Here is a 144,179-nt window from a genome sequence, read left to right on the forward strand (position 1 = left end):
TAAATTGTAGTAGGGTAGAAGTAAGTAACAAAAAATTGAAATACTCAAGTAAAGGGTAAGTCCCTCAAAATTGTTCTTAAGTACAGTACTTGAGTAAATCTACTTAGTTACTTCCCACCTCTGGTCATGAGGTTTCCTCTGTTAAAGTAGTTTCAGAGAAATCACATTTGCTGACCACTGTGGTTCTCCATCCGGTTCTCTGTAACTTATGTAGAAATAGATGAAAGTCCCTTTCACTGCTTGTCAGGGAAGACCCATGAGTCTTAAATTAGCAGTCTTAAGTGTGCTTTGACAGATGTCTAATAAATTCAACAGACCCAGTGTCTTTTATCTAGGTTAAAGAAATATACAGGAGTCTGGCCGAAAATTCAGCAAAACACTTTTTTTTTTTAAACTCAACTTTAAATCCATTGTGTAAAATCAATTCAGGTTTATTACCTAACCAGCCCCGTCTATAACGATGTTATGCTACATTTTAGGATTGTCATCAATTTCACATTGATTATCTTAATAAATGAATCGTCACGCTCTCAGGGTCGGTTCACCCAGATTAAAAATAATATATTTTATCTCCGCTTCTCCGTCCCGCGGGCCCACCACCTACGGGAAACAGCGATGGGGTCGGGTGCGCTGCCAGAAGGGTGGCAGTGAAAGCGGAGGGTCTCGACGGACCAGACCCGGGCGACAGAAGCTGGCTTTGGGGACGTTGGCCTCCGCCAGGGCTGCGCTTTGTCACCAATCCTGTTTGTAATATACATGGATCGGATTTCGAGGCGTAGTCATGGGGGAGGGGGTCTGCAGTTCGGTGGACTAAGGATTGCACCACTGCTTCTTGCAGATGATGTGGTTCTAATGGCTTCATCGGTCTGCGACCTTCAGCAAACACTGGATCGGTTCGCAACCGAGTGTGAAGCGGCTGGGATGAGGATCAGCACCTCCAAATCTGAGGCCATGGTTCTCAGCAGGAAACCGATGGACTGTCCACTCCAAGTAGGGAATGAGTCTTACCCCAAGTGAAGGAGTTCAAGTATCTCAGGGTCTTGTTCTCGAGTGAGGGAACAATGGAGCGTGAGATGGGCCGGAGAATTGGAGCAGCGGGAGCGGTACTGCAGTCGCTTTACCGCACCGTTGTGACGAAAAGGGAGCTGAGCCAGAAGGCAAAGCTCTCTGTCTACCGGGCCATTTTCGTTCCTACCCTCACCTATGGTCATGAAGGATGGGTCATGACCGAAAGAACGAGATTGCGGATACAAGCGGCCGAGATGGGTTTTCTCCGCAGGGTGGCTGGTGTCTCCCTTAGGGATAAGGTGAGAAGTTCGGTCATCAGGGAGGGACTCGGAGTTGAGCCGCTCCTCCTTCGCATCGAAAGGAGCCAGTTGAGGTGGTTCGGGCACCAAGTTAGGATGCCACCTGGGCGCCTCCCTAGGGAGGTGTTCCAGGCACGTCCAGCTGGGAAGAGACCAAGGGGTAGACCTAGGACCAGGTGGAGGGATTATATCTCTTCGCTGGCCTGGGAGCGCCTTGGGATCCCCCAGTCAGAGCTGGTTGATGTCGCCAGGGAAAAGAAAGTTTGGGGCTCTCTGCTGGAACTGCTGGAACTGCTACCCCCGCGTATTACTATTTTATCTTACCTCGAGAGGCAGATGATTCTGATGTTACTTAACAAGGTTTTGAGATATCAATCTCTGAGACTTCTGCCCTCAGCCGCAACGTAGATAGAGACCTCGAAACATGGGCAAGTAAAACCAAAACTAGCCACATGGCTAGAAACCAGAAAGAAAAGTGTCTCATATTTATTCATTTCTGTAGTTTACTGAACCAACCCTATAAAACATGCCTGTTTTTTGAAAGTTTGTATTTTGGGTGCCTCGTCCTGGGCCTTGCTTTTATCAGTAAGGCAGTTCAGCACGTCACCTCTTTTGCTTTTATGGTATTTTCTCATTCTTTTTAAAGCACATGTGATTTATAATACTTGTCATTACAAATGGTATAGAGCATTACAGAAAAGCTTTTCATAATAATGAAAGGGCGGGAGTGGTTCAGTCTGTAGGGGATTGGACTTTGGACCGAACGGTTGCCGGTTCACGCCCCCGATCGGACCAATTAATACGCAGTGTGGACTGGTACTGGAGAGGGGCCAGTTCACCTCTTGAGCAAGGCACCTAACCCCCAACTGCTCACTGGCGCCGGCTAGACTGGCTGCCTCCGCTCTGACCTCTCAACTGCATGTGCATGTGTGCATATGACTGTGTGTATATGTGCATGACCTGTATAAAAACGCGTGTGTGTGTGTACGACAGAGTGGAAACTGAATTTCCCCCTCGGGGATTAATAAAGGTGCATCTTCTCTTCTTAATCTCACTGTTGTTCACACTTCCATTAAATCTCTCTGGTCAAATTACAGAAGGAAAGATGTCAAGAATTAGGGAAGGAAACAAAGTTGTGATGGGATTTCATTTTCAACAAAAAGTGAAAGAGGACATAAAACTGACAGTAAGAGAATGCTTTCCTCTGAAACCAAGAACTTCTTTGTAAACATGTGACCTTATGGGGGGCGTATCATATACTATCTATTTTTACTTTAACATCGAAAAACTGAAGTGAACATTAAAAGGAAATTAATATCAGCGTCCATCAGATATTACTTATAATAGTAGTATTCCCTCCACAAATGTCATGACAGTGTAACTACCACGCAGCTACAGTGGAAAGAAACTATTGAAACTTGCATTTTCGTCTGAGCAAGGTGTTAACCACTGATGCACACGTACAAAATCAGACGATGCAGAGACTAACCCACACTCTGTGTTGCTTAATGTAAAAGACCACGCAAATCTCAAGCAACTTGATTTAAATTGTGTCCATACATTTTTTTTACCAATTCTGTTAGTAATTTATGTTTTGGAAAGTAAAACGTGATTTTGTATAAATCAAAAAATATTTGACCTGAGCTTGGTGTTAAATGTAATTTGCAAATAAGAACAAGTGGCAAATAAGATACAGGTGAACCGTTGCCTTCATTTACTAAGATATTATATATGATTCTTTTTTATTACTCATCTGTTTGGATCTTTGTTCTTCATGGCATCAAAAAGAGATAGTGTTCAAAATGTTTAAAAATATTTGTTGATGGATCGTACAGCAATGATATTGTGAGTTTGATTTCAAAGTTTGGTTGAATATGAGTGTTTACAGATCCAACAAGTTACACTTTTAATATTCCTATTATAACACCTGATGTTAAAAAGTATACCTTAAAATCTCAAATTCATTATATTAAAGTAATATGACCACGGGTGGTAGGCGAGGGGAATAAGTGAGGTTTTGTTTGTAGTTTTGAAGTTTCACTTTCCAGCCTGGTAGAAATTCCCCTGGTCACAGGAAGTATGATGAGGTAAGGAAGTGAAAAGAGTATTTAAGAGGGACCCTCAGCCTCTACCTCTTCACAGTCCTCCTGTCAACAAACAGTGCTCTCTCAGACTCTGGCTAACATCTCTAGCTGCACTTGTTACTGCTCGTTCTATCATCTTCACAGCAAGAATCAAGATTTGTTCTAGCACTAGTGTCTTCTCGACCAAAAAGGAAAGCAACAATGTCCGGCATCATGAAAGTGTTTCTGCTCCTGGCTGTCATCGTCTGCATCACTGAAGCCCAACGTAAGTGTTTGTACTATATCAGCATTTACAACTCTAACAAAGAAAATGTCAGGTGTTTAATATACTTTTGTATACGTCTCGGTAACTGTTAGATGAAATATGTGCACTGAAAACAAATTGTAATTCAATTAAATCCTTGTCTTTTTCTGTAGGTCATCAATCAGGAGGCTGTCTGTGTCAACGTGTCAGGAGTCAAATACGCTCAAAAGTAAAGGACATCCAAATCTACCCGGCAACCACGTTCTGTGCCAAAGTGGAGATTGTGTAAGTTACAGTAAAATGGTTTATTAATTGCTATTAGGACAATGTATCTCCCTGGCACCAATAAAACCTAGAAATTCACTTTAATTTAGATGGTTAGAGTTTAGCCTCAGTTGGGTGGAACATTATAATGCACTTCTAGTTATCTGCCTAATGATTTATGAATATTTGTTTATTTAAATTATTTGCTTAAAATGTGTTTTTAACGTGAGGTGTCCTCTGTCCATTTCAACAGTGTCACCGACAGAAGGGGAGCTCGCTTCTGCCTGGACCCCGAGTTGGCGGCAGTCCAGAGAGTCATGGCTTCCATCATGTAAGTATACCAGACATCAATCCAAGCCTTACCTTCAAATACACTCACCATCCAATTACAACGTTTACTCTGTCAGTGATTCTCTATATTTGATGGAACAGTAATGAGTGATGTGATGCCTTCTTCTCCACACTTGTGTATCTTATGTTTCCTTCTGGTTTTGTTTTGATTTATAGAAAAGCCAGAACCACAGCCAGACCAGCTGCGCTCACTTCCAGCCCAGACAGCACCAACACAGCTAGCCTCTAATTCTTCAACTCCTGGGATCAAAAAGAAGCTAAAATGACCTCTGACCCCGTTTGAAAATGCACCTTCAAGGAATGTAGATGTGAACTGAATGAAACTGTTTGTCTATTTATCCTCTATTTATACTCATGTGCACTGTAGTATAGCTCTGTTATTTTTTTACATGTCTTTTATTCGTTTTTGTAAATTAATGTATGTGTTGAACCAAGTCCTTTGCCTTTTGGTAATTTCAGTGTTTTTCTAAATAAATATAAAATCAATGGAGCATTGAGTGCTTGTTTTCTGTTCAAAGTCTGATAATGTTGTGTCAACAAACACTGCTACCTTGTGGTTCAGGGCTGCCAATGCAAGATGTTAAGTACATGTGTCAGGTCATGTGTCCTGTGATCCCATGCTAGCTTTTACAAATATTAGAGGGAGTTACTCTCTAAGAAGTTTTCTAGATATGATTAATATGGCTAACATATGCAACAGATAGCATGAGGACACCGAAGCTGCATGGCGATTACAGGAGGTAAACTGTCAACACCATGTGCTCCCGCTCAATTCAGCAAAACACATTTTCAAAGAAATAAACTTTAAATCCAGTGTGTAAACTCACTTCAGGTTTATTACCTGAGAACCATCGTTGTCTACTGTATAATGATGTTATGCTAAGTTTTAGGATTGTCTCATCAATTTCACATTGATTATCCCTCAATGATCCCCATCCCCAGAGAGTTCAGTACAAGATCCTCCTGATGACATACAAAGCCCTCCATAACCTGGCCCCATCCTACCTGACTGACCTCCTCCACAGACACACTCCCACTCGCTCCCTCCGCTCTGCTGCTGCCAACCTCCTGCCCCCCCGTACCAACCTCAAGTCCTGGGGCGACAGAGCCTTCTCCATTGCTGCACCCACCCTCTGGAACTCACTACCCCAATCCATCAAAGACTCTTCCTCCCTCACCGCATTAAAAAACATCACTCAAAACACACCTGTTCAACACTGCATTCAACCACTGACTACCCCCCCCCCCCCTATTTTCTGTTTTTGTTTATCTCTTTTTGTATTTTTCTTTGTTTTTTCTTCTCTGTCAAAGCGTCTTTGAGTTTTTAGAAAAGCGCTATACAAGTCTCATGTATTATTATCATTATTATTATTATCTTAAAAAATGCTGTTGTGTCTCATCAAATGTGTTAGTTATGTTTATGTATTTTGTCTGTCATTTCCTGTTTTATTTTGTATTCACCTCTTGTCTTTCATTTCAGGCCCTGGTTGCGTTCGGATAGTTTAAAAATCAGCTCCTAAATTCTAACCCTATCTCCTATTCCTTGACCTCTGAGTGAAACGTCACGGGGTTAAGGGATAGTGGATAGGAGAATTCAAAAGGATTTAGGAGAAGAGATTAGTGTTAGTGTTAGATAGTGTTTAGAGAATCCGAATGCACTTTCACTATCCGACGTGTTTATGATGCGCCAGCGGACGTCATTTTGTGCGTCTGCTGCTGTGGGGAAACTACAGTTTTCTATAGCGGACTACAACATGGATGTTCAATAAGAACTACGGACTACTGTGAACTCATCTAGAGACTCTGCACCGTGCTCTGACGCTGTTGTTTTATGCTTTATGAACGGGGACAACAGAGAAACATATTCTTCATGACCAAAGTTGGAATTGAAATAAAAAAGGAAAGTGAAACTTATGCTCGTCACCCTCTCCCTCCGGTCCACATTAATACAAATGATCCCAATACGTATGATTGTATGAACTATGAAAATATCTTAAAATAAATACAAATGTATTTATTATAAACCTTAGTCCTTACCATCTATCACTGTGTACATCACCATTCAAACATCTTTTAAAAGTTGAACAAACCCCACATAGCTCAGTGAAATGTTGACTTTATTTGATCATTTCAGTAAAAACTAACGTTCATATTTCTCTTTGATTATAATACTGATGAACGTTCAAAACAAAGCACTTTGGCAACTTACCACATACGTTTTAAAAAGCTTAATAAGCACCGTAACTTTCATGATATAATTTCTCCGTCATAATCGGTTGTTTCCGTGAACGGCCGACTGTTGTGTGACGTCAAATGCTGCGGCTGCAAGGCATTGTGGGGCAGCATTTTCTCCTCTCCTTTCGGTTAGGGAGGTCCAGTGATTCCTAAGCTAAAGGAGGTTAAAGGAAGTTTGAAACCTCCTTTCCTATCATTCTAGAGAATTCGAACGGCACTTATCATGGCTGCCACTGAGGGACTTCCGGGTCATTTCACTCCGTTAGGAAGGTTCCTAAGCTAAATGGACTATTCGACTGCAGCCCCTGTTTTCTTCCTCCCCTTGTGTGTTTTTCACTCATCAGTGTCTGCCCCACCCCTGATTGTTTCCACCTGTTCCCACTCACCTCATGTTTAAATAGTCTCTCCACTGTCCTGTGTCAGTTCGTCTTGTTTGTTTCCCCGAATGGTCGTGCCAAGCCTCAGCTCTGAAATAATTGCTTTTCACTCATGTCAGATTTTGTTATGTTTGTTTTGTTAGGCTTAAGTTTTTATTAAGTCCTCTTTTTGTTACGCTAGTTTTCTACCTCCGTGTGAGCGCTTTTTGTTATTTCCACTACCTACTCTGTTAAGAGGGATTACCTGATCTGTTAAAAATAAATACACTTTTTTATTTCATTCAAGACTTTGTCTCTGGGTCGTGTATTTGGGTTCATCAGTTTGTGTCGAGGTCCTGACAAATGCATTGTCACCACGCTCTCAGGGTCGGTTCACCCAGATTCAAAATAATATATTTTATCTTACCTCGAGAGGTTTCAGCCAGGCAGATGATTCTGATGTTACTTACCAAGGTTTTGAGATATCAATCTCTGAGACTTCTGCCCTCAGCCGCAACGTAGATAGAGATCTCGAAACATGGGCAAGTAAAACCAAAACTAGAAATCTAGACATGGCTAGAAACCAGAAAGAAAAGTGTGTCGTATTTATTAATTTCTGTAGTTTACTGAACCAACCCTATAAAACATGCCTGTTTTTTTAAAGTTCATATTTGGGTGCCTCGTCCTGGGCCCTGCTTGTATCAGTAAGGCAGTTCAGCACGTCACCTTCTTTTGCTTTTATGGTATTTTCTCATTATTTTTAAAGCACATGTGATTTATAATACTTGTCATTACAAATGGTATAGAGCATTACAGAAAAGCTTTTCATAATAATCTCACTGTTGTTCACACTTTAATTCAATCTCTCTGGTCAAATTACAGAAGGAAAGAGAAAGATGTCAAGAATTAGGGAAGGAAACAGAGTTGTGATGGGATTTCATTTTCAACAAAAAGTGAAAGAGGACATAAAACTGACAGTAAGAGAATGCTTTCCTCTGAAACCAAGCACTTCTTTGTAAACATGTGGCCTTATGGGGGCGTATCATATACTATCTATTTTTACTTTAACATCGAAAAACTGAAGTGAACATTAAAAGGAAATTAATATCAGCGTCCATCAGATATTACTTATAATAGTAGTATTCCCTCCACAAATGTCATGACAGTGTAACTACCACGCAGCTACAGTGGAAAGAAACTATTGAAACTTGCATTTTCGTCTGAGCAAGGTGTTAACCACTGATGCGCAGCACACGTACAAAATCAGACGATGCAGAGACTAACCCACACACTGTGTTACAAATATTCAATGTCTTTTTTGTGAGATTATGGAATTCTATTTCACAAGACATTCAGTAGAGTTTAATTGCTTTATTTGTTTTATATGAAATAATTGTATGCAGCCAATTTACTTATATGCATTCTTTAGGAAGACAAACATAACCCTTACTAGCAATGTACTCATTTGACCTGAGCTTGGTGTATGTAATTTGCATATGAGAACAAGTGGCAAATAAGATACAGGTGAACCGTTGCCTTCATTTACTAAGATATTATATATGATTGTTTTTTATTACTCATCTGTTTGCATCTTTGTTCTTCATGGCATCAAAAAGAGATAGTGTTCAAAATGTTTAAAAATATTTGTTAATGGGTCATACAGCAATGATATTGTGAGTTTGATTTTAAAGTTTGGTTAGATATGAGTGTTTACAGATCCAACAAGTTACACTTTTTAGATTCCTATTATAACACATGATGTTAAAATGTATACCTCAACATCTCAAATTCATTACATTAAAGTAATATGAGCACGGGTGGTAGGCGAGGGCCGTAACTAAGGTATTGTTTGTGGTTTGGAGGTGGCGTGTGGTGCAGTGGGTTGTGCGTTGGTGTTGGGATCAGGGATCACAGGTTCAAACCCCATTGCAGTCAGCATGTCGTTGTGTCCCTGGGCAAGACACTTCACCCCAAATTGCTCCTGTGGGGATTACCCACAGTATATATGTAAGTCGCTTTGGATAAAAACGTCTAACAATTGACATGTAATGTTTTGAAGTTTCACTTTCCAGCCTGGTAGAAATTCCCCTGGTCACAGGAAGTATGATGAGGTAAGGAAGTGAAAAGAGTATTTAAGAGGGACCCTCAGCCTCTACCTCTTCACAGTCCTCCTGTCAACAAACAGTGCTCTCTCAGACTCTGGCTAACATCTCTAGCTGCACTTGTTACTGCTCGTTCTATCATCTTCACAGCAAGAATCAAGATTTGTTCTAGCACTAGTGTCTTCTCGACCAAAAAGGAAAGCAACAATGTCCGGCATCATGAAAGTGTTTCTGCTCCTGGCTGTCATCATCTGCATCACTGAAGCCCAACGTAAGTGTTTGTACTATATCAGCATTTACAACTCTAACAAAGAAAATGTCAGGTGTTTAATATACTTTTGTATACGTCTCGGTAACTGTTAGATGAAATATGTGCACTGAAAACAAATTGTAATTCAATTAAATCCTTGTCTTTTTCTGTAGGTCATCAATCAGGAGGCTGTCTGTGTCAACGTGTCAGGAGTAAAATACGCTCAAAAGTAAAGGACATCCATATCTACCCGGCAACCACGTTCTGTGCCAAAGTGGAGATTGTGTAAGTTACAGTAAAATGGTTTATTAATTGCTATTAGGACAATGTATCTCCCTGGCACCAATAAAACCTAGAAATTCACTTTAATTTAGATGGTTAGAGTTTAGCCTCAGTTGGGTGGAACATTATAATGCACTTCTAGTTATCTGCCTAATGATTTATGAATATTTGTTTATATAAATTATTTGGTTAAAATGTGTTTTTAACGTGAGGTGTCCTCTGTCCATTTCAACAGTGTCACCGACAGAAGGGGAGCTCGCTTCTGCCTGGACCCCGAGTTGGCGGCAGTCCAGAGAGTCATGGCTTCCATCATGTAAGTATACCAGACATCAATCCAAGCCTTACCTTCAAATACACTCACCATCCAATTACAACGTTTACTCTGTCAGTGATTCTCTATATTTGATGGAACAGTAATGAGTGATGTGATGCCTTCTTCTCCACACTTGTGTATCTTATGTTTCCTTCTGGTTTCGTTTTGATTTATAGAAAAGCCAGAACCACAGCCAGACGAGCTGCGCTCACTTCCAGCCCAGACAGCACCAACACAGCTAGCCTCTAATTCTTCAACTCCTGGGATCAAAAAGAAGCTAAAATGACCTCTGACCCCGTTTGAAAATGCACCTTCAAGGAATGTAGATGTGAACTGAATGAAACTGTTTGTCTATTTATCCTCTATTTATACTCATGTGCACTGTAGTATGTTATTTTTTACATGTCTTTTATTCGTTTTTGTAAATTAATGTATGTGTTGAACCAAGTCCTTTGCCTTTTGGTAATTTCAGTGTTTTTCTAAATAAATATAAAATCAATGGAGCATTGAGTGCTTGTTTTCTGTTCAAAGTCTGATAATGTTGTGTCAACAAACACTGCTACCTTGTGGTTCAGGGCTGCCAATGCAAGATGTTAAGTACATGTGTCAGGTCATGTATCCTGTTTAGAGGGAGTTCATTTCTAAGAAGTGTTCTAGACATGATTAATATGGAGGCTAAAGATGAGATGAGGTACAGGCCTAGAGCAGAGAGGGAGGACCCTAAGAGAATTTTCACCATTCTCCGGGAGATGTATGGTTGTGCAAAGTCTTATGTTACTTTACAACAACATTTCTTCTCTTGAAAGCAGCAGGATGGAGAATCGTTGCAGGACTTTTCTCATTCTTTGTATTGTATGATGGAAAAGATTGAACGTTGTTCCCCACAAGGCGTGTGCAGCGCCTCCACACTTCTTAGGGATCAGTTTGTCGAACATGTGCTTGACCTTCACAGGGAGTTGAAACGTGTCGTGCGGCAACACCCTGACTATACTGTTCTAGAGGTACGAGCTGAAGCCATACGCTGGGAGAGGGATGGACGACCTGATGAGCCTAGAGGTAGGAGTTATTCAATACCCTCCCTGAGTGCTATGCAATGTTCTGGAGGAGTGATATCAGATTGCCCAGGTAACCCAGATATGGAAGAGATAAAGCACATGTTGCTGAAACAACAAGAACAGCTTAACCAGCTGACACAGGGTCTAATAGCTTTACAGACAGCCCCTAAACCCCCTGCTACACTGCAACGCCCAGCCCATGTTATATGTAGACGTTGCCAAAAGCCAGGTCATTATGCCAGGGAGTGCGGTGATGGTCAGGTTGAGTCACAGGGACAGTAGTTGAGGCCCCATTGTCAATGGCACAGCAACCTCCTTAGCACAGGAGGCGGGAAACTTTTTCCCTCTGATGTAAAGAGCCAAACATCAGGAGGGGATAACACAGGCTCAAGTGAACAGAGAACAGCTGCCAAAATCATTGCACCTAGTCTTGTTGCACCTTGTCCTAAAGTAACTGTAGGTCTGGGTGGTGTACCTGTTAACTGCCTACTAGATACAGGATCTATGGTCACTACCATGGTTGAAAGTTTCTTCCTCCAGCACTTCAAGGATGCCCCTAGGTCTTGCCGCTGGCTTCAGCTTCGTGCTGCCAACGGGTTGGAAATTCCATATATAGGGTATATGTGGAGCTGGATGTGGAAGTGTTGGGAAAGGTTATACCCCGGCGAGGTGTTTTGGTTGTTAAAGACCCCCCTGACCAAATATCTCCCTCAGAAGTTCCTGGTGTCTTGGGCATGAACGTGATCAGAGAATGTTATCACCAGTTGTTCAGTGAGCATGGCGCTGATCTGTTTGCTCTTCCTACAGTGCAGCAGGCTCCGCCAATGTGGCAACAGGCACTACAACATTGTCAACATGTTCAGCTACGTGCAACCCCCCCTAAAACAGGTTTGGCAAGAGTGAGAGGTAAGCATCCCATAATCATACCAGGGGGTACAGTAAAGTGGGTGACTGCAACATGTTCCTCTCACTTTAGTGAACCTACAGGTGCTGCGTTGATTGAGCCCTTGATGATGGTCATTCCCTCCCTGAGTGTGTGTTGCTCTCCCCAGCAATGGTCACAGTCACCAATGGCACTGTGTACATTCCATTGGTAAATGTAGGTGAGACAGATGTTGTTCTCCATCCTCGCCTTCCTATAGGACGTTTGAGTCAGGCTCAAATTGTAAGTTTGCCAGATGGTGTTTCTACTGTAGCACATGAGTCAGGTGGTGTGACAGTTACCCTTTCCTCCCAAGAAGCTCAGGTGAACCCAGTAAGGCAGCATATAAAGACTGCAGATTTATCTGGCCTCGCTCAGTCAGATCAGGAAAAGGTAAGGTCTATGTTGAGGCAGTATGAGTCCGTCTTTGCAGCTTCTGACTCTGACCTGGGTTGCACCAATCTCTTAGCGCATGACATCCCCCTAGTTGATGAGGTGCCAATTAGGCAGAGGTACAGGGGAATTCCCCCATCTGACTACGACGAAGTTAGGGCTCACATTCGTCAGTTGCTAGACAGCCAGATTATAAAGGAAAGCTGTAGCCCCTATGCCTCTCCCATTGTCCTGGTGAGAAAGAAAGACGGCAGCCTGAGTCTTTGTGTGTGTCTGTTGAATAACAAAACACGCAAAGACGCATTTCCCCTCCCAAGGATTGAAGAGTCTTTAGACGCACTGTCCGGATCCAAGTGGTTTTCCACACTAGATTTGGCCAGTGGTTACCATCAAGTCCCTGTTGCAGAGAAAGACAAACCAAAAACGGCTTTCTGCACACCTTTTGGCCTTTTTGAGTTTGAAAGGATGCCATTTGGATTGTGCAATGCTCCCAGTACATTCCAGCGTCTGATGGAAAGGATGTTTGGAGACCAGCACTGCCATTCTCTTCTTCTGTACCTTGACGATGTGTTTTCCTCCACAGTAGATGAGCACCTCAAGCGACTGGAACTGGTTCTAGGACGTTTCAAACAAGAGGGGTTGAAGGCAAAGCTGGAGAAATGCCATTTCTTCCAACAAGAGGTGCAGTACTTGGGACATGTTATTTCTGCAGCAGGTGTGTCTACTGACCCAAAGAAAATTGCGGCTGTGGCTGACTGGCCCAAACCAGGTACTGTGTCACAGCTAAGGTCTTTCCTCGGTTTTGCCAGCTATTATAGGCGCTTTGTTGAGGGGTTTGCCAAGTTGGCTGCACCTCTCCACAAGTTAGTGGCGGAGCTGACCGGGAAGAGGAAGAAGAATTCCTGCGGTCGGGATGTTGATCTGAGTGATGCATTGACAGCTCAGTGTGAAAACGGCTTTAAGGACCTCAAGGCAATGCTGGTATCCTCACCTGTACTCACCTATGCTGACTTTAAACTTCCATTCATTTTAGAGGTGGATGCCAGCCATGACGGATTGGGAGCTGTCTTATCCCAGGAGCAGGAAGGGAAGGTCAAACCCATTGCATACGCCATCTGCAGCCTACACCCAGCTGAGAAGAACTATAGCTCCATGAAATTTGAGTTTTTGGGCATGAAGTGGGCCATGACACAAAAGTTCCATGATTACCTGCTGGGTCATAAATGCATAGTTTTGACTGATAATAACCCCCTCAGCCATTTAGGGACTGCAAAATTGGGGGCTACAGAGCATCGCTGGGTAGCTGAGCTGGCGGTATTTGATTACACCGTGCAGTACCGCCCAGGACGCACCAACCAAAACGCTGATGCCTTGTCCAGGCAATGCCCCTCAAATTACATAGTGGTAGTCGGACCAATAAGTGTTTCAGCAGCTGCACAACCACCATGGCCATCAAGGTATCGAGCGCACTACTGAGCTGATCCGACAGAGATGCTACTGGCCAGGTATGAGACGAACAATCAAAGACTGGTGTCAACTGTGTGAGAGATGCAGTGTTGCTAAAAATACACAGCCACAAATCAAAGCCCCCATGGGCCATTTGCTAGCCTCAAGACCTAACGAAATACTGGCTATAGATTTCTCTTTCTTAGAGCCTGCTAGGGATGGGAGAGAACAAGTCTTGGTAATGACTGATGTGTTCTCTAAATTTACCCAGGTCATCCCAGCTCGTGACCAGCGAGCTGCTACAGTGGCGGAGGTGCTTGTTAAGGAGTGGTTCTACAAGTATGGTGTCCCAGCTCGACTGCACTCTGACCAGGGTCGCAGTTTTGAGAGCACAGTCATCCAGCAACTGTGTGATCTCTACGGCATTAAAAAGTCGAGAACCACCCACTACCATCCACAAGGTAATGGACAATGTGAACGTTTTAATAGAACTCTGCACAACCATCTACGCACCCTGACCATTGAACAGAAGAGCCGATGGCCAGAATATCTCCAACAGGTCGTGTTTAGCTATAATACTACTCCACATCAAACCACAGGTCAATCCCCCTTCTTTTTTATGTTTGGCCGGGAACCCCAGCTTCCAGTAGATTTCCTATTAGGTCGTGTGGAAGAGCCTACGGCAGGAGAGGTCTGTGACTGGGTCCGGGAGCATCAACGACGGCTCCAGGTAGCAGTCGATGGTGCACGTGACGGTGATAAGACCGGCGGTATTGTGTGTGTGAGGGGCTGCGCCGTCCGAGAGACATAAGATTGTCCGCCACTGCTGTTTTGTTTTACCGTTCTGTTTCCCTTATTTTGGTTTGTTATAGTTGTTCGTTTTGATGCTTTTGTTTACATTGTTGCTCCAATTCCTAATCTCCCAAGAGTATTAGTGTTTTTACTATCTCAATGAATTGATGTACTATTGTGCTTTGTGTCTTTTGTTGAGGGATCCAGCACCCCTGACGTGAGCAGCAGCCTTGGGAGTTGGGATTCAGCGGTGTTAGGCCCTCACGTGCACTTCACTGCCCCTTAAGTGTGTGTGTGTTTAGTTAATTTTGCACTTTTCTTAATTTATCACTTTCTTTTCAGTTGCTGTGTCTGTACAGGGCACGTGTGAGTGGCGGTGAGTAGTATTCAGATTTGACCTGCTTGTTTCCCCCTCCCAACAGTAACTGTCTGCGCTCATTTAGCCGTTTTTTATACGCTGGATACCATTTTAAATAGCATAGTAGATGAATTCCTAATAAATTGTTGTTGTTTACTGGTTAAAATATTGTTTGTAAATGTGTCTATTTAATAATAAATGTCATACTCTTGGGGGAAAATCCTTGTCTTTGGCTTTTTTGTTGACTGCCAACTGTATCGTGTTTCTTTAAAATTGAATCTGTGGAGTTTTTGCTGTTTGATCAAGTTGAGTCAGAGGGCAACTTTGATCAGTAGAACAGCTAAACTTTACGCCGTGTGCGCGGCCGCGGTTACATGGCTAACATATGCAACAGATAGCATGAGGGCTCCAAAGCTGCAGGGAGATGACAGGAGATAAACTGTCAACATGCGCTTCTGCTAAATTCTGATAGGGGCGGTTCAGGTCAGCTGAGTTTCATAGGCTGGAATCCTTCACACACACACACACACACACACACACACACACACACACACACACACACACACACACACACACACACACACACACACACACACACAAACATTGGCAGTCATATCATGGAGATTCACTGTATGCCTAATCCTAGCCCTAACTTTAACCAAGGCCACAAAGAAGATACTGCCTGTCTATCTGAATTTTGAAATATGACCTTTGAGTTGAAACGTATATATCTACTCAAATATTGAGGACATTTTTTTTTCCTGCTATGTTTAAACTTCCAATTCAATACATCTCTAAGCCAAATGTGGTATTTTTACTTGATACATTTAGTTCCTTTCCAGTTTTCAATAAATATAGAAAAATATGAAATCAACAACAAAATGAAGATAGGCTATCAATATGAAGTATTTACAAATCCTTGGGGGGAATTTGAGTAGCCACTCCGTTTGGTGATTAGATAAGAAATAAATGTAAACTAGTCCTACATTAACCATCGGCAATGTTAAAGTGATACATAAGCCTACATCATACATAAATAATCACAATTCCATAACAAAACATGAATCAACTGTAACCCACGGCTATCAACTAATGTGTATGTAAATAATTTGAACTTTGTGAGAAGCTAATGTTCACACTGTTGTAAATACCTGAGTTATATCTGCATTAATATTTGTTTAATGATTTGGCATAATATGGTTCTCTGATACACTTATTTTTGTACAACAGTCTGCAGGGCTTCGTGGTATCACTTCCGCACATGGACGCGCCACAGTCTCGCCGCTGCGAGGCTCCACTAGCGTCTCGGTTGTCAGAGAGGTGCGTTCAGTGCCCTGCTGCCGTGTGGACATCTCAGCTCTCTGTTTACTCTCTGTTTGTCCAAAAGTCATGGATGAACCAACCGAAGAACAAACATAGCCTACAGATTTTTTTCGTTCAGCATGTCAACTCAGCTCCACTGTGACAAAGAAAGAAAGACATCACTGCTGTGTTATAACTCAACCGGAGAGGAAAGGAAATATTGACAGGTTGAGGTAAGTGTTACAATAGCTTTTGTCCTTCATGTAAACGCTGGAAATATTGTTTTTTTAATGAATAAAATACAATACACACTATGCAATGATAATAGAAAATCCAGTGATTATTACATTATTTGAATAATCGTTTTCAAGTTTTTTTAGTTGTAGCCTATATTTTTTTTTTGTTTGACGTTATTCCCAAACGCCCATGGCATGATTTCGGTTCCTGTTTTTGCATGTCACCGTATCTGGCACCCCAAAGTGCTGACGTGCAGCAGCAGACAGATGTAAGCAGTCTGCAAAGTAGACCAAATTAGCCTGCAAAATATCACCGATCCAAATCTGCGAAATCTGAAATCTGACAAGATAACATTTTGCAGATGGCGGATGGTCATCTGATTATTTATTTTGGTGACGAAGCAGGTGGATTGCAATGGAAAGTGAGCTCAGACAATGCTGATATAGAGCACCGATAAAAGAGGTAGACAAAGTTGACCATAGGCCTAACACAATAGGACTAATGATAGGCCTAATGCCTTTCTTTGAGTTTTACAAAACAAGCAAGGTTTATTTATTAAACAGGCAGTGTTTCCTGATTTCAGAAAGTGTCATTTCCTTGTGGGAATGAGCTTGCTTTAATCCTCAATTGGGCTGTTTGTCTAGGCTTTGGGCAGAGCTGGCTGGTATGAAGGGACTGACCGGACTGACATTAACTGATATTCATGACAGCGCTGTAACAAGATCCTGCAGTTAGCCTATATTCGGAGCAGGGCAGAAATGGGACGCTATGCACTTTGCACTTGCAGCACAAGACTCTGACGTGTTTACTCAAACTTAACCTTAGGCTAACCAAAATATACTTACCATATTGATTAGCGTCACTTCGGACTGCCATCAGCACCTAGCAGAGTGGACCTCCACACTTTCACCCTACACCGTCTCCTGTGGTCTGCCTAATTGATACGGTGTCAAAATGTCCTCACAACGGGGAGATATTCCAGGTAACGCAGGATTTTTTGTTATATTACTGAAATAATCTTAATATTTGTTATTTGTAAAAGTATTTCGAGTTTAGTGGCAATGTCAGAAAACGTTCTCCATGTGAAATAAAACACACAAACAATGAATACTTCTTTACTCCCATCTTTCAGCACTTGAGTCTGGCACATCTTCTGGGCTCTTCGGTGCCTTTTCTTGTCCAATTGGAATGAACCGGCGCACTGTAAGCTATGATGACCTCATGGATGCCACCATGCATTCGCCACCTTCAGACTTCAACTTTAACATCTTTTGGAAAGACCCTGTCATCCCACAGCACAAGTTCAGGAACACTGCAGAGGTGCTTTCCTGTTTGTTCTTACTATAATATACCCAACGTGTTTTGTGTTACTCTAACAAGATGTTTGCCTGGGCTTGTGGGGAACTTCCATAAGCATGATGCAGGACTGACAACGTTTCATTTGTTCTCATTGTTGTGTAACTGGTTTGTAAATGAATCCGTATAAACTTGTATCACCAGGAAAGAGGGAATGCTGGGAAGTTGGTGACTTTTGAGGCAGGGGCACCAGTCCATCCCCAAGTTCCTGTTGTGAAAGCCAAAGCCACCTCTTTGATGAGCACACTTATGATAAGTAAGTCAACTAAAACCAGCTGAAACCCTAATTGAAGACCATTTATTTTCTATTTGATCAATAACAACACACAAGTTAATGACACAATTAATTGATTCACCTCATGTCACATCAATGTGTTAGTCTCACCTATGATTGTTGTACTTCCTTGGATGGCACATTTAAATAAAAACAATCTACAGAGCATCATGTTTAAAACATTGACTCATTTGTACTGTGGACTGTTTACCTTTCCTCACTTAGAGCAGACCCAGGACAACCTCCATAGGTTTGAGCACCAAGCAGGGCTCACTGATGCTGGGTATTCTCCCCACAAGGGTCTTTCTGCTGAGGAGACTCGCTTTCACCGACTGGGTGACGGCACCTTGCCAGTGAGTATGAACAAATGTTGTTGTAAAAGACTCTTGATGTGCAAGGAGCAAAGAAAAATATCTCTAATGCCTCAAATAATAATAAATACCTGAAAAATAAATACACATCACACCTTAATGTGTGACATGTGCTTTAGAGAATGCACAACCTGAATAAGTAGAGAGAAAACACAGTTTCTTGTACATTGTTGGTTCATTTAAATGTTTTCGGGAAAATGAAAGGTCACACGTCTGACCTAGAGTGTGTTTTGCCTAGAACGTCATATAGAATCCCGGATTGAGCATGACTATGTGAGGGTATGGGTTCTGTTGTTTTTTCACTTGTATTCATGTTATTCCTCTACAGTGTTTGGCAAGACTGTTTGTATTCCGATTTATTGGATACTATGGGCTTGGGAATAGTATCACATTATCACACGAGCTCTTTATTATTTCCCTATTTCACATCTCTTCATTTCATTATCCTAATACATTGTGCTAACATCCCATAAACTGATGCAATAATAATTTCTCATGCATCTAAATAAAACTTACACAATTATAAATACACGATAGTATATTTAATTAAACCAGTGTAAAGATTATTAGGCTTTATCTTTGTGCATGTGATGGAAGGTATAGCAAAGAAGGTTTGAAAGTTACAGAGGGTTGCATACGTTTCAAGTGCACTCAGCTGACCTATAATAACATTCCAAAGTGATCACAAATAGAAATAGGGACTATATTCATACTAAAATAGTGATAGAGTCTGTGTTAATACTCAAATAAGCAAGTATTAGTGTGAAAACAAAATGATAAAACCAATTATATAAAGGTTTGAAAAATTATTTAACATGTTGACAATCCTTGTAAACAAGTTACGTAATCTGCTCTATGCTGGTTTAATAGAATGGAGTTTCCGGTAGAAATGTTGCCAAGCAACGCCCTTAAATGAATCGAGCCCCCTTGTGTTGTCAAACGGACCAATCAGCGAGCTCCTAACAAAAGACACTATTTGGAGGCCCTTTCTGGTTTATGCCGACGATACCGTTTTTGTTTTCGCGAAAAAAACAGTTAAACAGCTAATTATGGATAAAATTAAGGAATCTGTCGGACTGGAGCGTCAAAGAAAGATTATCATAAAAAGGTATGTCGATTAATTACTGTGTAGTTACTGTGTAACTCCGACCGAAAAGCAGACCGTTAGCACATCATCACTGTAGGGCAGCTAGCTGGGCTAGCATTCGTGCTAACCTGAGTAAACAAACTAACGCTAGTTCTTCATACATTATATATCTCCCCGCCAATGTCAGTTCAACTATTGTGGTTATACCTGGGTCAGTAAAAGTTGATTCACAGAAACTACGGCTGGCTAAGTAAGACACGTAAACGTAGTGTGTAACTTGATGGTTATTATAGTAGCTAACGTTAGTTGTTAGGTTGCAGTCCTGCAGTTCTCTTTCTACATCCACGGCCTGCCACGGTTACCGTTAGCTCAGCATCAGTTAATGATCCTTCAGATCCCATTCTAACTTGGTCTCCTGAGGCAAAGTAGCCTCAGCTGTGCGCCTCATCTTTTCTTTTGGTTTTCATTCTAAAGAGGCTATCTGGACTGAGGCCCTAGCTAGCTGAATTATATAAAACGAGATTACAACCAGCAATAGCTATACTTGCTTTCACATTTGCTATCGCTTTATTTAAAACTAACACACCACTAGCCGCACGTTTGCCTGCCCTGTGTGCTTACTTTAAGTGTCTATAAGAAAATTACGTATTTACTTTTACTCATATTTGTTATACAATATACCTGCTTCATTGAGGGGCACAGGGTCTAACATGCTTTAATGTTTTCTTTTTTCCCCTGCCCCAATACTTTAATCACACAACAACAGTTGAACTGTCAACATGTTGTTGTGTCCTGATATTCTGGCTGAGGTCCAGCAGGGTGGGAGCAGTGATGAAATCCCAGGATACAATCCCAAATGATATACAGGGCATTAAAAGCCAAGGGGGCACTCTTTCCTTTGCATGATGGCCGTTACCCTATGCAGAATGCAGGACCACATCTACTAGAAGATATTGATATGTGTATGGAAGGACCCTCAAGATAGGATGGGAAAATGCCCACATTAAATGGGAATTTAACTTAAATAATCTAACAGAAAGAATTACAGGAATAAATCTAAAGATAAAGGCAAGTATTGTGGAACATACATTTAGCTACTCACGTAAGGACTGTTATTTGTTGCTTTTATTGTCATTCGTACATAGCTACAGTGTAGTTATGTCGATGAAAATCTTAGGTCCCAGGCTCCTCCAACAGTGCAACACAATAAAACAGATAAAATAGTGCAAGTAAATACAATACAATAGAATAGAAGTAGTGCCATAAGAGTCTAAGTGATACATAATTTGTAAGTTACAAACAGGTGAATGTTATGGATGTTCTTAGTTGCAAATCCACTGCAGGTTATATTCACTTGGACCGGTGGTAGAGCAAGTTTTTTTTTGAGTGAGTTTGTTTTAGTATGTGTAGTTTATATTCATTGCTGTAATGATCTTCAAATAGTATGACTTATTGTCTCAGCGCTTACATTATGAAACTATGTTATTTATTTAGAATATGAATAAAGTAGTTCATCGTCCACTTGTTTTTATTATACAGCAGTCCTCTCTTTGTGTCTTATCTGTCTCTCTTTTCTAGCCCACGACACATTTGCACAGCATGTGTGTGTGACGCACTTTCTTGGTCTGCAGGTCCAAAAAAACACTGCTGACCTTCTGTCATTGTGTATTCAGGGAGAGTTTGCTCTTTAAAAAAAAAGATCAATGCTCTATTGCAAACATTGGCTGTTAGTGTGACACAGCGTTGCCTCTTGTACAGAGTGATACATCAAAATTGATCATCCAGACACTTGCCGTTATTGATATCAAAAGATTTTGCAATCACTTTTCAATGCACCTCGTGAATCTAGAACAGTGGTTCTCAAACTTTTTTCAATAATGTACCCCCTTTGAAAAAAAAATTCAGCCAAGTACCCCCTGATCAGCGCAAACACAATTTGTTAAGGAAAAAATGCTTATAAAGAGGTACAGCACAGCGCTGCACCATCGGTGTCTGATTTATTAAAACAACAACCTTGTAACTGAGAAACACTTAAATGCTACATTTCAAATGTTTACAATCCATCACTAAATTCATGGAAAACCAATTTTAACATCAAGCAATAACACTAAGACGACATTAGTTGCATTGAACTGATCTTTTTAATAAGTTGTACAATGTAGTGAGAAACATGGGCTTGAGCTTCACTGAGGATCTTTGTCATTCTGACAGGGAGGCAAACTGCAGTTATTACACTTCACCTTTTGAAATATGTGTAACTCTGTTCATATAAAACCCACACTGCTCAAACTTCCTTACTTTTCCTAAAATTGGAATATCTATTTATTTATTTATTTTGGGGCGTGGGGAATGAAGAGAAAAAAGATATGAGCATTTTATGAGCATGGGATTTTGACCCCTCATATAAACATATGCATAATGCTGCGCTATACTTTGCGGCCACACACCGTTGCCAAGCAACGCTTATTGTTTAGGTCCTTTGATAAGCAGGCAGTCATATCATTATCTAGAACTAGCTAGATCTGATAGATTTTGACATAAACGCGAGTGAAGTCTAACCGGACGCTAGAGAGAGAGATCAGAGATCAGATCAGCTGCTGCTGACGGAGAACATGCAGCTCTGCATGATCATAGCTCCGCCGCTGTGACGGACCGTTGAGTGGAGCAAAATACACTAAGAGTTAGACCTAACACACTTAGCTAGTTGATCTGCTCTGGAACTAGCTAAACTAGTTATACATATATGCATTCTTTACTGTCGGGTCACTCATTACAGGTTCAGCGAGATGCACGAGACTGACGGGCTGTCAGGAGAGGGAGAGGAAAAGAGAGCACCCCGTTTACTTTTCCCATTTTATTATCCAGAGTTTATGTAAACTTTTGAATAGAGTAGTTAATCTACTATTAGTAGTTTGTTTAAATGCATTACTTATGTTGTTTTCTTTCTCATTAACATAAAATAAATCTCATGTACCCCCTGCAGTACTCCAACGTACCCCTAGGGGTCCGCGTACCCCCATTTGAGAACCACTGATCTAGAACATAGAAGATAATCTTTGATTGTTTCTTTCATTGCTTAATTTTCTCTCTTTGCAGAAGTTGAGAATGCCAACCGGGGACTTCAAGGAGGACAGGTGTACAACATCAGCACAATCCACCCCCAGTGTCACCCCTTGTGTCACCCCTTGTGTCAGCCCCTCCGTCACCCCCAGCGTCACCCCCTGTGTAACTCCCCACACATCACCGGCTGTTAGTCGCAGGTAAGCAGGGATGCATATCGTTGACTTTTTTACTCAACCGATACCACTGAACGATACCGATACTCAACCGATACATATCGTGATACTTTGAAAATGTATCATCCCACAATTACTCCCATGAAGCGCTTTACGATATAGTTAACATGTCAAATGAATATTAAATTCAATTGTGGGACTTCTTGGACCTTTTAGTACTGAACAAACAATGAAAAATACATTAAAAATATGAAGAAAACCGATTATGGAATATCTTCAGGTGTGCCGCGTAAATAGCACATCTTGTCAATGCAAACAGACCGTTATAGCACCGTTATGATTAATTTTAAACCTGAGATTCGACTAGAGAACAAATACACAATAGAATAAAGGTCATGAGATCTCGGCATTGCACAAACAAACAAATCTCATCTTTAAAATGACCATTTACCTTCACTGGTGAGAGAAAAAAATCCCATCACAGTTCATTTGTGGGACTTTTACCTTTCTAGTATTGAACAAACAATGAAAAATACATAAAATATGAAGAAAAACGATTATGCAATCTAATTTATAACACCCGCCATCACGGGCCACTGACTCACTTTTTAAATGAATAAAAAAATATATATATATCTTTTTTTTTTTTAAAGTATCGAAACCGGATCTGATTTCGGTACGGTATACCGTAGCCACCAGTAACCGGTATTTCGGTAATACCGGATACCGGTATGCATCCCTAGTAAGCATCAAGCTACTGAGATATTCTTTGCTCGTGTTGTTATTATGTCATTTTTCTACATGGCTCAAATGATGATATGTTAATTTTTTTCTTTTGCTTGCCCTAAATACAGGAACTGGTTCCAGCTGAGTCCTGCACCTTTTCTTGCCCCACCAGAGCTCACCAGTTCCAACCCCACCACAAACATGGGAGGAAATGAGGGAGCAGGAGGAGGAGGAGAGAGGTGGAGCTTCTTTGGAACTCGATCTGTGGTACAGAAGTCCCCCACTGACCCAGGCTGTGAAACCGGCTCAGGTGAGACATTTATGGCGCATTTCCACTGCAGGGCCTCGCACGGCTTAGTACGGTATAGTTAGGCCTTGGTAGGCCAGGCTCACTTTATGCTGCGTTTCCATTACAGTTTAGGAACTGGGGTAGTAGCTATAGTAACGCAGTGTCGGCGGAGCCGTGACGTCATCTTCAATGCGAAACACAAAACCAACATCAACCGTTAGCTGTTAGCACTCAGAGCTCACAGCTCCTCATATCTGTTCAGAAACTAGACAAAAGTTAAACAAGTACAAACCACAGACTGTCTGTGTCGGAGCATATACAACGTTAGCTTAGCCGATCTCCATTTAGACAACACGCATTTTAAAAGGTTTTTCGCCTGCCGTCTTTCTGCAGACTTGTCAAAGCATTAATTCATGGTTTTTACTAACCGATATCAGTATGTTGTCACTTCGGCATCATTTTGAAACGTGTATTACAATTAAATCACGGTCAAATATGTTAATTTTGTTGTAGTTGCCAGCGATTCTCTCACTAGTTTAGCATACTCAGCCCGGTTGTTGGCCCGGAAAGAACCTCGATTTTGGAGAGCCAGAACAACTGTGAAAAAGTACCCGCTAGCCGGAACTACGCCTAGTGGAAACGCAACCAAAAACGGGCCGGGCACGGCACGCTTAAACCGCGCTCCACGCTGTAGTGGAGATGCGCCATTATACCCAATGTTGCTTTTGGGTAGGGATGGGTATCGTTAAGGTTTTAACGGTACTACTACTTTGATCGATACCGCTTATCGATCCGGTCTTTTAACGGTACTCTTATCGGTTCTTTTGGAGAGAAAAAAGAAGGTAAACTAACTAAACAAATTGTAAACAAAATTAACATTGCTTTTTATTTAAATTAAAGAAATAATATTTCACATCAAAAGAAACAACAATGTTTTAACAAATCGTGTTAAATAATCTGATGACAAAACTGTAAACAGAATAGCTGAAACTTTAAAAAAATAAATGACTCAGTTACCTCTAATCATTAACCAATGTTTGAATAATGAGTTAGCTCCGTGTGTTGCTGCTAGCATACATAACACCTGACGGGGAAACGTTACTCGTGGATGGGGCTACAGAGCTACTAGAGCAGGGGTGGCCAACCAGTCAGAGGTTAAGAGCCACATTTTTTCTATGTTATTGCAAAGAGCCACATCAAACACACAGTCACTGATACCGCTTGTTTCAGTTTTTTGTTTTCTGGAGACAAGATTTCAACCACGTCACTGATGCATTTTTGTGGCATTGGGATATATTTTTTAAATCCTCTGGAGCAGAGAGAGGAGCTGTGGATTATTGTTATTGATTAATGCATCAGTGTTTCTTAGGGTCAACAACACTAAATCCACAACTTAAGATGAAAGCGTTTAGTTTATTTAATAAAAGAGCACATGTTCAATGTGAAAAGTGACAGTAGTTATAGATTATTTGCAATTTGGTGGTATATATATATATATTTTTTTTTATTATATATATAACACCTTGAATTCCAGGGGGGGGCGCGGGGCTCCGTTGGCGGGCAGCGCCCCTCCAAGACAATGGTAGGGGAAACACTGGATAGTGTTTAATCAACAATAGGTTTTTCCCCCCTCAAAGGTGATTGGTTCACTGCATTGCAGGTATTATTGTGATTGGCTCTTGGGCCACATCAAAATTAGACGCGCTGTCATCCTCTCATGACACCTGACACCACACATACACACGTAGGGAGAGCCGGGACGAAAGTAACACGGGACGAAAGTAACGGAGCTATTTTATCCGAGCCCGAACAACTTTGACCGGCCAAATTACGTCAGAATTATCAGTATTCAATACTTAACAGACCTACTAAATATCAGGTTTAACTGTCAGTGTTGTCACGATACCAACATTTTGGTTTCGATACCAAGTCAAGAATTGCGATTCCGATTATTTTTCTTAAAAAAAGGGAAACAGTCTTAAATGTAATTATTGTGCTTTATTTCACACCAGAACCATAACCATAACACAAACTTTTAAACAATGAGAACAATAAATAAAATAAATGACAAGAATTCGTATTAAATACAATTAATACATTTCTCACAGACAGGCCTCATGGTGTCCGTAGGCTTGCCCTCACTGTCAGAGATATAGCTCAAATACATCGCTTCTGGCGTCTTTTTTCTCAACAAGCTCCCACTTGCAGCTATGCTTCTGGTTTTCTCACATGCTCTGGCAGCTAGCGCGTGCACGAGAGAGGGGAGGGACTTAGAGCGTGCTTGAGAGGGGAGGGACTTAGAGCGTGCTTGAGAGGGGAGGGACTTCGAGCGTGCTTGAGAAGGGAGGGGCTGCAGGCACGGCTGCAGTGCAGGGAGTGGAAGCAGAGCGCTGAAAACACACGGCTCTTATTAAAACGGCGCTTTCTCACCGGAGTACTTTTCCCCGTCATTCTTAAAGTACCGATACTAATGAAACGGAGGAATCGTAACGTTTTTAACGGCAGGGTATCGCGGTATACCTTTCAAGTATCGGTACACCATGCAACACTAGTCAGGAGTCAGTGTCTCTCCCCCAAACTCACACATATAAAATTCGATATGAACTGAAGAGCCGCATGAAACTAGGCAAAGAGCCGCATGCGGCTCGAGAGCCGCGGGTTGGCCACCCCTGTACTAGAGAGACAGTGGAACCCGGTGCATTTCTCCGTCTGAATGTGGTGCACTTTTGCAAGATGTTTCAATAAATTGCTCGTGTTGCCGCCCTTACATGCTAAACTCCTATTGCACTTGTGGTAATGAGCATTGTCCACATCGAGACGGGCAACGTTTAACCACACCTCGGAGCACGTTCTCTCCGCCCTGTGTGTGTTGCATGCATGTAGCAGCCACGTGTGTGTAAACTGCCCCGCCGTCTCGCACACAGACGGGGGAGAGTGAGATCTCTCGTCTGGATTGGAAAGATCGAAAATACTAAAAATAATCATAGACGCATTTTGCAGTCTTTTTGCATATTAGAAACGGAGTTGGCGACACTAAAACTGCAATATAATGTTTGTATAGCAATAATACATACAACGTATATTTTAGATGTCTCCAGTACCGATAAAAAGACCGATAACGTCGGAGCTTAACGGTACCACGGTCTTTAATAATTCAAACACAATATGGCATCCTCACTTGTATTACTAGTACTCCTATTATGTTAAGACTTTCCTCTCTTCCTCGTCTTTCCTTCAGGCTTCTCATTGCAGTCCTACTTCGGCATGCAGAAGTCCTCCACCATGGATAGCACTAAAACCCAGGTCAACTTCAAGGTGGACGACCCTGCCAACTTCATGCCCCCGAAGATTGAAATCTCAGGCCTCGATGCCAACCGAGCTCCCACACGGCCTCACAAACTGAAACCTCGGGACATGAATGTTTTAACACCTTCGGGCTTCTGAAGCCAAACCAGCCGTATAGTGACACCTCTGTCCTCCTCTGCCTGGGAGCTCCTTTTCTTTTATTGCCCCCCCCTGCATTTCACTCTGGCTGAGAGTACTGCAGACCACCCATAGTAGTAGCTCATCCGGCCCCTGAGACATCACCGCACTGTTCCTCCTCTCAACTACTCTGATGGACTGCCATCTTCTGTTATCCCTCACCCCCCCCCCCCCCACCACTTCCTATCTCTTCAGACTCACTTGTCCAAATTAATTAAAGTAACTTCATTTGTCATTCCCTATGATGGTTTTTCTTTGTAGTATTATTATTGTTATTCTGTTACGTAATGGGTGCATTGGCATGCATTGCTTTGCTGTCTTTGTTCCATTGTCGATGATGACATGAGATTGAAGTTGTTGACGTATTTTTTCAGTCCTTTGCTCAAGTTATTCACTTTAGCATTGCCTCTGGGGAAATGAACCAGCTATTTTATTCATAGTGCTCATTTGCCTCATTTTGTATTTTCTTATGTTATTTTGAACAAGCTCACAGATTTGTAGTTGTAGTGCGTTCTCTGTTAGCATGCAGAGTATAGTGTGGGATGACTGATTTTGTGCTTAAACTTGCAGCATGTTTGCTTTATCGAAGTACACTTTTTGTTTTTGTTATATCGAAGAACATATTATTTTACCCCGTGAGAGAGTATGACTGAAGTGATTTTCTAATGATTATTTCCCCTTAACTCAGTTCATACAGTTCTTCTTTAAATCAATTATCATTGTTCATTCTCAATAGTAGTGTAATGGGTTCATTACATTTTTCACTTTCATTACTATATTATTTAACATGTTGTAAAAATACAATACATATTTTTTTTTTCTATCACAATTCAAGAATCCCTGCTGTTCTATTTGAAAAAGATGTTGAATTCCAAAAAGTTATTGCACAAGGGAAATAGTCCCCTACTTAGATCTGTAAATAAATCTGATTCAAGCTAAATTCTTCCTTGTTATTTTTTCATGGAAACATATACAACAATATAAGTACACAGGGCCCTTCGGAGCACCCCAGTCCTTTACTATATTATTATTATATCTATGTGTATTAATATATATGTATCTGCAGAGTGCACAATCATTTGTATTCCATGTGAATACACAACATCATGTATTTCTTTTTGTAAGAAAACAATGTTTGTGATAAGCATTATGTAGTTGTATCTTGGAAACAGAACCAATTTAGTCTCAAACAACATTATTTTTGTAATTATGTTTATTAAAATAAACAACGGCAGAATAAGAATTGTGCTTTGAAAAAACGGCCTAATTATATTAAACTGCCGTTTTCTCAAATTTCATATATTTGCTTTGCTGAATAACTCATGGATGTGAAGTGGACGGCAATATAAAATACTAACACATTGTGTACCATTCCTTGGAGTAAAAGTAGCTGCATTAATTTGTAAATGTTCCTGTCATTGAAAAACATAAACCTGTATCCAACTTTAATTTGCTGTTGCGAGGATATCCCTGTTGTGATTCAAGGATTTTACACTAACCATCAGCCACAGTCTTTGTCCAGAAGATGGCGCAATAGGCTCACAATGCAGACATGGTTGTTGGAAATGTAGTTATACTCAGTCTGTCTCTTATGATTCATTATGTGTTATATTACCCAGATTACAATCAAGAAAAAGGAGTGTGTATGCTGGAATCAAATTAAGTATTATCAATCCAACAAGGGTGCAAGGGTGATAATTAGGAAATGAATTGTTGCCACAGACCCATGAATGGCAGGGGTGAAGAAAAACAGGAGAATATAAAATTCTATGTTTACTAATCCATAATTTATTGCGTACACACTGATATAATGAATATAGCGTCATTGATTTGATTTGTAACAAAAGCTATATTGTCAAAAAATAGCTGCCGGTTGTAAACTACCCAAGCCCCCCCCCCTCCCTCTCTCCTCTCCACATCAAAGCAAACATCCAGGCCATCCACGAAAATGAGCCAGCAGAGGGAGACAGTAGGGAGCAGAGTCTCTCCCCCCTGGCTCAGGGTTTACAGCTGTGTGTGTGTGTGCGTGTGCGCGTGCGTGTGTGCGCGCATGTTATCAGAATGGTTTTGTTTTACCAATGATGTCTTTGCTAATACCCCAAATACACTTGATGTTGTTTTTGTTGACACCAACCACAAGGAGGTTCTAATATTAGAAGTAGGCTGTGCCTTTGACCTGTACATGGACCAGGCTTTCCAGGACAAGTATATCAAATACCAACCACTGCTCGATGTGATAACCAGCTTTGGGTACAAGTGTAGATATGGCCAGGGGCGGATCTACCGGGGTGGCAACTGCCACCCTAAAAAATAGCCTTGCCACCCCAGTTGGCAGCTTTGTTTTGGAATCAAAGTTGTGGCTCATCGGACATTTATGAGAGAAAATCCCTAATGTCTGAATGCAGCACAAGACGCGAGTCTTGTCACCCCTCCCTGGCGCGAGCATGGAAATATGATTGGCGGCCATTTCATTTGAACGGGACGGCGCAAAACGAGTAGCATTCGGATTCGGACAGTCTATGATTCGGACCCAAGTAGACGGAAGGAATGAGGTATTTGCGGTCTACAATGACAGAGAAGAGACTGTCAAGTTTGGCTGTACTCAGCATTGAATCAAAACGCACTAAAGCTTTGGATCTTAAAGGTGACATGTCATGCTTTTCCGGTTAGTACCCGTCCCCTTGTGTGTTATGAAGGTTTGTATGCATGTAAATGGTGTGCAGAGTCAAAACCCTCAAAGTACACCCTGTAGTAGCGAGTAAAACTCTAACACAGAAAATACCTCCCCAAAACGCCTCGTTGGAGATACGTCATTGTCCATTTGATTCTTCCGGGTACATCATGATGTCATGTCGTCCCCGGAACGAAATGGACCAATCCGTGGAGCTGTTACGTTACGTCCGTGGAGCCGTTACGTTAAGCCCCCGCTGATTGGTCCAAATTGACCAATCCACGGACTTCCTCCTCACACACTCTGCTGATTTCTCCTCCCTGGCTGCAGGCTGATAACAGACAGTTGGGATCGCGGCGAAATTCTCTCTGCAGACCCATTCTCACAGCGTTTATCAACCTTTGTCTTACTCAATATCAAGCCACACTTCTTGTTTTTACTTCGGCTGTGACTATGTGTGTGCTCAGGGTGAGTTTGGCTGTGTTTCGCTGTGTATCGCTAAACAAGGAAATCACACCTCCACGGAGCTCAGCGCTATTCACAACGTCCCGACTGGTCCCGATCAATCGGAGCACACTGGGCCCACAGGGAGGGGGGGGGCAAGAGCTGCAACGAGCCGTTTAGTGGAGAGAGTGAATACTGCTGAATACACATACTTTACAGAGATGCTGTATGCGAAACCAATGTGAGTTTGGAAAATTGTACAGTGTAAATCTATTCTAGTAGACCTCAACAATGGAATTATGATCAGTGGAAATGGCCATGACATGGGACCTTTAATAAGTTTGTTAGGCGTTTTGCTGAACAAAATGGTAATCGTCACATTCAGCTGTCAACTTGATGCTCTGCTCACGGATGACTCGATGAGCATAACAACTGTTAAGATGATGACCTTATGTGTGTATATATTTTTTTCTTTGAGGGGGTCTGTCCCTGTTTCAAGTCCTGAGAAAGTCAAATAAGACGGTGTGTAAAACTACACTGCCCAGCCAAAAAAAAGTAACCACTTTGATTTAACTAGGCCAGTAGGTAAGGACTTTCCACTGGATAATAACTGCAGCGATGTATATGTTTTTAGCTGAATACACGTTTTTTAACCTTAACTGATGCAGTTAGTCACTTTGTAGGAGCCATTTTGTGGGTGTTGTTGGTGTGTCAGTTTATTTGAGTTATATGTATAGTGCAATATTATTTATGAACACTGGGTGGCGGGGTTTAGCTGCACCGGGTGTATATAAGGAGGTCATAGGTGACAGGAGAGGTGTGGCCACAGGAGGAAGAGAGCATACCGATTCCACCAGCCCGGCAGATGCTCATCACAACAATTAGAAACCGTACAATTAACCCTGGTATGTAAAGCTGAATAAACAACATTATAAACTTCAACAAAGGACCGGAAATCATCTGTTTGTGTCTGCGTCTGGATCACTCTTCAGCCCTTCTGTGAAAGTAACGGCAAGAATATCTAGGACATAGGAACAGAAAATTGCCATTACATTAAGTGGAATCGCACTCTTTGAGTGAAACTGGACAATAAGAATCACTTCGAATTGGATTAATGCACAATCGACATCAGCTGCACACGCCACAATCAGCTGGAGATTGTTCCCATAGATATATATAAACACTAGATGACTCACCCGCGCTGCTGGCCAATGGAGACCGACGTTGCCACTTGGCCGCCATCTTGCTACAGGCAGTTCTCTCATTCATAACATTATGGTTTACTATTTAAATAACCATAGCTTGCTCAATTTTCAAACGGTTTGGTTTTTTATAAACATCAAAGATGTAGTTATGATACTGCATACTTATAATCATGGACTTTCATATGAAAATAACATTAATCAGATAAAGCAATAGCTATAGCTATACATACATACACACACACACACACACACACACACACACACACACACACACACACACTTGCCGGCGTATATATTTCCATTAATTTTATTATATTGTTAATATTTAAAATAAATTATAAAATTAAAATACATTTATATTTTATATATAAAAATCGGTCTCATGCAGGGGCGGATCTACCGGGGTGGCATGGGGTGGCAACTGCCACCCTAAACAATAGCCTTGCCACCCCAGCTGCCACCCCAGTTGGCATCTTTGTTTTGAAAGAAAAGTTGTGGCTCATCGGACATTTATGAGAGAAAATCTCTAATGTCCGAGTGCAAGTGAATGCAGCACAAGACGCGAGTCTTGTAACCCCTCCCCCTGCCCTGGCGCGAGACTGGAAATATGATTGATGGCGAATTCAGTTGAACGGTGGACGGCGCAAAACGAGAAGCATTTCGGACCCAAGTAGACGGAAGGAATGAGGTAGTTGCGATCTACAATTACAGAAAAGAGAATGTCAAGTTTGGCTGTACTCAGCATTGAATCAAAACGCACTAAAGCTTTGGATCTTAATACATTTGTGAGGCGTTTTGCTGAACAAAATGGTAATCGCCGCATTCAGCTGTAATAGGCATGCCAACTTGATGCTCTGCTCACGGATGACTCGATGAGCATAACAAACTCTTAAGATGATGACCTTGTATGCGTGTATATTTTTTTTTTCTTTGTGGGGGTCTGCCCCCAAAAAACAGTTTTAAGTCCTGAGGAAGTAAAATCAGACGGTGTGTAAAACTACACTGCCCAGCCAACAGAAAGTAACCACTTTGATTTAACTAGGCCAGTAGATAAGGACCTTCCACTGGATAATAACTGCAGCGATGTTTTAGCTGAATACACGTTTTCTAACCCTAACTGAGGCAGTTAGTCACTTCTTTAATGTTTGTTCTTTCTGATGTAAAGTCAAGGTTGTAACTGTATATCAATAATGATATAATTACTTGTTTTTCAAATTTGAAGGAGGGTGAGCAAGCATCTTGATGAACATTCATCATTAACTCCTCCAAAAAATATAGTTTATTCAATAATAAATGAATATGTGAATCATAACAGTGATTGACAGCTGATAGGAATAATATGATTGTTAATAGTATCATATTCATTCAGACAAACATCGATGAGACAGTTAATTAATGTACTTATTGCAGCAGTGCATATATTTGGTTCCCCTGCTGGTCTAAGATTGAAACAAACTCATTCAGTTATTGTTCAGTTAAAATTCATTAAATTACGTCTGCCACCTTACATATGTAAGGCTTTACTGATGTGCCACAATAATATCACCTAATGTCATTGAGTTAAAATATTAATATTGTGGCTTTCCAAGTTAACATTGATTGTAGGGGTGTAACGGTTCACAAACATTTCGGTTCGGTTCGTACCTCGGTTTTTAGGTCACGGTTCGGTTCAGTACAGCAGAACAAATTCTCACAACATTAAACTTTTTTTAATTATTATTAAACTGTGAATATTCACTCAAATAAATACAAAATATAATAAAATAAACATTAAGGTGCAGCATGTCGATGAACTGAAATGATCTGTATTTGAACTGTACTGTACCTAAGCAGCCAGGTTGACATTAGGACTTGCTTTTCATTGTATTTTCATGTTGTTTAAAGAAAGATGAACTTGTCCACATTGCTGCTGAAAGGGCAGATCTGCTGGCACCAACAATGTCTCCTGCTGTGGAGAACACCCTCTCTAGGGACAGAGGTAGCAGACACAGCCAGGTAGCGCTTTGCTAACATGGCAACATAAGGATATTTGGCGTTTGTAATAGCGTTGGCTCGGTCTGAACTCTCTGCGAGTGGTGGAGGCTTACATGCTAGCGGGAGTTGGGTTTGCACTTCAGTCTTTTTTCTTTTGGTACCGGTGATATTCACGTTCGGGTGATGCCTTTTCAAATGAGTGTGCAAGTTTGATGTATTGCCAGCCGCGTAACCAATGTTAGTTGAACAATGCCGACAAACAGCTTTGGTTCGGTCCAGCTGTCTTTGTCCGTCATCCTTGTTCGTAACTGCGAAACCAAAATGTTCCCAAAGAGACTTCAATGATGCTGGAGGATTTTTGAGCTCAACTTTATCTGCGTTCACCATTTGGATAGTTCCTCAAATTACTGACTACATTTGAACGCATCCCTGTGACCAGCTCTTATAGTATGCCTCTCGTCCAATGAAATGACTTGGTCGCTCTATGATATATACCTAAGATTACTTCCAGAAAGTTGTTCATGTTCTCAATTTTTTACATTTAACGTTATATTCGTTCGGTACCCTTCGGTTCACACGTGTACCGAACCGAAGGGCCCGTACCGAATAATGTCAGTACGTGTACCGTTACACTGCGATTTAAATCAGCATATACTTCTGCCAGGGGATGCCACCCCTCAAAATCTCCTGCCACCCTCTTGCCACCCCATGAATATTTGTCTAGATCCGCCCCTGGTCTCATGTTACCACTCTGTAAGCCAAGAGTTGTTAATTTAGCAATGCCTTAGCTTTAAGAACAGGGACACAACTAATGACAATAGCATATGTTGTTATATTATTTAGATATTCACACCTTTATCAGAAGAACCAAACCAACATAAAATGTGCTCACAGACAGGCCAGTTCTGTCTAATTTATCACAATTATTTTTGACATGAGATCTTCATATTACTATACTAGTTTTGTATTTAGTTTCTAGATTTGTAAACAAATCCAGAACCTTTGAAATATGTTATTGAAAAAAGACCAAGAATAATATAAACTGTACCATGTGTCCTTCTGTAGTCCATTTGTGGTTTGTCTTGTCTCACCCCGGCTGATATATCACAAAATTCACTGTTTAAATTGTTCCCTATATTGCCCCTATGCCCCTGTAAGGGGTCCTTGGGAAAGGCGGCCCCCCAAAATAAATGTATTATTATTATTATTATTATTATTAAGAAGAACAACTTGGTGTGGTGTGGAGGGGATGTAGGAAGCAGGAGCAGGTGGGGAGAGATGGGGCTTCAAGGTTCAAGGTTATTTGTTTTAAATGTGTCTTGGAGATAAGGACCAGCTGCACACAATAAAATACAGTATAACACAAAACCAATAAGACACACGGTGACACATGGCACACCAACAATCAATCATCGTCCAGCCTCAGCTTTGGTATTCTTTCACAACCATGTTATGGGTTTATTAGACTGAGCAAACATAAACATATGTGGGGAACATAGTGCTGCGTCTCATGGAACATGAAGATTTAATAAATACATAGTAGGTGGCGATATATGCTCCTAGTGGTAGCGATTCGCCATTAGTCTGCCCTGTCCGGTCAAATTCCTCACTCCTGAAGTGCTCACTGCAGAGCAGTGTCCTGTCACAGGAAACAAAACCGTCTCTTCTTAGGGCGAGTTCCCACTGCCTTAAACCTTAAAAACATGAGAAAGGTAGCCAGATATATAAATTATTGTCAACATTTTCCTCCCTTCTTTCCTTTAACATTAAGGGTAAGGACAAAAATACACACCGAAATTATCATATTTTTGGTATGTATGTATAGCCTACTTTAAGAATAAGACAACCACACTAAGAGTAATAAAAAAGGTGTCCAAAAGAAACATTAAATAATTGTGTAAAGAAATGATAGCAACATATTCTAAAGAGGCTGGGTCAACAACAATCTTGCAATACTATTATCTCACATAGCCCCACTGATCCTGTGTAGCAGGACTTGTAATGTACATACATCCACTAAGTAATTAACGATTATCCTAATTTTAGTCATAATATTGTCATATCTTACAGGTGAAAGGTGATCCCACGGGTTCTTGTTTGCAGACTGCGGTGATTAGAGCAGCCGTAGGCTGCACAAAAGTCCGGCATAGTCAGGTACTTCTGTAAACACAAAGCCAGCAAATTCCTGTATCATAATGCAATATGTTTTTAACAAGCCAAACCACTTGGAAGAAATCATGTGTAACTTAAGTTATGTTGAAAAGAAAGAGCAGTTCTGCCTCTCCCACTGGTGTAAAGTTGCTGGGTCAACTTTGTAATATAGGTCTCACTCACAGCCTCTTGTTATTAGCCAGCTAATAAATACAACCACATATACAAAGAAAAGCTGCAATTTCAACATGTCCAAGCATCCTGTATCATAGCCATGCTAATAATGTTTATAATAAACCAAACCGTTTGTAAATCAGTCAAGATTTCAGCGAGTTAAGAGTATTTTTGTGCAGATCACTCACCTTACAACAGCTACCATAGCGCAAATCAAACTGTTGACTGTAGCAAGATGGCGGCCGGTCAGCTACGCTGGAAAATCTCCCATGAGCCATCTAGTGTTTATATATATATCTATGATTGTTCCCACCTGCGAGGACCGAAGAGGCTGAGAGCAAGACTGGGAAAGCGGCCGGGTATGTGCACCGTGCAGCGTGATAAGTAGATTGTATTGGAGATATTAAGCTGTATTGGACAATGGCTTAGTAAATGGATGTAATGCTGCAACGTTGTCAGCTGTTTGAAACAGCGCGCTGTCAGCTAACGGACAATTCCTGAAAACGAAACTTAAAGGGACAGTGAACATTAATCATGTCTGTAAAATCTGACGTCACAAGATGGCGCTGTTGGACTGCAATCTGTGAGGGAAAAAAGGATTATCACTCACACTGCCAAAGGATTGGAATTGTTTATTGCAAACTGTCAAAAAGCAAGAAACTTCAGCTACAATCAAGTAAAGAATTTAATGGAAAGACTGAAAGAGTTTATGAGCTCAAAAGACAATGCAAAGGAAATACAGTTGAAACTGGTTGAATTTATGAAGTTGTGTGATGCATTAAAAGCAAATCACAAATCATTAACCGACCTTCAACTGCCTGAAGAAGAAATGGGAAAGCAGTGGCTGCAAGAAAAGATGCATATATTTGATGGATTTATACAAGATGCAAATGTGTGGTTATCTGAGAGTGGACAGGCAATTACACACTATTGTGGGAAGTGCCATAGAACAAAGTGTCAGCTCAGATGACATCGGACCTGATGACAGCGTTTCAAAGGCATCACACCCTCAGTCAAGACACAAAACTGGTTCATCACATGAATCATCTACCTCTTCTGCTCGAATTAAAGCCCAGGCAGAAAGTGCGGCTTTAATCGAAAGGGCGGCAGCACTGAACAGTCAACATGAGTGTAGGAGCCATTTTGTGGGTGATGTTGGTGTGTCAGTTTATTTAAGTTATATGTATAGTGCAATATTATTTATGAACACTGGGTGGCGGGGTTTAGCTGCACCGGGTGTATATAAGGAGGTCATAGGTGACAGGAGATGGGGGGACACAGTAGGAGAAGAGCATACCGATTCCACCAGCCCGGCAGATGCTCATAAGAATCACTAGAACGCTAAATTAACCCTGGTATGTAAAGACGAATAAACATCATCATAAACCACAACTAAGGACCGGAAAATCATCTGTTTGTGTCTGCGTCTGGATCACTTTTCAACCCTTCTGTGAAAGTAACGGCAAAAATATATAGGACATAGGAAAAGGAAATTGCCATTACATTAAGTGGAATCGAACTTTTGAGTGAAACTGGACAATTGGATTCACTTCAAATTGGATTAAGGATCGTTTTCGGGGAAAACAAATAATTGGATTATTGCACCATCGACTTCTCATCACGGATCAGCTGCACACGCCACAATCAGCTGGAGATTGTTCCCACCTGCGAGGACCGAGGAGGCTGAGAGAGGACTGGGAAAGCGGCCGGGTATGTGCACCGTGCAGCATGATAAGTAGATTGTTTTGGAGATATTAAGCTGTATTGGACAATGGCTTAGTAAATGGATGTGGTGCTGCAACATTGTCAGCTGTTTGAAACAGCGCGCTGTCAGCTAACGGACAATTCCTGAGAACGAAACTTAAAGGGACAGTGAACATTAATCATGTCTGTGACATCTGACGTCACGTCACAAGATGGCGCTGTTGGACTGCAATCTGTGAGAGACAAAAGGATTATCACTCACACTGCCAAAGGATTGGAATTGTTTATTGCAAACTGCCAAAAAGCAAGAAACTTCAGTTACAAACAAGTAAAGAAGTTAATGGAAGTACTGAAAGAGCTTATGAGCTCAGAAGACAATGCAAAGGAAATACAGTTGAAACTGGTTGAATTTAAGAAGTTGTGTGATGAACTAAAAGAAAATCACAAATCATTAACTGACCTTCAACTGCCTGAAGAAGAAATGGGAAAGCAAAGGCAGTGGCTGCAAGAAAAGATGCATATATTTGATGGATTTATACAAGATGCAAATGTGTGGTTATCTGAGAGTGGACAGGCAATTAGACACTCTATTGTGGGAAGTGCAATAGAACAAAGTGTCAGCTCAGATGACATCGGACCTGATGACAGCATTTCAAATGCATCACACCCTCAGTCAAAATACAAACCTGGTTCATCACACGCATCATCTACCTCTTCTGCTCGAATTAAAGCCCAGGCAGAAAGGGCAGCTTTAATCGAAAGGGCGGCAGCACTGAACAAACAACATGAGCTTGATGTAGAAGGGGAACAATTAAAACAACAGTTGAAACAACAACAGAAACAACAGTTGGAACAACAGGAAGAACAGGTGAAACGGAAAAAGGAACAACTGGATATACAAACTAAGCTGGCAGAAGCCAATGCCAGGCTAAACGTGCTCAGCATGGGATCAAGACACACCTCTAGAGCATCAGATGGGATGAGCTCTTACTACAGAAACCCTACAGCAAGATTTAACGCACAGGCCACTGAATTCTTGCCTCATCAAGCCCAAACCTCTATTCCCAGACAAAGTATACAGACACATGTGCAGGGACATGTTGACATCACACCACCTGTAATCAACAATGGTAATCAAGGTGACATCTATAACCTAATCCAGAGGCAAAATGACAACACTGCTATGCTGGCTCAACAACATCTCACTTCTACTTTACCTCCAAGAGACATTCCTGTTTATGACGGTGACCCATTGCAGTTTGAAGCTTTCATCCGTGCATTTGAAAGAGGAGTAGAGCGGAAAACTAATGATGAAAGTGACTGCCTGCATTACCTAGAGCAGTGTTTCTCAAACTTTTTCAGACCGCGGACCACTTAGTCAATAATAAAACACTCGCGGACCACCTAACTCCCCAAATATCCTAAATAAAATAATAAGCCTGTTTACCACTCCAACAGTATATTAAAAATTACAGCATAATGACAACTTTGTGTGAACTTCTCTATCGCTCGTTCACACATTAATCGACAATACAAAACAACTACAGATTCTACAAGCATTTTGTTCATATGCGATTTAAACGGTAAATGCTGATAGATTTGACACATCATATGAAACGTAGACTACATTTATTATGGAGTTAATGTCCGTGCGAACAGAGCCGCAATTTACTGACAGCAAGATCGTTTGCTACTGAGAGATATGCAAAATACACCGCATTTAGTACGACAAACTTCCGCTGCGGATTTTCAAAATAAAATACAGTAAAACTATGGTTGCAGTCCCAAGTTAAATAGGAATTTAACAATAAACACAAGATAATTATTTACACTGTTACATTTACAAATAGCATTGTTTACTCACTCATACACTGCGTGTCTCTGTTGCCAACTAATGGGAGGAATGGTGCTGCTTGTGCTGAGACATCAGTGAAACAATGTCGGGATCCAAACTGGAGAGTTGTAGTCTCATATCACAGTCCACATTGATCCTGTTACGCTGCTTTGTTTTCAGACCAACAAGTGCAGAAAAACCAGCTTCACAGTTGTAGGTGGTTGGAAACGGCATCAACTGTTTCAGAGCAGCGTCAGCCAGCTCTGGGTGCTCAGGCTGGACGTGGACCCAAAAGTCTGTCAAGCTTTTCTCTCTGAAAGTCGTCCTCAGTGGCCCATCAGATGCGATGTCCACAAGGCTGTCAACCTGTCTCGGTGGGAGCTTGGAACTGACATGTTCAATGTGTGTTTTGTCCCCAAATGGATTCCTGATCCACTCAAAGCCTGCATCTAGTTCTGGGAAATATCTTCCCAGCTGAAAGTGAAGGCCTTGCAGATGTTCCTTGAAGGCTGCAACTGTGCCGCCGTCCAGCTCTTCATCTGCAGCGAGGAGAAAATCCGCCAGCGTCGGAAAACAGTCAAACTCCTGGCGATCCAGACGGACACACCACAATTCCATCTTGAGGCGTGCAGCTTTAATTTTGTCCTGCACATTGAAAACAGTAACAGCTTTCCCCTGCAGCGCTAAGTTCAGAGCATTGAGAACGCTAAAGACATCGGCCAGGTATGCCAATTGTGAGAGCCACTGGAAGTCAGTGCTGGAATTGGGCCGGTACTCACCAGTACGCAGTACCGGCACTTCTGGTTCTGACCCATGGAGTACCGGCACTTCTTGCTCAGTACCGGCATGCTGGCGGTACTCCGGTACTCATGCACCGTGCCAGTACTCAACACTCTCCCGCCGTTCTTATTATACATCCATATATATATATACAGCCGCCCGGTACTCAGTAGATGCGTCATGAGGTGCCGAACGGACATTCTCATCGCTCTAACCGCTGGAGTTTCACAGCGGCTGTCAGCTGTTTACTCCTGTCATTCAAACAGAACGTGCTGGAGAGGGGGCGGGGCTTATCTTCTCCATGTAAATACTGTGGTGGAAACGACTATGTCAAAATTAACCTATTTGACCGTGATTTAATAGTAATACACGTTTCAAAATAATAATAATAATAATGCCGAAGTAACAACATACTGAAAACTGTTAGTAAAACCATGTTTTAATGCTTTACAATGTACATACCTAGATGCACGTGTGTTGTGTTTATGCAGTGCAACTCCCACCCAGTGGGTGGCTATGTAGAGTGATAGAACAGAGCAGGCACGCCCCCGAGAGAAGGAAAGCAAGTCACGTCACAAATTAGCATTTCTAAAATGTTAGCGTGGATTAATAAAAGTGCAAAAAGACAGCGGTTGTCGCCGGAAGAAACTTCAAATACAGAGAATGCTGTGCCTGTGTTGGAAATTGTGTCTGATGGGGAGCTTTCTTTGGTTGATCCTCCTGCTCCAAGTTCTAGTGCATTAGCACTAGCTCCGCCGCCTCCTCCGCCGCCTCTAACGTTAGCTGCTGCTGGCGCAACTGCCACCACCAACACCGGGCAAAGCGATGCACCTGACTGCTGGACAACGGACCAGGTGCAATATTTTTGCAAGACCAATGCATGGCTCCTTCTTAAAGATAAGAAGCTAGGATGTCGGATATGCAGAGATGTCAAATCTTTGGGAATACACACTGGACAAGGACTGAAACTGTCAACTGAATGGGGTGAGTGTGTAGTGTCTCATTTCGGTGTTGACAAGGGCAAACAACAAGCTAGCCTGAGAAAAAAAATCAAAGAACATAAAGAATCACAAGCCCATGTAAAAGCTGCTGACATCCTTACATCTGCTTCACGTGAAACTATTCAACATCAAGTGCAGTCTATGCATAAATCTGAATTAGACACCACTATCAGAGTTTTTCGAACGGCGTATACAATTGGCAAACATAGCCGGCCATTCACAGACATGCCAATTGATTTGAATGTACAGAAACTGAATGGGCTGAACGTGGGCAGGGTTTTGCACTCCAATAAAACCTGTGGCGAAATCATCGACCACATAGCTCATGAGCTGAAGAAAAAAATGGCAAAAGACATTACAGAAAACCAAAGAAAACTCTGTGTTTTGGTCGATGAATCTACCACTATTAGTGGTAAAACGGTGCTTGTTGTGTGTCTACGCTCAGCATTAGCTGATGCTGAGCCCGAAACGTTTTTTTGGGAGCTGATCGAGTTGGATGGAACAACAGCTGATGACATCACAAAGGCGTTAATGGAGTGTCTTGGAAGAGATTTTAACGAGGACTTTTTAGGTCAGTGTTTCGTTTCTTTTGCATGTGATGGGGCTTCAGTCATGCTAGGGAAGAGAACAGGCGTTGCTACCCAGTTGTGTAGTAAATTCCCAAGCCTGTTTGTGTGGCACTGCTCCAATCATCGTCTAGAGCTGGCAGTTGGGGATGTGGTCAAGGAGGTCTCAGGGCTCAATCATTTCCAGATCTTTTTTGACAAACTCTATTCCTTGTTCCATGCCTCCCCCAAAAATCAGAGGCAGTTAGCGCAGTGTGCGCAAGCAGTCGGACAGCGTCTCCTGGTGATAGGGCGTGTTTTGTCCATCCGCTGGGTGGCTTCAAGTGAAAGGAGCGTCAGAGCAGTCTGGGAAAACTACCGAGTGCTTCATGATCACTTCACAAATGCTGTAAACGACACGAGCAGGGATTCCAGAGACAGAGCAAAGTACAAGGGCCTGGATGATGTGCTCACATCTGCAACGTTTGTCAGCAATCTGGGACTGATGTACGATGCGCTCACAGAGCTCAGCGACCTCTCTCGGCAACTCCAAAAAAGAGAGATGACACTGCCTACAGCAGATAGGCTCTTAACTCGAGAAATACGAGTTTTTGAATCCATGGTCACCATGCCTGGCCCACACATGACTACAGTTCATACAGCTCTAGCTGAGAAGTCCTTCAAGGGTGTTGCCCTGCGTGAGAATGGCAGGCTTGTACAGATTCATGCAGGTCAGTTTTTCCGCAGTATGGTAGAGAATCTGAGACACAGAATGACTTCCACAACCTCCTCTCATGTCAGCACAAGAGAAATCCCATTACATGGCCGGGAGGCCCGGGACAATCAGCTAATCCAGGACATGAAAGTTATCCATCCTGGAAGTTGGCCTGAAGAGGAGTTAGACGTACAGTATGGGGACGTAGAGGTGCTACGTTTGTGCGAAGTGCTGAAAGTGGACAGAAGAGAGACTGTTCAGGGCTTTCGCGAATACAAGGAAACCAGGGCATCCCGTACACCTGCTGCCATGGAGCCTCTACTGAAAGCAGTCCGAACCATCGCTGTCTCCACTAGTGAGTGTGAGTGGGCATTCAGCTGCATGAACGATATCCTTACTGCAAAAAGGAATGCTCTCTCTGTCAGCCGACTGTCCAGCCTGGTTTTCATTAAATGTAATGGACCATCACTAGGACAGTTCAATCTGGAACAGTATGTGAGGTCCTGGCTGGCAAAGGGAAGGAGAAGTGCTGATGAAAGAGCCTGTCCAGCTCCAGCCCCTGATACTGATGTCCCCAAGGCCTTCTGGAGCCTTTTCTAACAATGTGAAGTATATTGCAAAGCAGCTCACCCAGTGAGAAGACTTTTGGCATAATGTGCCGATTTGTACAGATCCTGGAGATAGAAGGACTTCAGACCAACCAGGGAGTTATCTGATCAGCTTGGTGTTCAATGTAACTCTTTACCATGGCTCAGACTTTGTTACTTGCAGTTACAGTTTCTCATTTTAGATTGTGCAAATTTTGCATTTGTTTTTACATGTTCTTTGTTCATGCTCTTTATCATTTTTCTGAGTTGGAAAGTTAGATTGCATCATAGTTTACTTTATACATATTTGTATTCTTCAGTGGTGAAGTATATTGCAAAGCAGCTCAGCCATGTGAGAAGACTTTTGGCACTTTTTCGTTTTTCGTTTTCTGAGTTGGAAAGTTAGATTGCATTCAAAATGTACAGAAATACTTAATTTTGTTAAAGCTTTTTATAAAAAATGCTTCTGACCAGAGCTTTGTTTCCTTGTCATTAATGTTGAACACCACCAGAGGGGCTCTCACCTGAAAGGTCTCTGCTTCATGTGTCTTCAGCAGAAGATCTAGACTTTGATTGCTATATTTTCAGTTAATATTGACCTTACTGAGCTTTAGCCATATCCGCTGCCTATCATAAAAAATGTTAAGTACAGTGAACCTTTCTAAAATATACAGTAGTAAAGAGACAAACCCACCAGCATTATAGTAGCCAAATTCTTGTTTGTGGGCTGTATATATAAAATTGACTTGAAAAAGTTGCTGATTTTAGAGTACTGGCACCTTTTTCATTCCAATTCAAGCACTGCTGGAAGTCATGCAGTCTGTCATACAGTTCATCAGTATGATGCAAGAATAACATCACCTCATCGCGCAGTTCAAATAGACGGGTGAGAACTTTCCCACGCGACAGCCAGCGAACTTCAGTATGAAAAAGCAGTTTTGTGTGTTCACTTCCCATTTCTTCACACAGAGCTTTAAAAAGACGTGTGTTCAGTGCTTTGGTTTTTATTGTATTCACAATTTTCACAGACTGGTCCAGTACTGATTTGAGGCATGGTGGCATTTTCTTCACAGCCAGCTGTTCTCTGTGAATGTGAGTGTGTTGCTGTGGCGCAAGGTGCAACTGCGCGTATGCGCGCTGCCAGTCCCTTATGTTTTCCAGTCATTGCAGTCGCACCATCTGTGCAAATACCAACACATCGTGTCCAGTCGATATGATTCTGCACCATGAAATTGTTGACCGAGTCAAAAATGGCTTCCCCTGTGGTGTTGGTCGGCAAGGAACGACAAAAAAGAAATTCATCCTGCACACCGCCAGCATGAATATACCTTACAAAACACAGCAGATTTGCCTCGTTCCCGATATCAGTTGACTCGTCCAGCTGCAGTGTGAAAAACTGGCTTTGGCGTAAACGTGTGATCAGCTGATTTTTCACATCTTCAGCCATGGCTGTTATTCGCCGCTGGACAGTGTCATTAGAGAGTGGGACCCTGTTAATTTCGTCACTTGCGGTCTCCCCAAACAATATGTTAGTCATAACTTTGGCAGCTGGTTTGACTAAATTCTCACCTATCGAATGAGGTTTTCCTGCTTTTGCAATTAGAAGGGATACCCTGTATGATGCCTCTGTAGCCTTCGCATTTTCCCCCGGTACAAAAAACTGTGAGGGCGCCTTCGTCATTTGTTTCTTAAATTCATCAAGTTTTCTCTCAAAAACTCCCAAATGTTTCCCAATGTAATCCTTGTGTTTACTTTCAAAATGTCGCTTGAGCTTGGCAGGTTTCATAGCCTCGTTCGCCAACGACTCGTAGCACAAAACACATTGTGGATTGGGATCCTCTTCATCTCCACTCCAAAAAAAAGCCAAATTTGATGTAGTCGCTGTGATATTTTCTCTTCACTTTAGCGCTGGACTTTCTGCATTCAAGCCGAGTTTCACAGCTTTCAGCCGGGTGGTTATTAGACAGTGAACCACTCTCCTGGGACTCAGTAACGCACACAAAAGCACTTGTTGCTGCTGAATCACCTGCATCAGGACGATGCACCTTGACTGTTGCATCCGATTTTTCATTTAATTTTCTTTTAACTGACCCTGTCTTTAGCCATCGATCCATCTTGTCAGTTGACCGTTCTTTTGTTTATTTTTTTTAGTTGACCGCTCAAATTGACCGCGCAGATTATTTATGACATAAGACGTAAAACAAACGTACGTACCTACGTACCTACGTACATACACTACATCTATGATACACTCTATACTAGTAATTTTTTAACAGTTTGAGAAACACTTTAAACTTATAATATATATGAATTTCAAATGTGGCATTTTACCAATATACTCACGGACCACTTGGGGCCGCTCGCGGACCACCAGTGGTCCGCGGACCACTCTTTGAGAAAGACTGACCTAGAGCAATACACTAGAGGACAACCACAGGACCTAGTGCGCAGCTGCCAACATCTGCCTCCAGCTCAAGGTTATCAAAGGGCAAAACAGCTGCTTAAAGAGCACTTTGGTAATGAACATAAGATCGCCACTGCATACATGAACAAAGCATTTACCTGGACAATGATCAAAGCCGAAGATGTGAAAGCACTGCAAGCCTTCTCTTTGTTCCTAAGAGGTTGTTGCAATGCAATGGAACATCTCACCTATATGGATGAAATGAATGTTGTTTCAAACATGAAACACATAATTCAGAGACAAGTGGAGGAATAGAGCATGTCAGCTACAGGAAGAGTGTGGGCATTGAGCTACATTTCCTGACCTTGTTAGCTTCATAGAGAGGCAAGTGAAGATACTGTCAGATCCTCTGTTTGGAAGCATCCAGGATGATAAACCAACTGCAGCTATCAAAATTGTTATCTCTACCTTTTCAAAGGGAAAACCAAGCCTAAGAGCAAGTAGTTTTGCAACAATTATTACCTGCCCAAGAACACCAGTGCTAGAACATGTAACAACGAATGGAATGAAAATACCTCCATCAAGCCACAACTCCCTACATGTGTGTTTGTTCTGCAGAAGAAGTGGTCACTCATTGGAGCAGTGTCCACACATCCTGAAGAAAACACACAGAGAAAGAATGGACTTCTTGAAAGGAAAAGGGGTGTGTTTTGGATGCCTAAAAATAGGACACATGAGCAAACACTGCCACAGTCGTTTGACATGTTATGTGTGCAATCAAAGTCATCCTGAAATACTCCACATTGAACAAAAAGGCAAAAGAGAGGAAGCAGAACACACAAAACAGAATGGGAAGCCAATGGAAAGTAATAGTGTCATCTCACCTCATACATGTGGTCACATTGGGGCCGGTGATGAAAACTCCATCTTCTCCATTGTACAAGTAAAGAGCCACAAAGGGGACAAAGTGTTACAAACTTATGCATTTCTGGACCATGGAAGTTCATCCACCTTTTGCACAGAAAGTTTAATGAGGAGGCTAAACCTTACAGGACAAAGGACTAACATTCTCCTAAAGACAATGAATCAGAGAAAGATTGTGTCTAGTCATCATATCTCAGGTTTGGAAATATCGAGTCTGGACGAAAACAATTTCCTTCAACTATCCGATGTGTTTACACATAAAACCATGCCTGTTTCCAAGCACAATATTCCTCTACAAGAAGATCTGGAAAAATTGCCTTACTTAAAGGACATCAAAATTAATGAAATTGCTTCTGGCATTGACCTACTCATTGGGACAAATTCTCCTAAGGTATTGGAACCTTGGGAGCTGATCAATAGCCAAGGAGAAGGACCGTACGCTGCAAAGACCCTACTGGGGTGGGTCTTCTATGGTCCCCTAAAAGGAAGCAACGACAGCAGAGATGCTAATGGCCACCCTGTTGCTACTGTCAATCGGATAGCCATGGTACACCTAGAGGAGCTATTGGTCAAACAATACAAGCATGATTTCAAGGAAAATACAAGCAAGGAAACAGAGGAAATGTCCAGAGAAGACAAACAATTCCTGAACATTATGAATCACTCTGCAAACATGTCAGAAGCCAAAGAGGATGGCGATGTTGTAGCGGACGCCAAAGAGGATGGAGATGTTGTAGCAGACGCCAAAGAGGATGGCGATGTTGTAGCAGATGCCAAAGAGGATGGCGATGTTGTAGCAGATGCCAAAGGAGACAGTGATAGGGATGTTGAAGGCAAAACTGAGGCCCCCCAAGAAGAAGAAGATGAGGGTCGGGATTCAGGTGATTACTATGAAGAGGCAGAAGACGAGCCTTTTGAAAGCCAGCCGACTTCAGACTCCTGTCACAGCATGCCTGACTTCACAGCAGATGTCGAGTTACACCAATCTGACGCAGTGCCTGAGGAAGAAGCCAAGCCTGTGGCCGAGAAAGTGAAAATGTCAGATGGACACTACTGCCTAGACTTGCCATTCAGACAAGAAAATCCCAGCTTGCCTAACAACAAACACGTTACCAAGCAGCTCATCTGCGATTTTGCTGCTATGGTAGCAGGGCACCGGCTGAACCCAAGTGACAGACCTGAAGAAGTGACTGACTCATCAATGCAGGAGCCCTATAAGGAGAGGCTTGGAATTGGGTGAAAATATAACCCACAGGTTCTCTCGGCGCTGGACGGGATGGCAACACTACTGCTTCAACCTAAGAACAGCAAAGACTGATGACCCTTAAAATAAGGGAGAAGAAAATAAACTAAAAATTATTTAAGAATTACATGCTAACACATACACACCATTTGTATAGCTCCTTTATTATTTATTGGTAATTGTTTTTGTTTTCATACTAAAGCCAATTAGGGGCCGGTGTGTAGGAGCCATTTTGTGGGTGATGTTGGTGTGTCAGTTTATTTAAGTTATATGTATAGTGCAATATTATTTATGAACACTGGGTGGCGGGGTTTAGCTGCACCGGGTGTATATAAGGAGGTCATAGGTGACAGGAGATGGGGGGACACAGTAGGAGAAGAGCATAACGATTCCACCAGCCCGGCAGATGCTCATAGAATCACTAGAACGCTAAATTAACCCTGGTATGTAAAGACGAATAAACATCATCATAAACCACAACTAAGGACCGGAAAATCATCTGTTTGTGTCTGCGTCTGGATCACTTTTCAACCCTTCTGTGAAAGTAACGGCAAAAATATATAGGACATAGGAAAAGGAAATTGCCATTACAATGAGCTTGATGTACAAGGGGAACAATTAAAACACCAGAAACAACAGTTGGAACAAAGTCAAGGTTGTAACTGTTTGCAGTAAAGTCGTGGGGTGCTGAACTGTTCCTTTGATACTTATGAATTTTGATATATGATAGTAATTTGTCTTTCAAATTTGAAGGAGAGTGAGCAAGAATGTTGAGGAACATTCATCATTAACTCCTCCAAAAAATATATATGTGAATCATAACAGTGATTGACAGCTGATAGGAATGATATAATTGTTAATATTATCATATTCATTCAGAGAAACATTGATAAGACAGTTAATTAATGTACTTATCTGCATAGATTTGGTACCCCTGCTGGTCTAAGAGTGAAACAAACTCATTCAGTTATTGTTCAGTTCAAATTCATTAAATGATGTCTGCCACCTTATATATTTCTATTTAAGGCTTTACTGATGTGCCACAATAATGTCACCTATGTTATTGAGATAAAATATCAATATTGTGGCTTTCCAAGTTAACATTGATTGATATGACTGCGATTAAATCAGCAGCCTACTTCTGCCAGGGGATGCCACCCCTCAAAATCTCCTGCACCTTCTTGCCACTCCATGAATATGTTAGATCCGCCCCTGGATATAGCATACTCATATTCGGAAGTCTTGGCCATGTATATAAATACACCATGATTGGCCTGAAAATTGCTGGAATGTCAAAGAGAAAAGCCAAACAAATTGCCAAATATTGCTCTGTTTCAGCTATTATTGGCAGCTTAGCCGTGTGGAGAAGGAGGTGCTATGTGTTCCCTTGCGTGTGCTGCTTAGCCTCGATATATTTGATTCCCTGTCTATGTAATATCATCTGTGGAACCAAATAAAGTGTGTGTGTGTGTGTGTGTGTGTGTGTGTGTGTGTGTGTGTGTGTGTGTGGCCTAGCATTACTATAATTGTGGGGACCTAAATCTGCTTACACAGTCACTTGTGGGGACTCGTCTCCCTTATGGGGACAAAATTGAGGTCCCCATGAGGGGAATCATTAATTTTAGGGTGAAGACCTGGTTAGGCATGTGTTGGTTATGGTTAAGGTTAGGATAAGTCTCCAGGAAATGCATGTAAGTCAATGTAATGTCCCCTGAAGGGATGGATACATGGTATGTGTGTTGGTGTGTGTGTACGAGCAAATGTGCCTGTGTGTGTGCGCAAATGTGCCTGTGAGTGTCTGTGTGTGTTTGCGTGTGCTTGTGTGAGAGCGCAGTTTATTTATTTCAGGGCGTGCCCTTGGCCCTAAATGTGTTACTAGAGACGCACCAGGATGCAATTGCAGTACACTTATGTTTAATGCTGAATTGTGTTCCAAAGTAAGTCAATGACACATCTTCCTTCTGATATAGTGCTATAGTTTTAACAGAAGCAATGCAAAAGATCACTTACTTTTTCACCATGTTTAAACTTTGACTCTCATTTATTCAGACATTATCTGGAGCTCCTAAATGGAACCCCCCTTTAACGTAATTACAGGCTGTTGAGTGTCCACGTCTGGTTTTTGGGTAGTGCTACAGGAGCGAAGGTGAACATCAAATAGGACAGGCAAGTGCAGACAGAGAGCTTTCACTCAAAAGCTGGAGGTGGACTGTCATTAGTGGTGATGGATGACAGGCAGGCCGAAAGAAGATAGGATGAACAAAGTTAAGCCATGGGGAAAGAAGATTTGGTGGTAAAGTTTGGAAAAATTGCAAACAAGGACGGAGATTAAGTCCTGTGGCACATTTATGTTAGAGGAATACAACAATGTCAGTATCACTAAACCAATGACGTACAGCAGTAAAGAGAAATTCAGGGTGGGGGAGTCTGGGAGGGAGAGGAACAAGGAAATATAGAGCAAAGGGTGGATTCCCCCAGCAGTCATGACATAATACAGATGGCTCTCTCTTTGGGTCCGACATGACGTGGTTTTCTTCTGTGCTACCCGCCCCCCTATGCTACGCTAAATCACTGAGCTCACTCACAGATGTGCAATGACAAGCTCCACCCTGCCAGGCTGACCACGCACCAAAACAAACCCCACATCTCATCTGCAATCTGACTCGACACTCACTTAGACCTAATCATCCTTATTTTGAAATACCGACCGGGTGACATTTTTCCATAACAACTACAAAACAATGACTTATGGGCTATATTTAAATTCCTCAAACCTGATTTATACCTGCTTGACTCGCCAAGCTACTATGATGTGGTAACATAAAGAAGAAACAAATCCAGTGCCAGTTTAGAAGAAGATAAAAAAAAAAGCAAGATCAGCTTGCTCCAGTGATCCAGGGTTTTTGTGTTTTTCTGAAAAAAGGTCAACTTTGATGAAGGTTGTGTGCACGTTTGTCTCATATGTAGGAGTGGTAATGTATGAGCACTTTATGTCAGGATGACTCCAGGAATATGCCAGGAAATGCTCTTACCAGCTCTTAAATGCTTCAGTTCAGTTACAGGAATTTAGCAATAAACTGATATTGGACTGCTGATACCTGACCTACTCACAGTCCTTATCCTCAAGTCGTAATAAACTCTCACACAGGCTCCTGCACTGCTCCTGTGTTTTTTCAGGATCAGCAGTAGGCTACATTAGATGTTTAAGCTACGAAGATAATCAAGAGGACTTTCCGTAATATAAAGAATAATAAGAAGAAGAAGTTACTGTGATAAGATAATGATGTTCAAGAGACAGACAACACATTATTACTGGAATTACATGTAATGTGTTGCTTAGTTATAAATACAGTTTATCTTTTACATCAAACTCACTTGTTTATGTAAGAAGCGTCACTCACCACAATGGTGACTAAAGTATTGTTTTTCGGATTTTATTGAAACCCCAACACGAACAGGGTTACAAAACTCAGCAAGGGATTTGAGGTGGTCCCTCTGACGTCTGCTGGGTGGGTTCCCTGTGTAAAATGCTGCGCCATCTGACTCCAGAACCACATCTGGGGCTGATTCACGTGAGCTGGCCCAGATGTGACCCACTGAGCTAAGAGGAGCTTGGGGAAGTTGGGGGGGGAGTGGTGTCTGCAGGTACTGTACCCTGTGAACGCTAACATCAATTATGCCTATTACCTGGGGATATAGAATGACAGTGTTACAGCCATTAACACAGATGTGGGTCACACACATAATAGCAGAGTACTTATGTTAAGCTATAAAACAACTGCTGTACCTCATGAATTGTGAAGACATGACCTCTGTTACAGATATCCATGTCCCTAAAGAGACCCTGCAGAAAGTGAGTGCATGTACAGTATGTAGTGAACAACATTTGGATGGGTGCAAGCGTCTGAGCAATACTATTTAAATGTTCTTAAAAAGTTTGAGGCATGAGAAGTCCGATTTTAGATAAACATATTTATTCAAAAAGATTAGATTAGAAAACACTGTTGGGTGTTTGGTACTTCTTATCTTAGTTCTCTTTCCTGCTGATCTGAAGCTATCAAAGGTTGTTAGCGTCTGGTTCCTGCCAGCAATGAACTCAATGCTGCGTGTCCCTGTGCTGTTCATCAGATATCTTTGCCATCCCCCACTGAGAAGCAGAGTGTATTGTTGTCCCGACCCTCCCCCCCCCCCCCCCCCCCCCGCCCCCGCCCCCGCCCCCGCCGGCCCTAACTTGAAGCAGATGTGGATGGGAGATCTGGAGCCTTATCCAGATGATGCACTTACCCATGTTCCTTTACACTTAAAGTATACAAGAAAGCTTTTAACTCCACCATACAACACTGAAAGGGGAAAAGTGAATGCAAGTGTGTGAGATGATTCGTTTATTGGGTGTGCTGAAAGGGATGAATGTAATACCCAAGAATGTGTTGTGCAATTGGCCAAAGTGCATCATATTTATGTATCTAAATCTCATAGTCCAGACTGTTTCCTCATGGAACCTAGCCCAAGGTGTTTCCTCCATTTACCTCCATGACTTGGCTATAAACCAGATTTCATCATCAGTAAAACAGATATAGGTATCATTATTATGACAACAGATAGGTATCATGATCATTCATGTTTACATAAACTAACTTTAGACCAAAGTTTAACATTTTCCTATTGACCATGACTTAAGCAATAACTGAGGCCTGTACTACAAAACTGGATTTTCCTAACCTGGATATGTTTGAGTTATCCGGTTGACTTAATCCAAAACATACGCGCTGTTGCTAAACTGTACTACGACGCTGGTTATCAAGTGGATCGCTCAAGCCAGCCGTGTCCTATCTAGTTAGGTGCGCGTTCACATGAAAGGGACGTGGTATTTGGAGCATTCGACCAATCACAAACATAACAGAAGCGCACTGACAGCGCAGCGTCATACTTCCTGAATGAAAAGTTAAACTTTAAACATCCAAGACTTAAACACTTTATCCAGGATAAAAGCCACATAGCTGCACCTGCAAGGTGAATACAGCTGGCAAAAGAAAAAGTGTTTGAATGCGTATATTAACAGGTTTATGATATCACTGTCTACGACACGATCTGACTTTAATTACATTTGTCTCGAGTGTTTCGTCAACTTAATGTGTTGCTTAAAATAATACTTCTGCATACAGTATGTGACACTGTAAGTGTTGCACGGCCAGATACGGCTCAAGAAGCTGACTCAGATAAGGAGATGATACATTATGATGTGATATGAATGATAATGGGACACATCGACGTCTGGGGCCTATACTACGAAGCTGGTTCAACCTAACCTGGATATGTTTGAGTTAGCCGGTTGGCCTAATCCAAAACATACGCGCTCTCGCTAAACTGTACTACAACGCTGGTTATCAAGTGGATCGCTCAATCCAGCCGTGTCCTATCTAGTTAGGTGCGCGTTCACATGAAAGGGGTGGTATTTGGAGCATTCGACCAATCACAAACATGGAGAAGCGTACTGACAGCGCAGCGTCATACTTCCTGAATGAAAAGTGAACTTTAATACTAGTCAAAAATGAAGAAGTTAAACTTTAAACATCCATGACTTAAACACTTTATCCAGGATAAAAGCCACATAGCTGCACCTGCAAGGTGAATACAGCTGGTAAAAGAAAAAGTGTTTGAATGCGTACATTAACAGGTTTATGATATCACTGCCCCGTCCAAGACACGATCTGACTTTAATTACATTTGTCTCGAGTGTTTCGTCAACTTAATGTGTTGCTTAAAATAATACTTCTGCATACAGTATGTGACACTGTGAGTGTTGCACGGCCAGATACGGCTCATCTGACTCAGATAAGGAAATATATGATACATTATGATGTGATATGATGTGATATGAATGATAATGGGACACATCGACGTCTGCACTCAGTGTACTTATGTTGTGGCAGATATTTAAGTAAGCTTTCTTAACGCTAATGTTATAATAGTCAGATTGCTCTGAAGATGGAGGTGATATTCTATTAATGTTCACGTTCACACAGTCGGTGATTTTTGCCGGCCGTCTTTCCTGCAACGGCAGCTTTTCTGTATTTCCTTTCTCCTGTAATATGACTTGATCGCTTTAAACTCCGCACACTGAGCTCTGATTGGTCAGCAGGCAGTGCTTTCACTGAGTTGAGCTCTTACGGCCCGTCCACACAGCGGCGTGCGTTGAAGCTTCCAACGCTTCTGCCCATTCACTTTGAATGGGGTGACGTCACTTTTAGCCGAACTGCATCGTGGGAAGCGACGTGGACCGTTGCTGGCGTGGCTCACTGCAAAAGTTGAGCAATGTTCAACTTTTGACGCCTCGGCAGAAGCGTCAGCCAATCGAATCATATGCCAGTACAAGCTCTAGCCAATCAAACCGCTGCTTGTGTGTCAGGGGCGGGAGATTCATGTGATTGGTTGTTGGTCGAGTGTCAGACACGCCCGCCGGCAAGCGTCAACGCACGCCGCTGTGTGGACGGGCCGTTACGGCCCGTCCACACAGCAGCTTTTGGCGATTTGTCCACCGCTTCCAGCTCGTCTCCGCCCATTGACTTTGAATGGGGATGACGTCACTTTCCCTCGCTTGTCGCCGAACTGCATTGTGGGGGGGCGAGGCGAAGATTTCCAGGATTTCCAGGATGTTCAGGATTCCAAAGAGGCTGAGCTAGAAGCGACAGCCAATCAGATCCGTTTATGCAAATCTGACAGTTCAAGCGCTAGCCAATCAAACCGCGTGCAAGCTGGGAGAGCCAGACCGCAGTTCATTCTATATTCCTAACAAAAATGGAGGAGAAGTTAGTTGCGGTAGCAAATCACCCGGTTCTTTATGACCAGTCCTTATTTACTTACCGGGATACAAACCGGAGGAACCAGGCATGGAGGGAGGTGGCAGAGACAGTGGGTGAAACTGGTAGGTTTTCGCTTGTTTGGGGATTTTATATCCAGTTTACTTCGTTGCTAGTTTACTTCGTTGCTAGCAAGCATAGACAGTATCATTAGCCAGCATGGAATGTAGCATAAAATAGCACCATAGACATTAATCTCATAAATGTTTAAAGAAATAGTGGAGAAGAACCGGGGTTTGTTGCTTTGTATGTCGGGGGCGGGAGATTCATGTGATTGGTTGTTGGTCGCGAAATCCCCAAGCTTTCAGACACGCCCAGCTCCAAGATTTTCAAGATTTTTGAAAAGCTGCTGTGTGGACGTACCGTTAGCCTGCAACCTAACCTGGGGGCAGTGACGGCTGGTGTAAAATATGTTTGGTGGGGCTGTTGATATCGTGAGTAAAAAATTATTTTTTGGGAGAAATGACCCCTTAAATTAGGACTTCTGGTGATGTAATTGGCGCGTTTCCAGTGCAGTGCGGAGCTTGCTTTAATGCTGCGTTCAGACCGGACGCGATGTGAATATTCGCTTCGCTCTAAACGCTCCTATCGCCTCGCTCTAGTCGCTCGAGTTTCACCGCGGCTGCCAGCTGTGTTTACTCGCATCATTCAAACAAGACGCGCTGGCTCGGGAGCTACAACTACAACAAAATGAACATATTTTACCGTGATTAAATTGTAATACACGTTTCTAAATTATGCCGACGTAACAACATACTGATACCGGTTAGTAAAAACCATGAATTAATGCTTTGACAAGTCTGCAGGCGAAAAACCTTTTAGAATGCTTGTTTTCTGAATGGAGCTTGGCTAAGCTAACGTTATATATGCTCCGACCGTCCACACTCACAACAACGGCCTATAGGCCTACAGACATAAATAAACCAGCGACTGTATTCTCCATGACACAGACAGTCTGTGGTTTGTACTTGTTTAACTTTTGTCTAGTTTCTGAACAGATCGTATCTGTCCCCGGCTGTTTGAAGAGCAAGCATGGGAAACAAAAGATAGCATTTACCTGTTTGCATCCAGCTAGCCATGCCTTTCTGGTGTACCAGCTACGTGAGAAGCCTCTTTGATACGTTTTGTCTTTTTCACGAGCTTGCTGTGATATATACAAATCGGGTTGGTCCGGTCCAAGGTCTTTAAGTATCAATTTATCTCCCAAACTTCTCCTTTCGAAAGGATTGGAGAGTAGCTCTTGCACGGAATTGGGTGCGGACCGAGGTCCGGCGACTCCACCTGCACGCCATTCTCATCCAACTTCTGTGTCACCTTGGTCACTCACGAGTCTAAAAAACAACTCACGTCAACGCACGTAAGCAACGTGGGCGCCAACGTGAGCGCCCTCGTGACCAAAATATTTGACGGCGCTGATTGGCTGAAATTATGTTTCGGTGGCACAGTTTACTATTGAGACTTTTGCAACGTGCTGGTTGCTGCTGTTTGGCTCGGGGGCTCCGCCCGGTAATGATAAACTAATGCCATGGGCAAGGCCAGGCAGGAAACATGTGACTTCTCAGTAACTTTAGACATCGTAACACAATTTTAAACGAGATTTTATTGTAGATTATAGATTTTACTGATACCAATTGTATGATATTTACCTTGTTCATTAAAAATAAAAATATAAAATAATTTTTTTTTTTAAATATATATTTTTTTATTTAATATTTTTTTTAATATGTGGGAAGATAAAATAATACTAAAATAATACTTATGCATACAGTATGTGACACTGTGAGTGTTGCACAGCCAGATACGGCTCAGCTGACTCAGATAAAGAAATATATGATACATTATGATGTGATATGATGTGATATGAATGATAATGGGACACATCGCAGTAGGGCCTGGCTCATTTCATGGCATCTGCAGGCAGTGGCAAGTACTTCCGGCATCTGCCACAGAGGCCACTACTCCGCAATATGGTCTAGCTGCGGCCGCGGACAGTACACGACGGTACACAACGGTACACGACACGCCCACCCAGGCCAGGTTCCAGAACAAAATGACTCAGGGTGCATCTGAGATTAGAGAGGGTGCAGTGGTAAAGTGCTATTTTTATAAGTGGGGAGTGGGCTTAACACCATCTAGGGGGGTCCTCACCTCCTCTAGGGGGGTCCGGGGGCATGCTCTCCCGGGAAGATTTTTTTTTTTAATATTGAAGTTAAAAGCATCAATCTGGTGCACTTTGAGAGCAACATGAAGAGATCTATGGATTGGATACATCTCATATGAAACAGAACTATACACAGATTTACTTTTTCTTTATGGATATTTTACAAATCACTCCCCTTTTAAGACCGAAATGTCTACATGCATAGCAGAAGATGGCATCTTTTTATTCCAGCCTATCTCTGTTTTGAAACCATGAGCTGCAAAATGAGCGCCTTACCCCACTGTACAGGCGAGTTGGGTACTTTTTTAAATATACCTGGGCAGGCTCTGTTTTGCCGAGGTCCTCTGGCACTTGCGGACCGCCGAGGGGTGGCGGTGTTTGGGGCAACGAAGACGGCTGCAGCTGCTCCGCCTCCGTGGGCGAGGCGGGCAAAGCCGGCAAGTCGGGCGGGAGGACGTTAGTGTCCACGACAGTGGCCGCGGGAAACGTAATGTCCCCATGATCTGAACTGTTATTACCAACCTGATCTCACCAGAATGCGTGACTCCACCACGACTCCTTAATACCGTATTGCGTGGTGGAGTCACGCATTCTGCTACATTTGCGTGTCGGCACCACGCAAAAAACCCCAATGTAAAGTGAATGAGGCTCTTTTGTCGTGGTGCACACACGCATTTCTACAACGTCCCACAGTGAGCTTTTATTCTATAAAACGTTTTTAAAATCTACTTTATAGCTTGTTACTACTCACGGGAGGCTTCTTTTATTTTATTTGTATTCATAATAATTTTTGTTTTTCGTCAGAATGTAAAAATTACATTAGTTACGAATTTTTGTTCTCAAAAAACAGTGCATTGTGTGTAATACAACTGTGATTTTTATTAAATTAGTTAGTTTTTAAGGAAGGCCAGAGCTTCAGCTGTGTCAAATAGATTGTTCCCTTTAGTTAACGTTATTTAAAAGATAATGATCATCTCCCCTTTATTGTATTACGAGCGTCCATTCCCATTGGATAACGGAGAATTTTACACCCGGAAGTAAGTATTCTCCTTACTGTCGATTGATTTTACAGTGATATCTGCACTACTCATCAACTCAAAAACACCAAATTATCCTTGTTAATTACACAACATTGATTGGTTTAAATTGTGTGCAATGTTTTTGTATTTTTCCCCTTCGATTCGGAGAAACGAATATTTTTTCGGAGTTTTTGGATGGCAGAAGACACTACACTACCCAGAATCCTCAGCTATCGTTTGGGACTACACCATGTGCTTAGCTTGACAAACCCCGTGATCAGTCCTTCAGCTCTGTGATTGGATGTTGGAGTGGCAGTGCGCGAAGTTTACACGGAGCGTCAAAAAGCACCTTGAAATGGAATGAAACCCATCGACGGCACACTATTCAAAACAAGAATCGAACGTGTCCTACCCCCCCCCCCCCCCCCCCCCCCCCCCCCCCCCCCCTTAGGTCGCAGGCTTCTCAAACAGTGCAACACAATAAAACAGATACACAGAAAAAATAGTGCAATAAGAGTCTATATACAGATTGGAAAGCAGTCACTACATTGTGAATATGATATATAGATAAATAATTTCTAAGTAGCAGCCAGATGAATGTTATGGATGTTGTTTCTAAGTTCAGGTGTTTCATAGTCTTATGGCCTGTGGGATGAAGCTGTCCCTGAGTCTGGTGGTTTTAGTCCGGATGCTGCAGTACCGCCTGCCAGACGGCAGCAGACAGAACAGTTTGTGGCTGGGGTGATGGGGGTCTTTTATAATCCTGAGGGCTTTCTTTAAGGTTAACGTGGTGTTTTTACTCCACTACATTTATTTTAGTTACTTTACAGATTTGGATTAATGATGTGAAATATAAACAACCCTTAAATCAGACTTTAGTTACACCTGAGTAAAATTCAGTGAAGGTGATTGTCAAGTGCCAACAATCAGGAGAGATATTTGATAGTTGGTGCTTGAGAAGACTAAACATTTATCTGCAGATCCGTATAAAGCATATTCATTACTCGTTATTCTCTAATCGTTCATTAAAGACTGTATATAATTGATATTTTGCACATCCCTTTCAAGATTTCAAGATTTTCTAAGGTTTATTGACATATCATATACACAACTACGGTGTAGTTATGCAATGAATGCAAAACTTGGGTCACAGGTTCCTCAACAGTGCATTACAAGACATCTATCAATATGTGTGTACCTCCACCATTAAACTGTCATATTCTGCACATGTATTATTCTATCTAACATCTTATAAGAGTATAATAAAGATGTATAATATCGGTTAAAATAAGTGCTTCAACATAGTTAACATTGCAGGAAAGTTGATTGTCAAGTTCCAAAACAAACCATACAATATATTAGACGTTAAGTACTTTGTCAGGCTTAATATGTATCTGTAGATAGATACCCCCAAAGCTTTTTTCTTATTTAAAAGAAGACCTTAGCCTAAAGTATTCTTTAATGTTTAAATAAAGCCTTATTAGTTTGTCTGTTTTGCACATCCTCCTATCAGGCACTAAACTGTTTTGTTGTAGATATTATTTACAGTATCTTCTTGATATTTTCTATTCTATATTTATATCATTGACCTTCTACTTTCCCACTATTTTGTATGTATTCTTAATATTTAAATGTTTTCATCAAACACATTCAAAAGTACTTTACAAAAATGAAAGACATTAAGAAAAAGGCATTTTAAACAGTCATTAAAAAGCAACATAATCTACCTGCATTGCAATTACTCTAAACGTGTAATAACGTGCTTTAACCAGTAGGTGGTTTGGGTTAAAAAGCTGTCAAGTTTACAGTGTTAACAAAATAAAATATACTGCTGTTTTTGGTTTAGTTGACAACGGATATATTTTGTTATTGTTTTGATATTTGTAACATAAAAGCGATGGAAAAAACCCACAGCAACACAGAAAAGATGGTCTTAACCCAGCGGTCTAGTAGTTAATACAAAACAATAATATCAAAACAAATTATTACTACTAACTTTATTGTGAAATTAAAACAGAACGGTAAAATAATAGTTTCCGATCTATTTTGAGGCCCGATCTCTGTAGATAAATAACACTACGACAGATGTGTAATATTTAATGCAGCCAAACCATTTATTACAATGCATTCATGTGATAACTTTCAAAGAGTAAAGCAAGCACTGCTGAATAAAGTATGATTTATCTTTTACGAAACGTTTTTTATATGGAATGCAGTTGGAGGTCAACCAATCACAGAGCTTGAGGACTGATCACGGGGTTTGTCAAGCTAAGCACATGGTGTAGTCCCAAACGATAGCTGAGGATTCTGGGTAGTGTATTCTGCCATCCAAAAACTCCGAAAAAATATTCGTTTCTCCGAATCGAAGGGGGAAAATACAAAAGCATTGTACACAATTTAAACCAATCAATGTTGTGTAATTAACAAGGATAATCTGGTGTTTTTGAGTTGATGAGTAGTTCAGATATCACTGTAAAATCAATCGACAGTAAGGAGAATACTTACTTCCGGGTGTAAAATTCTCCGTTATCCAATGGGAATGGACGCTCGTAATACAATAAAGGGGACATGATCATTATCTTTTAAATAACGTTAACTAAAGGGAACAATCTATTTGACACAGCTGAAGCTCTGGCCTTCCTTAAAAACTAACTAATTTAATAAAAATCACAGTTGTATTACACACAATGCACTGTTTTTTGAGAACAAAAATTCGTAACTAATGTAATTTTTACATTCTGACGAAAAATAAAGATGATTATGAATACAAATAAAATAAAAGAAGCCTCCCGTGAGTTACTACAAGCTATAAAGTAGATTTTAAAAACGTTTTATAGTATAAAAGCTCACTGTGGGACGTTGTAGAAATGCGTGTGTGCACCACGACAAAAGAGCCTCATTCACTTTACATTGGGTTTTTTTTGCGTGGTGCCGACACGCAAATGTAGCAGAACGCGTGACTCCACCACGCAATGCGGTGTTAAGGAGTCGTGGTGGAGTCACGCATTCTGGTGAGATCAGGTTGGTTATTACCTGCAGTATGCAGTGTTACTGCTGGCGATAAGGGCTGGTTGTTTTAACCATTTTCTGATGTCCATCATTGACTGCCGTGTAAGCACCTTGCAGATGATGAACGCTCAGAGGAGACTCGGCACGTCACATCTGCACGCCATAGGACCAAGGGCGCCGGAAGCGGGGGGGCCAGGGGGCCATTGCCCCCCCCACTTTACGGCCCTGCCCCACATTTTCGCAGCAGCGGATGCCGCGGAACACATCCCGTTTCAATAATTCCCCTCTACTCTAAAGTCGCATCTAAAAAGATCGCCATCTGATCAGTGTATATTTTGTTATTTTGTATTGTTATATTCAATCTCATTAGCTACAGACATTTTTGAAGCTTGTAAAGGGAAGAACACAGCTCGCCTCTCACTCGCCACTCTGCTCTTCCACAGCGCCGCTTCCCCTCCCTCCGCTGACATTATGAATGTAAGGCATAGTAATCATAGATAACACCGCAGGGTCCGTTACAGTTTGTTTTCATCTGATTTCAAATAAACAAAGTCTTGGCTTTCAGAATATTAAACTTGTTTCGGCAAATTCAGATGATAAATACAGCTTTGAAGCTTTTAACGGCATAATTACAAGCAGAGAACGGAGTAACTTGACGTCACAGCAAGCATAACAACAGCCGGTGTTTCTCCTGAGAGTTTTCCCCGGGAAACAAACGCAAATACACACACACACACACACACACACACACACACACACACACACACACACACACACACACACACACACACACACACACACACACACACACACACACACACACACACACACACACACACACACACACACACACACACACACACACACACACACACACACACACACACACACACACACACACACACACACACACACACACACACACACACACACACACACACACACACACACACACACACACACACACCACACGAGCTTCCTCCAGACCAGTAATCCAAACGAAAATATCTTCCCTCCATACTACTTTGATCATTTGCTCCGCTAATAATCAATCAGATTAGAGAAGAGGAAACTTTTAAGGCCTTTTTCTCAAAATGATGACTCGGTGACAGTCATTATATAATGTGACATATTTTGCTTAATATAGCCTAGTACAAAAACAATCCTGATATCATTAGAAAGCTAGGAATCTCCTCTTTCCAACAGTGTATACAACTCAAAATGTGTCTTCGGATCAATGCGACTGATTTCGATGGAGCAGGTCACTTTGCATTAGGTAAAATACAGCAGGCAGACATAACAGGAAGAATATGTACATTTTAATCCAATCAAATAGGACATTGTCACACCATTCAAATGTATCCATGTACATTACAACCAATAACAAAGCTTAGATGTGTTTATTTGTTACATTGTTTATGTTATGTGTTACGTTGTTCAGTGTGTGTCAGGCGTTAACCTAGATAGATAAACTTGCAAACATGTCAGAAGAACCGGCGCATAAGAAAACTAAATACAGTCAAACTAAGCTGAAATTCAACAACTTGAATGTCACATCCCTGACATCCACAACTCCGGAGCCTGGTCCTTCAACCATAGAGCCAGCGCAGCCAGATGAACCAGCAGCAGCTCTGCGGCCGCAGAGGCTGTCAAAACCGCCGCCGCTGGCATCGTTGAACCGAAACAGGCTGGTTCCGACTGCATGGAGGTTTGTTGTCGGGACATTGTGACGGGCAAATACAAGCTTATTTGGGCAAAGAAAGGTAGGCCTACTTCAAAGCAGAATGGTACAAAAACAGAGAGTGGTTAATTATTTGCAAAACCACTAAACGAGCCTTCTGTGAAATATGCAGATGTGCTGCTGTCAAACGGCTTGTAACTTTCTCCAAATGTGGAGATGACAGCTTTTTAAATACCGAGTTAATAACTGGAACTTTTCACAGAGCTTACTTCAGTCAAACACCAGTCAACATTCAGCTTGTCAAACAAGAGCGTAGCAGGAAAAAAGAAGAGATGGAATGATGTGTGGGCTGGTCTGTATAGTTTAATTTACAGGAAAGGAGTGAGCAGAGGGTTGAGTTGTCCATTCTTGTTCTGTTTTCTCTGACTATCTTCCTCCTGAACACCCTCTCAGACTTTCATTTGCTCGCGCTAAAGAGACACGTTACCATGGAAACCAAACAATGGTGTAGCTGTATTGAAGTCCGAGTGGAAACAGTAACATTTGGTACGTTATGTTAGAATGAAACAAATCAGATTTAGTCAGAAATCGGGAGAAATGCGGGATAAATATGACCCCGGGAGGAAAACGGGAGTCTCCCGCGAAAATGGGGAGGGTTGGCAAGTAGGCTGTCACATACACACGCACTTTTTGGCCCCCCCACTTCTGAAATGAATCCGGCGCCGCTGCATAGGACCCTTACCAAGCGTCGCTCCTGGACGTTCAGGGAGTGAGACTGTGTTGGCACAGGTCACGCACACCTGACATAATAACGTTACTTAGGCTACCGTTTAAATTGACCAAATAAATGCAGCAGACAATGTTATTTAACCACAATTACAATTTATTTTATTTCAACTATATTCTTCTTCTTCTTCTTCTTACTATTATTATTATTATTATTGTTATTATTATATATGTAATATCTTTCACTTTTTTTTTTTTTTTCACTTTTAATAAAAAAAATTGTTTTCACTTTTAATTTTTCAAATGAGGGTGCATAACTACTCAACTGAGGGTGCAATGCACCCCCGTAGAACCGGGCCTGCGCCCACCTGACACGACACTACGGTGGCTGAGAGGCATGGCAGATGAAAAGCGAATTGACGACACTACACGACACACCCCCTACTACGCCGTCTACGGTGGCTGAGAGAGTATATGGCATGTTATTGTAGCATTTTAAGCAACTATTAGGCAAATAAATTAATAACCTATCCGTATGAGAACCCCTTGGAACCCCTTATCCCATTTTGATGGTTGACATCTCATTTGAACAGTGAAAGCCAGAATGACAGCAGGGGTGAATTTCATTTTATAATTTTGCAATAAGTCAAAGATATGTTTACTGTATATTATAAAAATGCTTGTCATGTAGGCATACTGGAGGTACCGTTCCAATGATGTATTAATAATAAAATATATATAGCGCCTATATATATATATATATATATAGCAAAATAAACACAATTACACTGCGCTAAACAGCCACATCGACAAAACAAACGAGAACCTAAATAGTATGTAATTATATCTAAAACCACAATACGTTAATTACCTGTACTCGGTGCGCCATATTGTTTGTTGTCTGTCTGTAACTATGGAAGCAAACAAGAGACAGAAGTATTCTAATTGTATTAGACACCGAATTTATAGCATTGAAAATAATTACTTTGAAAATCATGAATCTGAATTTGTTTTGCTCCGAATTTATCTATGTGAAATAAAAATGTAAAAATTCAAGTTAAAAAAATTCGAATGTTCAAATTCAGATCCCAAAAATTCAAGTGAAAAAAATTCGACGTCAAATATTTCGGTGTTTAAAATTCGATGTCAAAAAATTCGGTGTGTAAAATTCAACGTAAAAAATTGCGATGCAACATCATCCGGGCTACTCAGACAGAATAAGCAATCGAGCCCTAATGCAATCAAACCGACTTCTGGCCTATCAGAGCCAAGCGGCAAACCCCGGGACTGTGCGGTGAAGCCCAATGCTGCAAACTGTAGGCGATGGATGCAGATGGGAGCAATTCCCGTAGACCAGGGTCGGCGTCATGGGGGGTCATTCGCGGGCCATGCCCCCCCAAATGAGTCACTGTGCCCCCCCAACGCAGGGTTGGCAAGCCTTGCCACTTTGCGGTTTTTTTCTTTTTTTAATCATTTCAGTGAAAACGTTTCTACTAAAGGTTTTTTTTTGTGAAATACATCAGAAATAAAGAATACAAATATAAAACACAGCCTGAGCTGTGCTCACTGCTGCTCTCTGATTGGTGTGTTGCTTGACCAATGACCCCCGACCTTTTGTTTGTTATCATTACGTGGCTGTGTGTTTAGATGAAAGCCCAGTGGCGATCTGTTCATCTGTTATACTGATTATACAGTAAAGCCATCGAAAATAATATGATATACAGTACAGTACAAGTACATGGGTCTCTGTGTTTCATTCAAGCTCGGCTCTGTGTGGCACGAGCACATTTTGTGAGTGCGCGAGTGGTAACGTGGAATGTTGTTAGCATCTGGTTAGCTAGCTATGCTAACGGATATAAAGGGCTGTTTCTACACCAAGGTGGAGGAGAGTCCTCTCCTGTCAGACTGAGAGGATCTTATAACGTCAGCTCAGTGAGGTAAGGACTCTCTCAGTGTTTAGATAGTTCACTTTAGTGTAAGTTATCTCAGTGGGTCTCAAACGGTTTGGTCACCATTTATGTAAGTATTTTCGAGGAATACCTTTATATGATCATTATAGTTGTTAAAGAGAGAATAAATGAAAAACGGGTATGAAATACTATAGGACAGTAACACAAGAATACAGTTTAAAAGGGGAATGATTAGTAAAATATCCATAAAGAAAAAGTAAATCTGTGTACAGTTCTGTTTCATATGGATGCTGAGAGATGTAGGCTATGCATAGATCTCTTCATTTTTCTCTCAAAGTGCACCAGATTGATGCATTTAACTTCAATATTTTAAAAATAATCTTCCCGGGGGAGCATGCCCCCAGACCCTCCGAGAGGAGGTTAGGTCCACTCCCACCTAAAACATGTTCACATGGATAGGATACTAAATACATTTGCACACTTTTTATATGGTGGCCTATGTCCATATCAAATCAAATCAAGTTTGATTTATATAGCACATTTTTCAACGATTTTTGGTCGAGCCAAAGTGCTGTACATATAATAAAAAATAACCTACAGTAAAGACACTTTACAACAAATACAACAGCACAGTTTGTGCAGAATATCAGTATGAGAAAACGACACCCTCTGTCCTTATATGTTTCTGTTTTGGTGGTCGTGCCACAACCGTGCATGTATGCACAAGTCATAGGTGCGCTATACAATAGCACTACACCCTGCAATGTGTGTGAAAGACAATAGACTTTTCAGCATGTTTTTTTAAATTGAAGTTGCGTTGGTGTTTGTGTGTTGGTTGTTGACGGCAGTGTGTGCCCCCCCTTGGTAAATGATTGCCCCCCCATTTGATTTGTTCTAGAGCCGACCCTGCCGTAGACCCTATGTTAAAATGTCCAACTTAACATAAGAAAATGAACATGTTTCTAGCCTGGATCTACAAAAACATATTCTGTATATAGTTAGATTCCCCCTTCATGACAACGGGACTGCTGCTCCTAGCTCCGTTAGCTCCGTGATGCTACAGCGGCTCAGCTCATGAGGAGAACACTACTTGAACTCGGCAGTGTTTGTTGTGTTGGTTCCTGGTGGACTATTCGTCCTGCAAATATAGGATTTATCTGCGGTTGAAACAGACCGTCCATGAATGCAGTTTCTTCGGTAAGTCAACCCTGCGTACTTTATGTTATGTTACTGGTGTTTTTATTAAGCTAACGTTAATGAATGTTTAGAGTTGGGTTAGCATTTGAGCAATCGTAGCTCCATCTGTGCTAACGATGCTATGCGTAGCATCCAAGAGTGTAAAACATTAAGTGGGATGCTACTGTATACCAAAAGGCTTCTGTGCGAGGTTGCTAAAATAAGGTCATCCTTGTACGTTAGATAGTTAGTTTGCTATTTAGGTTACTGTATGCAGGGGCGGAGCTTCCTACAGGCGATATAGGCGGTTGCCTAGAGCGCCACCCAGAGGGGGGCGCCAAAAATTGCAACAACAAAAAAAGCTTCCAACGCTTCTGCCCATTCACTTTGAATGGGGTGACGTCACTTTTAGCCAAACTGCATCGTGGGAAGCGACGCGGAGCGTTGCTGGCCTGGCTCGCTGCTGGCCTGGCTCGCTGCAAAAGTTGAGCAATGTTCAACTTTTGACGCCTCGGCAGAAGCGTCAGCCAATCGAATCATATGCCAGTACAAGCTCTAGCACAACCGCTGCTTGTGTGTCAGGGGCAGGAGATTCATGTGATTGGTTGTTGGTCGAGTGTCAGACACGCCCGCCGGCAAGCGTCAACGCACGCCGCTGTGTGGACGGGCCGTAAGAGCCTCGGCTTTAGGTGTTCACAGTCAGAACATGCTAGAGCGCTGTGCATTGATGGCTATCGGTCAAGTGTTTATAAAATTGAGCGTTGAGGAAAGAAAGACTAACGTTAGAGAACTATGACGAGGCAAAAGCCATCCGGGGCGCAGTATAAAAACTGAAGAAATGAAGAAGAAGAGAAACGTGCCAAGGTGAAAGGTATGCAATTTTGATTGTATTATCAATATTGGCGAATGGATCATGTAATCTTGCTAGTTAGCCAAGCCAACGTTAGCTAGCCAGCGTTTGTTATTGCCATTCAGTCTAAACTGCAGGGGTAGACATTAAGGGTAAAATTACACTGGCCCTCCGGGCCGGTGGAATTGTATTATCACTGGCCCCACCATTGTAACCACTGGCCCGGAGCATTCGTCCAAAAAAAATCGACTAATAATGAAGAAAATGAACACATTTGTTGCAATAGTAATGTATGCACAAACTACATTACTACTTGTACTACAACATTTGAATCATCAGTTCTTCCTCATTTTCCTCAATTGTTCATATTTGGTTTATTAAAATAATGATATTGTAGTCATTGTTAAAAAATGTCTGCTATTATGAGTATTATTATTTGTATAATGCGCTTTCTGCCTTCCTGTCATTAGGAGTTAGTAATGTAATGTAATAGATTAGAACCTTCATTATCTGCTGGGACATTTCCCTATAGCCAATACCTTTATATTCTCTACTCTTCACTTACTTGTCAGCATAGGTCGGCATTGATGTACAGAGCCGACAATAGACCTTGTTTATATTGGCATCATATAGAGCGGTGCAGTGACGCGTCCTAAAACCAGGAAGTAAGCTGATGGTTTCCTCGACAAAAAAGCAATGGGATTTCTCCACAGGGTTTTGGAAAATAGCTGTAAATAAGGCCTGTGGAAAACAAACCTGTTTGATAAATGCACGTTTTGTTCAGCCGGATAATCTCCACATGTCTACCCTACTTTTATAATTTTCGAATCATAAATCTAATTGATAGATTATAAAAGAGTTTTAGGACGCGTCCTGCACCACTAGAAGCCAACTCCATCGATCAAGCTGGCTGAAACGTTCTCTCCCTCTTATTCTCATGCTCCCTGTCACTCTCCTTGAACTCCTCTGGTAACTTTCTTTTATTTGAAGATAGTTTTTTGCACGGCGCTTGGCCGGTTACCGGTGGTATTAAAAACATTTTGGCGAATGGTTAGGTGGCGCGATAGTCTGTAGTGAACGAGCGCGTTCCCCCTCATAGGAGTCTGCTCGCGCTGCGCTCCGCAGCAAACAGCTGTTTGCTTTTCACCCAACAACGACAACCGACTCACGAAACGCTATGTTGTAGCGTTAATAAACGAAACGATTTAATTGCTTGTCAAAATACCAATACCACAGGACACATTTTTTTTAAAGCAATATTTTTAGTGGCCCGAGCGGGCAAGTGGAAAGTACGTTATGCTGGCCCGGGGTGTGTAAATAGTGCTTCCGGGCCAGCGGGCCATTTATAATGTCGAGCCCTGAACTGTCATAAGTCTATTTTCGTTGTGTCATGAAATAGAAATATTAGTAATAATAACAATGTTAGTTTTGGTGTAGCGAGCTAGCCAGTGTGGTGGAATGTTAGTTAGTTGGTAACGTTAGCTAACGTTAAGTTTACCTCAAAAAGCACATTGACTATCCGAGTCAAACATTTGCCAAATTCAACCCTGTCATAATGTGCGCTATCGTTAGCTAACTAGCTCAGTGGTTCTCAACTCCAGTCCTGTTGAATGTTTTCGTTCCAACCCAGAACTAACACACCTGATTCAACTGTTGTAATAAGATAGGCATAGCTCTTGATTAGTTGAATCAGACCTGTCAGGCTGTCCAAATGCTTACCAACTAAATAATAGCTACATTTAACAAATGGAAATTATTCAATGTTAATAATACACATTTTGTTATATCATTTTAGATTCACTTTTAAAATATCTGGGACCACCTGCTGCATCAGTTGACAAGGAACAGCCATGCAGCTCAGCTGTGCCGGCTTCCTCAGGTGAGTGCAATGTGTCAATAGATGTTCCTGATGATAAATAATTTAATGTGAAATCCAGTCAATATATTTGCTCTTGTGTGTTCTTTCTATATTTATAGACCTAGAACCACATGAAGGAATGTCAGAACAGCAAGCTGCTCATCCTGATGAGATGACCACTGATTCCACCCTGCCACTGACCACTGTGCCTGTTTGTTTTGGTGAGTACAATATGTCAATAGATGTTCCTGATGTGATGATAAATAATTGAATGTAAAAATGACTGTTGTGCCATTTCTAATCCAGCCAATATATTTGCTCTTGTGTGTTCTCTATATATGTATAGGCCCAGAACCACTGCAAGGAACGTCAGACCAGCCTGCTGCATCTCATCCTGATTGCACCACAGATTCCACCCATACACTCTTCTCAGGTGTGTGCCTGATGAATGTAAAGATGTTTAGCTATAAACCTAATTGTCCTCATGCTTTCAAATAATTGCTTTCTGTTTTTATTTACATTTTACACACTGTCCCAACTTTTTTGGAATTGGGGTTGTGTGTGTGTGTGTGTGTGTGTGTGTGTGTGTGTGTGTGTGTGTGTGTGTGTGTGTGTGTGTGTTTGTATGTGTGAAGATATTGTGAATATGAGGTGAGAAAATGTGCTTCACATGCCCTCCAGATGCAGCAAAGACAGACGATCCACTACCAACCGATCCTGCTGACTGCCCTTCACATCTCACTGACACAATGAGGACAGAGTTTGTTCAGAGAGGACCATATCAGATAACACCTGATTTCATTTTCCGAAGGAGAGATGATGGGAGAAGTTGCCACCACCAGTACTTCAGCAGGACCTTAGTAAATGGAGAAAGGATCAAAAGAAGTTGGGTGACATATTCAAAAAAGAAGAACAGTCTTTTTTGTTTTTGTTGTCAACTTTTCTCTCCAAAACAAATTCATTTAACAAATGCAGGACTGTCGGATTGGAAAAATGCAAGTGCTGCTTTGACCAGCCATGAAAATAGTCCGGAACACCTGAACAATTTGGCGTCATGGAAAGAATTGGCAGTTCGATTAAAACAAAGTACAACAATAGACAAACAGGAGCAGGCCCTCCTTGAGGCAGAGAAGAGTCGGTGGAGAGCAGTGTTGACACGACTGGTTGCTATTGTAGTCTCTGGCAGGGCGAAATATGGCATTGAGAGGAAAGACAGAAATACTCCACTCTCCTTCAAATGGAAACTTTTTGAAAGAGGTTGAGCTTTTGGCGCAGTTTGACCCAGTGATGAAAGACCACACTAACAAGATTAAAAGTCAAACATCCCACCACAGCTACTTGGGCAAAACCATTCAGAATGAGTTGATTGAACGCATCAGTGGAAAGATTCTATCTACAATAGTGCAAGAAATAAAGAAATGCAAGTACTTTTCCCTCAGTTTAGATTGCACCCCGGATGTTAGCCACACTGAACAGCTGTCAGTAGTCATCAGAATTGTGACACTGGAAGAAGACCCCCAGATTAAAGAGCACTTCATGGGATTCCTAGTAGCAGAGCAGTCCACTGGTGAAAGTTTGTCCGCCCTGATTTTGAAGAGGCTGGAGGAGTTGCAGATTGCCTTTGATGACTGCAGAGGACAGTCATATGACAACGGTGCAAATATGAGAGGGAAGAACAAGGGAGTACAGGCCAGGCTACTGCAGTTGAACCCAGAGCTTTGTTTGTGCCTTGTGGGGCACATACACTCAATTTGGTCATTGCTGATGCTGCCAAAAGCTCCAAATATGCCATGTCATTTTTTGGCATTGTGCAGAAGCTATACTGCCTGTTTTCTGCCTCTACACAGAGATGGGCCATCCTCAAGAAACATGTCAACCTTTCACTCAAAATGTGGTCAGAAACCAGGTGGGAGAGCAGAGTGAAAGCTGTGGAGCCTCTGCGATATGAAGCCGCAGCTGTGAGGTGAGAAACCAGGCCAAAGACCCAATCATCAGGATTGAAGCCCAGTCTCTGGCAGAAGAAGTGGGATCATTCCGCTTTTCACTGTGCACAGTGGTCTGGTATGATGTGTTAAGTCAAATTCAGTAGGTGAGCAAACTCCTGCAGTCCCAAACAATGCAACTGAATGTAGCAGTTAGTCTACTGAAAAATACTGAAAAAACTCTCGAATCCTAGAGCCACAGGCTTTGTGGCTGCACAAACATCAGCCAAGGACATGTGTGAAGACATGAATGTGGACGCAGTCCTTGTGCAAAAGCGGCTGAAGTCAACAAAGAGGCACTTCTCATATGAGTCTCCTGATGAGCCATTGAGGGATGCCTTGCAAAATCTGGAGGTAACCTTCTTTAACGTGGTGGTGGATGCTGCAGTGTCAGCACAAAAGGAGAGGTTTACCACTCTTAAACATGTGCAAGACAAGTTTGGCATTCTGTACAACTTCCCAGACCTGCCACACCAAGAGCTGATGAAGCAAGCAGAGGCACTTGCACACACCTTAAGCCATGGAGCGCAATCTGATTTGGATGGGAAGGAGCTGGCTCAGGAGTTGGAAAATGTACCTGACTTGCCATCAAAGAGCATGACAACTCTTGAGTTGTTGAAATTCATACACACAAAGCAGCTCACCGAAATATATCCCAACTTGTGTATTGCTCTGCGGATCAGTGCAACGCTACCAGTAACAGTAGCTTCAGCCGAGAGGAGTTTTTCCAAATTAAAACTCTTGAAAACATACCTGAGGTCAACCATGGCTCAGGAACGCCTCAGTGGTCTGGCTGTAATCAGTATTAACCATGAGTTTGGTGGATTGCACTGTAAATGGAAACCAGTAGGAGCTAATAGGCTAACCTTATGTGATGATAGGGAGTGGAATGTAAATAGTTATTGAGACAAAGTGAATTTGTAATTTTTATTTATTTGTTTGTTTATTTAGCATATTATATTTTGATTATTTGACATGTGTAACATATTTTACAATACATCATTTTTAGGGCTGTCAAGTTAATGCGTTAATAATGCGTTAACGCAATTTTTTTTAACGCCAATAATTATTTTAACGCGATTAACGCATGTGTATTTTTTTCCTCGGCCGCCCCGTAGTTTCAGAGCGCATCGAGTTTAAAATACCATCTACAAGCTGATGCTGACAGCCCCGCTCCTGCCGCCCGCTTGTGGCAGACCACACTTCCACGCTCACCGGCAGGCACCGACTGGCTATTGGGAGGACCGGGAGGGTGTGTGTATGTGTGGCCCGAGCGAGCGAGAGAGAGACCTTACGTGCATTGTTGTTGTTAGCATCTGGTGCTAGCTAGCTGCGCTAACGGATCTAAGGAGATGTTTAAATGAAAACAGAGGAGCGACATTTCGCCACAACTGCGCCGAGCACTTGACTTTATGCAGGAAGCCAGACAGTGGGACATTGTACGAAAAGTCAGCACACTCAGCACGGATAGTGATTGCATGATTGCAGCGTCCAGGCAGCTCCCGTTCGAGCCTTGAGTTGCACATAGCTCCAACACACACGCGCACACACACACCATTTGTATTGTATTATTGTATGAGAGAGGTTCCAGGTTGAATTGAGGCGAATATTTGTAATGTTCAGAGGTTGTTGTGTTTAATATTCATGAGAATATTTGTCATTGTTGAAATGATAATAAATATTAGCATAAAGCATATTTGTCCACTCATATGTTGATAAGAGTATTAAAAACTTGAAAAATATTCCTCTAAGGTACATTTAGAACAGATAAAAAATGTGCGATTAATCGCGATTAACTATGGACAATCATGCGATTAATCGCGATTAAATATTTGAATCGACTGACAGCCCTAATTGTAACACAAAGACCTGCACACTGAATAGTTTTCTAGTCTAACAGGAACTTCATTTGTGTTTTGTGTTTTACTTTGCACCTCAGAGACAGTGTGATTATTGTCAGGCCTATAAAGTTTGGCAAAAAAAAAAGTCAGCTGATCAAATGCATTTGCCTCACTTTATGAGCTTCACATCACCTGTGCCTTGTACCGCAGAGTTTGCAACGTCATAAATAAATGGTGCCAATCTTCAGTCAGATATGAATGTGTAATCTAACATTTTCAGCAAGAATAACGGACAAAAGGAGTGCAAATACAATTTATTGAAATGTGAACTAAAAGTTATCAAGCATGAACCATCACCATTTTTTTTTAAATAAAAACGAAATAATATACATAAGTTACACTAAATGTTAATCTGTTAATTGACAGACTAGGCCTGTGCAGGTGGTAACAGCTATGCCCAGCATGGGCTAAGTTATGTAGGTGCAGCTTTTTTTAGATTGACAGGGTTTAATAACACAAACAAAAGGAGAGAAATAAAGATTGGTCTTTCAATAAATTGTGTTGATTTTGTATTTTGAATTGTTTGTCTGAAGTCAAGTAGCTAGAACTGTTACTTATAGTTTGAATGATACAGTCTGGTTATAATGTGTGGAGGAGGCATCACAGGTAAGAGCACCATTTGTTGTGTTCCATCCACAACAAATTGATGTGTGTGTATTTATTTATCTACTATTTCTTGAATTATTACTGTCAGTCCAAAACAAGAGATTTTGTTTTGGTAACATTTAAAAAAAACAAAAACATTATCTCTTTTCCACTACACTATCTTGAATACTTTAGTTTTTACGTCACTACATTTATCTAACAGCTTTAACATTGTAAAGGTGTCACTTACTTCGGACTAATTATGACAGCATGTCCTACTCCCAGCCCTAGAGTCTCTAGGGCTCTGGTCCTACTATTTTGAGAGTTTGAACAAACCAGACCTTCCTGGTCCTACTATTTTGAGAGTTTGAACAAACCAGACCTTCATCTATTAATGTAGAAAATAGTCGGCACATTACACCATTATGAAAGTAATAATTAGTTAGCTCATTGTTCAAAATGAGCTCCAACTACAACAGTTAAGTCAACTCGTGCATCGGTAATAACAATAAATCAAATAATATAATAGTATAACTTGTGTCTACTTTAAATACTTTAACAACACTTTCCTAATTATACTAGCATACTTTTACTAAAGTAACATTCACATGTTTAAATGCAGGGCTTTTGTAAGAGAGTATTTCGTATAGTGTAGCATGGTCTACTTGACTTATCTAACCGAAGTGATCGTTACATTACTTTGCAAACCGTCACCCCCCCCCAACCAACCACACACGCACACACAAAAGGACACGGTGACGTTGTGATTCACTTCAATTAATGATAACTACGGTAACGGAGCTTGCTAACAGCAAGGCACAAGGCTACTTCACTCATTTAGCTAGCTAATGTAAGATACAAATGTTGTCGAGCCCTCACTGCTTGTAAAATAAAGAGCACAAACTGACTACTTACCCGAGCGGCGAGCCCCGCTGTTCTCCGTCATTTTTCTCCCGGGTTGTTGTGATCACATGACTGACAAAGCCGTGCTCTGAGAGGCCAGAAGTCGGAGTTGCATTAGGGCTCGATTGCTTATCCTGTCTGCGTAGCCCGGATGATGCTGCATCGCAATTTTGGACATCGAATTTTATACATCGAATTTTTTGACGTCGAATTTTTTTCACTTGAATTTTTGGGATCTGAATTTGAACATTCGAATTGTTTTCACTTGAATTTTTACATTTTTATTTCACATAGGTAAATTCGGAGCAAAAACATTCAGATACATGATTTTCAAAGTAATTATTTTCAATGCTATAAATTCGGTGTCTAATAAAATTCAAATACTTCTGTCTCTTGTTTGCTTCCATAGTAAATCTCCATGTCTCCTTAAATATCCTTGCGTCAGCGTCTCACGTGTTGGGCGTGCTCTCTTCTGACCATATTTGGAAGTACAACTTTCGCGGCCGCAGCTAGACCCTTCTCAGCCACCGTAGTGTCGTGTCAGGTGGGCGTGTCGTGTACCGTCGTGTACTGTCCGCAGCTGCAGCAAGACCCTTCTCCTACTCCGTGGCATCTGTGGCAAGTACTTCCGGCATATGCCACAGATGCCACTACTCTGTGGTATCTATGGCAAGTACTTCTGGCATATGCCACAGATGCCACAACTTGCCGCTGCTCAACGGGAGTTGCCACAAGATGCCAGAGTAAGAGAAGGTTTACTGTAGCTGCCACTCGCCTTCCGTGGAAAATGCAGCTATTTAAACCCGTATTTATTGTGTAAAATGTCGCTGTTTAGGCATGACTTTATCGAACTGATCTGTACAGAGGACTGATGTGCGATCTCTATTTTTCAAAAAGATGATACATTATCATTTCTATTCAATTTTACTTGGAGCATGGTTTGCTAAAATAAACAAACGTGCTATATTTATGATAAAATATTGGCGAGTGAGAGTTGCAACGCCCTTGGCAATTGTCGCTTCTTGAGCGGAGTTTCCACTGCTTGCTATGATAAACCAGGTGTATGACTAGTAAAGACAAATAATTAACAAATACATATCTGTATTGACACAGCAACGTGTACATGGTGTTATTAGACTTGGCTACAGAGGGCAGCTGTAACTGATTGCAGTTGCCACCACTGCTAGTGAGATGCTAAGGTTTACTTTATAGGCAAAGGACAGTTATATTTGCCCCATGCCTTCAGCAGCAGCAGGCCATTCACTTTGATTTTATCCCGTTATGAAATGTCATCATTTCGACAATAAAGAAATGCTACATAAACGTTATCTTGCACGTTTTATCGAACCATCTCCGTTTCTAACTTTCAATATATTTAAAAAGAGATCTCTCTCTCATCTGCGTGCGGGGGCGGGGCCTCACAGACATGCTGCTGCGCTGTGCACACAGTTCTGCCGGTAATGAATATTAGAATACATTTAGTGAGGAAACTTTTCCACCAATAATTCCAATAAGTATTCCAAAATGTATTCACTTCAGGTTTACGAAAGTAACTGTATTCGGATTAGTTGTTTTTCAAATGTAACGCGAGCTGAATACAGTTAGGCTACTTGATTTTTGTATTCTGATTACTGTAGGAGCAAACACAATATCTGTGGCTTAAAGCCCACCTGTGCTCCGCGCCGTCCGTTAGATGAGCCTGGTCAGACTGATAAAAGAGGGAGTTCAACACACCGGCATAAAAGTTATAACAATAATCTGATTTTAATACAGTAAAAAACACAATACGAAATACAGAGTGCCCTGAAACAGAACACTCCGGGCTCCCCGCTCTACTGCCGTGCGATACAGATATCGGGACCAGCCAGTCAGAAACAGGGGGCATTTTGCATGAAGAAACAACAGTATATATGGACATATTTGGAGGTGGAGATGTGTCGGCTCTTCCATCCCATTTTACTCCTAAGCGAATTAGAGTTCTGGGAAAAAGTATCTTTCTTCTGAACAGAGCGTGACAGCATCGGAACTATACAAGGTCAGAATCACTTTGTATCTTATACCTGGGTTAACTCCTTTAATTTCCCAGGGAAGATTTCACACAAACTATTCTTTTAAAACAATCAAACATTGTACACAGATATATTGGTGCTTGGGATTATTCCCAGCAAGGAACCTTGAAAAAAGAACATGTGTGTGTGTTAGTGAGGGAAAGTGTATGTGTGTGTGCTGCATGGAGACAGGTGTATGTGTGTGTGTCAGGGTCTCTGGGTCATGGAGTGTAGGTAAGAAGGTTTAGATATATAGAATTACTTTAAACAGTCCCAACTAATACATGTTCACTTCAATACAGTTCAAGATAATACCTGTTTACTTTAATACAGTTTAGAACAATATCTGGGTGCTTTATTACGTAACGCCGTTACATGTATTCCGTTACAACCCAACCCTGTGTACAGATCATCAGTCCTGTGTACAGATCAGTTCGATAAAGTCATGCCTAAACAGCGACATTTTACACGATAAATACGGGTTTAAATAGCAGCATTTGCCACGGAAGGCGAGTGGCAGCTACAGTAAACCTTCTCTTACTCTGGCATCTTGTGGCAACTCCCGTTGAGCAGCGGCAGATGCCTCGGCAAGTTGTGGCATATGCCGGAAGTACTTGCCATAGATACCACAGAGTAGCAGCCTCTGTGGCATATGCCGGAAGTACTTGCCACTGCCTGCAGATGCCACGAAATGCGCTTGCTGTCTCTCACACATCGACGTCTGCACTCACAGTGCCGCTGACTGTAGGCTGGCTACGTAATGTTACTTTGATCCGGTTACTTATGTTGTGGCAGATATTTAATTAAGCTTTCTTAACATAGCCTAATAGTTATAATAGTCAGATTGCTCTGAAGATGGGAGGTGATGTTCTATTCATTTTCACGTTCACATAGTCGGTGATTTTGGCCGGCCGTCTTTCCTGCAACGGCAGTTTAAACTGTATTTCCTCCACACACTGAGCTCTGATTGGTCAGCAGGCGTGGTGCTTTCGCTGAGGTGATCTCTTATCCTGGAACCTATCCTGCTTCGGAGCACAGACTAGGTTCCAGGATAAGTCACCATGGAGATCTAGCCCGCTAAAAAGTGAACCAGCTTCGTAGTACCGGAAATCCCAGAAGTTATCTTGCTAAACGAAAATCCTGCTTCGTAGTATACCCCCCAGGTTAGCCGCACAGCATAAGTTACCATGGAGATCTAGCCCGCTAAAAAAAGAACCAGCGTCATAGGACCGGAAAGCCGGAGTTTTCCCTGAAGTTAGCCGGCTAAGCGAAAATACTGCTTCGTAGTACAGGCCTCTGTTGTCAACATTGTGGTTGGTGTGAATTCTGTTGTTGCGATTGTGTTACAATGAATAGTTTAGTTAGTATGTTAATTGTTTTGATGTGATTTGGGTGAACATTCGATTATCTATTTCCTCACAAATATTTATAATACTTCTAATATAAATACTTATTAAAAGGTAAAACTTTCAGGCTGATCGGCTTAAAGTGCAGACAACTTAAAAGAAATGCCTTGCAGTTTGCCCATCATTTTATATCATCATATCACTTAAGGAACCTTTGATCTTTTGGATGGATCTCACTGGATAACAGAGTCAAAGAGCACACTTAATTATACTTATTAATCCCTTAAGCCAGGAGAGGAATGCAGTTCTTTGGCTTCTGTCACCGGTTTGAACTCACGCACATCCTCCACACACCTGATTAAAAGCTTTCCTTAAATCTTTAGTTGTTAATTTTGAGAAACTATAACGAGTATGGTAGAATTTAAAAGAATCCAACCATCCCTTTCCCAATGAAAGCAGCTAGCAGCACTGGCTACAATTGTTGCTCAATCTAGTGAGAAAGTTAAGCTATAACAGCCAATATTTGTAGGCCTCCCTCTTAAAGCAAACGTCAAATTATCACTGAATTGTTTAGGTCAATTATAATTGACCAATACAATTCTAAAAGCTATCGTTTGTACCCATAGCTTCCAAGTCTGTGAAAGACTCTGGTCACACGCAATGAGAAGTAATTTGACTAAAGTCATGCCAAGCAATTTATACAAGATTTTTGTATTTCTTTGTCAGAGCAATGGATTTATTGAATGCTGTCAGGATGTAAAGTGTAATTTACACTAAGGCAAGACACTTAACCCCAAATAGCTCCTGATGGCGGGGCTAACAGTGTGTGTATGTCAGCCTCTGCCTCTGTATGAATGTGTGTGGTCGGCTAAATGCTGACCTGAATGTGTAAAAGTGATGTGATGTGTCACAAAGAATGGAAAAGCTCTGTATAAATGCAGACCATTAACGATTTAAAGAGGATTTCAACAAATATACCAAAATATGTTTTTTTACAGAAGGTTTCCACCCCTAGCTTTAATAGTTTTCATATACAGCATGAAAAACAGCCAAATGGGAAAATGTAGGTGTTAGGTATACAGACTGAAGCAATAGGTAATTTGCTAAATGGTCCATCCTTTTTGTCATTTTATCCTGATCACATATTTACATATGGGCTGATGTGGTCTGGACTGAGCGAGGTGAGGCGTGTGCTGGCTAGACAGTAATACCTTCCTGGAGCAGAGACGTGGACAGCTAGTGGACATGATGTGGTCAAAGAGAAACACACAAGCGCTCATTTCATGCTTCTCTGAATCTGGTTTTGTCACTTTCTTTTTATCGGTCTTCCTGCCTTCTGCCTGCTTCAGTAGGGAGAAGACAGCAGACGCCTGTCTCCTTCTATCCACTCAATGAATGCTGTAGCGTAGCCCATCCAACTGTGATAAGTAGCATCTCTGACTCTCACTGACACTTTTTAGAATATGCCTATAGTTGAAATGCGGTTTAAATGGTTAATCAAACTGAAGTTCATCTATAGTTCAAACCGAAGAGACGTGATGTAAGGAATACATATTTATTGTTTACACGTCATATGAATGAAATGATTGCCATGATAATACAAAAGGAGAATGGAATGGTGTTTGGCGATTAGGCCCCGGTTTGCAGGATAATCATTCAGGAGGGAAAGAACCGCTCCGATGAAATCCCCGGGGTCTAGACACTGGTGGTGGTGATGAGTAGGTGAGACCGGTCTGAAGAAGGAAGGTTTAGCTTTGTCCTGGAGGAGACGGGAGGCGAGAGGGGTGGAGGCGGGTTGCGTGTAGTCACCTGAAATGACAACTGACAGGGAGGAAGAGCAGGTATTTAAGGAATTTAACCTGTGCAGCAATTGGCTGCTGAGGGGTGACGCCCTCGTATTTAATGAGGGTGGAAGGGAGCAATAGAGTGACATGTAAGTGACTCATGTTAGGTCTTCCTTATTGAACTTGCGCTAAAGCTTTCATAAGTACATTTGCCCCCGTATCTGTGTTTTGAATAGGGCAATTCATCTTTATAACCTGTTCAAGTTAATTACTTTCCATCATACCTTATTGCTTTAATTGTTGCCTGGGAACAGATCTGAGTGCTGGCATGACCTTCGCCAGGGTTGCCAACTTTGGGTACCTGGCTGGAGTGAGATTTTGATATCATGGGTTTAATTACACATATGCGCACTAAATGACTGCTATCGTGTAAACAGCGGGACCTTAGCATATATAGGTTATATTATATATACAATATATACGAATACACAATATTGGACACAGACTATAAAGGGCACACAGTTTCATTCACTAATGAAAGTCAAACACATGTTTGTTTCCATTGTTTTATTGTGTGCCTGTCGCGATAAGCAATTAATTGACTTATCGTACGATAAATAAAAATGAACTCGATAAATTGCCATTTACATGAGGATGTGACTAGCAGTTTGAAAGGATGTACTTTGAATTATTATTATATATTATCATTAGGTCAGTGGTCTAAAATGGTCATACAACGGTGCCGATAATATTATCGTTAATCGCAATAATTTCCGTGAAAATGTATCCAACAAAATTAATTATCGTGAGAGTCCTATACATGAAACACACACACACAAATCTACAGACTTACTCCAAACCGCCAAATATATTAATGAACACACTCTCACTCTCATATACTCTTTGACTCTATTTTGGCCGAGTAGAACGATAAGCAGCAGACTTTTACTTTGTTATAATTTCTACTGGATCTTAGATCTGCGCATGCGCAATACGTGTCAGCTCCCACTGCTCTGCTGTCTGTTAACGTTGTTAAGAGTGGTGGGGGCGGGGAGGGAGCGGATCGACAGCTTGAGCAGCTGTCAACTCAAGATTGTAATTAACCAACCAAAAACGATCGCCGGTTCATCTTGTTTTTGGCGTGAGAATAGTTTGGGCAGCGTGAGAGCGTGACATTGAGAGTGAAAGCGTGTGTCACACGCCAGATGCGTGAGAGTTGGCAACCCTGCCTTCGCACAGGAAAACCATAAGCAGTAGGAGTCACCAGGATACAAATGTTGAAAGGTTTCAGTGAGTGCATGACTTTGGAGCTGGAAAGATGTTTTTGATGGGACTGTTAGTTCAGTGACCTGGTAATACAACTTAAGTGCTGAAGAAATTTGACGAATGATATCTCTTATAAGTAATTAATAACCCTGCTTTATTGTCAAATCAGTAGTTTGTTTATTTGTTTAATGTTTGCGTTGTGTAACATTGATATATGTTATTGCTGCTGTTACATATAGGTGAACCTGACACTTTGGATTATAAAACTGGTATTCTTTCAATACTCAATAGAAACAGATATTTTAATAAGATGTGAGCTTTTAATCAAACTGCACAGCCTATTAAAGAAACCCGTGTTCCAGAGTCCAGGAGGCTTTTAGGCTTTTAGAGGGAATACGTTGTAGTTTGATAGTTGTATCAAATTTCCCCCGGCATCAAATCATCCATCAGTTTAGGTGGAAATATGTGAAATTCATAAACTGAATTATCTGGCATCTAACCATATCTGCAGGGGGGGGGGGGGGGAATGACAAAGTCACCTGACAATGCACACCATACTCATAAGTAGTGCTGCGTACCTGGACTCACATTCAGGTTCAGGTCCGGACTCAAGTCCAGAGGTTCAGGTTCAGGTCCGGACTTATAAGTCCGGACCTGAACCCATGGCTTGTGTCAAGTTGTGTGAGTAACTAAAGTGAACTTATTGTGAGCTAATTATCAATTGAAAATTAACTCATAATCAACTCAAATTCAAACTCGTGAGGTTTATTGTGGTCCCTTCCAACTTGTGTCTACATTTCTCTACAAAGTACAAATGTAAAAAAAACACTTTTTGCCACTTAGTCTACAAATGACTTATGACAGCAACTACAGTAAACTACTACAAAGTTCAAACATTTATTTCATTTACCAAACTAAAGTAACCAAAACAGTCCCTGAGCTGACTGAGCCTAAATCCCTAAAACGTTGCTGAAAGGTAGAGTGTAGAGTAGACTATACGCATTACACTGTTACACACCTACTATACAGTATAGGCTACACTGTAGTGACTGACTGTACAGTCAAAGTGTACTGTACTGTCTGTACACCATGTCTTTTCTACAACTCTACATGTATACATTATACAGTACATACTACATACATAGTGATGTACATACATAGGCCTACTGTTAGAAATTAAAATCAATGTTGATATGGCGTAATTTTGAATTAAATACACTATTTAATTTAAATCAGTTTTATTCTGAAAAAAACGGAAATTCACACTATTAACTTAATACTTTTATTCTGAAAATTCTTCACTTCCGGTTAGCATTAGCATGTGGCGAAATGCTACGTTTTCAAACCGTGAATCGAAGGTGAAATGACATGTGATGTTGTACACTGAGCACACTGGGATTAGCACTCATGTATTGACGCTGAATAACGTTTATCAGGGAATGTTTAAATAACCACAGACACCAGAATAAACGTAAGTGCTAGTTTTTTTGCGAGTCCAAGTACCGGTTCCCGACGTTCCGGTTTTAACCGGATTTGAACCGAAACTTTTTACAAGTCCAGTACCGGTTCGGCGTACCGGTACGCAGCACTACTCATAAGCCACCGAATTTGTATTCAACTCCCCTGGATGCAGTTATTCAGGAACTTGTGTCAATAAGCTCTTAGTTCCTTATTTGTTCTTCACTCATTCTTTAGTAACTACTTACACATTACATGCAATGTACAGCACACTTACATGTAACTTAGCAACAATACAAGGATATAAATAGATTCCTTACTCTAGTCTGTAATACATTTATTACATTCCTAAAGAAATATTATACTGCTATATGTATTCACCAGATTTAAAACCTCAATAGTTACTTTTATTCAGATCATTTCTTAAAAGAAACATGAAGCAAGCGGGCTCAACAAGTTTGCCAGAAATATGTTTAGGGAAATCAAAGATAACTGAGTTAACAGTCACACATGTCAAGAATTTGCAAAGCAGATCAGAATCAGAAACGGGTTTATTACCAGGTAGGTTGGCACGTACGAGGAATTTGACTTGGTGTCGTGGTGCATACATAAAGGTAAAATAAAAATACATAGATAGATAGAGAACTATTTTAAAAAGACTATAATAACATTACAAATAAATAGCTGTCCCTCATCTTTAAGATGCCTTTCATTTAGAATGTGATGTTCCATTAATTTACTAAGGGGTTGGACCAAACCTTTATCAAACGTTTACAAAAAGTATTGATTGGCAATCAAACTCATTATGTTATCGTCATCAATAGTTAATAGGCCCCTATAGTATGTGACAGGTGAGGTTTGTGAATACCTGTTCAGCAGCCACGGCCCTGACAGAAGAGGGAGTTGTCAAAGGAGGCGGGGCCGCAAACACCATTTAAATGAACTGAGTCGGGAGTGCACTAACTCTGGATTTAACACGGCAGAGGCAGAAACATCATTACATCGGGAAACTACAAGTCCTTTTCTCACATAAAGGTGTCCAGCAACAAAACCAAAGTTTGAGTCATGTGTGGTAAGTGTCCTTTTTTAATCGACTTTATAGAAAACTTGTTGGAAGTGACTTTGAAATTCTTTACACACCAACATTTCCTGACAGTCTCTTGCTCTGCCAAGTTAGACCGATGCAATGCGTTAAAAGCGAGGAATTCCCAACGTTATCATATGATACAACTGTTCTCTTGTGTTTATCATAATCTTTTAAAACTATTTCTGAGCTGAAATAGCGGGATAAGTGCTCTAGCTGTTTATTCACGTGTGGGTTTTTCAGAACGCAGCTGCGACGTGTCAGTATTTTTGACAAGCAGGTCATTCCAGTTACTGTCAAACGCACAGAAGTGAGGTATGAGGTTATGATGTGGCGTTACTGAACAGCGGTTTACATCCAGCCTCCAGAACCTTAAGTCGAACCATCAGCGGTATTGCACACTTGGATATACTTTCCAGCAGTTTACAGCCCAAAGTAAATCTTTAACAGCACGTCGCCCTCTCCTGATCTGCAAGGAAGAGGCCAAGGCCGAGGGAGTGAACAGCAGCCTGCCTACCTGGCTGCTCCAACACTGCGCGCAATGTGCGGCCGTCAATGGCCAGCTGTGTGCTGAGGGAGCAGAGCTGCCCGGAACATTCCCTGACACACACACACACACACACACACACACACACACACACACACACACACACACACACACACACACACACACACACACACACACACACACACACACACACACACACACACACGTCTCATACTGTGTCCATGCTGTGGACACAGTTGTTTCATTGAATATAATGATGCATCAGCTTGACTAACTCATGTAATTCAATAAAATGAGATGCCATTCATGCTTCCCCTATGCAGCCAGTTCTTGTCCTTCCCAAGCTTAAACGTTTTTGGTGAATAAATATTGACTATAAAAAGTAACACAGCTGGAATCCTTGATCAGTAGTGTTTTTCCTAAATCTTATCTTAGTGGATATTGGTGTCATCTCACAACTTATTGCAGCTTTTTGTTCAGATAAATACATTGTGAATTTAACCTAAATGTCTTTATAATGAACTCAAAAGATGCCGTTGTTTGCAGCCCTGTAAACTCTGCCTATGGCTTCAGAGGGTTTAAGTTCTGTCTCTCTTTCTCCCTCTCTCAAAGGGATCTTTGCCTACCTGAATTACCAAGTGCCTCGCACCAGAAAGGAGATATTTGAGACGCTGGTGAAGGGACTGCAGAGACTGGAGTACAGAGGGTACGATTCAGCAGGTAAGACACTCGGCTGACCCGTGTTGCCACACACACACACACACACACACACACACATCCGCATGCACAAAAGCTTATAGACAGTACTCCTTGGTAGCACCTGTGTGTCATGTCTTAAAAAAATGAAATCTTTGCTAATTCAGAAGCACAATCTGCCTGTATAATGATTTGGAGTAAACACTATTCACGTTACTATAGCAGTAAAAATATATAGTCTCATATACTTGATGAACACTGAGAGGAAAGAAGCACACATTGATTATTTGAATCAGATTCTACTTCACATATTTCTACATTTCATGCAAATACACAATCCTAATGATCTTGAAAGAAAGGTAGCAACACAGGTACAACAGGTGAAGTGTCTTCGAAACTTTTGGTATAAAATATTTTAGCTACCACTACTCCTTAGAAATGTTCAGTAACATCTAACTCAGAGGCCGTTTCTCAATGTCGAGTAAAGCTGCTCCAGAGCCACTATTTTAAGCATCGAGTGGCGCAGAATCACTGTGTGAGCCACCAAACAAGCCTCCTCGACCTTGAGAAACACCCCGAGCCTCCTGCCACCCGGACATTTGATTGTGTTCAAACACATCCACACCTTGTGTTTGTTCATCTTATTTGTTTAAGATGATGCCGCATAACTAAAGCTCCTTTCATGGCTGTTAGAATCGCGTCATACACACACACTGAAAAAACTGAAACGTTTACTTTATTTAGATATGTCAACAGATGTCACATAACTGTATGAGGTTAGTTGAAAGCAATATTATTAGGTTATATTAGGTTCAACTTAATATTATGGCAGCACGCACACAGACACACGCTCACAATCCAATCCAACTTTATTGATATAGCACATTTAAAAACAACAGAGTTGACCAAAGGGATGTACATCAATAAATATATAAAAAGCAGCATAAATACATTTAGACAAAACCGATAGGGAAAATAAAACCCTACTTATAGCCACAGACTGAAAAACTGTCATACACGATTCAAAAACAATATACAACAATAGAAAACCCCAATTTAAAAGCACAATAAGTAATACCACTTACTACCATGTTAAATCCTATCTCACTATTCATAACCTATCTATCCCCTTTCTATAAAAGCATTAGCTTTCACCCAAAATCACACTTGAGTACACTTTGAATCGTAATGCTAAGTGCTTTTCTTACCGCACTATGAATCAACTAAACCCCCCTCCTGTCTGTTTGCAGGTGTTGCTGTGGATGGCCCAAACCAAAACACCATCTGCTTGATCAAGAAGACGGGGAAGGTGAAGGCCCTGGATGAAGAGCTTTGCAGTGGGTTCATTCACCTTTGATTCAGATTTCTCATGAAATGTGATTGCTCAGTATTTCCAATTTGATATACCCATAATATTATCTGCGTACCATTTAAAAAGGGTTTTGAAATACTACGTTCCCCCTACTTTGAATATCTTGCTTTGCATTTTTCCGTCATTGAAGGGCACTGCAGTCTGTTCATGTCAGTGAAGGGATGTGTTGTGTTTTGTTTGTTCAGAGAAAGACTTACTTGACCTGGATGAGAAGCTGTTCACACACTTTGGCATCGCTCACACTCGCTGGGCCACACACGGAGAGCCGAGCGAGGTTAACAGCCACCCTCATCGTTCTGACAAGGAAAACGGTAATATGATATAATGTACTTTCATGCATGCTTACATACAGATCACGTTTTGAATCACTTGATTGGCATCCAGTAATAATAGCTTATACATCTTGACTGATCATTCAAACTAAAGGCCAAGATGCTAGAAACGCTAATTAAACAAACCCTCAAACGATTTATGTTTTAATGATGGCTACATCCATCTTTTTATCATAGGTGTGTCAATAATGTATCTTGACTTTGGATCATGGTATGTGTTCTTATTGAAGTCCAAAGAGTCAGTGAATATTAAAATAAAGGAGAAGCACTGTTAACTTGCGTTTGCATATCAGTGGGGTTAACCGATACATTGTATTTGTCATCGATCAACTTTTGTTTACATGTCATTTAACTTATCATCCGAAGTTGTCTAACTGTCACTTTACCGGTCTTTGCCCTGTCACACCTTTTGCTGAACTGTTTGCTCTCACTTACTTTTCTTAGAGTTTGTCGTCATCCACAACGGCATCATCACCAACTACAAAGAGCTGAAGGCCTACCTGGTAAGTTACTTAATCATCAGGAATTTCTTTTGTCAAAACAAGCTTCAATTCAATGCAGTGTCATTAAAGTTTTAACAAGATTATACCATGTGACAATGTTTGGCATGTTGGTCTGTGTACAGGTTAGACAAGTATGTGTGGCTGTATATTATCAACTATTTGTATTCAGCTGATCTATAAAACATCCTTGTTTTGTTTTGTTTTAAATAACCCCAGATGTCAGCTGAGACAACTGTATTCAGTATTAATAATTCATTAAGTATTGACTCGTTGCCGCATTATAAAAGTCAAACCTGGTTGAATAAACAAAATAATGTTGCCTAGCAATACTTTTGTTGATGGGCAGAAACAATTGAGTTATTAATAGCTGAACAAATCTTTTAAAAATAGAATAGCTTTGTTGCTGACATTACGAATGAGATATAATTAATTTAGCAAATCAAATATTGATGAAAGTTCTTGGAAATGCTCTCAACTGGTGAATTGAGAACATTTCCACAAATTGAAGTAGCTAGTTTGCAGACAACAATCCTAACAGACACCAACACAAGTGTAACTAGGATGCTAAGCCAACATTTTTGTAGTTCGAACAAAATATCAGTTTTCCATCAGAATGTAAAGGTATGGATCTCCTCATTAAAACTCTAAGCTATTATTGATGTTTGATAGTTTCTTTATATCCAGGCCTACACCATAACAAGTGACAACAATGAAAGATTCAGATGGAATTTGACTGACTGTATATTTATGTTTTTGTGTAAATTAAAATAATCTGTACTTTCCTCAGATCAACAAAGGATATGAGTTTGAGTCGGAGACGGACACAGAGGTGATCCCGAAATTGATCAAATATGTTTACGACAACAGAGAGAATGAGGACATCGGGTTCTCCACCCTTGTAGAGAGGGTCATTCAGCAGCTGGTGAGTAACTCACACATAGCAACTCATAACCATAACACTGACTGCTACCAAGCCACACAAACATGTGTTCACCTTTACAGAAGCACAGTTTCTATTTAGCATGCTAATCTTTTTTTGTTGTTAAGTCACTTCAAGATATCAAGGTTTGCTAGTGTGTTCTTCTGCCACTCAGCAGTGAAGGGGTGTAACTCAATTTGATTCTAAACTTGCACTTAAGTACACTTTTGGCATACATACTTTTCTTAAGTGATAAAAACAGAATCAACAACCTTTTTAAAGGAGCAATCCTGCTTCATAAGAACTTTTAATTTTGATACTTAAGTGCATGTTCATGACAATTCTTCTGTACTTTTACTAAAGTAACATTTAACACATATATCTGTAAGAGACCATTGTTGGATGATGGTATTTCTACTTTACTTAATTAAAGGATCTGAGTACTTCTTCCACTACTGCCAGGACACACACGAACACAAACTAATTTACTGATTTTACAATGTAAACTTGAATTTCTTGTCCAGTAAACCGCTGCACACCATCACAAAAACAGTCTCTATAGCAACCGCCGTAACAGCATCACGAGCAACGTCATCTCGAGTGACATCATCACTTATAGAGACAGATGTTTTTTGGGTGAGATGGAGCGAGCCTCTCTTTTCCATCGTGTGACTTTCATGCTCCAGAGCTTCACACTTTTGGTCGGAGTTGGTTCTCTCTCCTCAGTAGGACAGAGGAGGCCAAATCAGCCATTTTGGATTTGCACTAATGGGAACCAGACAGTTCGACCCACCAACAGCGTCAGCACCACGACCCCCTCCCCCTCATCTCCCCGTCTTATCCCCCCCCATTTCAACACCGCACACACGCTGAGCCAATTCTGCTCCAAACCCCCGCAGGCAGCATTGCAGTTACTGCTTTCGAAACACAGCTGATGTTAAACAACGAGGTCTTATTTCGATTAATACAAATCACCCCCCCCCCCTGTACACCACTACTTACCACACTCACGCCCCCCACCCCCAAAACCACTGCCAAACCCCACAGGGTCTAAAGAAACATTTGTTTGTGTCCCGAAAATGTATCTCTTCAAAGTCAAAGTTAACAGAAAAACACAACTACCTTTACATTGTTTTAATATTTAGAACTGTTTCTCTTCATGCTCTTCAACGTTGGTGTATTTCAGTGTTTCATGAAGCTAATGTAAACTCTGCTGTGTTTCCTCTGCCTCTTTTTGTCTCAGGAGGGGGCCTTCGCTCTGGTGTTTAAAAGCCGTCATTTCCCCAGAGAGGCAGTTTGCACCAGGTTGGTACCACACACACACACACACACACACCACACACACACACACACACACACACACACACACACACACACACACACACACACACACACACACACACACACACACACTTTTTAACAATTTGGTCCAGTGTGTGTACAAAGAGCCAGACTCATGGGAGAGGAGTCATTCTTGTTATTGCAACTCTGAAGCAATCCCAATTTTGAATTGTGGGAGATTTTGATTCAGTCATTGTGGCTTATCTTTGCCAACATCCATTTCATGGCATTAGTTTATGAAGCTGGACCTGTGTTGCTTAATTATTATGGACAGTAGAAATGTTTTCTGTATGTGTGTGTGAATGTGTGTTAGTTCCCGTCTGCCTGCATGTGTCAGTACAATCTGCATCTTAAGACCCAGGCAGAGACAGGCAGCAGAGCTGAGGTTTAACTCCCTCCTGGGCCTCTGGCCTCTGGACTGCTGCCTCTACGCAGGCTTCTCTCTGTGACTCATTAACGGAGAGATTCAAGAGTTTCCTGTTTCTGCTGCCGGGAAATTACCCTGCCACAAAGACTCATAGTTAATCACTTCACATAATTTTTTCATTACTTTATACCTTTCCTGGTTCAGTGGGCAGTCATGGATCAGGGGAAAGGCAGATCGCTGGGGCGGGGAGTGAGAGTGGAAAGAGGGCAACAGGATGAAAGTGGGTCTCGTGTTTTCTGCGGGCAGGTTGCCTAGCAGTGCCGATACCTGCTATTTGGCCCACCTGCAGCTTAGTACACTTTGGCATCTCATCTGTCTATTGTTTGCCTGTAGTTTCTGAAGCAAAGATATCAGTGTATTGCACAGCTTTGGCTAACACAATGCATGTTGTGCGGTTCAAATGTTGAATAGTCAGCTTTGTCTCCCAGGACGGAGGGATGAGGGAATGTTTGTAATTATCTAGTGATGCTAGTCACCACCCCACCCTTTGTCGTTAATCTTCCTGTAAAACTTTCACTCTCTTCTTCTCAGCTTCTCTTCCTTTAACTCTCTATGTATTGTTCATCCTTTCTCTTTCTTTCCATCTGTTTTTCTCTTACTCCTTTATTTTCTTTCATCCCACAGCGTCTCTTCTTTCCGTCACTCCCTCCCTAAGGGTGAAATATATTGTATTGGATAGCGACCACATGTTTCTGTTTGCAAGCCTTCCCTATTCAAGCCCCACACCCATTAAAACAACCGACGGTCTTGCGTCAGTGTTGCCGCGCCCCAGAGAACAGCCGAGCAGAAATCATAGAGAGGTCCAGACGTAGAAAGACAAGAAACAAGGAGAGGCTCTTTGGACAGGGTTTCTCAAGGATTTGTGTCATAAGTTACTCGCCATGAAGAGGGTTGTTAAGATTTACTGTTTGAACTCTGGTCACAATTATAAGTGTGTTCGTGGGTTCCATCTATTTCATAGTTAGTCTTGTCACGCCCTACTCCTTCACCTGTTAAATCCATTTGGTCACACCTTCTCTGCCTCCACAGCCAATAGGAGAAGCCCACATGGAGTCAATGAGGAAGTATAGTGACTGTCCAGGAAATGTGAGCAAATTCAAGAGGATAGAGACGAACTGAGGATCAGTTTACCTGTCTTATGTGTGGGATTATGACGTTTAGAAGAGATCCGGAATAAGTAGGGGGATGTCTGAGACTGGGACAAACGCAACCTAGGATTGAGTAAAGAAAGATCAAAAACTAAGGCTGTAACAAGGAAGACAAAGTCAGGGATCAGGGTAAAACAGTAGTGATCAAGAGGAGCAGTTTTGTTTGAATAATAAAGCACAATAGGAAGTCCGGGTTAAAATCATTCATACTTTTACAAAGCACCATGCAACAGTGTATGTATCTGATGTTGTGCTGAATGTGCAAAACCCTAATCATCTTCTTTCTCTCACTCTCCATCTCTACCTATCTTCCTCTTTGCCTGCCTCATTCTTGTCCTGACAGGAGAGGAAGTCCGTTACTCATTGGTGTGCGAAGCGAGTATGAGCTGTCAACTGAAGACATCCCCATCCAGTACAACAATGGTGAGCTCTGTTCCTGTCTCCATTTGTCTTTTTATCCACTTACAATGCACCCTAAATCTCTGAATGCTCACACACAGACATAGGTAGAAACATACTGTAGAGAGAGTTTTCTAAATGTATCAGCATACTTCATTTATAATCGGTTTAGTACATTTGGAAATAAACACATTTTCTTACACAGCAAATAAGTATAATTAGAACATATAGACTTAAATCCAGACCGACCACTCATACAGGAAGTTGTGAAATACTACATCGAAAAGGAACCTTTTTTAAACAACTGAATAACTTTATCACTATTCTTAAATGTATCACTTCATATGATTGAAAAATTAGAGAAACCATTGCTTTATTCACTTTTCACATTGTCTGGTTTTTAAAAGGATAAAGCAGGCAAAGACACATTGTGCTATTTCTCAACACTGTCTGACTGCTGCCTTTCAACTCACAGCCCCATTTATTCTTACTGAAGTTGTTGGTCTTGAAATTGGTGATTATTTATTTTCATTTATTTTTTAAAGAGAGTTAACGATTTCCTAAAACAGCTGGGCAGTGTTGTTTAGAGCCACCTCAAAGAGGAGTAAATGTTAGTAGGGGACTATTTTCAGCCAGCTGGACGGTGCATGTGGAATCGACTCCAAATAAACTACGCTGCCCGTGTTTATTGTAAAGAAGGAACATCCCAGTTCAACAGTGTGGCTCATTGACGTGTTTTTAATAGCTTTTGGGCAGTGGTGTTGCTTTATTGCCCAAATGGAGAGTTACATCAGGCTTTGGCTGCAGAGAGACGTGTCAGTTTGTTTTGTTCTTTTTATGAAAACTTCAGATTTATACAGGTCTGCAGAAAGAAGCGTTGTACAGTAGCGCCAAAACATGTATCCTATCAAGGGAGATTGTTCTCGTTTCCTTCTCCTTGAAAGACTGCGTATAGTTTATTTGTTCTTACTTTTTTTTCAGGAAGTATGCTGACAAACACCACAAGTGACGCTTTTGGCTAACTTAGAAGTAGTACAAGATGTTTTGTAGCTCTGTTATTCATTGTGCAATAATTATGTTTAAAAACCTTCTTAGAAATCAATTTCCCTTAAAGGTTGCCAGTAATTTGTTTGTGTAGTGTCAGAGGGTAGTGGTCCTTTCAAAACTCATGTGGGTACTGCATAAAGAATGTCGTTTCAATCCTAGAGTTAGCAGAAATTAAGAGAGTTAAAGACAGAGTTTCTTTTGTAATCTCTCAGATAGGCTTGTTACAAAAATAATCTGTCAACGATTATAACAAAATTATACATTTGCAACAACCCCTCACTGTCTTATCTACTCAATATAGCTTGAGGGTTCAAGCGAGAGTCTGAGTACAAAGTCCAAGGGGGGGTGTGTCCTTTTAATGGTGGAAAAAACCTTTCAATTTGATTTGTCCCACATTCTTCAGTTAACATGATTACTGATTTCACTACGAATCTTATTTAAAAAGTTAAGTTGTTTAAACAACATATTAAATTAGCGCATCTATTAGAGCATTACTCTTTTCTTCTCTTTTTTGTATTTCACGACATGACAAACCTATTTAGAAGTTGAGAGAAGGAATTCAAGTGATGAGCACATCTTGATTGTTTTAGTCACTCAAATTCACTGCAACCTCTGACCTCTGTCTTTTGACCTTGTAGCTCTCTTCAAGGAGGGAGTCCAGGAGAAGAACAGCCATAATCGTGCTGACTGCTCCAGCGACATCGACTCAGTGGGAGATGGCCGAGCTGTGGAGTATTACTTTGCCTCTGACGCCAGGTGGGATACTAATATTGATGCAATTAGTCAAATCATTGAATTCTTATCTGTCATGTGATTATAATATGTTGTGTATTCTCACATGTCTCTCTCTTCCATAAAGTATTTATGACGAAAGATAGTTCAGGACCCTTTATAATCACTAGACTAAACGACATCTTCATGTATTGGTCTTCTCTCTCTCGTCACAGTGCCATCATTGAGCACACCAACAAGGTGTTGTACCTGGAGGATGATGACATGGCGGTGGTCTCCGAGGGGAAACTCTCCATCCATAGGTTGAAACGGAAGGTCAATGAGAATCCAGTGAGGGCAATCCAGACCCTGCAAATGGAGCTGCAACAGATCATGAAAGGTCAGACAACGGACACAAAGACTTGAATGATTGCATGAGTGAATGAATGCATTTATAACAGGAAACAGATGTGTCAAAACACTGTTTAGCCTAAAGAATCTATCCTCCCAACTTCAATCATACCCAGGAAACATTGTCACAGCAGGAGGTGTGCGCCTCATCTTGGTTATCTAGTCCAAACAACCCAATGCCTTCAGCCTCGAGCCTGCGTCAAGAAAACTGAGACACAACATTTTATAACCTTTCCTGATAACACAGGGTGGGACAAAAAGTAAGGGAAAGATTAGTGACGGTTCACTCCAACGCTGCAGAAACACAAAACAATTCTTTTTTTATACAGAAAAGTACTTTCTCTACTTCCAGTACTCTGACAACATGCATGCAGTGCTACTGACCCGTTCTAATTTGTAGACCAATACTTGCTCGCCCTCTACTGGCTGAGAGGGAAAACAGCAAAGACCCTCCCATGTGCCTCTGTTTTCTGTCTTGTCTCTTGGGGACATTCTGCATGCCCTCATTATGTCACAATGAGTGACCAGATCATTTGAATTACATATGTGCTCCTTTTTTGCAGGTAACTTTGATGCCTTCATGCAGAAGGAGATCTTTGAGCAGCCAGAGTCAGTCTTCAACACAATGAGAGGACGGATTTGTTTCGACACCAACACAGGTGACTAGAGATCTTGCCATCCCGCCCTGCCTTTTTGTAAACATAATACATTTACAGGTCCCGGATCCCTTTTGTCAATATTGGCAGGCACTCCTTCAGGATGCAGGATCTGCAGTATATCCTTCTTCTTATTGGTCTTTGAACGTGGAATCCTTTGAAAGAGGGTAACCAGAGAGTGAAGCATATATTTTCCCTTATTTACATTTTACTAATGTAACTTTCCATCCATTTCCCCAGTGATCCTCGGTGGGCTGAAGGATCACCTGAAAGAAATAAAACGCTGCAGGCGGCTCATTGTGATTGGCTGCGGCACTAGCTTCCACGCTGCTGTGGCTGTGAGTAGAACAATCTAAAATGATGATAAGCGTGACAACGATCATTCACTAATAAAAGTTCAACAAAAAATAAGATGATGCATGATGATTATATGATGATGATTTCAGACAAGACAGATCCTGGAGGAGCTGACGGAGCTGTCTGTCATGGTGGAGCTGGCAAGCGACTTCCTGGACCGCAACACGCCAGTCTTTAGAGACGACGTTTGCTTCTTCATCAGCCAGTCAGGTAAAAATAAAAATATTTGTATGTCTGTCACTTTGCTTCTAAGACAAATCTGACCATGAAACTGTCTTGTCATTTGAAATCGATTGACAATTCTCTCATCTTTTTGTGTTTTAACCAAACAGTGGCATTGTAGTTCTGTAATTCTGCATTAAAAGCATTTCTGTATTTATTCCCTCTGCTCCTTTAGGAGAAACAGCAGACACCCTGATGGCACTTCGATACTGCAAGGGTCAAGGTGGTCTGACAGTCGGTGTAACCAACACTGTGGGCAGCTCCATTTGTAGAGAAACAGACTGTGGAGTCCACATCAATGCTGGGCCGGAGATAGGAGTGGCTAGCACCAAGGTATAATTTATACATGCATCCCATTGGTTTATGAAACCTTTGTCAGAATCTGGCAACAACAACTCTCTTTAAATGCTGCATTATATACACATTTCCGTGTTATTTGTTATATATGCCACAATGTTCAGCATGACTTGGGGTTGAATGTGTGTCTGTTGTGTATGTGATTCAGGCCTACACCAGTCAGTTTGTGGCCCTCGTCATGTTTGGTCTGATGATGAGCGAGGACAGGCTCTCCCTCCAGCAACGAAGACTGGACATCATCAACGGCCTCAAGATGCTACCCGGTCAGTCCCAAATAAATATGTTAATGTCGCAAAGCCTTCACAGTCTCAACATGTCACAACAAATAATTCATCATAACAATGGCATTGCAATATCTATTTAATACCATTTTTATCTTGTAACTTTCAAAAATAATATCACCCTCAAAATCCGAGTGTAGAGAGGCGAGAGAGAGAGTCTGAATAGATAACAACATATTAATGTTAAAAGAGGTGTTGGATTATTAACATGATATGTGTATTATGAACTTGAATTGCAGATAGACAGATGATGTAAATACTACATTTAAAATGTTTATTAAGTAGAGTTACACTGTGTAACTTTACTTAACTTACAAAAGTGTTATCAGTTAAATGTACTCAAACTAAGTACTCGGTATGCAGAATGTCATTTTGTTATAGTAGTTTGTAAATCTGCCAATTTGAGGTACTTTTACAAAATACTGGGTTGACAGTACTTAATCGTATCATACAAGCATTTAATGTGTTGTTAGAAGTAACTAGTAACTATTAGTGTTAAATACATGTTGTGAAGTAAACAGTCCAATATTTGCCACTGAAATGTTGAAATGTAGACGCAGGGCCGTTTCTAGCTTTTTGGGGGCCCTATGCAAGATGCTGTTCGGGGCCCTAGTTTTGACAGTTTTTCAACTACAATGGGGGGGATTCCGAAGCCTTTAAGATGATCTGTGGAGATGCATCAATCTGTTACACTTTAATAGGAAAACAGGCTAATTTCACGAAAACCAAGCAATTGAAAATGACAAAAAATGATATTAAAAAGGTAAACAATAAGGCTCCTCTATGTCAATAAATGCAAGAGATGCAGCATTTTCTCAGCTGTCAGCCCAACGATGATTTGGACTTTATTACCCCAAAAACCCAAGCCACAGCTTTGCTATCATTGCAGTTTAGTCGTGTTTATATCCTACATTGGATTTGTAAGCATATAATGCTTCACCGAACACTCACAGGAGGGGGCTTGGCTGTCTACAAATAAAGACGGCTCATTTTAATTCTCCCCAAATATATTGAGGCTGAACCTGAACTTTGAATTCTCTGCTCCCATCATAATCTTGGCGATCTTGTTAAAATTGTGAATGCAGAATTAAAAATACTATGTAACTGGTTTGCAGTTAATAAATTATCCCTTAATGTGGCCAAAACAAATGACATGTTATTCAATACAAAGTCTGAGAGTAGAAATGACTGCATTATACAGATTTGCAATACAGAGATAGAAAAAGTTGGTGCATGTACATTTTTAGGACTGCTTGTTGACGAAAAACTCAATTGGAAGCACTATATAAATTATGTACAGACTAAACTGTCAAAAACAATAGGTATTTTGTATCATACTAAGAATATTCTTGAATAAAATATACTCTTTATAACGTATAAAGAGTCTATTTCTCCCTTACCTTTAATACTGCTCCGAAATATGGGGAAATACATACTCAACAAATCTACAAAAAATAATAACATCCCAAAAAAAAGTATTACGAATAGTCTGTGGTGTTGGTAAATATGAACACACAACTCCCATATTTAAAAAAACTCAATCTATTAAAATGTGTTGACATAGTACAGCTTAAAACAGTACTGATTATGCACAACATTTTCCATAACAAAATGCCTAATAACATTCAAAAGCAGTTCCAAACCACAGCATGAACATATGAATGTAAAAAAAGTCACTTGAAAATAAGTGTTCACAATGTTTATATGCAATTATGCATATATTATTATTATTATTATTATTATTATTATTATTATTATTCATTTGCCAAGTGCCTATGCATATATTTTAATTTTCAAAAAAAGATAGTTGAAACTGCTATTGACATGTGCAGAAAATGACCCTATATCTAGTTTTCGTATATATGTATGCATTTATTGTTTTCCTGCCCTAACTTTTATTTTATTTTTTCTCCTGTTTTCTTTATTTTTTTGTACTCCTTAATTTCTATATGTTTTTGACGCAATAATGCCGCTGTATTAGGATGATGCACAGGAGGGCTACTTTCCACAAGCTATGCTTCAGTACTCCCACTTCTACTAATTTTGTTCATCTTTGTGTGTATGAATTAAACTTTTTTTGTTTTTCGGATGAATAAAAAAAAAAAAAATACTTTCAGCTTGGGGGCCCCCTAGTGGCCGCGGGGGCCCTATGTCCCTGCATAGTCCGCACATAGGAAGAAACGGCCCTGTGTAGACGTATAAAGTACAAACATGTCAGAATTGTAAAATATGGTACTTAGTTGTTGCATAATTTACATGATATGTGTATTTTGAACTTGAAATGTAGACAGACAGATGATGAACCATGTTTGACCAACACTGACAAATCAAGCTAATAAAATGCTGCATTGTTTGTTTAAAACATGTCCTCTTAATCTCACTGTTACCATAACACTTCCATCTCCCCATCATAATCCTCCAGACCTGATAAAGCAGGTGTTGGCTCTGGATAAAAAGATCAAGGCCATCGCTGACGAACTGTATCAGCAGAAGTCTCTTCTGGTCATGGGCCGAGGTTACCACTACGCCACCTGCCTCGAAGGGGCACTGGTGAGTTGAGAATGCCACAGTAGACAAATACTGCAGTTACCTATACTAACATAATGAAGCAAAGTAGAAACCTCAGATTACACATCAGCAGAGTTGTTGGAAGTACTTAGATCAATTATTTTAAATTCTCCATTACAGTTGAAAACACTACATTTCAAATGTTTCTTAAGTAGAGTTACACAAGTGTTATCAGCTAGATGTACTCAAAGTAATTACTCAGTATGCAGAATGGCATTCTATTATTGTAGATTGTAAATGTTCCAATTTGAGGTACTTTGATAAAATACGTTGGGTAGTACAGTACTTAATCATAGCATACAAGCATTTAATGTGTTGTAAGAAGTAACTATTGAACGTTAAATACATGTTGTGATGTAAACAGTACAATATTTGCCCCTGAAATGTTGAGATGTAGAAGTATAAAGTACAAATATGTCAGAATAGTCAAATATGGTACTTAGTTCCTTTCCAGCATTGCATAGCAGAGTTGAAGTGTCTGTATGTTATTGTTCAGGATATCATTCTAAAATAGTTGTGTTCTTTTCACTCTCATGCAGAAAATCAAGGAGATCACCTACATGCACTCGGAGGGCATCCTGGCCGGGGAGCTGAAGCACGGCCCTCTGGCACTTATCGACAAAGACATGCCGGTCATCATGATCATAATGAAAGACTCCTGCTACACAAAGTGCCAGAACGCTCTGGAACAAGTCACTGCCAGATCGGTAGGTCCTGATAAAACGCATATTACTGTAACCCGTAAGCACTGAAGCACACACATTTCACTGTTCTGAGTGCTTTGAAGGTAGCTAAATTAGTTGACTGACATTCTTGACCTTGACTCTCTCTCCATCAGGGTCGGCCCATCATCCTTTGCTGCAAGGACGACACTGATATTTGTAAGAATGCCTACCACACCCTCGAGTTGCCTCAAACTGTGGACTGTCTGCAGGGCATCCTCACCGTCATACCCCTGCAGCTCCTGTCCTTCCACCTGGCCGTGCTGCGAGGATATGACGTAAGTGGTCAACACAATTTTCTATTCAAGCTTTACATAAAAAAATCACGCTGAATTTGAAAAATAGTCACCTTAACTTGCTTTAACATTAGTTTTGAGCAATAAAGTGTTGCTTTTTATCTAGCGTATTGTTTGTATGCTAATGTGATCACTGAATTGAGCCCCAGAAATGAAGGATCATCAAACAAACAATGACAAATTAGTTCATTATCATGTGAATTTTGAAAAGGTCAGTCACTAGTAACATGTCAATACCATGCAGTGAAAATTATAGCGATGATTGCACATGAAAGATGTAGGGCTTTTTTGTAAAAGTGCTTCTGTTTTATTGATTTGCAAATGGCTTTGATAACTCTGTAGTTCAGATACATGAGGTGTTCTTCAGATTTATGTTGTTAATTTAGCAATAATTATGAATATCAGCGTATACATTGTTATGCCAGGTTTGTTACCATGGCTGGATTTGTCTTTGTTTTAAAATGTATGGAAGGTTTGGTTTTACATTCTGATAATCTCGTTCTCACCTTTCATTGCTCTCATCATTTGGGATAATGTCTTGACGTAATTTACACTAGGGCTATCCCGATTACCATTTTTCGGGCTCCGGATATTCGGTAGGCCTAGTAATCAGCAGCGAATATTCGGATATTCGGCCCGCGCTGGGGGGTGGGGTGCGTAATCAGCAGCGAACCGCTTCAACACGTGTATTTCGGTTTATTTACAGCATTCATTTTGTTATTCTACAGTAGCCTATTGTTATTTTATAGTTATTTGTTAATGTATATAACCCAATTTGTGTTTTTTGAAATTGAAAAGGATATTGCATTGTGTTTGTTACTTTCGTTGCAGTTGTATGTCTGACTCTTAAGTGTAATTTGGCTTGGCTTCCTATTTTGTATGGACATGCTTTTATTTTGAAGGACAGTTAGCGCTGTTGACAGGAAGTTGTTATTGCTATGGAAACAACGTGACGGAGATTAACGGAGAAAAGTCATATCTAATTCTACATGTCATATAAAGACGGAGAAAGTAAACGATAACGTTTATGGTTAAGTGTTAGCACCCCTGAAGAGGCACAAGCTCTTACGTTGATATTGGATATTTCAGTGCAACGCGGCTGCCGGAAAAAACGAAAAAAAAAAAATATCCGAATAACGAAATTGAAACCCGAATAGTAGGCTACTCCAACGAATGAATATTCGGATATTCGGGTACAGCCCTAGTTTACACAGTTGACATGTGTAATCAGTTCTTATCACGAGGACAAGAACTTGCCTTTGACTCAGACATCAATATTTACATTGTGTTTTTATAATTTGTGCTTATCTGTCCTTTGTACCATCATTTGTTCTCCACCTTTTCTAGCTTGTCAATTTCTTTTAAAGGTCACCTATGATGCAAAATCCACTTTTCCATGTCTTTTATACATAAACATGTGTCCACTCTGTGTAAAGAGATGATGAAAGTTTCAGGAAAAAAGATTCGCTCACTTTCTGTCCTGATCCATTTATATAAAAACCTCTCTGAAAATGAGCTGGTCAGATTTTGGCCACTTTATGATGTCATAACGTTTTACCTTATCACCTGAATCTCCTCCTAGAGCACCATAGTGTTCTTTTTAACCAGATATCTCTCAGAGGGGCGTGGGGAGGGGCTCCTTATTTTCATCTAAAGTAACAGACAGAGAATCAGCACTTTTGAAACAGGCCTGAAACGGAGGGGTTTATGGGATGCTACAATGCATGATGTGTTTGGTATTTTGAGCCAAACCCTTCAGAGATATGCTTTGTATATATCTGAGAACTATAATATATTGATGAAGAACAGTATAATAGGGGACCTTTAACGTAAAAGATAACTTTATGTTTTCTAGTTAATAATCAGCAACAGCACGTAATGTGATTCAACACAATCACGGTTGAGGTTATCAGCTCTAACAAACTGCTTTCTATTTTTGCAGGTTGACTTTCCCCGAAACTTGGCCAAATCTGTGACTGTGGAATAATTACAGTTCACAAAGCACAGGAGAGCGCAAAGGAGGCTCATCGATATACAGTGCAGTTGTGCAGTGTGTGTGTGTGTGTGTGTGTGTGTGTGTGTGTGTGTGTGTGTGTGTGTGTGGTGTGTGTGTGTGGTTGTTAGTGTGATGTGTTGTGTGTGGGTGTGGGTGTGTGTGTGTGTTGTGTGTGTAGTGTGTGTGTGTGTGTGTGTGTGTTGTGTGTGTGTGTGTGTGTGTGTGTGTTGTGGTGTGTGTGTGTGGAATACAATGATTTTTAAAAGAAGAGTAATGGAAGTCAGACCAAGACACTGACTGAGGATTGCACTAGTGCCATTGATTGTCTTCACAGAACAATCTATGAACACACCATTCACACCACCACAAAGCAACCATCCTATGCTGTGCCTTTTTGTTATCTCGAGATGAGCCTAAACACTTCCTGAAAAATCAATAATATGGTATATTGAAGTGTTTCCAGTTGTGACAATATGAGGACCAAATGTGCATTATGCTATGAACACAATCATGCTTGACGTGGTTTATTCTCTTTTTGTTTAAGAATTTCTAATGTCTATCGGTGTGACTTACCTCTCTTTATGTAATGGGAAATGAAGTATTAAACATTTTTATTCCAGTGAGTTTTTTAAATTATAAAAATCTGTTTTTTCATATATAAATAAATATTTTACTGCACATTTATGCCAAAACTGTGCCTTTGAGCCATTATCCCATAATTGCAATATTGTTAACAGATACTACTAGAAGAAAATTCCATATCAATCTGACTTTCACATTATACTTGATTATTTTATTATGTTTCTGCCCCATTTTGTTTGTTATTATATTTTAAATATATATATTGTATGTTCGTTTATTCAGTGTAAAAGGATTGCCAGTTCCAAAGTCAGTTCAAGGTACAACATTAACCTTTTTTCATGACTCATCTTTCATTTTCATCGGTTGGAACATCTCTGTAGACAAACCTGAACATAATTTAAACTTTCATCAGCAAATAAATTATACCTTGACCTTTAATAATACTTTTGTTTGAATGGGCTTATAATTATTGTAATATTCTGTATTTATCTGATTTATATTTTATATGGGCTTAAGAAAGTGTTTGATTAATATCTTTCACTGTAATTGTATTTTCTATGGTATGTTTTAAAGAGAAAAGCAGGCATTTCATAAAAAGGTAAAGGATTATTTTCAAAGTCTGCCGCTGTTTTGTCTTTTTTCCTTGACCCAGTGTTTCTTCTTTCAAGTAATATAATAGTGATGCTATTATTACTCCAACATAAGCATACAATGTCAATTATTATTCATTTAAATAAATAAAGTGATTCAGCCCGACAGAGATGAAAGTTTACAGAAATATGTGTATTTTAAGACCTCTTCTCTTTTACAACTGCTGGATATGTGAGTAACTAATTATAGTAGTATTTGGAATGCCTTTAATTGTGCATCAATACATTGGTGACATTCAATATGAGTGCATACTTTTGAAGTACTTTTCACTACACATTTAGCCAAAGTTACATATTTTAAGATCTGATTTTTACATCTCATATACAGCATCTTCAATTATACATAATGAGGCATAAATGAGTAGAATAAACTGTTAGTGTAATAATCAGACTATTGACTGTTCTACAATACCATTATGAATGCAGGACTTGACTGTGATTGAGTTTTAACCTAACTCATGAACATGATCTGATTACTTGTTACACCACCGATAATGACGACATGTTATCGATAACATCCGTTCCAAAAAGTTTTTTTCCACAAAGTTTTCGAGGAGAAAAAAAAGAAGTTTGCACCCACGTAAATAAATGCGCGATGACGTCACCCGCATGCTCGCTCGGTGCTTGTTGTGGCGTCGCCTTCCTCCTCACCGTCCCTCCGTGCTGCTGCCGCTGGAGTTAGCTGGGAACCGGGGAGGCTCTATCTGTCGTGACAGTCCCTTTTCCTAAACTTTTCCGGGTCTAGGTTGTGTCTGAAGGACGGAGAGAGGGTTGTGTCTGTGTTTTCGATGCATGGGAGTGCCCTGGGAGCGGCGAAGGGAGAAGGTAGGTCTGCTGCCGCCTCCTCCGCTGTCCTCTGGTCCGTCAGAGCTCTTGGTCCAGCCCGGCCCGACTACCGCATTGCCTCCAAGAGAAGTGAAAACCCGGGGAGTGTAGGCCTCGGTAACTTTGTAACCGACCAAAGGCACCGTGATTTTAACCGGTGTTTATGCTGGTTTGAATAGGGTTGTGTGAACCGATCATTCCTGGCTGTGTGAAACCAGAGTGCCAGCTGTGCTGCGGTGTGTCATACACGGTGACTTCATACCTTTGTGTGTGTGTGTCGGTGTGTATTTTAGAGTAGGCGTGCTGCGTGTGGATATTTTTTGAAATTCTCAGTTTTAAAACTGGGTTATGCTGTAATAACACAAGGTTGGCAGTAGACATAGCTTACCAATAGACCTGCGGTGATTTAACTACATTCATTCAAATGAATGACATGTATATAGGCCAAGTATGCACAGGTTATGTGACCAATACCATACTTTGCCATGAAAATAGGTGAGTTATTGTCTTAGGCATGAGCCATATTTCTAATTTTCCATGGTATGTCATAGGCAAGTTTCAGCCTGTCAACAAATCAGGCACACAAATAATGTGTCAAAAATCTGAAGCATGTCAAAGCACATTTTGGGCCGAAGGGGGGATCATACACAGAGTACAAACACATGAAAGGATTACAAGATTGATTTGACAGCAACACATGTGATACTGACATACATTTCCCATCCCTTCATGTTTAGCATCCTCTTTGAGAGACTGGTCTTGCACTCAGCAGACCTCTCTTGTGCAGCAGCAGCAGCATGGCTGTAGATGTACCCGCCCCTGTGTGTTTTGTAACCCTGCCACATGAGGATGAGATGCTGAGTCTTCAGGCCATGCTAATCTAAAATCATAGCCAGCTCACTGACTCCCATCCAGCTCCCAACTGAGCGCCAAGGCCACATCACACCCCAAGGCTCACTGGACTGAGCTGGACAGTAGTCATGGTGAGCTGGGCTGAGGATGGTGAAGGTCACTTCTCTCATCAACTCCTTCATAAGAGAAACATCCAAATAGGGGAAAAAATCATGCCTTACTGAAGATTCAAGGCTTTTATTGTCATTTGTGCATAGCTACAGTGTAGTTATGACAATCTTAGGTCACAGGCTCCTCCAACAGTGCAACGAAATAAAATAGTGCAATAGAATATAGTAGAAATTGTGCAAAATAGTCTATATACAAGTAATTGGAATATTGATATAGATAAGTTGAAAACAGATGAATGTTATGGATGTTCTTTCAAAAGTATAACTATACATTTGAAGGATCAAAGAAAAGGGAAATGCTTGCCTGCCATCTTCACATTCATATCATTCTAAATCATAAAAGAAAACCTTGAGAATTGAAGAAATCTGCAAGGATTGCATTGTTTAGCAATTGGAGGGCGAACACTTCTCATCAGTAAAAACAATATTGTCTATAATATATACCTATAAAGCCATACATGTACATCCTCTGAATCCACCCTGTCTCTTGTTTGTCGTTAAGTGTCATAAGACTGATTAATGTAAAGGTCACAAAGGACAATTGTATACAATAAATGACACATGAGCTTCATTCAGCCTTCCAGGTGTATCCGATGTCTGAATGTTCGAGACTGTTTAGGGACCCCAGCATGGAGAAGGATTACATTTTTAATGATACGTTTTTTCATTAATGTATTTCTCTAGTGATTTTACTGCTATGATCACACCTCTGCTAAATATGTCATCGATATAATAATTTGGCTTGTTTATTCTTTCTGTCTGTATATCTTAATCTACCTGCAAAGGCCTTGATTTCCCTTTCATCTCCAATAACTCACTCCCCTTTTGAATTTGAACAAATTCCTCAATGGCTGCTGGCCATAGCTATAACAGGTTTCATCTGCTGTCTGTCTGGCTGCATAAGCTTACATGCCATTTTCACCTCACTTCAGTTGTCCCCTGTCAGTGTCTATATATCTATGCTGAGTCAACTCTACATTTAGCCTAGTCGTGCCGTGCTTGGCGGTAAGTGAAGGATTGCACACTGTGGCTGCTGCAGCTAAAATGGCTTTTGGTTATGATGAATGCCCTCTTTATAGTGTTCTGTAGCTTGAAACATTAGGCAGACAGATACTGAAGAAAAATATCAGAATGCCACTTTTAGCCATGGCATCGTCCAAGCTGAAGGGAAAGGTTTCGCAGGATATTTAATGCACAAGGTGTTCAAGTGTTGTGGGGAATTTGTGTCAAGGAAAACTTACATTATATTATAATTTAGCACAGCCAGAGCCTTGGCATGTTGTCTACTGCCCCAAAAAGCTCAGCTATGAAATAAAATGTTCATCAAAAATATATTGTACGTATCTGTCAGTACCCCACTATCTTTAATTGAGGCCAGAGGGAGGATGGGAGAAGGAGTACAGAAGTGAGGGAATCTCAGAAGCATAAAATAACAACAAGGAACCGGAAAGATTGAGAGAAATGAAAGAGATTTGCAGCACTCCCCTTAGGTGTAGTGAGAGCCAGCTGGTCGTATGTCAGAAGGAGGAGAAAACGCCGGGGAGGCAGAGGAAGAAAGAAGACAGAGATGAGAAGGATGCATTTTTCATCTGAGTAATGGTGTGGTTGCAAAACCAACACTCTATCTGATCTGAAGCCATTTTTCTTTTCGATGTTGGTTTATTTCTGAAGCAACATAGACAAAAGACACAATGGCGTGTTCATGAGGGATTTAAAATCCTGGGCTTGGAACTGAAACAAACCATTCAGAACAAACGAACATAAGAAATAAACGAAACAAAAACTCAAGATGACAACCAGACACTCCGTGGGATTATATGGCACAAACAAATGAAGTCATAAACACGGTGGGAAATACCCCAACGAAACAAAGTATTTTTAACATTGTTTTCTTCCTATCTAAATTGCATTCATTTATATATACAACACAGTGGAATGACAATAATGTACAGAATAAATATGATTTATTTAAAAAAACTCTGAATCCTGGAACTGTATAAAATAAATGACATAAACGTATCCATTTATGGAAAAAGTGTATGAACCAGGGAAACAATTAGTATGATTATTTGCTTCATAAAATATCAGAATAAAAGAGTTAAAGTAAAACATGTAATACTTTTATGATTATTTATTCACCAGTCATTACAGCCACCCTTAATAATACCAATGATAATAATGTTAAGTGCTAGTGTTTGTTTCGTCGCTGCCTGTCAAACAAGCAAGGCTAAAATATCATTCTCCATGAACCTGTGGCTGTTTCCTGAGGGAATAGCACACAGCCGTGACTGCTTGCTGTTGCATAGCTACACAATTGATGTGCCCACACAAACGCACACACTCACACAAACCATGGCCAAGAATAATACTCCTCCACTTCCTGCCTTAAGGAATCAATGTTAACGTTGATATTCTTTTTTGATAAACACACATTAGCATGTGCCCATCAGACTGTACAAACACTTGTGACGCTGAATGCATATCGAAGAACAATAAACATGCCTGAACCTAATGCTGCTTGAATCAGTGTGTGTGTGTGTTGTGTTTACTGAGTGTGTCAGCATGAGTTTAGACATGGCAGCGAGAGCCTCGGGTACACCAAGCTGTCAGCTGCCTCTGTTCTCAACGACACACACCAAAACATTACCAGCCTCGGCTTCAGCTCCAATCCTCTGTTAGCGTTGTCAGATGAGCAAACTGAGGGCGGATAGGCTGCTTGGCTTTAGGACTGGGCTGAAAATGGAGGAAGTGATGCCAGATTCTGACAGATGGGACCATATTAGGGGATAAGAAGGTTTCCAGATCATTTTGTATAATTACCTCTCCACACTCAGAACTCTGCTAAAACGTATTCTGCGCAATTATATAGAGACAAATGACTTTGTTTTAGCTTAAAGTCTCTCCTTCTGTGTGGCTGTTAATCTGATGTTTCCCCTCTATGTGTTTTGATGCCCCCCCCCCCCCCCCCCCCCCCCGCAGACAGTGCTGGTGGTCCTGACTGTTCGGCAGGATGAGTGAGGCGGACGGTCAGTTCTACAGCGTCCAGGTGGGGGACTCCACCTTCACTGTGCTCAAGCGCTACGAGCAGCTCCGCGCCATCGGCTCCGGGGCCCAGGGCATCGTATGGTGAGAGGCTGACCTTTTATTAACATCTTAGTGGTGGTGCAACCAGCCCTCAGTGTTGTGTTACTGAGCAACATATTTATATTTAGGTAATCATTTATGTTTTTGGCTGCATAATGTACTTAAATGGAAATATTTCGGATGTCTTGTGCATCATTTCTACTTTTTCCAAAATTCAGACAAACAGATTTTGGTATCATTAATATGGACGTCCATTAGAATATAAAATCATCTTCTGTGGGTTAAAGGACTGGTCGACTTATGACAACTGGTTATTGTCACAGTGGAAATGAAGATATTGTTTAATTAAAAAAAAATATTTCCTAGTTGGTGAATCTTTGAACTCTGGATTTGAACCACAGTCAGGTCTTAATTGTTGGTTTATAACAAGGTACCAAGAAAGCTAACACATTTCCATAATAGTCTGTCTATTACAGAAATAATACTAATAACTTTGGCAGCCCACTGACCTGTCCTCTGGTACTACTAAAAACAGAGGGTTTTGTATTGTTAATAAGAAACACATACATCCTATTGTAGGCTTGAGCACATTGTGGATGCCCGTTTTCATTTTGGACACTTGCAAGGTTACAGTTTTGATATTGTGGTTCTAATAAACATCACAGCCCGTAGTCTCTGGGGATTTGATAAACTGCCTTTGTTACTTTGCGTAGGTCTTTTTTGGTGTTCAATGTGCACAGAGAAAAACAATTATTGTACCTCTTTTACCTTGTTTGAAACATAAATGACAAGGAACAGGTAGCTAGTATTCTTCTCTTGTTAAAAATAAGTCAAAAAACAGCTTTGCTTTGCAGGAGGCATTCATTTTGTTCCCTGCTAACCTTTCCTCTGTCTGTCCTCTACACAATGTGTGACCAGCTCGGCTCTAGACACAGACCTGGGTATTCCGGTGGCAGTGAAGAAGCTCTGCCGGCCTTTCCAGAACCAGACCCATGCCAAGCGGGCCTACAGGGAGCTGGTGCTGCTCAAATGTGTCAATCACAAAAATGTAAGACTTAGATTTATCGTACTTCTTTGTATTTTTATAGTCCATATTAATAGCATATTAATGTGTTCAAATGTACATTTAAAACAGCTTGATCTGATCAAACATGCTGTTGATTCTAGCCATAAGAGATCCTTCCCTAATGTGTGCCCAGTCCTCGCTCTGTGCAAAAACATATTGCAAAGTTGATTTGATGTTCATATGAGCACCGGAGAATTGTTATAATACAGACTTGAAAACCATCTTTTAACGTCAGTTATTTTTACTTCCCCATGGAGTATGTTCTTTATGTCTGGTATGATATGGTGTTTTTTATTTAATGAGCTGTTCAGGGCAGATAAAAACAGCTGACAGTCAAATGATAATGTAGCTTACATCCTCACATCTGTTCATGTATTGTGTAAAAAACACTTCTGAATTAGGAATTATTTTCCTGATAACTTTATTCAGTTGACGTGATTTACAGTTGTCCTTGAATATGACTGGCAGGATAAATACTTGAATTGTCCTTTGTACTGAGAAATAATGTACAAACTTAAGAAGTAGAGCTTGCTGCTATTTGGATGTCATTTCTTGCCCGGAATCAGAAAATCCAGACAAACCCACTGGAGCGCTCGGCTCTCAGTTGGCTAGCTCCCCGCAGTGGAGGAGAGAAACAGAGAGGAGTAATGGCCTCTCCCTCTGCTTGCAGATCATCCGTCTGATCAATGTGTTCACGCCTCAGAAGTCCCTGGAGGAGTTCCAGGACCTGTGAGTTGCCCTATGATGTTTTTGTCTGCACCAATCTTTCTATAGGATTCATAGATTTAAGCAAAGGCTAGCATTTAACTAGCATCCCTCGATACCAGTGGACCTCTACTGGAGCGTTGGTATCTTTGCTTTAGTTCCTTCAATGTGTCTGTTTCTTTATGAATTATCCTCTACTGCCTCTTTTTTATTTCCCCTCATATAGTCTCTTGTCATTTGATTCCCTTGTCTACCATTCTGCCGTTTTGTGTCCCTACTTCACTTTTTCATTCCTTCCCGGGCTCTTAGGTATCTGGTGATGGAGTTGATGGATGCCAGCCTCTGCCAGGTGATCCACATGGACCTGGACCATGAGAGGATGTCCTACCTGCTCTACCAGATCCTGTGTGGCATCAGACACCTGCACTCTGCCGGCATCATCCACAGGGTACCAGCACCAGAGGGATTGTGCTGTGGGCTAAATGTTGATCAGACAACTTTGAAGCCATCCATTTTAAATGCTGCACAGATTTGACTTTTAAACCACTTACCTCTACACCAGGGGTGTCAAACTCAATTTCATCGTGGGCCACATTCGCATAAAGGTTGCACTCAAAGGGCCGGTTGTAACTATCATGTATTATATTACATTATTGCCTCTGAATTTGATCATTATCGGATAGGATAATAACTTAGTAATTAACTACGTCTGAAAGCAGAAGTCCAGGGCAAATAATTGCAAGTTTCTTCAGTGCGCATGTCACAAAACGAGATGCATTGTGGGACATGTAGTTTATGGGCAACCTGCTTCTCTAAAGTGACATGTAACCGTATAATAAACGTATTATATTCTTTGCAAGCTCTTGTAGGGCCACATAAAATGAAGTCGCGGGCCGGATTTGGCCCCCGGGCCTTGAGTTTGAGACCCCTGCTCTACACAGTTACAGACAAAGATTACACTCATATTATTAGTAGGCTGTTATACTACTTGTGGAATGTTATTTCCAGTGTTGGCGGATTAACGTCAAGTGCGTTTGGTTAAGCTTAATAGTAAATATGACCGGTTGAGACATGAAGGAGACAAAGCTGCGTTTCAAATTATTATTGAATTTGTATTATTAAAAATGTACAGAAACATTGCTTTTAATAGTACATATTCCACCATCTGTAAAAACCAATGAACGTCAGATTATCTGCTGGTGTTAATCATTCTATCAATCAGCCATTTAAATTAAGTATCTAGTCTTAAAGATTTATCGGCAAGTGACATTTTAACATTTGAAAGAAAACCAGCTTGTTTAAGAGTGTTACGAGCAAAGGATCGCGTCTTTGATTCTGATGTTTACATGCAAATAGTTTCTCAAAAGAAACTGGCACCCAGACTAATCTTTTTACAGATACCAACAGTATGGAAAATATCTCAAAGGCTTTAAAGATCTTCTCTCCCCTCAGGACCTGAAGCCCAGTAACATTGTGGTGAAGTCGGACTGCACTTTAAAGATCCTGGACTTCGGCCTGGCTCGGACGGCCTGCACTAACTTCATGATGACGCCCTACGTGGTGACCAGATACTACCGCGCCCCCGAGGTCATTCTGGGCATGAAGTATAAGGAGAATGGTAAGGACATCAAGGATCCTTTCTTTAAAAAGGAAGTAAATATATTATATTTCTAAACCAATTCTCAGACAACATTATCCGTCCCATTACGATACCTTTGACCCAATGTGAACATTCCCAGGAACTCTTGATTATTATTTTTTAAAACACTTAAAATACCTCAAAGAGTTTTATAAATGTTAATAATAATAACTTGTATTAACCTTTCATGAAACCCAAGGACAATTTACAATAAGAAAAGGGTCGTACGGGGGGGCGAAAGGGAAAGACAGTCACACAACAGGGACGAGAAAATAAGAAGACAAATAAACAAAATAAAGAAAGTAATAAGAAAGAGTTAACTGAGGCTGAAGGCCTTGACAAACAGATGTTTTTGAGTGCTTTTTTGAAAATAACCACTGAGTCAGTGGTCCTGATTTCAAGGTGACGCTGAAAGCTCTGACAACAAAGAGCCATCATTGGTTGATCATTCTAACATTACATATAGAGTGGTTTAATATCACAGAAGATAATGCAGAGGTTTATTAAAGAATACTAACAACATTACATCGTTTGTCCAACAGACCTGATTGTTACGATACGATATACTTTATTGTCCCCGTAAGGAAATTAGTTTGAACAGAAGATGCTGGCTGTTCAGAATAAAAAATGCACAGTGAAAAGACTTTGATCCACTATCAGTCGGCTACAGCTGGTTATTAGAGGTCAAAGCACCATTATAAATAATAATTTGTCAACAGACAGGGTTGAGATGAAAGTATTGTTTAACTAGCTTAACTACAAGGTGATGCAATAACAATGATCTAATGCTAGGATTTGAACCAGGAAGTGGTCAAAATACTTTTTTGTAGCTTTAGTTGAACTGGCCTAACAGAAAAACAGTTGTTCCTAGTCTAAAGTGTACCTACCCTGTTAAACACAATGAACAGTGTAAGACATGTATGCATTGTGTTTGAGGATTTGACCAGGAGTGGTTTATATGATCTGGAGACGTTTAAGGAGCACACAGACTGTTCAGCTTCAGTAAAGGTGAAAATAGAGGGAAGAGAGAAGTTAATGGTTATTTTCCATGCGTGCACGCTTTAGCTAACAGCCAACCCAGATAAAGAAACTACTTACATGCTACTCTGCTGAGCACACACACAGGAGAAGTGATGAAGAGAGCAACAGCTGTGTAGACTGATAAGCAGAGCAGCAGGGGAGAGGAGAAGAGCCTGGAAGGCTGCGTCTGGCCAGAGAGAGAGGAGACAGCCTTAAGATGAATATGATGAAAGCATCAGGCCATGGCTCGGCTACAGGATGGACCAATGAGACCTCAGCTACTGTTCTGCATATACAGTGGGGCAAAAAAGTATTTAGTCAGCCACCAATTGTGCAAGTTCTCCCACTTAAAAAGATGAGAGAGGCCTGTAATTTTCATCCTAGGTACACTTCAACTATGAGAGACAGAATGGCGGGAAATAATCCAGGAAATCACATTGTAGGATTTTTAATGAATTAATTGGTAAATTCCTCGGTAAAGTAAGTATTTGGTCACCTACAAACAAACAAGATTTCTGGCTCTCACAGACCTGTAACTTCTTCTTTAAGAGCCTCCTCTGTCCTCCACTTGTTAACTGTATTAATGGCACCTGTTTGAACTCCATCCATCTTCTCCCGCTTATCCGTGGTCGGGTCGCGGGGGTAGCAGTTCCAGCAGAGAGCCCCAAACTTTCTTTTCCCTGGCGTTTGAACTCGTTATCAGTATAAAAGACACCTGTCCACAACCTCAAACAGTCACACTCCAAACTCCACTATGGCCAAGACCAAAGAGCTGTCAAAGGACACCAGAAACAAAATTGTAGACCTGCACCAGGCTGGGAAGACTGAATCTGCAATAGGTAAGCAGCTTGGTGTGAAGAAATCAACTGTGGGAGCAATTATTAGAAAATGGAAGACATACAAGACCACTGATAATCTCCCTCGATCTGGGGCTCCACGCAAGATCTCACCCCGTGGGGTCAAAATGATCACAAGAACGGTGAGCAAAAATCCCAGAACCACACGGGGGGACCTAGTCAATGACCTGCAGAGAGCTGGGACCAAAGTAACAAAGGCTACCATCAGTAACACACTACGCCGCCAGGGACTCAAATCCTGCAGTGCCAGATGTGTCCCCCTGCTTAAGCCAGTACATGTCCAGGCCCGTCTGAAGTTTGCTAGAGAGCATTTAGATGATCCAGAAGAGGATTGGGAGAATGTCATATGGTCAGATGAAACCAAAATAGAACTAGCCGTGTTTGGAGGAGAAAGAATTCTGAGTTGCATCCAAAGAACACCATACCTACTGTAAAACATGGGGGTGGAAACATCATGCTTTGGGGCTGTTTTTCTGCAAAGGGACCAGGACGACTGATCCGTGTAAAGGAAAGAATGAATGGGGCCATGTATCGTGAGATTTTGAGTGACAACCTCCTTCCATCAGCAAGGGCATTGAAGATGAAACGTGGCTGGGTCTTTCAGCATGACAATGATCCCAAACACACCGCCCGGGCAACAAAGGAGTGGCTTCGTAAGAAGCATTTCAAGGTTCTGGAGTGGCCTAGCCAGTCTCCAGATCTCAACCCAATAGAAAATCTTTGGAGGGAGTTGAAAGTCTGTGTTGCCCAGCGACAGCCCCAAAACATCACTGCTCTAGAGGAGATCTGCATGGAGGAATGGGCCAAAAATACCAGCAACAGTGTGTGAAAACCTTGTGAAGACTTACAGAAAACGTTTGACCTCTGTCATTGCCAACAAAGGGTATATAATATAACAAAGTATTGAGATGAACTTTTGTTATTGACCAAATACTTATTTTCCACCATAATTTGCAAATAAATTCTTTAAAAATCAGACAATGTGATTTTCTGGATTTTTTTTTTTTCTCATTTTGTCTCTCATAGATATACCTAGGATGAAAATTACAGGCCTCTCTCTTTTTAAGTGGGAGAACTTGCACAATTGCTGGCTGACTAAATACTTTGTTGCCCCACTGTATTTGTTTGCCATTCAAATTCAAACCATGGAGCATGTTGCTCAGCTGGCAACATCTGAAGAGTTGTTCTACTGTTTATTTCACACGCATTATACTTTATTATGTGTTTCATATTATGTTATAAATGTTACAATTATGTTCTGCATGTGTGTTGTTATGTTTCTCTATTCCCAGTGGACATCTGGTCAGTGGGGTGCATCATGGGAGAGATGGTGAAGGGCAGCGTCATCTTCCAGGGAACAGATCGTATCCTTCATTGCTCTTATCCTCTGTTGTTGTCATCTATCAACACCCTCCATCAAACCTTTTCTTAACACAAAGTATTTCACTCATCTCGTCTTATTTTTCTAACAGCACACTTGAGCGGCAAGACATTTTGCATTTTCGCCCTCTAAACACAATCTGTTAAATTTGACTTCTCATGTTTTCCAGCACAGCCCAATTATAACTTTGTGTGTTTCCTGCCCTCTTCAAAGATTATACATCTGTAGAGCTGTTTTTCGGGAAGCTATAATCCCCTTAATTGATAGCGGAAATTAAATTGAACCAATTCAAATCATTTGCATTTTTATTGGCCGTTTCTCTGTTTCTAATGGGTTTGGCACCTCTTCCCTCCCCAGCTCGTTTCAGTGCCGCTGTCCATTTTCACCTGAATAGCTGAGAAAAGATGAAGGACACAGTGCGATCCGAGGATAGATTGCATTTCACCAGGGGAAATAATGGCTTTTACTGCAATTGTTAGTCAGCCGAGCAGGTCCAGGTTTTTTTTTTTATAAATCGTATATATTGCTATTAGCGTATACATTCATGTTTCCTTCAGCATAGTTGTACTAACTGTAGTAGCACTCTCAGGTTTTTATTTTCCAAAATTATTTGGTTCATGACCAATTATCTGCAAAACTACAATTCCCATCAAGCTCAACTGTAGTTTGGGATTTGTGTAAGCATTTTAACATGCTAAACTAAAGATGGTGAATGTGGTAAGTATTATTCCATATTAACATTCAAATGCAAACATTGTCATTTTGAATATGTTAGCAAGCTATTGTTAGCACCTTGCTCAAATATGCACTGTGGCTCAGTACAGCCTCACAGCTCCACATATTTGTCTTGTCTGTATAATGTTTTCAGATTACGCAAAGTGCTTTCATTTCATGTATTTCTCTCTGGGTTCTGTGCCGTATCAAATGTTCCTCTCATTTGCTGACACATGTACTAGCCCATAATGATGCTGAGTTGTCCCTAACGAGTGTGCTGTGCAGACATCGACCAGTGGAATAAGGTGATTGAGGTTCTGGGCACGCCCAGCCTGGAGTTTATGAACCGGCTGATGGAGACCGTGAGGAATTATGTGATGAACAAGCCGCAGTATCCTGGAGTCAGCTTAGACAAGCTTTTCCCGGACTGGGCCTTTCCCTCTGACTCAGAACATGATAAAATAAAGAGTAAGAATTATCCAAAATAATTGTTGTACTTTAAATGCATATAGCCTAGTTGTCGTTCCCCTGCATAGATGTTTCAGAGAATTGTCCAGTTTCATGTATTTTTAACCTTTTTAGTCAGAGATATTTGTCTGCAATATATTGACGTGACCAAACAGTTTCCAACTAAATTACAGACATAGAGGTAGAAAACGGGATCTCTTATACAACAAGTTCAGAGAGTGACCATGCAGGTCAACAGTTGTTCTGCCCTACTCTGTGGCATTTAGAGTAAGATCAGCCAAACAAAGAACACATCTTGACATTCCCGGAGATGTTACCCAACTCTGCACGGGGAAGTAATCAGTTATCATAAAGACTGTTAAATGAAATCATGTCATGGGCCTGTTTCCATAGTAACACTGCCCTTCCTCTGTTGCCATAACAGCAGGTCAAGCACGGGACCTGCTCTCCAAAATGCTGGTCGTTGATCCTGAATGCCGCGTCTCCGTAGAAGAAGCCCTCAATCACCCCTATATCCACGTGTGGTACGACCCCGGAGAGGCCGACGCGGTGAGGAAACTGTGTGTGTGTGTGTGTGTGTGTGTGTGTGTGTGTGTGTGTGTGTGTGTGTGTGTGTGTGTGTGTGTGTGTGTGTGTGTGTGTGTGTGTGTGTGTGTGTGTGTGTGTGTGTGTGTGTGTGTGTGTGTTGATAAATGTTTCTCTCTTTGTTTCACAGCCTCCTCCCCAGATTTCAGATAAGCAGCTGGAAGAGAGAGAGCACTCCATCGAGCATTGGAAAGGTGGGAGCCACTGCCCTCTAGGGCCATCTATCTGCAGTGCAGCCAAACTTCATTCATGTTCTGATTCCAAAAGATACAGGAAACTCTTAACCCTATTAAGAATCATGTTTCTACCATATCTACCTATTTATGCGTAGATATTCTATACACATGAAAAAAATCATCTTTGTTTGTGTTACAAAACTCTGACAAATCATCCTAAAAAAACATGTGTGTGTAAATAATAATAAAAAACAAGACCAATTAACAGCAGTTGATGAGATTTCTTCGAGCTGATGGATTCACCTAAGTTAATTAACACATAGTTGGCCAATAATACACTATTTCTAATGTTCTGCATCTGAAAGGCTGCATTCTGAGCACACACTGACGACACCTAACTTTTTCTGCTTTTCCACAGAACTCATTTATGAAGAGGTGATAGATTGGGAAGAGAGGAACAAGAATGGACTGATGAAAGAAGACTGCTCAGGTACACCCATGCTCCATCTTTATTCATTAGATGCAATAATATGTTAGTGGTCACGTGTCCAACCCACTATTTCTTACTGTTTTAAGGCGAGACACGGCAGGCAAAAACATCGTTTTTCAAGTACAGGTCAATTTTGAGATTGTGCGCTATTTTGATTCCATAACATGTTTTCTTTCAGGCTTTTGGAAGGAAAACGTACAAAATACACATTTAAGTGTTTATTTTACTATAGTTTGTCTATTTGCGTCTGTAGATTTCTCCTAAATTCACCAAAAGTTAGCATTCTAACGTAACATAAAGTACCGCGACCGCTGTGTGCACCATGTCAACAGAGGTATCGCTGGAAAGCTGTGTCTCTCCTGCACAATCTCATTGGATCCAAATATGGTCATTTCCTTTGTATCAGCAACCAATCGTGAAAGCACAAAGGGGTCTTAAACCAAGAAACGAAATCTCATTGGCTGGTGTCAATTTCTGACAACGTGATTCGTTCAGATGCGTCACGTGGTGTGCTAAAACACTTCCTGGTTAGCTTTCAGCTAGAAATTGAAATCTCAAAATGCAAAAAGAACGGCGAAAAAAACGTTCACAGAGAAGACAACAACAATTGTCACTTGCACGAAGCAAGGTTATAAAAAAAAAAATGACCCTGAACATGAAATACCTTCACGGAGTGCGTCGATGCGCAAGCTGTCATCCAAGAACAGGAGGGTTTAGCTAGCGCCTCACTGCAATCTTTAAAGGTCGTTTTCTCAAAATGAGTTTTTTCTCCTACTCTGAGTTCGAAATTTCAACTTCAGTAGCACGTAGATATACCAAACCTTCCAGTTATATTCCTATCAATATTATGAAGGCTTTTACAGAAGGGTTTGTTCATATATCATTCATAGCCTGAATTATACAACATTATATACCTAAAAACATGGCGAAAATGGATATTTTAGGGCTGTTGACAGTATTTTCTGATTTATGGAGTGATAAAAAGAGATATCCAATATCCCTTCTGTAAAAGCCTTAGATACTAATATGACTACAAAATGAAACAAGAATTTTGAATCTGGCTATATCCAAAGTTCAGATTTCGATTTCTGAAATGTGTTAAAATATGTGCATATTTAATGAGATAATGGATAATTTGCATATTTAAACATGCTATTTCAGAAAACTTGTAATACAAAAGACAATTGCCTTATTGTAAGTAATTAACTGGAGAAATTTCTAGCTGATACCTTTAAGTTAAAATAATTACCCTATTCACCTGGGGTGTCTCGCCTTAACTCTATATATTATTGGTATAATGACCTAAACGATATTCTGGTTCTCTCCATCGTGTGTGTGATTCAGATGTGGTGTCAGGGTCCGCCTCCCAGTCTTCATCAGCCAACGACATCTCGTCCATGTCCACGGAGCACACCCTGGCGTCGGACACGGACAGCAGCAGCATCGACACGCTGACGGGAGCGCTGGACGAGAGTCAGTGAACACATCGCCTCGGTCCTCCCATTTACAATTTACAAATATCAATCAACTACCGCCTTCATTTCTTCTCTTTACTTTTTCTTCTTTCTTTTCTCCTCTGTAACCTCGAAGAATAGGTCTATTTTTCTATTTTCTTTCTGTGTGTGTCACCTAGTGGATGTTGTTGCTCTTTTCAATATCAAACTTTGTTTTGGACTGCTGCCAGGAGGTCAAAGTCTGTCTATTCGTTCTAAATAGAGAGCTTTATATTCTATCTGTTGGGTCAAAGGTTGGTCTTCTTTGTGGATATTGTTTACCTTCGTCAAGTATACATGCATCCAGATTGATTTTTGGGTTCCCAGGAGTAGGTGGGAGATTGTTGTCTGTTCTGTATACCTGTATTTTAATAGTTTTATTTTTTTAGCAAATATTACATTGAGACCAGAGTTTATCAAATTAGAGCATAGACGCACTGAACATAGACCACAGCTGCTCTCATGCATGATAAGCCCATATGAACAAAAACTCACCATAAGTCGATCGCACCAACCATTTAATGTCCATCTGAGGATCAAACACTCATCCAGAGTTGGATCGATCCTCTCCACAGCGGTGCTTTCTACACTTTGTTTTTAAGTAATTGCCTTGAGTGGTGAGAATTTTAAACTCTTCCTCCTGACAGCTAGGGAAAGCTGGGATTGCAGTGTTACATTTTTGTGTCCTGATATTATTTTCTGTTTTTAAATACGTCCCGCTCTGGCACTCATATAGTGACTGTAAACCCTTTCATTACCTATAGATAAGGTGTGCTCATTTGTTACAAATTCAACATATCTGTAGCACTATATATTGCACCCCCATTGGACATAAGGTACCGACTAACAATGTGTATCAAAATCATAATCTTGTAAATGTTGGAGAGGCAAAAAGATACATGTTGTATTTATTTTTGTGTTCTTGCCAAATGTTGCACACAGTCACGTCGTGGCCCCGTGTAAAATCAGCCTCTTATCGAAACATTTAATTCACAAATCAACGCATCGGCTGCTCCTTTTCTAGACCATTCCATCAGTACTGGAGCAGTCCCAAAACTCATCGTGAATCAGACTTCATTTAGAACACCTGTAGGCAGTAAAACACAAATAATGGTGTTTAACTTGCATGAAGGCATTAGAGATGCCAATAAGATACCGTAGTTCTTGTTATAAAGAAATAATCCGTTCATTTTACTTCCAGTACCTCGATGTTCTGAATGCCTGTTTGATGCAGATGTTGTATTTTCTTTGCCTTGTAAGCAAGTGCGTGTGTTATATAAATGTACTGCAATTATCTCCTTCATTATCTCCTTTAAAAACAGCAGGCTGGTTGTAAGGTAAACGTCTGCGGAGGAAGTTGACCCCTCTACAAAAAGACACGTGGAAGTTTAAAATGAGACTGAATGACAATCTGGACTTAAGGATTCATGATGGAAACTCGATGATGATGATGATGATGGTGGAACTCATTGCACAGGGTGATGGACATGCAGAATTATGACACTATGGAGACGCAGAAGACTTTATTATTGTACGTTATATTTTCCTTTTAAATAACTATGACCTTATTCTTTAAGGATTGAGCATTACAGTGATCAGAACATTGTTCACCATGTTTTAAAAGAAAACACATTTTCATTGTATACACTGTGCAGCTCACATTTTTGTTTTGTTTATTTCTCCTTTCATTGTCAGAGATGTCTGATTGCAAAGACCACAATATAATCCCCCGGCCAACATCTTTGCCCTTACGTAATAAATAAAGTGGACATCAGTGATTATTCTTTCAGTGATGTTTTGTATATTCTCAATGAAGAAATACCTGCAGACCACTTAAACCATTCTCAATTAGAGACGGAAGTATTTGGCTTTGATAGTGACAAGCTACTTTACATGATACTTACTAGAGTTTAAAGACTAACCAGTCTTGTCCTTCTCACATACAGTTAATTTCATCACACACAATTCATTTAATTCCATATATTCTCTTTTCAAAAGCTTTTGACGATATACTCTGTCTTCTTGGCCTCATTGTTGAGCTCTCCGAAGGTGTCGAAGAACTGCTCCATCTCCTTCTGCAGAGTGGCGTTGCGTTGTTCTGCGGCGGCCCGAATCCTTTCAGACTCAGTGATCTTATCCTCGACGGCCTGGTACCAGTGTCGCTGCTGTGAGAGGTTTGTTTTCAACCGAACCACCTCGACCTGCAGCTCTTCATTTCTCTGCTCTAAGCTGATGGTAAATACACAAAGAAGAGGGTTGCATTAGGGTGAATGAAAGACTGATATCTATGTTAGGTTTCTAGCAATGGCCAGCAGTGTATTTTTGAGTCAATCTAACATGTATGTTGATAGTTTTTTTTAATAGGTCTGATTCTTGATGGTTGGTAGAACAGGTGGCTTATTTTTTTACTATAAGCTATAAGTATTGTACTGCCATGTTCCTCTTGTCCTTGCCAACCAGTACCAGTGACCTTACACTGAGACTTGCTCTATCTATATCAGTAATAAATGAGGTATGTGTTGTGTCTAGGTCAGCAGCATGGCCCCTTAAATTAGCTCTCTTTCCAATGCCATGAGCTGTTTCTATAGGTCAACCACACAGGATGTGCTTTTTTTAAACGTAAAACCAAACCGCTATTTACCAACAGGAGGCCTCACTGTCTTAGGTCAGTGCAACATTATATGACACATCCAAGTGTGATATGTAGAAATGTCCACAGTACACTGAAAACACAAAAGTGGATAAAATAATGAAGTTGTAAGGACTTAATTAGTAATAATCTTAGTACTTTCAATGATGGGAAATGTTCATGTGAACTAAAAGCAGTTGTTGGTGTGCTTCAAACTAAACAGGATACAGGGTGAAGCTCGAGGTCAACTGAGCAACACAGCTGAGTGGACACACACGATTTCTGGGCCTGGGAACATTATGTCACCCTCCACAGCAATACACCAAGAACTGGGAAAATCTCAAGTCAGTGAACTGAAAGTGTGATACTAAAGCCAAAAGCACATTAAATTCAGGACATTTCATTTGTCATGGTGTAACTTATCCATATTATGTTTGCTTTGTTTGAAATGGAGAAGAAAAAAGAAATGAACGTTACCTGAGTATTCGTGCCTCGTACTCCTCCCTCTGTCGGACTATTTGCTGTTGGAGACCAGTGAGGATGCTGCGGAGGGCGCTGGCGGAGGGGTCTGCCAGGGGTACAGGGGGGGGCACCCTGGGAGACCAGGATGGCTGCTGGGTTTCAGCTGAGGGCCACAGAACCTGGCTCTCAGACTGGGGTAGCTGAGGGGAAGTTGCTGTAAGACGCTGTTGAGGGGGGGACATCTGGAGCTGCAGCATCAGGTCCCCCCGCTGAAATCCACAGGATCCAGAGTCCAGCTTTGGCTCCTGATCATGCTTTTTGTCTTCGCCTGGGTTCTGGTCCTGGTTATTGTCAGCGAGGATGATCTCACAGGAGGACCAGGCGCTCTTGCCTTCACTCACTCCCTCGCCGTCCATCAGTCCCTGGAAGTGCTCAGGGAGCCACGCCTGGTACATCTGCTCCTGGAAGCTTGTTTCCATCTCAAAGACGTCTTGGAGGCTGTCGGGGGTGACAGCTTCAGGGAGGTTATCGTACACAGATAGAGCGCTCCCGTGCTCCTCGCTCTGCGATGGATTTGGGCTCTGGTTCTGATGAGCTCTGTCCTCAACTCCCCAGCGTCCTCCCTGATCTTCTCTGGCTCTGTTTATGATGGGACCCCGCTCTGCTTCACAGCCCTGTCTTCCCAAAGCTCCTCTCCAGCTGCAATAGCTGTGATCTGGCCAGGCGCCAGCCTCTCTTCCCCCACTGAGCAGTGAGGGACCCTCAGCCACAGCTGGGGGGCGGCAGGTGGAGGGCAGCAGGGGCCTGAGAGTCTGGTTACAGCCGGGCACACAACCCTGCTCTCCATTGCCTTTGCCCTTTTGCTCCCTCGCTGGGCAAAAGGTGGGCAGTTGTCGTACAAGGGGTCCGTGGAGCAGGAGCTGGCTGTGGTTGGGGTCTCAGTAGGAAGACAGTGCAGCTCCATGATCCACCCAGGCACATGTGGGTGCTGAGGGTGTTGGTCTATCTATCTAGTCTATTCAATCATATTATACGCATCTCTCTCCTATATCTTCTATCCTCATGCTCTCTATACTCTCGATCTCGTCTCTCTCTCTCTCTCTCTCTCTCTCTCTCTCTCTCTCTCTCTCTCTCTCTCTCTCTCTCTCTCTGTCTAATGCAACCTGGGATCCAGAGCCTCCCCTGTGCCAAGTGCTGATGTCGTGGGGAGAGGAAGGTGTAAGAGACCTCCCTTGGCTGTGTGTGTGTGTGTGTCTTTAAGCAGGAGTGACATCAGCTGTTACTTTAGCAGAGCTTCTGAGGGAGGGCTCAGGGTGTAATAGAGTCTGGCTCATTCCTAAAGACAGTCCCATATAACTGGAACCACAGAAATAGACAGTGGCCATTGGCACAAAGTGAGAAGCACACACAATGAACCCAATAATCTGGACTCAATATTTGTCAAAACACAGACGTTTTAGACTTGAGGTCCTGATATATAATCTTTTACATTTAAAGGAATGCTGCAGTGCTTACTGTGTATACTGCTTCTCATGGCCCCATTACCTTAGCTGGCTCATTGATTTTTCTTCTCAGTTTTAGTGCATCCTATCTACATTCACACTGTAGGATGAGTTCACAGCCAAGTGTTTGTACTACACAAAGTTCACCCCGCATAATCTGCTGCAGTGCATGTATCACTTTGAAGGACGCTCACCACTAAACCGGTGAAATGCTGTCAACAACAGGAGACAAAAACATGCATTATGAAATCATGGAGGTTGTGGATTGAACCCACATGATAGAGAGGAGACTTGTGTCAGGTGTTTTCTGTGTCTTTTAGTGGTGCAAATGAAGGACAGAAATTATTTAAAAGATGAAGCTGTGCATTACAGACAAAGAGAGTAAGAGGGAAAAAGAAGACGGACACAAAATCACAAAAATCCTCAAAAATGTTTCTTGTCACTGTGACTTAAAACCACAAGGTGGAGCTATAGACAACATTATGAAATGCCTAGTGTAAATGGGCGGTGTACCTTGAAATCATAAAAAATGTTTTGAGGAAAAGGATGATGATTCAGACCTATAGTATTTAGGTAAGAATATTTTTATTCGGTGCTCACACTGTAACTTATAGCTAACATCATAGTAATTTGGTTTGCCTCCAATGCATTTCTTCAATTGCATGATTCTGTTTTAATCTAAATCCTGCTTGGTCCATGTTTGAATCATATCGAGCTAATTTTTGGAGCCTTGTAAAAATCAAATGAGCCCAGTGAAGAACTCCCTCATTAGTGAGATGCCATGGAGGAACTACTATCAAAGGCAGTTCCTTTTGACAGAGGAAGCCCCCACACAGATGCTTTGTCCTTAAATCCCCTCCAGTTTAACGGCTGCAGAGAAGAAGTGACGTCTCTCAAACTTTTATTCAACCACTAACCACATGCTGCCTCTGTGTGCTTCAATTTCACACCACTTTTGCTCAATATTACTTAGAATAAAGCGTTCCACAGGATCCTTGGAATGTCACTGCAATGCTTCACAAATCAAGGCCGCGCCTGCAAACTCATTTCAGCATGGCCGCATTAAACCGTCAGTTATCCGTCAACACTGATAAAACTCCACTCTTATCGTCTCTATGTAAATCACCCTGCGTCCTTCAAGGCTGTGCAGACAGAGGAAAACCTTTTATCTCTTAGTAAACTAAACACACATTGGAGATTTGAAATGTGGGCAGAGTTTAATCATGTCATGAATGAATGCAAGACGCTCTCTGAGTACTCGGAAAGTGATGAAGGTTAGACCAGCAAAAGGCTCTGAGATGTGAGGGTGAGACATGAAGAAAACAACCAGCAGGAACCCCACACACATGCTTTAATCTGGCTCATGCTTCACCCTGACCTCCATCTGTCATTGAACATGATGGACGACCCCTCCGACTTAACCCCCCCGCCCTGACCCCCGCGACTTATCACAGCTGGATGGCCACAGTGCAGAGGTTAAGCTTCCTTCAAGCCCTCTCATCGCCCTGAACTCTTTCCTTTTTCTTTCGCCCTTCTCCACTTCCTGTACATGTGCGTAGTTGTTTGTAGCCATGACGACAGCATCCATGGCAACACAGATCCCCATGGTTCTAAATAATAAAGGTGGATGGATGAAGGAAGAGGAGGAGCGGTGTCGGGGGGAGGAAGGGCACTGTGGCTATTTTAGCAAGTGTCTCGATGGAGAGTAATTGAGGAGGGCCCTTGTTAACAAGAGACAGGGTCTGCTTTAGAAGAGGCTTCCAAGTGTAATACACAGCCAGCTTTGTGGTTATAGAGAAACATGAGCAATATAATAGGCCAGGATACTTATTCATCACTGGGCATACAACTAAGACAAATCAGGGGTATGTGTGAATGTGAATGTGTATAGGAGTGACAAGGAGTGACAAGGAGTGGAGCAGATAGGCAGCAACATGGAGCGTCAAGGAGAGATAAGGAAAAAGCAGGCAGTTTGTGTCTGTAATGCGACGGTGTATTCTCTTGCATGCAGGTGTGTTTTGGAGAGATTAACATCCCTGCCTCTCGTTCCTCTGATCCCCAACCTGTCTGTGTGTGTGTGCTTTAAAGCTGCAGTGCTACCTGAGCAGATTATATACAATCTCTGTGCTGTTTACTGTTGTTTTATCGAGACTGCCATGGTTCAGAAGCTCACACTGAAGGAAACAAAGCCCAGCGTCACACCGAGTCAGACTTTAAAGCTGCTATTAGTGTCGCTAGACGGTGGGGAGCAATTAAAAAATTTTGCTTGGTTTATTCTAATCTGAGTTTCCTTCAGTGGTGCAAAACTATTCAATAGATTTTTCATATACTCCACTTAAACTCAATTGTTTTACTTAATATTATTCCACCACATGTAAGGGGAAACAGTCGGTCCAAGTAAGTGTTTTGGAACTTCTTCATCAACAAACAGCAGATATCTGCCTTTGTTTTTAGTTTACAAATCATAATCAAAATGTATTTGATATACATTGTCCAGATAATTAGAATATTGCTGATGTTTATTATTTATTTATTTTCATTACAGAATGACTCAGGATGTAATGTATCATTGATGTGTAGCTGCCTTTCTTTCTGATGCATCTACAGGATGGTAATTAAGGCGTAACTTAAAGAGTTATTAAGTTGGCGCTTATACTTTCTTTCTGATGTCCAGAGTTTAAATCAGACCCTTTTGAAAAGTATTTTTGTCAAGAAGCATCTGTGCCTCATCCATTTTAAACCTTTCTCAAGGTATCATTCCACGCTGTGGATTATTTGAGAACAAGGACGAGGTGTCTTCGGGCAACACGAGGCTCTCACTCATATGCAAACACACTCCTGCTCTCTCAAACAATCCCACATAGATGTATACAGAGGAGATGTGCGTCACTGCCATCCATGTGTGAGTAGGTTATGTTGCTGCTATGCTAAATTGGATTATATTGCTTTTTTAAGACATCTATCCACTATACACACTCTCAATTAAAGCCCTCTGCACATTTTTACTCCTGTGTGAGGGTCCACAGGCTCTACAATTTCATTATAGCTCATATGATTAACATTTTCATTAACTGTTACTATCATCTCTGGTGGCAGATGTGCGATGCGATTACATTACATTACATACAAAAAGCGTGTCTTATCATTACATTACATTACATTGCATTTAGCTGACTCTTTTATCCAAAGCGACTTACAATAAGTGCGTTCGACCAACAAAATACAAACTTGAAGAAAACAGAATCATATAAGTACATCAGGTTTCATAGAGCTAAAACATTTCAAGTGCTACTCAACTGGCTTTAGATAAGCCAGTCCTTTATTAGTATATAAGTGCTTTGTTAATAATTATATCGCTCGAAGTGGAGTCGAAAGAGATGAGTTTTCAGTCTGCGCCGGAAAATGTGCAAGCTATCTGCTGTCCTGATGTCAATGGGGAGCTCATTCCACCATTTTGGAGCCAGGATAGCAAACCCACGTGTTTTTGCTGATGGGAACTTGGGTCCCCCTCGCAGTGCGGGTGCAGCGAGCCGTTTGGCCGATGCAGAGCAGAGTGTACATGCTGCTGGGGTGTACAGTTTAACCATGTCCTGGATGTAGGAAGGGCCAGATCCATTCGCAGCATGGTACGCAAGTACCATTGTCTTAAAGTGGATTCTAGCAGTTACCGGAAGCCAGTGGAGTGAGCGGAGGAGCGGCGTGGTGTGGGAGAATTTAGGAAGGTTGAAGATCAGGCGAGCCGCTGCATTCTGGATGAGCTGCAGAGGACGGATGGCACATGCAGGTAGACCAGCCAGGAGGGAGTTGCAGTAGTCTAGGCGTGAGATGACGAGAGCCTGGACCAGAACCTGCGTCGCTTTCTGGGTCAGGTGGGGACGTATCCTCCTGATGTTGTAAAGCAGCGGGTTGTAGCAGCGATGTTTGCAGTGAAGGACAGTTTGTTATCTAGGGTCACACCCAGATTCCTTGCAGTCTGAGTCGGGGAAACAATAGGGGTGCCGATGTTGATTGTTAGGTCAAGGTGTCGTCAGCGTAGCAGTGGTATGAAAAACCATGCGGGCTAATGACAGATCCGAGCGAGTTTGTGTACAGGGAGAAGAGGAGGGGACCAAGAATAGAGCCCTGAGGGACCTCTGTAGTTAATTGACAAGGGTCGGACTCGGACCCTCTCCAAGTTACCCTGTAGGTACGGTCTTTGAGGTATGAGGTGAGGAGGGAAAGTGCAGAGCCTGAAACTCCAAGTTCTTGGAGAGTGCGAAGGAGGATCTGATGGTTCACCGTGTCGAATGCAGCAGACAGGTCCAAAAGGATGATGACAGAGGAGAAGGAGGCTGCTTTAGCAGTGTGCAGTTCCTCAGTGACAGCAAGGAGGGCAGTTTCTGTTGAGTGACCTGCCTTGAAACCAGACTGTTGCGGATCCAGAAGGTTGTTCTGATGGAGATAACAGGAGAGTTGTTTAAAGACAGCGCGTTCAAGTGTTTTAGACAGGAACGGGAGGAGAGAGACAGGCCTGTAGTTTATCATATCGGACGGGTTGAGAGTGGGTTTCTTTAGGAGAGGGTTTACTCTTGCCTCCTTGAGAGTGTTTGGAAAGTGACCAGAAGTTAGAGAAGTGTTGATTAAATGGGAGAGAAATGGTAGAATATCAGGAGCGATAGTCTGAAGGAGGTTTGAGGGGATAGGGTCCAGAGGACAGGTGGTAGGACGGGCAGAGGTAATGAGGGTAAGAACCTCACTTGGAGAGAGAGGGGAAAAGGATGTTAGTGTGTGGGTGAACGGTGGGTCTGGTGACCCAGCGGTGAGTAAAGGTGAGTCAGAAAAAGAAGAGTGAATATCATTACCTGCCTATTAATTCCATGCTATACAGTTGTTTGCAGGATTTTTCCTCATCCTGGAGAATCACACATTTTGACAGTCAATTAACAGACCTGGCAGAGTTACCATGGGAACAACTTATTTTAGAGTGGACAGGATGGGAGAGCAGCAACACCTTCGACAACCAACCTGTCTTTCCTACTGGCTGCAGCCCCGAGCAACTGCATGTGTTTTATGTATATATTCAATCGTCACAGCTGTCGTCCTGATGTATGTCGAGACAGATGTTCACTCTTCTCGAGCTGTAAATGAAATAATAAAGGGAAAGACAATTTCAGTGGAAATCCCTTTGGAGCCAGGATGTTATTGGAGTATCCTGTCAGATTCCTGGGTGGGCAGAATATATGTGTAAAGCAATATTTTTGGATGGATGCAGAGGAGTGATGAACAGACAATGAGACAGACTAAGCACGATAAAAGTAAGATATGGAACGACTGAAGGGAGAGGTAAATAGGTGAACCAAAAGGAGCTGAAAATACTTGTGTGAGTGGAGAGAAAACCGCGAACGGACCAGGAGATAGGAGGTAAAAAAGAAAAACACTGCTGATTTGATGACTTATTCAGGGTTGTTCTAGAGCTCTCTTCCAAGGAGCACTCTGGGAAGGAGCATGTTTGAAGTCTCTGAATATGTGATAGTCTGTCTGTCAGTGGGAGGTGGAGCAGGAGGCGGCAGAACAGACTGAAGAACAGATATGGAGAGTGTGGAGGTGAGATAGCAAGGGAGGAAGAAGAAGTAAAGAGTTGCTGGAAATAGAGAGGATGTCAGCGAGGAACACTGCGGAGGCCTGCAAACCCGTAGTCAACTCATCTCCCACAGATTGATGGATTTGAGCAGAAAATAAATTCTATAGGAAGGCAGGACAGAACAATGGAGTAGAACATTCTTTATATGAACAAAAAGGCAACAGGAAGCAATGGAACAAGGAGAAAGATAGACATATTATCGGAATGAAGGGAATGCAAATCAATAAAAACAGCAGCTTGAACATTTTTAATCCATTAAATGGGAACCAATGTAATGCACCTCAGGAGCTGCAGATCAGCTCTCCATGCCCTTGTGAGGAGTAAGAACATGTTCGACCTTCTGGCTGGCGGCTAATGGGCAAACAGAGGCAGACAGTTTCTCAGTTTAACAGGACGATGTGGGCTCACAGTGTTGGCTCCCAGGCCCAGAGTGTGTGTGGCTGAGGCTGAGCACACATTTGAAACAGGTCCAGTTTGCACAGAGCACCAGGAGAGCTCGGCTCATTGGCCAGCCCTGCGGTCGCCGTGGGAGACGATCCTGGGGCGGCTGATTGGGTCTGGGAGAGTAAACAATGGGATGATGGGAACAGCCAATGTGAGGGTCAAAGGTCAGCAGGGAGGTTTGCATGTATGAGCTGACACCTACCTGTTCTCAAACACGCAACTCACAGCAAACATGCCTTCAGGTAAAGGAATTCCATTTCTTAAGAGCACATTATTCTTGATCTGTCCTGAGTACCTGTGTGTGAGAGAGAGAAAGTGCTAATGCAGCAGTGTGTGCATGCACCGTGCAGGTTGCCAGGCCTTCATGCAGCATGTGTAAGACATCATACCCCGAGTCCCTCCCCTCATAGAAAGTAACGGCTCATATTTATTTATACAGCTGATCTGCACAGAGAGAGCCGAACAGAGGGCTGTTATTCCAGATAAACAGGAATATGTGTATTTATGAGATCTCAGTCGGTGTGGCTTTATAAATTGATGCAGGGAGACCACATTATTTTTATAGAGGTACTCAACATCTCAGTGATGGCTCTGCTTTTACTTACTTTTTCTACAGGGGGTTTTTAACAGAGAGCTGGAAACCAATGACTCCACGGGTGATGATTGTATTTGTACTGGTGTGTTCGTGTGTACTGTAGATGTGCTTCTGTTGCCAGAGCTGCCAGGCTCCCATCCCCCTCTGAGGACAGTGAGGACGACCGTTTGTGTGCTGTTTACACTGTCAACGGACCAGAGCTCTGCACCACTTTCATTACTTCAGTCTCTCAGAGGCACTGATGCTTTATCTCACACATTTCTCAAAGCAATAATATATGTTATCTAAATATCTGTAATCTATTACAAATTGGCTCTTTTGTGTAGTTGTGTCTATTATTTCTAACTGTTAAAAAGTAAAGGCTGAGATATTTATTTGTAACTTATTTTTAAATGTTATTTGGAAGTAGAATATACCTGAAATGTTATTAATCATCCCTCTGATATATGTGGTATATACAACCACCGGTAAAGTAAAAAATGTCACCTGTAAATGTAGATGTATAATAGCTTCATACACAAACTTAATTTGGACCTTTCAAGATAACTTTACTTATAACATGTTTCAAACAATTTAAATTCTCAACCCTTCTGGTGTCTCAGCAATTCACTTGTTGAGTGCCATTTTTGTATAAGCAATATAGGCTACTGTAAATGTTGGCCAAAACTATAAACTTAAACTTTTTTAATTAGAGCGCTTTTACAGGTGCTCAAAGCGCTTTACAATTACATATTACACATATTAGACATGTAAATGTCGATACTGTGGACATTACCCACAGGAGCAAATGCGGGTAGAGTGTCTTGCCCAAGGACTCTCGAAACGGAGTTCATCAACGCCCCTTGATCTGATGATCAACGCTCTAACCACTGCGCCAAAACCGCCCAATAATATGAAATATGACTACTACAATTACTGTTTAACATTTTGGGTTACTTAATGTTACTTCATATTAAGGCTAATAAAAATGACAAGGCTGTAATGCTAACTAACGTGCTAGCTACTAGCTAGCTAACTTGATCCAGCCACTCCTAGTCCTTTCATCAGACTGAGGTTTCTCCCATTTTCCCCTTTAAACTGTGGGTTTTCTTCGGAAGTTTTTCCTTGTACGATGTGAGGGTCTAAGGACAGAGGGTGTCGTATTGTCATACTGATATTTTGTACAAACTGTAAAGTCCACTGAGACAAATGTAACATTTGTGATATTGGGCTATATAAATAAACATTGATTGATTGATTGATTGAAGCGAAAGAATGAGCAAGACCCATTGCTGGTATGATAACAACCTGGTACTAAGCACACAGGCATCTTGTTAAAGTTATCTTATCTTAGCTATCTCTTAGTGGAGGAAAACAATTGTGACATCACTTACGCGACTCTGGAATTTGTAGTCTTTCTAGTTGTGTATTTTGTCTTATATTTCAACAGTTTTACGACAAACTGTGACTTTTTTTACATGGAAATTATTTTTTAAGATTGACAAACATCATATGTGTAATTCATGGCACAATTCAAACGGGATCGAAAGATACGTTTTCTCTCTCCATTGACTTCAATACATAATTTTTCCGAAATAAGGTCCCATGGACCGGAAGTAGATGGGCGTGACTTCGCCACTCTATTGCGATACACACCCACTGAACTGATTACCCAAGATCCTCAGCTATGGTTTAAGCTCGGTGATTGGATGTTTTAGCCGCAATGACACCACAGCATTTCAGAAAACACAACAGCATTTCACAAAACGCCACAGCATTTCAGAAAACGCAACAGCATTTCAGAAAACACCACAGCATTTCACAAAACACCACAGCATTTCACAAAACGCCACAGCATTTCACAAAACGCCTCAGCATTTCAGAAAACACCGCAGCATTTCAGAAAACACCACAGCATTTCACAAAACGCCACAGCATTTCACAAAACGCCGCAGCATTTCACAAAACACCTCAGCATTTCACAAAACACAGCAGCATTTCAGAAAACACCACAGCATTTCACATTGGACGGAAAGGGTATTCCTTAGGGAGAACACTTCTTGTTTGTGATTGGACAGAGCCAGCCAGAGAAGCACTGCTGTGATTGGTTGTTTTTGCTGCCAGTCAAGAAATGACGCTACGTGTTGGCCCAACACATCAGCTGTTAGCTGTTAGCACACACTCAGAGCTCACAGCTCCTCATATCTGTTCAGAAACTGGACAAAAGTTAAACATATACAAAACACAGACTGTCTATGTCATGGTGAATACAGTCGCTGCTTTATTTATGTCTGTATGACGTTGTTGTGAGCGTGGACGGATCAGCTACAGGTTAGTTTAGCCTGATCCATCCGATTCCGATAGGATTTACATGGAGATACGCCCCGCCCCCTTTCCAGCGTCTTGTTTGAATGACAGGAGTAAACACAGAATTAATGCTTTATTAATTCATGGTTTTTAAGGGGCTTATCTCCATGTAAATACTATGGTAGACTACTCAATATTCGCATCGCTCTAATCGCTCGAGTTTCACCGCGGCTGTCAGCTGTGTTTGCTCCTGTCATTCAAACAAGACGCGCTGGAGAGGGGGCGTGGCGTATCTCCATGTAAATTCTATGGGAGATACCAACTACAACAAAATGAACATATTTGACCGTGATTTAATGGTAATACATGTTTTAAAGTGATGCCGAAGCAACTACATACTGATAACGGTTAGTAAAAACCATGAATTAACGCTTTGACAAGTCTGCAGACAAGACGTCAGGCGAAAAGCTTTTAAAATGCGTGTTTTTTTAATGGAATCGGATCCATCAGGCTAAACTATCCTGTAGATCAGGCATCCTCAAAGTCCGGACTCCGGTCCGGATCCGGACCGAACCACAACTGTCTCTGGACTCTGAGCAAATTATACTTTTCATATGTATAATCTGTATTATCTGTGTTATCTGCGAGACATCGCCACAACGCAAATGATCCGCTATGTCCATAGACTGCAAACAGCGCTCTGCATGTCCTGTTCCACTGTCTGTGTGTGTCTGTCAACGCATTGGTCCAATCACATTCAGCATCCCGTCAGTGTTTTTTCTCCCCAAACAATCTGCGAATCAGAGGCACAGTAGGGCGGGTCTTCGCGGAATGTGGGTGGGAAAAATGTGTGTCTCGTCTCTTTCAACCTGTCTGAATCAGAGCGAGAGTTTAAAAAAAAAAAATTCAGAGCGAGAATTAACAGCTCATCTAGTGCCATCTGTACTGTAGTTAGTAGCCTAGTTTCACCTACCGGGGTGGCAACTGACACCCTAAAAATAGGCCTTGCCACCCCAGCTGCCACCCCAGTTGGCAGCTTTGTTTTGAAAGAAAAGTTGTGGCTCATCGGACATTTATGAGAGAAAACCTCTAATGTCCGAGTGCAAGTGAATGCAGCACAAGATGCACGTCATGTAACCCCTCCCCCGGTCCTGGCGCGAGCGTGGACATATGATTGGCGGCGAATTCATTTGAACGGGACGGCGCAAAACGAGAAGCATTCAGACCCAAGCACTGAAGGAATGAGGTATTTGCGGTCTACAGTACTGACAGAGAAGAGACTGTCAGTTTGGCTGTACTCAGCATTGAATCAAAACGCACTGAAGCTGTTTATCTTAATACGTTTGTGAGGCGTTTTGCTGAACAAAATGGTAATCGCCGCATTCAGCTGTAATAGACATGTCAACTTGATGCTCTGCTCACGGATGAGCATACAAAACTATTAAGATGATGACCTTACGTGTGTAAATATATTTTGTTCTTTTCTTCTTTTTCTTCTGCCCCCAAAAAACAGTTTTTAGTCCTGAGAAAGTCAAATAAGACGGTGTGTAAAACTACACTGCCCAGCCAAAAAAAAGTAACCACTTTGATTTAACTAGGCCAGTAGGTAAGGACTTTCCACTGGATAATAACTGCAGTATAAAATAATGCATGTCTGAAGTGATGGAGATCATGTTGAAGCCAAACAAAAAGAGGAAATAACAGGTAAAATCAAGCAAATCCCCCTCTCAGATTCCACAGCAACCAGAAGAACATAAATACTGGCTGGTGATTTGATTAATCAGCTACGTGATGGAATAAAAAAATGCACAGTGCATTTCCTTAGCTGTGGATGAGTCCACTGACACCACTGACAATGCTGAGTTGCTGGTGTTTGTGAGTTTTTATGATGAGGCAAAGGGGGAGTTTGTTGAAGATGTGTTGGGCCTGACAAACCTCAGTGGACACACAGGGGGGCAAGACATTTATAAAGCAATAATGGGAACGCTGAATGAAAGAGGGTGCAGCTGCCTTTATTTTTGCAACCTCGTGTTAAGAATCTTGTTGCAATTGTTTAAAAGTTTGAATGACCGTAATAAACGGACCTTTGTCTTATTGAAACATTTATTTTGGACCTTTAAGATTTATATTTGAGTACCCCTGCTGTAGATGCTCCGTCCACACTCACAACAACGTCATACAGACATAAATAAAGCAGTGACTGTATTCGCCATGACACAGACAGTCTGTGGTTTGTACATGTTTAACTTTTGTCCCGTTTCTGAACAGATATGAGGAGCTGTGAGCTCTGAGTGTGTGCCAACGTCTGATGTGTTGGGACCGGTTGGGACATATATATTGCGCTGTCGGGCGTTGACCAATCACGAAGAGTCATTTCTTGACTGGCAGCAAAAACAACCAATCACAGCAGTGCTTCTCTGGCTGGCTCTGTCCAATCATAAACAAGAAGTGTTCTCCCTAAAGGAATACCCTTTCCGTCCAATGTGAAATGCTGTGGCGTTTTGTGAAATGCTGTTGTGTTTTCTGAAATGCTGCGGCGTTTTCTGAAATGCTGTTGTGTTTTCTGAAATGCTGTAGCGTTTTGTGAAATGCTGTTGTGTTTCGTGAAATGCTGCGGCGTTTTGTGAAATGCTGTTGTGTTTTCTGAAATGCTGCGGCGTTTTCTGAAATGCTGTTGTGTTTTCTGAAATGTTGTTGTGTTTTGTGAAATGTTGTTGTGTTTTGTGAAATGCTGTTGTGTTTTCTGAAATGCTGTTGTGTTTTCTGAAATGCTGTAGTGTTTTCTGAAATGCTGTTGTGTTTTCTGAAATGCTGTAGTGTTTTCTGAAATGCTGTAGTGTTTTCTAAAATGCTGTAGTGTTTTGTGAAATGCTGTTGTGTTTTTGTGAAATGCTGTGGTGTCTTGTGAAATGCTGTTGTGTTTTGTGAAATGCTGTGGTGTCTTGCACTTCAGGGCCACCGTAAAATATGGTGTTAATGTGATATGAAATCCAAAAAACATTTCCGAGTTTAGAATGACCGAAGACACTACACTACCCATAATCCTCAGCTATTGTTTGGGACTACAGTCCTTTTGCTTGACAAACCCCGTGATTAATCTTCAAGCTCTGTGATTGGATGTTGGAGTGGCAGTGCGCCAAGGTTACGCTGAGCGTCAAACAGCACTTTGAAATGGAACGCAACCACGGCAGCCTATCCAAAACTGGACTTGAACGGGACCAGCCCCCTACAGCCTAATAGTAGTGATGTCTACACCTCATGTTATTCATTGTCGGACTTATAGATGAATTGTGATTCATTAGTTTAGTTTTGTCAATGTTCTGGTTGATTCAAGTGAAGAACACAGAGAAAGGCTTTTTTTGGTAATTGATAACCACTTAGCAACGTGCTATAGAAATATAATTTGTCTTGGTTTGGACCTAAGGTTTCTGTGGTGTGATATCTGATTAGTATTTATCTTTGCCCTTCCTGCATGTCCCTCCCTTTTTAAAATGTAAGGCCAAGACTTTTAGTACTTTTATTTCACTATAATATATGAGTACTTTTCCAGCCCTGCCTGCAGATGTGTCAAACACATGTTCCCCTTCCCTCTCTGACTCACAGGCTGTTCCATATCATTTGAGCTCTCGCCACTTTGCAGCCAGTTTGCAGCAGTGACTACAGGGAAACAGCTCTTTATTTGGCCATTTTGACAACCTGAGCTGAATATTAATGTTGCTATAGCAATGAAACTTAAAGGAACCTTTAAAGGAAGTGCATCCACATTCCTGGCACATTACTCTAAAAAGTCATTTGCTCATTGCCCGGACACTGAATTGAACAAATATTTGCTTCCTGATCAAAAGTAGGTGCGACAGTAAAGCTGACACAAAGCAGGCACTTATTTTCCTCCAATGCTGGCTGCTGGTTGTTATCCCTAGCTGTCTTGTTTTCTTATGTGTCTGCACCACTGCTACTGTAAGTCGAGTACAGAGAGACAGTGGTTAACTAAAGGAGACACTGGAAAGCAACACTAAGGAGAGCCAGAGGCACATGCTCTGTGTCTCTATTTTACACTGCTGTCTTCCTCAGTGGGAGGGCTGATGATCACACACTCAACCGTCTACTTCTGTGCGTGATTCTGCACACCTACCACTTGCAGCCCTGCAGGCACAGACATTTGCTATATATAGAAAGATTGCTTGCTCTTTAATTCAGGCTCAGTGGAGACCTGTGCTACAAATGACAATAATAAAAGATTCACAGAGCAATCGTTTGCTTCCTTCTCTGGATAGTCATTCAAATCCCTGTGAAGGATACAGAAGCGTTTTATGGCACACAATAAGAAGGCCAATACTCCATCTGTCACACACGATTCAAACCATTATGAATCCTTCCATGGGCAAATAACAGGTATGAATAGAAAGAGTCTTATCTTCTACAAGATGTGGTTATGAGTGCTGTATAGCGGAGATTTATTAGGAAGAGGCTGTTCTTTTAATGTACCTGCTGCTGCATGAGCCCACATTCATCAGACACTCCTTAAATTCCCTCACACAATGACAGGAAATAGGCTCATTCAAGCTTACAGAGTATCATATAAAATCAAATTATTGAATATAATGCTTTCCCTCTCTTCCCCGCTTTGTGTCTATCTCTCTGCCTCTCTCGAATGCACTCGAGAGAGGCTGCTCTGTCCTCCCAATTTCTTCTCTTTCTCGTCCAGGCTTTTTTGAAGATTTTTCAGATTTTGTTCCCATCAGGAAATCTGTCAGGCTGAACAATTGAAATATTCGTTCTATTTGCTTTAGGGACGGGGAGAAATAGGAGGTCAGTACTTAGCTTCTCCATATGAAGGAGGATTTTAGAATCTCTCGGAAGCAAGACATCTATTTTTAGAATAAAAAAACAATGTTCAGTAAAATTGACGAATGACATGAGGGCACTCATATCTGATCTATGCTATTCCACCTCTTCATATTGATTTATGACACATTTTAACATGCTTTATGGTTACAAGGCCACATCATTTACCCTGCTCTCTTACTGTCACGACTTTTATGTTATGTCACGTTTTTAGTTTTGTTGTGTCTAGGTTTGGGTTTATTTTTGCTGTTCTGTTCTCCCTATTTCATGTTTTCCTCCTTGTTTCTTGTCTGGTCCTTCGCCCTGTGTTTTCCTCCCTGTCGTTAGTTTCCCTGGTGTGTCTAATTGTCTGATTGTGTTCACCTGTTGCCCTTGTGTTTCTCCCTCCTTTACCCAGCTGTTTCTTGTTCCTTGATTACCCCTCCCTGTATTTAGTCTCTTCCTGTGTTCCCCTGTCGGTTCATTGTTTGTTTGTCCTCCCTTCACGTCACACTTCTTGGTTGTCTCTCCAGTCTTCCTCCATGTTTCTCACGTCTGCATATGGGTCCTACCTTTTCCGCGATCCTTTCCAAGTACCCTGACAATTACAGCCATAACAGCCTTGATCAATGACATTTAAGACGCTCTAATGTCACATTTGTCCTGCAAGCTCTTTTCCTCTTTTGCTATGGTTTCCCTGTATTCCTCTCTCCATTACTTTGTCTCACTCCCAAAAAGAAGCAGACATCATAAATGTGATTATTCAAACCCTTTTCCCCAACTATATCCTAATGTATTTTGTTAAAAAAGCCTATTCCCCTCTATAAGTATGGTATGTGAAACAAAGCATTTTCATAGCAAACTCTTTCTGCACTTGCAGTGTTTACAATTTGTTACATTTTCATGCAGCTGTGAACAAGTCTTCTTATTTCCTTTTTGTATGTCATGGTGCCTATGGTGTCTGTCAAAAGCACTGACATTTCAAGCAATTTCAGTTTGCAGCTTACTTATTTTATTTTGCCTTGATGAAAGCACTGCATGTAAAAGCCTTATATACATACATATATATATATATATATACAGTCTATGGTAAAACCTCAGTTTTGATACGCAGTAAATGAGATTCAGTTGGAGCTCAGGCATCTTCAGCTTAGGGACATCTTGAAGTGTGAAGAGATGCTTTTTCTACATGTAAACAGTATGACTTGTCAAGTTCGTTAAGCAAAAATGTATTACTCATTAACGTTGGAAAAAGTAGTTGGTTATTCCAATGTTCGCTTACATTTCCTCTTCTAAAAACGTGCTCTTCTGACATCATGTTTCTTACCTGTGGGACTCATTTAGTTTGAGAAAAGTTCCTTTAAAACAAAGACATGAGCCTGAGAGTTAAGTTCAGAGTTACCTTCTCTATGCACACACAGATGGTTTCTGTGCCGGAGGAGTAGAGTGGGTTTGGATGTAGTGTTTTGAGCAGTAGTTGTTCTCGATCTTTTTTCCATCTCATTCGGATTTTTATTTTTTCCACCCCTCAATGTACCCGTCTGGAGTACTGGAGTAATGGTAATCACCAAGTCAATCCCACCTTTTGCTGGCTAAAAGATTAAATATCTGACGCTTTTTAAAATAATAAATTCACATGGATTCTGTTATGATAAATGTATTACTCCATCATATAATATGTACTTAGTGTGTTTTAATCTTGCGACTTTCTAAAGGCACTGAGCCATTCCTTGTTATCCTTGAACATGTCTGTCAGAGCAAACAGTGATTGCTGTATTAGCTTTAGGCGTCATTTGAACCTGAGCTTTTCATTGTTTCCCACATTCTTTCTTTCTGCACAACACCAGCTCGGCCTGTTTTGTCACATGTTCGCAGAGGTATCTTCTTACCTTGGTTAATGACATTTCTTTCACTGTTTCGTAAGAGGCCTCATTACAGGAGAGGCACGGACACCCAGTCTCATACACCCTAATGATTATTCCCTGGATCTTATTAGGCCTTTTATTCGGGAAATCAATTAGGATCCAGAGAAAGATTACACAGACTTCTTAGCCTGATCAGCCAGCAGTTAAAGATGAGATGTGTAGTCATTATTTATCCATTAGATCCACATCGAGTCAGCAAGGAGTTGAGGGCGCAACAAGCCAACCATGATAGCGCAGACAAAGTAATGATGGAAGAGAGAAAGAGGAGGAAGAGGGGCAGAGGGGAGGAAGGCTACAAAGTCTGAAAAAGAATAATCTAAATTGGCCTATTGAAGAAGGCCAGAAAGAGTGGAAAGCAGTATGTGGGCCAGGTCCCTCTAAAGGTTCCTGTCACATTAGAAAGGCTAGTGCCTCCTCTCTAAAGGTAAACCTTGCTTGAATGAGCGATCATTTTAGACTCTGAGGCTTCTTAAACCAAGCTTCATAGCTCTTATATTCAAGGAACCAAATTCAATAGAGCATATCTCGGTATGTGCACAGTATGAAAATGTGTCCAGAGCTTTTCTAAAGGGCTGTGATGTGATTTGGCCTGTCTCCTATCCATAGTATTTTACAGACAAAAGAGGAGCCCACGCAGGCCCTCCTCCTTCCTCTCTCTCCCCCCGCTGCCGGTAGTCATTTCTCAACTATCCATTAACAGCACCAAATAGATGCCTGGAGGAGGAGGAGAGGAAAAGGTCCTCACTCTGTTAAAGGGCTTTTCTGAGAGATGGAAGGACATGGAGGCAGGGAGAGTTAGGTAACAATGAACTGGCAGTGAAGGAAACGGTGAGGGAGTGAGAGAGATGGGGGAGGAAGAGATGGCTTTAAAAGCTGCAGATTGGAAAGGAACAGGAGGAGGTGGATAGATGGCACTCTACATCGTGAAAACACGATGTAGAAAATATCTCCTGACCTACATGAATGAACATGTCAGTCATTACGTTCCTCTTGGCTATTTCCCTGTTGCCGGTCACTCATTAACTCTCTGTATAGAATCGTATTCAGTATGCATGAGATCGGCCATCAGTCAGAGCATGGAGTACTGCACTATCTGAGCACTATCCCACAGATGACCTCAATGGCATTATTATATAGAGATGAAGTCCTCCCCCCTTTTCAAACTATCTGTGTCATTGGCTTCATCCTGACCCAGGTATTTATTTTATGGAGAGATTCTTTATTAGTTTTTCTGGAAAACTGAAACATGATAGTGAAGGCTTTTTTGTAATCACATAAGGTGACACGTAAGGTTTATTACCTTATCATTTTAACCAAGATATAGCCATAGTTCTCATTTCAGCATTCATAATCTGCACTTTGGATGAGGTCTGGCAGCTTTTCTATGGCTGAGGCTCAGCTGTAATATGTCGAATGCCAATACAAATAATGACTGTCTTATCTTGGATAAATAATAAGCTTTACGACTATAGCAGTGATTACTTATTTAATTAAATCTAAGGATGGCCAGTCTTTTTTTCAGGATGTTAGAAGAAGCAATGAAAGAAATCCTCTACATTGAGAAACAAAATATAGTGGTAAAAGCTAAGCCAGAATCTATGTACTGTATTACTGTAACGGCCCATCCACATGGCGGCGTGCGTTGAAGCTTCAACGCTTCTGCCCATTCACTTTGAATGGGGTGACGTCACGCTTTGCCGAACTGCATTGTGGTTCCGTTGCTTCGCGTTGCTTGCTTCAAAAGTAGAGCAATGTTCTACTTTTGAAGCTTCGACAGAAGCGTCAGCCAATCAAATCATATGCCAGTACAAGCTCTAGCCAATCAAACCGTGTGCTTGTGTGTCCGGGGCGGGAGATTCATGTGATTGGTTGTTAGTCGAGTTTCAGACACGCCCGCCGGCAAGCTTCAACGCACGCCGCCGTGTGGACGCTGCGTAACTGTATGTGATTCTCCTCTCACTGAAAAACAAAATATAGTTACACATAGTTATGTGGACACCGGAAGAAGTGACGCACACTTTACACCCATTTGGGATTGCTGAACATAAAGATCTTCCTACAAGTGTCTCCACTGTTCAAGGCAATATTTCCACAATGTTTTAATCATTGATAAGGGGATTTGCTCAAATTCAGAAACAATTACACCCACATTTAACCATTTCTTTATAGACACTGCTTTGTGCAAGGAGAAACTGTTGTGTAAAAACAGGAATGAGCCTACCTCAAACCTTCAACACAAGATTAAGATCCACCTAATTGGAACTAAGGGACTTGTAAGACCCTGATAAACGGCAACCGACTTAAAGCACACAAAATTAATATTCCTAGATATTGATGACACTATTTGTGACCTGTTTTGTGCGTAAACGTAATTGTTATGAACTTCTTGAACAAATACATTTAAAGTTGAAGGCACAACATTAAGTACCCTATATTAATATCTTGTGTCACGTTTGATGAAACTTTGTGCTTCGCTCGTGTTGCTCTGTCATCTTGTGAGAAGGTTTCCACAATATGCAGAGATGCCTTTGTTAGTTTCCCTCACTTGCCTGGTTCTTGATGTGATTATATACATAGGCTATATATATGTGAGCCTAAATGTTTTGTGTAATGCACTTGTCAAGGGGCACTCAGTTCATGGCATAAATACAACAAAAACTCTCTCCCAAAAGCGTAGTGTGAATGTATGCACTCATGCATCAGAAACTGGGACGCATGCACACCACATCGCACAGCTATCTGGGTAATCTTCACGGCTCAATCTGCTGTAACTCCTGAGACACAGCCGAGTTTCAACATCTAGCGGAAGTCAGACAGACACACACACACACAAAGACACGTGAACGTTTCCCCGTGTGTACACTATTTAAAATATCACCACATATGAGCATCACACTGTGCCTCAACACAAAGTTTGATACTGTAGAAATTGATTCCTCTTTTTGCTATTTAACTATGAGACCACATCCAGCAGTATCTGGGCGTTTGATTTGTGCTGGTGGACAGCCAGACGGGTGGGAATGGCCTGGATCTAGATGTGGATCTGGGTTCAGCCCCCAGACACAGTCTCTCTGGCCCTCAGCGCGCTCAGCCTCCTTTAACCTCCCAGACTGAGGTAAGCGAGGAGCAAAATGTGTTTAGTTCTCCTTAGAGTTTTGATTTTTTGTCTATTTTCCCTCAATAACCTTTAAAACATTTCCTCTGGTAAAGCTTATTGGCAGTCTGAAGTCTTGAAAGCCCTACTTTAAAAACAACAACATAATAACACATTGATTATGGAAAAGTTACATGCTTTCAAATCGTCCATTAAGTGGGTATGAATGCATAATGAGCAGCAACAGGGTAAATTAACCCACAGCGATGGGTTCAAGCTGTCTGGGGTGTGTGTGTGTGTGTGTGTGTGTGTGTGTGTGTGTGTGTGTGTGTGTGTGTGTGTGTGTGTGTGTGTGTGTGTGTGTGTGTGTGTGTGTGTGTGTGTGTGCGCGTGCGTGCGTGCGTGCGTGCGTGCGTGCGTGCGTGTGTGTGTCCATCATGTATCGACCCATGTCTGTATCTGTCTGTGTGTGCAGCACAATCAAAATGTAATGCTTAAAGATATCGACCGGCTCTGTAACAGGGCCTCTTGGGTCTTTCTACACAGATGTATTTCCGTACGCCCACATTTTACCATTTTCCCTTCTCCTTCCTCCCGAGCGGTCTTCACGCCCACACCCCCTCCCTGCCAGGGAAGCATTAATCACCACTACAACTTTCCCGACAATCACATATCTGAAGATGTATCCCTCGTCTCAAACGTAGACAACTGAATTGCTAAAAAACTAATTTGGAAATTGAATGTATGTTTAACATTCAGTACAAGTGAAGTAAAGCACTGTGATGTTCCCACAGAGGAGGTGTGAGAGGACGAAGTGTAGGAGACAGCTTTTGACTTTTACACGAGAGGCTTGGCCTGAGCTCCTGTCTGGTAATTCAACCAACTGACTTTTTAATTGGCTAACAGTTGTAGAGAAGGAATAAATGGCCACATATGTTGCAATATATAAGGATCATTCACTTTAAATAAATCTGGCAGTGTGTTAAGATTATCCCTAAAAGAAATCTGATGAATACGTAAAAATTACTTGACGCAGGGCTGAGCTATATATGGAGAGAACCAGATGTCACAATATGTTTGACCAAATACCTTAAATCAATATTGCGATGAAATTGTCGGGTTGGCTATTAGTGTTTTCACAAAATATTAACACAGTGAGATATTTTATGAATATCTCGGGTAAGGTTCGGAAATACAACTTTAAAGGTCTCCTATCATGCAAAATGCACTTCTTGATGTCTTTTATACATAAATGTGTGTCCCCGGTGTTTCAGGGAACTTAGAAAGTGTCAGAAAAGAAAAAACATCTTTCTTTTCCTCCGTACCCAAATCTCTAAAAACGGGGGTACAACGGAGCTGATCCAGAATTGCGGCCGATATGATTTATTATTGGAGATGTGGACCCACGGCCCTATCAGAAACAATGCCGGTTTTGGACGTAATATGGTCTTTGTTTACATTAGCAAGCATCGATAACACTCAGAGCAGGGTCGGCGTCATGGGGGGTCATTCGCGGGTCATTCGCGGGCCATGCCCCCCCCCAAATGAGTCACTGTGCCCCCCCAAAGTTGGCAAGCCTTGCCACTTTGCCGTTTTTTTCTTTTTTTAATCATATAAGTGAAAACGTTTCCACTAAAGGTTTTTTGTGTGAAATACATCAGAAATAAAGAATACAAATATAAAACACAGCCTGAGGTGTGCTCATTGCTGCTCTCTGATTGGTGTGTTGCTTGACCAATGACCCCCGACCTTTTTTTTGTTATTATTACGTAGCTGTGTGTTTAGATGAAAGCCCAGTGGCGATCTGTTCATCTGCTATACTGATTATACAGTAAAGCCATCGAAAATAATATGATATACAGTAGCCTACAGTATAAGTACATGGGTCTCTGTGTTTCATTCAAGCTCGGCTCTGTGTGTGTGTGGCACGAGCGAATTTTGTGAGTGCGCGAGCGGTAACGTGGAATGTTGTTAGCATCTGGTTAGCTAGCTATGCTAACGGATATAAAGGGCTGTTTCTACACCAAGGTGGAGGAGAGTCCTCCCCTGTCAGACTGTGAGGATCTTATAACGTCAGCTCAGTGAGGTAAGGACTCTCTCAGTGTTTAGATAGTTCACTTTAGTGTAAGTTATCTCAGTGGGTCTCAAACGGTTTGGTCACCATTTATGTAAGTATTTTCGAGGAATACCTTTATATGATCATTATAGTTATTAAAGAGAGAATAAATGAAAAACGGGTATGAAATACTATAGGACAGTAACACAAGAATAGTTTAAAAGGGGAATGATTAGTAAAATATCCATAAAGAAAAAGTAAATCTGTGTACAGTTCTGTTTCATATGGATGCTGAGAGATGTAGGCTATCCATAGATCTCTTCATTTTGCTCTCAAAGTGCACCAGATTGATGTATTTAACTTCAATATTTTAAAAATAATCTTCCCGGGGCAGCATGCCCCCAGACCCTCCTAGAGGAGGTTAGGTCCACCCCCACCTAAAACATGTTCACATGGATAGGATACTAAATACATTTGCACACTTTTTATATGGTGGCCTATGTCCATATCAAATCAAATCAAGTTTTATTTATATAGCACATTTTTCAACGATTTTTGGTTGAGCCAAAGTGCTGTACATATAATAAAAAATAACCTACAGTAAAGACACTTTACAGCAAATACAACAGCACAGTTTGTGCAGAATATCAGTATGAGAAAACGACACCCTGTCCTTATATGTTTCTGTTTTGGTGGTCGTGCCACAACCGTGCATGTATGCACAAGTCATAGGGGCGCTATACAATAGCACTACACCCCTGCAATGTGTGTGAAAGACAATAGACTTTACAGCATGTTTTTTGAAATTGAAGTTGCGTTGGTGTTTGTGTGTTGGTTGTTGAGGCAGTGTGTGCCCCCCCTTGGTAAATGTTTGCCCCCCCATTCGATTTGTTCTAGAGCCGACCCTGACTCAGAGCTAACCTGTACTGGAGAGAGTATGTGTAAAAAAGCAGGAAATTAAAAAAGGAACTCACCTTGTGGTAAAACCGCAAGAGAAAAAGCATTTGAGCTCCATACTGTTTCAGAAATAATCCTTGATGTGGTTTGGAACATGATATGGCATTTGATCACGGCAGCATTTAGCTGTATCTCGTAGAATTCTGAGCAGGCACAAGCTCCCCCTCTTCTTTTTTTTCTTCTAGCTAAGGACCCAGAATCAGCCATTCTCAAACAGGGCTGGAATAAAGGGATATGAGGGATGTCTAAAATGCATGATCTGTTTGGTATTTTGAGCAAAACACATCATAGACAGCTTTTAATTTATTTTATATATCTGAGACCCATAGTATATACGCCTACAAATTGCATAATATATGTATATTACCAATATATTTCCCAGCACCATTAAGTTACATTTATCTTCCAAGTCATTGTATATTCCTTTTGTAAGACCTTCTGGAGGCCATTTGGTACAACCACCATATCATACAGCCATATCAGTCAAAGCAGCCTCTCTGATAAATGCCTGTTGCTTTTAGAAAATTAGATTTTTAATTGGATCCACCTGACTGGAGGACCATACAACATGTTTATAAGTTGTGTCTGATGTGTTGACTTTGGGGCTGTTTACACCTACATGTCACACGATGACACGGAAACGAAACGGGTTGTATCTGCTACTTTTCTCTTTCGTATAGCCCG

At 41.3% G+C, this 144,179-nt stretch overlaps 6 protein-coding genes and 3 long non-coding RNA genes across 10 annotated transcripts; 6 read left to right on the forward strand and 3 right to left on the reverse strand.

The window, feature by feature from the left end:
* The first annotated feature begins 3,449 nt into the window (after positions 1–3,449).
* On the forward strand, positions 3,450–4,740 carry LOC117556041 (C-X-C motif chemokine 2-like). The gene is made up of 4 exons (XM_034231182.1): positions 3,450–3,656; positions 3,809–3,920; positions 4,153–4,230; positions 4,407–4,740. The coding sequence occupies exons 1-4, from the start codon at positions 3,593–3,595 to the stop codon at positions 4,477–4,479; spliced, it is 327 nt and encodes a 108-aa protein (XP_034087073.1). The 5' UTR covers positions 3,450–3,592; the 3' UTR covers positions 4,480–4,740.
* A 4,277-nt stretch (positions 4,741–9,017) lies between these two features.
* LOC117556042 (C-X-C motif chemokine 2-like) lies at positions 9,018–10,291 on the forward strand. Its single transcript, XM_034231183.1, has 4 exons — positions 9,018–9,214; positions 9,367–9,478; positions 9,711–9,788; positions 9,965–10,291. The coding sequence occupies exons 1-4, from the start codon at positions 9,151–9,153 to the stop codon at positions 10,035–10,037; spliced, it is 327 nt and encodes a 108-aa protein (XP_034087074.1). The 5' UTR covers positions 9,018–9,150; the 3' UTR covers positions 10,038–10,291.
* Positions 10,292–16,023: 5,732 nt separating this feature from the next.
* Positions 16,024–28,522, forward strand: LOC117556021 (putative monooxygenase p33MONOX). The gene is made up of 8 exons (XM_034231156.1): positions 16,024–16,289; positions 17,151–17,275; positions 17,426–17,613; positions 17,794–17,905; positions 18,149–18,276; positions 22,478–22,641; positions 23,472–23,653; positions 26,871–28,522. Exons 2-8 carry the CDS (start codon positions 17,248–17,250, stop codon positions 27,074–27,076), a joined length of 1,008 nt encoding a protein of 335 aa, XP_034087047.1. The 5' UTR covers positions 16,024–16,289; positions 17,151–17,247; the 3' UTR covers positions 27,077–28,522.
* A 6,314-nt stretch (positions 28,523–34,836) lies between these two features.
* On the reverse strand, positions 34,837–35,978 carry LOC117556050. Its single transcript, XR_004570489.1, has 3 exons — positions 35,923–35,978; positions 35,478–35,569; positions 34,837–35,103 (listed from the first exon to the last, which is right to left on the reverse strand). It is a non-coding gene; the product is annotated as an uncharacterized LOC117556050 (long non-coding RNA).
* Positions 35,979–37,414: 1,436 nt separating this feature from the next.
* Positions 37,415–45,587, reverse strand: LOC117555991. Its single transcript, XR_004570482.1, has 3 exons — positions 45,308–45,587; positions 37,899–38,771; positions 37,415–37,671 (listed from the first exon to the last, which is right to left on the reverse strand). It is a non-coding gene; the product is annotated as an uncharacterized LOC117555991 (long non-coding RNA).
* A 22,638-nt stretch (positions 45,588–68,225) lies between these two features.
* Positions 68,226–71,825, forward strand: LOC117556046. The gene is made up of 4 exons (XR_004570487.1): positions 68,226–68,739; positions 68,838–68,939; positions 69,065–69,151; positions 69,400–71,825. It is a non-coding gene; the product is annotated as an uncharacterized LOC117556046 (long non-coding RNA).
* A 10,957-nt stretch (positions 71,826–82,782) lies between these two features.
* gfpt2 (glutamine-fructose-6-phosphate transaminase 2) lies at positions 82,783–101,547 on the forward strand. Of its 2 annotated transcripts, XR_004570476.1 has the most exons (20): positions 82,783–83,063; positions 84,196–84,303; positions 85,530–85,616; positions 85,837–85,962; positions 86,428–86,486; positions 87,274–87,408; positions 88,649–88,710; positions 90,665–90,744; positions 92,406–92,523; positions 92,715–92,878; positions 93,453–93,548; positions 93,786–93,883; positions 93,992–94,112; positions 94,300–94,457; positions 94,630–94,744; positions 97,185–97,312; positions 97,870–98,037; positions 98,169–98,330; positions 100,291–100,451; positions 100,523–101,547. XR_004570476.1 is itself a non-coding variant. In XM_034231050.1 (19 exons), the coding sequence occupies exons 1-19, from the start codon at positions 83,057–83,059 to the stop codon at positions 100,333–100,335; spliced, it is 2,037 nt and encodes a 678-aa protein (XP_034086941.1). In that variant the 5' UTR covers positions 82,783–83,056; the 3' UTR covers positions 100,336–100,482. The 2 variants fall into 2 exon arrangements, 1 of the variants encoding a protein (XP_034086941.1); XM_034231050.1 differs by lacking the exon at positions 100,523–101,547 and having other exon boundaries at positions 100,291–100,482.
* A 637-nt stretch (positions 101,548–102,184) lies between these two features.
* mapk9 (mitogen-activated protein kinase 9) lies at positions 102,185–118,875 on the forward strand. The gene is made up of 12 exons (XM_034231051.1): positions 102,185–102,401; positions 106,403–106,549; positions 107,426–107,555; positions 108,244–108,302; positions 108,588–108,726; positions 109,731–109,896; positions 113,087–113,158; positions 114,175–114,357; positions 114,782–114,906; positions 115,073–115,136; positions 115,537–115,608; positions 116,953–118,875. Exons 2-12 carry the CDS (start codon positions 106,434–106,436, stop codon positions 117,087–117,089), a joined length of 1,263 nt encoding a protein of 420 aa, XP_034086942.1. The 5' UTR covers positions 102,185–102,401; positions 106,403–106,433; the 3' UTR covers positions 117,090–118,875.
* Positions 118,752–120,770, reverse strand: LOC117555964 (rho GTPase-activating protein 24-like). The gene is made up of 2 exons (XM_034231052.1): positions 120,208–120,770; positions 118,752–119,330 (listed from the first exon to the last, which is right to left on the reverse strand). The coding sequence occupies exons 1-2, from the start codon at positions 120,669–120,671 to the stop codon at positions 119,093–119,095; spliced, it is 702 nt and encodes a 233-aa protein (XP_034086943.1). The 5' UTR covers positions 120,672–120,770; the 3' UTR covers positions 118,752–119,092.
* Positions 120,771–144,179: the final 23,409 nt, after the last annotated feature.

Source organism: Gymnodraco acuticeps, unplaced genomic scaffold (assembly GCF_902827175.1).
Source record: "Gymnodraco acuticeps unplaced genomic scaffold, fGymAcu1.1, whole genome shotgun sequence".
NCBI classification, from domain to species: domain Eukaryota; kingdom Metazoa; phylum Chordata; class Actinopteri; order Perciformes; family Bathydraconidae; genus Gymnodraco; species Gymnodraco acuticeps.

What these genes read in the sequence shown, in the direction of transcription:
- LOC117556021 (XM_034231156.1), top strand. Translation starts at nt 17,248, where the DNA reads ATGTCCTCACAACGGGGAGATATTCCAG. An exon ending in AGTTCAGGAACACTGCAGAG is followed by an intron (nt 17,614 to 17,793) that starts GTGCTTTCCTGT and finishes TTGTATCACCAG; the next exon opens with GAAAGAGGGAATGCTGGGAA. An exon ending in TGGGTGACGGCACCTTGCCA is followed by an intron (nt 18,277 to 22,477) that starts GTGAGTATGAAC and finishes CTCTCTTTGCAG; the next exon opens with AAGTTGAGAATGCCAACCGG.
- LOC117556042 (XM_034231183.1), top strand. Translation starts at nt 9,151, where the DNA reads ATGTCCGGCATCATGAAAGTGTTTCTGCTCCTGGCTGTCATCATCTGC. An exon ending in TGTGCCAAAGTGGAGATTGT is followed by an intron (nt 9,479 to 9,710) that starts GTAAGTTACAGT and finishes CCATTTCAACAG; the next exon opens with TGTCACCGACAGAAGGGGAG. An exon ending in AGAGTCATGGCTTCCATCAT is followed by an intron (nt 9,789 to 9,964) that starts GTAAGTATACCA and finishes TTTGATTTATAG; the next exon opens with AAAAGCCAGAACCACAGCCA.
- LOC117556041 (XM_034231182.1), top strand. Translation starts at nt 3,593, where the DNA reads ATGTCCGGCATCATGAAAGTGTTTCTGCTCCTGGCTGTCATCGTCTGC. An exon ending in CTGCATCACTGAAGCCCAAC is followed by an intron (nt 3,657 to 3,808) that starts GTAAGTGTTTGT and finishes CTTTTTCTGTAG; the next exon opens with GTCATCAATCAGGAGGCTGT. An exon ending in AGAGTCATGGCTTCCATCAT is followed by an intron (nt 4,231 to 4,406) that starts GTAAGTATACCA and finishes TTTGATTTATAG; the next exon opens with AAAAGCCAGAACCACAGCCA.
- gfpt2 (XM_034231050.1), top strand. An exon ending in CCTGGATGAAGAGCTTTGCA is followed by an intron (nt 85,617 to 85,836) that starts GTGGGTTCATTC and finishes TTGTTTGTTCAG; the next exon opens with AGAAAGACTTACTTGACCTG. An exon ending in GCTTCCACGCTGCTGTGGCT is followed by an intron (nt 93,884 to 93,991) that starts GTGAGTAGAACA and finishes TGATGATTTCAG; the next exon opens with ACAAGACAGATCCTGGAGGA.
- mapk9 (XM_034231051.1), top strand. Translation starts at nt 106,434, where the DNA reads ATGAGTGAGGCGGACGGTCAGTTCTACAGCGTCCAGGTGGGGGACTCC. An exon ending in CATCTTCCAGGGAACAGATC is followed by an intron (nt 113,159 to 114,174) that starts GTATCCTTCATT and finishes TGTGCTGTGCAG; the next exon opens with ACATCGACCAGTGGAATAAG. An exon ending in GATGAAAGAAGACTGCTCAG is followed by an intron (nt 115,609 to 116,952) that starts GTACACCCATGC and finishes TGTGTGATTCAG; the next exon opens with ATGTGGTGTCAGGGTCCGCC.
- LOC117555964 (XM_034231052.1), bottom strand. Translation starts at nt 120,671, where the DNA reads ATGGAAACAAGCTTCCAGGAGCAGATGTACCAGGCGTGGCTCCCTGAG. An exon ending in TACGAGGCACGAATACTCAG is followed by an intron (nt 119,331 to 120,207) that starts GTAACGTTCATT and finishes ATTTACCATCAG; the next exon opens with CTTAGAGCAGAGAAATGAAG.